At 48.1% G+C, this 143,587-nt stretch overlaps 1 protein-coding gene across 1 annotated transcript; it reads right to left on the bottom strand.

Moving 5' to 3' along the window:
• Positions 1 to 7,864: 7,864 nt before the first annotated feature.
• Positions 7,865 to 88,669, bottom strand: Cfap46 (cilia and flagella associated protein 46). Its single transcript, XM_055608895.1, has 59 exons — positions 88,579 to 88,669; positions 88,203 to 88,327; positions 87,870 to 88,001; positions 87,368 to 87,432; positions 85,794 to 85,958; positions 84,819 to 84,942; positions 84,229 to 84,323; positions 83,340 to 83,450; positions 79,459 to 79,558; positions 76,088 to 76,186; positions 75,296 to 75,486; positions 69,840 to 70,068; positions 69,431 to 69,551; positions 67,690 to 67,813; positions 66,967 to 67,094; positions 66,124 to 66,248; positions 64,839 to 64,972; positions 63,926 to 64,138; positions 63,048 to 63,213; positions 62,744 to 62,893; positions 61,889 to 61,996; positions 61,176 to 61,342; positions 54,563 to 54,694; positions 53,869 to 54,031; positions 52,442 to 52,514; positions 49,765 to 49,903; positions 49,335 to 49,518; positions 45,964 to 46,135; positions 45,142 to 45,347; positions 44,390 to 44,632; positions 44,001 to 44,150; positions 41,419 to 41,567; positions 40,623 to 40,721; positions 39,270 to 39,402; positions 38,145 to 38,291; positions 33,957 to 34,157; positions 33,737 to 33,843; positions 32,885 to 33,061; positions 31,518 to 31,653; positions 27,048 to 27,236; positions 25,951 to 26,139; positions 24,530 to 24,670; positions 24,270 to 24,449; positions 23,687 to 23,857; positions 22,340 to 22,437; positions 21,784 to 21,860; positions 21,277 to 21,371; positions 20,663 to 20,760; positions 19,726 to 19,805; positions 17,865 to 18,017; positions 14,208 to 14,278; positions 14,028 to 14,085; positions 13,920 to 13,955; positions 13,421 to 13,523; positions 12,642 to 12,754; positions 10,808 to 10,889; positions 10,329 to 10,465; positions 10,156 to 10,233; positions 7,865 to 8,214 (listed from the first exon to the last, which is right to left on the bottom strand). Exons 1-59 carry the CDS (start codon positions 88,625 to 88,627, stop codon positions 8,093 to 8,095), a joined length of 7,803 nt encoding a protein of 2,600 aa, XP_055464870.1. The 5' UTR covers positions 88,628 to 88,669; the 3' UTR covers positions 7,865 to 8,092.
• Positions 88,670 to 143,587: the final 54,918 nt, after the last annotated feature.

Raw genomic sequence — 143,587 nt, forward strand, 5'->3', positions numbered from 1 at the left:
AATTTATCTTTTGCTTGTTTGTTTGTTTTCAAGATGGGGTTTCCCTGCATAGGCTTGGCTGCCCTGGAATTTCCTGTGTTAGACCAAGCCAGCTGGCCTCAAAATCAGAGACCCACCTGCCTTTGTTAGTGTGCCACTAACACCCAGCCAGGCTTGTTAGGTTTTTGGTTTGCTTTGTTTGTTTGTTTTGTTTTCGTCACTTTGGCACAAGCTAGGAAAGAGGGAACCTCAACTGAGAAAATGCCTCCATCAGATTGGCCTTTGGGTATATGTATGGAACATTTTTTTGATTAATGACTGATGTGGGAAGGCCTAGCCCACTGTGGCTGGCCCGTCCTGGACAGGTGGTCCAGGCTTGCATAAAAAAGCAGGCTGAGTAAGCCATGAGGATCAAACCAGTATATTGCATTACTCCATGGCTTCTGCTTAGTTCCTACCTTCAGGTTTCCTCTTGAGCTCCTGCCCTGATTTCTCTCAGTGATGAGGTGTGACTTAAAAGATGCAAGATGAAATAAGCTCACTTCTTAAATTGCTTTTGGTCATGCTGTTTATAACAGCAACAGAAAGCAAACCAGGACACCTTTCAAAGCTGAATGCTTGGAGAGGTCAGCCTGGCCCTCCACCCTGGGCACCCCCACAGGAAACAGGTTCCTAGGGTCCACTCAGGCCAAGCTCTGTGTCCAGTGACTATTCCCTGTGTTGTGGGAGACATCTCTCTGCCCAGCCTCAGCCCTTCTTCTTGGTGATACAGGAATTGTAGGGGCAGGATCTCCTTGACTCATTCAGAACCAGGCCTGGGGACAGAAAAGGGGAAAGGGCCCCGGCTGACCCCTGAAGACAAAGGGCCTAGACTCAGGGGAGGAGGCACTCTGGTGTTCCTGATGGCTTGGGTCTCATCTCCTCAGGACTTGAGGGCGTTTCTTCCTGGCTGCTGTCCTGCTCAGCATCCCTCCTGATTTTCCACTCTGGGGAGGCAGGGAGTTGAATAGCTGTTAGAGTAGAGCACCAGAACAGTGGAGCAGAGACCCAGCTTCTCTGGCCTTGGGCCTTCTCCACAGCCCATCCAGCTCACCCACACCCCATCCACTCGTCCCTGTGCTCATCTGCATAGAATCCTTGGCTGAAGCCAGACACATATCCCGCTTTCAAGTGACTCTGGATCTGGACAAACACAGAAAGGAAGGCAGGGCCCTAGTCTCGAACCTGGGCTGCCTTTAGGGTGCTAGATGGTGATGCAATGAGGTAGAATGATGTCACTCTGTCATCTTTAGAGAGATACTCAGGATGGGCTGGTAATCCTAAGGGATTCAGATACCTAGGTTCTTCGATGTGACTCCACCATCCTCAACATGTAAGTTCTGTCTCATTGCATGAAGCAGCTGCCAAACTCCAGCCATTATGTTCCATGTCAGCTTGTAGAAAGGGGTGTGCCTCGGCAGGGGACATGGTAGAATGGCCACACTTATCAGGGAGATGAGGGAGTGTGGCTATGCATCTCTAAGCATGAAGGGCTTGGCTACTGAGGAATCTTCTGGGTCCCATTGGTTCCTACAACCTGCAGAGCCAGATTGCAGCCCAGGAAGCCTGAGGCCCTCTGCTCTGTCCCTGCTACAGCAAGCACACTGAGTACCTGGCTTCCTAGAAACACTAGGATGATGGCAGAAGATGGACATCCAGGTGTTAGGGCTTAGCTGCCTCTCTGCACACTGCCCATCCATCAGGTTTAGGGTCAGGGATCTCCAAACTTACTAAAATGGGCAGGGCATTTAGGGATCGGACTTTTCTGGATAGGTCCTAAATTAAAGCCATTAAAAATTCCTACATAAACCCACCTGCTATGTGCAACCTTCTGCTGGGTCAGACTTGCTGGCAGCTCCAGCAGGCTCCACTCTGGGCTCAGGCTGTAGAATTCAGGCATCCCTGGTCTCTGCCTGGCTGCTCAGGTCACTAGTCTTTCCATCCCCCTCACCAGGCCTGGTTCACAGCAAAGACAGTGGGGGCTGGGACAGCAGGCAGGAACATCAGGGTGATTGCTTCCTCCTTGTCATGGCAACACTATGTCTCACCTCTTGTCACAAAGATTAAAATCTATAATAAGGACATTTAAGAACTCCCTGTAATTTGGTCATCAGCTCTATCTCGGCCATTAGCCGATGGCACCGGGGTATTAATCTAGTCATTGCTCAGGCCTCTGTGATTTGTGATAGAAGTGTCAGATGATTAGACTTCACTGGCCACAGCACTGTAGTGACTGAATGGTGTGGCAGGGAGCATCCCTTGATCACCCTGACCAAGGGGGCCAGGCTCTGTGTGGCGGTTAAACCCCCACAGGACCTTGAAAGAGATCTGAGGAGCAAGTGTGTGTGCTCTCCATTCCAGTGAGAGGATGGGTGAGGCGGTCCTTTGGAAACCCATGGACCTGCTCTGGAGGCTGCCGGGCTCTGGTGTTGTACAGGTGAAAGAGAGTCAGGACACCCGAGGATAATATGTAAACGAGAGGCTGCTGACCTTGACTACCCAGACTACCCAGAGAGGGGTAGTCTCTCATGTCACAGAGGAGGGTAGTCATAGCCTCTGCCACATTGTGGTCAGCTCGCTGTGCCTGTGGCCTGCATCAACCCTGGTATCATGCTTGCAGCAGCCCACCTGAAAACACCCGCCTACCTTGCCCTTCCCAGGGACCAGGCAGCCTCTTTTCTAAGAGGTGAAGATGAACTGGAATTGATTTCTCTGTTGGAAATGGGATAATTAAACCGGTTGTTTCTCTCTTCATCATCGTCATAATAAAACGAGAGGACAGTGGGGTTATGTGTGGCATGAAGTAATATTGTGCTGGCTTAATGCGAGGGAGCATTAATTGAATACGAATGGCCTTTCTGGGAGTTGCTGAGTTATATTTCAGAGATATGGGATAATGATGCCATTTAATCATTTTTACAAGATATAAAATTACTGGCTACTCTAGGAAGATCATTAAGGAAAACAATTGTTCATAGCAATTGAAAATAGGGTTTTAATTATTTAATACAGAAATTAAACTATTACAGACCAATGCTGGACAAGGCAACTTAATAGAAATTTATATACAAGCTTCTGTGAACATTTTAGTTTTATTAACCTGCCTAATTCCTTAATCCAGACCAGCTAGAGGCTATCGTAGCAGTGGCTGCAACTTTACTGCTTGGATTGGCTGAGCAGGAGGAGGCTGGGAAGGGCAGGCAGGCTTCCGGGACGTGGCCATTGGATGGGCAGTCTGGCCAATGGGGAACCTGGGGAATCTGACTTTGGAATTCTAGGGACTATTCAGGGAATCCCCAAAGTTCTGTCAGCGGATCTGTGTGTTATGTTCCATGGCCCTGAAGAAATCAGACTTGGGCAGAGGAGGCTACTGTTTCGTGTGTGGCAAACGTGGCTTAAGGCTGGGCAGGCAAACCGACAACAGTGGGCTGAGGTCTCCATCTGAGCATCACCCTAAGCAGGGTGACCTCCCAGGAATGATGTTCTGGAGAGCTTCACGAGAAATGGATGGGAGGTGTTGACGCTGTATGTGGGCCTCACCTTGGTGGGTCCCCTCCAGAAACCAGGTGTGGTCCCTGAGTGGATAGGGGCAGAGTGGGCCCTGATCTTCAAAGGCCTTGCTCCCAAGCTGGGTTGGGAGCAGCCCAGAGGAAGGTGCCCTGCTTTGCCTTTCAAAGTTCCTTGAGTGGAGGCAACAGACAAGGAGTGTGAGCAAGGGGCACTAGGCGGGGGGGGGGAGGGGGGGATGGCCGCTGAGAGAGAGCTTAGTGTCAGCGATGGAGGCTGTCTCTGTTTCTGCTCTCCCTCACGTGCCTTTGCCCCTGTCATAGGTGACAGCCCCAGGCTCTGTGCCCAGAAAGCCCAAGGTATTGAGATTTAGTTCCTAGGAGATACAGACTGCAGGATCAGCAGAGGGGCTCTGCCAGGGACCTCTGGCCCATGCCCAGTTTCGGCTGCCACCAATTGGAAGGAAAGGATGCTTTAAATGAGATTTTGGTTAAAAACTGTGAAAGGCAATATACTTCACCTTCCAACGTGAAGACTCTGAGGGAAGTGAGACATTGCCATGGAGAAACACGGCCACCAAGCCTTGGTACAGCTTTGATGTGGACTATGAGAGAGGTTTTATCCCCCACTTTCCCCCTACACCTTTTTTATTTTCCAAATTTTCTTCAATAAACACCGTTAACAACAACAAAAAAAATCTTTAAAAACTGGAAAATTTCTCCACGCCTAGGGAATAGAGGGACATTTAAGAAGCTGACTGACCAGCCGTGGTGATGGCTGGCCTGATGTAGACACAGAGCATCCATAGTGGGTGTTGAGCTGGAGGCTCTGTGGACAGCGTCCTTTACCATTGTTAACTGGTTAAATGGGGTCAGAACTTTGGCCCCTACTCCTTCTATCCCTAGACAGGTGACTCCTGGATTCTGCTCCCCATGGGCATTTCCCAGAGGAGAAGTGGGGCTGTAGGGTGAGGACCATCCAGTATGGCTTCTCTCTCGCTGTGCTGGCTTACAGGTGACAGCGACCTGCAGGTGGCCCCATCCCCACCTTACCCACCTGGGTCACCCCACATCAGGGAGTCCAGTCTGCATGTGGACAGCAGCCATCAGCCTTTTGCCTGATGCTTCCTGCCTACCCTTCTCATCTATTGCCTCCAGGCGAGGCATCTTAAGAGGCAGGCTGGGTGCCGTACTCGGAGGCCATCCACTGCCCGAATTACATCCTGTCTCCCATTATGACCAATAAATCCCAGGCAATCTTTTCTCTCCTCATAGTTTTTAGGGTTACATAAATTTCACCTATGCAATTTTTTCATGCTTGAATATATTACAGAATGCCACTTCTGCCTCGGGAGCTAATTGATAATGTGATTTGTTATGTTGCCGGGACATAATTCAGAAAGTTATTTTAACGCCTTTGATACATGGAATAGCACTCGCTGTTGAATATTTCTCACATAAGCAGACACGTGTGAGGTGAAGAATGTGATGCTGCAGATGAAATATTTCCAGAAGCTTTTATTCTTGTTGTTTGGGTGAGTGCCAACGCCTTTGTGGAAGAAAGCTCATATTTCCAGCACAGCCACAATTTGAATTTATCCCCTGGTCATTAGTTAGCTTTCTGTGTGTATTTTTTTTTTTAAATTCTGGAACAAGTATGCATATATGTTTATAAAGGGGAAAAAACAAACAAACAAAACAGTCGAGTCACACATAACTCTTCCAATGCCATCGAAGATGCTCATTTGACACACTTGTGCCAGGTGAAATCAGAAAAACAGCGGGCAGCTCCCCTACCCACGCCTGCGCCGTTGGCGGTTTCAGGCACCTGACTTCAACAGAGGCTGGACACAAAGAAAAGTCCCACAGTTCGGCAGCTTGTCACAAAACTACGCACTGCTCTGTGCAGCCTGTCTGTCAGGATGGGTGCTATCATATCAGCCCAACCTCGGCGAATCGCGCCCCACGCTGCCTGCCTGCCAGGCTTGGGCCACCAATCTCAGGTGTCAGGTTCAGGTCCTGGAATCCCAACACTCTGTTTGCACAACCCTTGTTCTACCATCTAACGGGACAAAGTACAGCACTGTGGCACAGAAGAGGCGACAGGACGTAACCTCTAGCAGAGACCGATTTTGGTATTCTCGGAGAGGGGGCCTCTCATATTCTCCCACTCTCCTCTCTGGGGTTTGGTGCTGTGTGTGGTTTTCTTTGAATCCCAGCCTCCAGGACAAGAGCCTTCAGTCCTCCCCCAGTGGTGAAATTTTGTTATGGGCAGCAGCACAGACAGTGATGTGGGTCCGAGGTGTTGTCAGTGTCACCTCGCTTCTGCCTGTGGCAGCTCTGCGATTACCGCATCTCCTCTGCACTGTGTCCCTGCCACAGTCAGGATGCGGAATGGGGCTGCCACGAGGCTCCCCGCTGGTGTTCCCAGCCCTGTCCCTATGCCCTGGCAATACTGATTTACTTGTTCCTATACTTTGCCATTTGAGGATGTTATATACTGAAATTGTTACTTTTGACAGCGGCGTCTATGTCTCAGCAGGAACCCTCCAGGTCCATCCAGGAGGCTCTATGGATGGCTTTTTATTATTATTATTGTTTTTAATACAAGAATGAGTGCTATGGTTCAGTTCTGGAGTATTCCCTAAGACCCATAAGTCAAAACTTGGTTCCCAGTGGTGCTGTGGGGAGGGGTTCTTCAGACCTTTGGGTAGGACCCGGGCCTCACTCTATTTTGCCTCCTGGCTTTAAAGCAGGCAGCTCTGCTTCCCACAGTCTCTGCCACATTGCACTGCCTCTTAACGGTCTCAAAGCAAGACTGTGAGCCAGAATCAGCCTACATTCTTAATGCAGGGACACTGGTCTACACTGTGCCGTTACATGGAATGTTGTCTTCTGCCCACTGAAGGACACTTAAGCTGTTTCCGGCGTTTGGCCATCATGAGCAAAGCTGGTTTACACCCTTAGGGGTATGTATGTGGGGTGAGGGATGAAGCTCCACTTCTCTGGGATAAAGAAATAGCCAAGACTGTGCTCAGGCCTGAGGAAGCATTTGGTATGCCTAGATAGACCTCTTCTGGCATGTCAGCAGTGTTATGAGACAGTGTCTGCGTTGTTTTTCTTCAGCCGTTTTAGTATGTATTAATTTGTGCTTTAAAACAATTTTTCTGCCACGTGGTTTGATCCAGGAAGCTTTGGCATCAGTCCCTCAGTGCCGGAAGGGTGAGTGCACAGATCATGGGGGCACTGAGTAGCTTTGGGCTCCGAAGATGCTCTCGCCTGCCAACAAGGCCTCTTTCAGACCCTGTCTTTCCCTTAGGTGACATTTCTCCCAGGGCTACCCACCTGACACCAGTTCTGTGGAGACAGCTCTAGCCCCACAAGGCTTAGGACAGCAGCTGTCACGCACTGGTGGCTCGGCATCCCTTGCTTTCACAGTTCTAAGTCCAGAGCAAAGAAAAAGCCCCACCACTGAGATGATTTGAGTGTCCCCCCCCCCAGAGCTGTATGCAGAAATCAGTGCCAGCTGTGAGGTGTGGACAAGTGGGTGTTTGGGGTCCAGCCTGGGAAGTGACTGAGATTTTTAATCAAGGTCATGGTGTGTAGACCCTATGATTGAATCCTCGTGTCTTTGTAAGAGGAAGGACAGAGACCAGGGGAGGTATAGTCCCTGCCACTTCCCCATCAGATGCCTGTAGTACCTTGGGACACAGAACTCTATCAGCGAGAAGGCTACTGCCAGACAATCTCCTGGGCTACCAGGACCATGAGGTGAAATGACCCCCTGCTCTTTCTGTAGGAAATAGCCCCACCTTGACCCCTTAGCAAGAGGTAGCAAGCAGTCAGGGGAGCTGATGGAACACACTGGGACTTCAGACTCCTGCCCTGTGGACTTGCTCTTGGCTCTCCTTCTTTCCTGGCCAGAGAGCCAAAACGGCCAAAGAGGATCCATACCTGGACTTTGTAGTGCACGGCTGAAAAGGGCCTCCAGGACCTCATGGGTTGCCCTTGACTGCCATTTCCCGAAAAGTCTGTTTGGAACTGCAGAAGGATCACGTACAAGATGGGTCTTTTTTCTAAGAACCCTGACATGCGGCCAGGAGACTAGCGGGGGTGGGGTGGGTGGGGTGGGGATTAGAAGAGAACCACTGGCATCTCTGGAGCTGTGGGGCAAGTATGGTGGGTCTCGATCCACACGAGGGTAGCATGCTCCCGTCAGCTTTGACGGTGCTGGAATGTGCTGGTGATTATAGCTGCGTGCCCCAGCGCACATGGTCAGAGCTGGGTGCCCCAGCTCCTGTCCTGGACTTCTAGAAACACACCACACATTTTGTCTTGTTGTTTACTAAAACAATGACACCAAAAACAAACTTGTGAACGAACAAGGAGGAGCAGGGGCCTAGGCGGTGTACCGGGCAACAGCTGTCTTCTCAGGACAGAAGGACAGCCATTAGGCTGTGTCATGGCTGGGGTGAGCCCCAGCAAGTGGGGAAAGAGTCCTGAGTGGAGAGGAGTCACAGAAGGGTAGAGCTAGGGATAGGGGCCCCACGAAGGCTTTAGGGTTTAGCTCATATAATGGCTTGGTTAGGCAGTCCGTACAGAACCAAGCCAAGAGCAGTGGGGTGGGACTCGGTGTGTTGAGAACTCTCGTCAGGGTATGTCTCATCCTTGGAGGACCAGTGAACCTCATCTGTGGAACATGAGACACAAGCTGTGAGCGCCAGAGCTCTCTGGAAGCAGCTCAGGTCCTGCCAGGATGCCCACCCGCACCAACGGCAGGGCAGCAGGGAGAGGGGAGAGGTGGGGAGCAGGTTAGCACTTCTGGCTGTGGCACGCCATGAGTCCTCCCTGAGGCCTGACCACAGCAACCCTGTCACCTCCCGTGCCTCAGTGTCGACAAGGCCTGGAAACTGTGGAGGTCAGTGGTTGTCAGTGACAGCGCCAGGATGGGACCAGGCCTGACCCTAGTCCCCCGACTTCCTCCCCCAGACTCCCTGGGACATCTTAAAGCTGGAGACTGGCCTCATAGCTTCCTCTTTGAGGTCTAGAGGCACCCCTAACAGGGCAGGACAACCCACAGGTATGGGCATATTTGGTTACTTCCTTCCAAACACATGCTACTTCCTTCCTCTGGGGTGACGAGAACTGGAGGACCAACACTGACAGCCATGGTCATCGGCCCTTTCTTCACTTATAGGGAAAGGACATGCTGGCTACTCTAGGTAGCAGAAGAAGCTGGGCTAATCCTGTTTCTAGTTTGTTAGGAAGAAGCTAGACATCACCACCTTTGTCTGTTTCTCTGGTTCCTGCTCCTTTACTTGGCTGCTCAGTCGCTTCCTCTCACTTATTCTCACAAATTTATCCATTCACTCACTAACTCACAACTTCATTCATTCACTCCTAACTCATTCATTTATTCACTCACTTATTCACCCACTCAACTCGTTCACTTATCCACTTAATTCACTCCTCAACTTGCTAGTCTACTCACTGGTACACTCACAAATTCATTCATTCATTCATTCATACATTCACTCATCCACTCACTCACTGGGGCTCATTCATTCGCTCACTCATACTTACACAATTTAACTCCCCTTTATCCTTTGCAGCTACATCCCAGGCACTGGGGAGTGTGTGGTTTTTCAAAAGTTAATCTCCCACTGAGTTGTATTGAATGTATTTCAAATTTCTCAATTTTTAAACCCTCCCTGGATAAATCTCTCTGAATTATCGTACATTTTCACTTTAGTGTATTGCTAGATGCAATTAGCTAGACTTTTATCTGATTTTTTTTTTTACCCTAGTGTCCACATGTAAAATTTATCTGCAGATTCTTTCACTGCAGCTGGCACATCTTGGCACAAGGTTTGTTTGAAAGATGAGTAGGTGGAGTGTCTCATCCAGAACAGGCAATACCCTGCGGCCCTGCTAGAAGCTTACCCGTCCCTGCCCCCCCATCCCAAGCTAGAAGGCTGTCTGAAAATCTACAGGGACAGAAGATCCTATAGGCTGATCCTCATGGCTCTTGCAGGGCACACCCTCAGCCTGGGACCTCCTCTTCCTTAAGGTTTTTTGTCTTGGCTGAGAAAGACCAGGTGGCCTCCATGGACTGGGTAGCCTAGATGGCCAGTCTTCTCTCTCTGGGCAGAGGGAAAGTGCAGGGGTCACCCAGATCTTACCATCTTTTCATCGAGAGTACAACTGAGCTCTTTCGCTTGCTCTCCCTTCCTTCTTTTCCCCTCTCTCCTTCCCTCTGCCCTCTCTCTGTGTGTGTAAGTGGTAGGCTAGAGGCTGGGCACATCTATGCTCTTGTTCAGCTCCAGCTCACCTAGAGACTGAGTAGACCTCATTGGCTTCCCCACAAGGACAGTGCTTGCTGGCTCCTCATGCACTTGCCTCCCTCCCTCCCTCCCTCCCTCCATCCCTCCCTCCCTTCCTTTCTCCCCTCCCTCCCTCTTTTCCTCCCTCCCCTTCTCTCCTCCTTCCTCCCTTCTTCTTTCACCCCCTTTCTCCTTCCCTCCCTCTCCCACTCCTTTTCTCTTCTAAAGTAGGGACACCCAAGGGCCATGGAGTGCGAGGTAACCCCGGGTGACATATACAGACAGATGAATGGGCAGTCTCTACTCACTTTTGTTCATTGTTTCGCTGCCTACCCTCTGAATGAGACGAACTGCTTTCCCAAGTGGCTTGCCAACTGTTAACAGGTCTGAGGGTGGAGGAAGAGAAACGTTCCTTCAGGTGGGCTATGGACTTCAGGCAAAGGCCCAAGAAGACTTTGGGATAGCAAGGGTGCCCACTCACTATCCCACAGCATGGTGGCCCTCAGCGCGTTGTCCTGCAGCAGCGTAGGCCACTGGTTGGCCACAATGCTCTCAACTCCCACCAGACTCAGAAGGATGGCAGTCTCGATGGGCCTCTCCAAGGACCGTTGTGACGTACTGTAGAGACACATGGACAGGCACCAAGGGGCTGATGGCCCTCCCTCTATCCTTCCCTGCACCAGCTGCTAGAATGCATATATGAATCAAGGCTTTTATGGTTCTGGATCTCACCACAAAAGTTAAATGTTATTTGACAGGAAATAGTTGAACATTGACAAATGCAACTGGTGGCAGCTCCTGGCACAGAGCCCACAATGGGAGTTGGTACTGTGAGATGGAAGGTGCTAGCCAGCCAGCCCTGGTAGTCTGCCAGTCCCCGGGGTGAGATCTATTAGCACTTGTGCTTAACACCCCCCTTCCCCGACCACAGGCTCCTGATGATACAAGGATACTAGGTACCTCTTGTGGTCTGACGTCTCGACCTTCCGCTTCCGGCTCTCAGAGGACCTTGTTAAGTCCAGCAGGACCATCATCTGGCATTCTGCAGGACACATCAAGGTTCCTTAGTGGTCACCCACACCATTACCAGATCCCCATGGGACCTGCACTCTGACCAATCTACCTGGTTCTTTTCTGGTACTCATTGAGCAAGCCTACTTGGGACCACCTCTAACACTTCCTAGCACAGGCAACTCTACTCCCTCGTCACTTATGGGAGCTTCTGGCATTCTATACCAGTGCAGAGAGAGAGAGAGAGAGAGAGAGGAAACCTCAGTGTATACACAAGGGGGTGGTGATGGTATGAGAAGCTGGCCCCAAAGAGGGATTGGCTAAAAGAACTCTATGCTCTGTTGGAGGGCTCACCAAGCTTACCACCGTTCAGCTTGCTGGAGATGTGAGGGTTTCTGAGATGTGCATGGTCATGGGGACCTGGCACTGAGTGAGCCACCCTAGGCAGACATGCTCACTGAAACAGTGGCTGAGTGTGATTCTGATGTGACTATCTACAGGATCCACATGGACACAGAGGTGAAAGTTGCTCTTGTCCCTGATCCCTGAGATGGGCATTGGTGACCACCCCAACAGGTGAAATGTCCATTTGTGAAGGGACATGGCCTCCTGGGGGCAGTGGACACCAGGAGGGACTACTACGTTTTCACATCCCTTCTGTGTCTCCTGCTTTATGTGACATATCGCTGAGAATTAGTCCTTCTGAGATGGCTTTCTCCATCCCTGGGACAGGGAATGTCTTCTGGGTGCTTCTGATGATGAGGGTTTTGCCCAGTCCTATGTGTATGCCTGGAGCATGCCCAGGGCTGCCAGCAGTTGGAACTAGACCATGGCCCTGGTGGACACAGGTGCCTTGGCATGGAAAAAGCATCTGGGCAGTTTCTACATAACCCTGCAAGGGGCCATATGCCTCACAAGGGAGAAAGGGACATTTCTGGGCTCCTGAAGAGGCTTACCCATTGACCGTGCCTGGTGGCTGGCCCTGAGCAGCCCAACAAAAGCAGCCTCCTATGTGTGGGAAAAGGACCTTGGGGAACCCTGGGGGAAATCCAGACATACCGGGGGGGGGGGGGGTCTATGGCCATGTGTCTGAGGTGGCTGTGGACCACAAAGACCAGAACACTGCAATACACTCTCCAAATGTCTGAACATGGAGCCTGCTGTCCTGTGGTGCTGTGTGTTATCGGTGCCGCGTCGGCACAGCACGCCTGACAAGGGGCCTTAAGCACCACTGTACTCAGTACATCACATGGTACTTCTTCCTTTTATCTCTGAACTTAGCTTGGGTCACTTCCCACCTGTGGCGCTCTCTACCTGGTCTCTGAACCCTTTCATACCCTGAGACCTCTAGGCACAACACTTCCGGGCCTCACTGCACCCCTAGGCCTGGTGTTAGTAAACACTCAGAGAGAACAGGCTCCCAAACACCCACGTTCAGACTGGACAGGTTCTGCCGGGATTGGTGCAGCTGTATGAGGTGACACTCCCCACCGGACTCTCATCTGTGGGAGTCTGGAGATCTGAACAGAGGTCCTCTGTGCATGAGGAGGTGCTGAGGGCAACCAGGAGGATTAGTGGCCCCGTAGCTGTCATACCACTGTATGGAGCGCAGGGATGGCTTTCAGATAGAAGACAGGTTAGGGCAGGGTGTTACGCCTTTCTGAAGCATCTGGAACCTTGGACTCAGATCAAGCGGCAGGGGCCCCTGCTTTCCTTTTTCTTCTCCAGGATATCGTTTGTGCCTTCAGGCTCTGGCTGGGGCTGCCATGGGGAGAAACCTCACCTTGCAGATCCATGGCTACCAATCTTTCCACTACCAGGTGGGTTAGGAAGCTCTCCATCCCGTAGAAGAAAAAGCCTCGGCAGCTGTTCAGTAGCTGCTCCCAGTCAGACTGGCTGTGTGAGGTGAGAACAGTGGGGGTGGGGGTGGGGGGGGGGCTGTGATCATGCATCTGGGCGAGGCCGGTGCATGCATCTGCAACCCCTCCTTCCAGGTCTGTTTGTCCCCGGCCACCTGCACTAAACCCTTTATTCTGCTTTATTATTTGTTTTCCAGGGTACAGCTGGCCACAGATGGACTCACTCCTTCCCAGAGGATGAACTGTGGTCTAGAAACAAATATACACCTCAAGCCAGTAGAGCTGGCTCCCGGAAATACTACAGCACCTCCAATATGGGAGACAGGAACTAGGTATGTTTTTTGTCACCCTCCATGTCCTGCCTCACCAAGTCTGCCCTTTGGGCTCCACCCCAGCCCTGCACAGGCTCACTTCTGCATCCCTGTATCAACAGGCTTGGCTCCCCCTGCCCCAGGTCCATACACACTAAAGGACAGGGATGAGAGCATGCATGCCCATAGGGGCCAGTGACATGGAACTACCTGACCCTATGCTGGTAGTATACCTTTTGCAGGTGGTTTGGTCTGAGGGGACCCGAGGTCACGTGGGGGCAGATCATGTGTGGGTGAGTGACCCTGACACAGAACAGATCTAGCCAACAGGGAAGGTGTCACACAAGGGCACCAGACTCTCTTAGTCAGCTTTTGGAGACCCGGGTTCCAACCTTGGAAAGTGGTAGTTTCCCAGATGTCCCATCCAACGTGCAGTGAATGAGTCTCGGAACTTTTCCAAGATCTCCTGGGTTATGGAGACAGGACTCAGTACCTCTGCAGGAAGAATTGAGAGAGGCTGTGGCCTCCTCATCAGGGCATGGGGGATAGGACCCTTTGCCACCAGGCCAGGCTGTAGGCTAGGAAGGGGCAAGTTTTAAGCCCAGGTGGGAATGATTAGTGCCTCTCCTTTCTTTTTCAGATGGAGGAATTGGCAGAGGAGATAAGCAGTAGGAAGAGGAGCGGGAGGGGGGAAGAGGAGGGAGAGAAAGAGTTGAGAGAAGGAGGAGGTCCCAACAAATCAAAGTATTTAGAGGGGCAAGGTGGCCGGCTTGTACTCAGACCCAGGACTCCAAGGCCACTTGAGGTGATTTCCATATAGTCATGACAGCAGCTGTCCCAAGGCCTGGGTGGCTTTGGCCTATATGCCAAGAGCCTGTGTGATGTTCTCACCTCTGCCGTCGGCCTCCTCATAAGGGTCCACAACAACTGAGGATGAGTCAAGGACAAACAGAGACCAAAGCAGGGTCCTGGGGGTCGTGAGCACCCATTAAAGGATACACTTGATGGTGTCTGTGTCGATTAGGGTGCATTCCTGTGGGATGACCCGCATCACGCCCTGCAACACAGATGGAGGTTGCCAACACCTGGGGTCACCAGCTGGGCCTCAGAAGACATGGTAGGCTTGACCGAACTCAAGCTGACAGGAGCACAGGGTCCCTGAGCTCCCACCAAACCTACCTTAATGCTCTTCTTTCCTGGACTTCTCTTCTTGAAATCCTTGGCTTTGATCTCTTTCTTCACAGTGCCTTCTGTGAAAGACAATGACAAGTGCGATGAAGCAGTGGGTGCACAGTGCTGGGAAGGCACTAGGCGCTGCTCAGTTGTTCGATTTTGGATTTTGTGAATCTTGAGTGGTGAGAACGATTGATTTTAATTTTTGTCATGTTGAAGCACAAGGCTTCAGAGAGACCCAAGAAAAGCTCTTGGGAAAAGACCAGCCCCTAAGGCTTCTAGGTACCATTCCTGGCCATTGACGTTCCTCACAAGGAACTCACTGGGGGTGGGGGGGACTGTAATATTTGGGCCCCTGCTGGTTCCAGGGTCTCTGCACAGACACTTACAGCCTGTGTCTTCTCTCTGATGAGCTGTCCCTAGTGGGCAGGTCTTTCTGGAGGCTTCATGTTGATAGCTCCATGCCTCACTGTGACCATTTTCCTTCTGCCCCACACCCTGTGTCTTTCATTCCCTTTATGCCTTCCAGGGTGGGACTTCCACAGGAAGTGAGGTTGAGGCAAAAGACATGGCTCTCTGTCACCCCTGCTTTGCCAAGGAAACTTCTCAGAGACACACTAAGAGGGTATTTGGTTCTGATGGATCTTCCTTCACACAGATCTGACCTTTCCACAGGTCCTCAGGTACATCTCACACTTGCATTTCCTGAGGCCTTCATCCTTACCAAGTAGCTACTTACTTGCTTTCTAAGTGGAAATCAATTTATATTTTCCAGATTTTTATAAAAAATGAAGGCATTTGCTGCGTGCCCTCTTTTGAGTCTTTCCCTGGACAATCTCCTGACTGCTGATATGTTCCCGTGTACCATCCATCCAAGCGGGTGTTGAAATGACCATTAAGTGGCTGCTTGTGGAGCACATGAACCATGTGACCAAGGGCTGGGGCCAACTGGCCTGGGGCAAGAGTGAGGTTGAGAAGTGTCCAACCTCCCCCCCCCCCAAAAAAAATCGCATCTTGAGACCGGCGTAAGGAGTAAGGATGGCTCCCTCCCTGTTTTGTGCCTGCGTGTCCTGGTGCACGTCGTCTTGTGACCTCCACCTGCACCATTCTCGGAGGTAGTTCACACAGCCTGGTGACCAGGACATGTCCAGCTAGCACCCGGAATTCCTCTCCACTCTCAGCACCTCAACCCCAGCCAATGATGTCCCCTCCTACCCACTTCCCCAAGGTTTTATATAGTTGTTATTTCTCCCAATAAAGAGAGCTGTGTCACTGTAAGAGCCTTGTCACTGAAAGGGCTGTGTTGGAGACAAGAGATATCCCCTCTTCCCACCCCCAAACTCACTGCTGAAGTGGGATCCTGCTGACCCACTTGCCTGGCTAAGATTCATTCCTTTGAGTCCAGCACTTATACCTATAGGTGTCTGGGTGCCCTGAAGGGAAGAAGAGGACCCCAGCCCCCTGAATGATAGTTGTGGGAGTATCAGATATGGAGAACTGTTGACATGGGTGTGGTCATGTCAAGTATCATAGCCTCAGACCCATGGGAAAAATGGCAAAGTCCACCTGACAACCTAAGGGTCAATGGGAAACAGCAAAGCCCTCCTCTGGCCCACACATGGATGTTAGTCGTATGTGAAGAAAATGACCACCATGGATTTCTGCCTCCAGTTATTTACGGTCTGAAAGTCTGCTCCGTAACAGAGACTACTCTTCCTGAGATTAGCTAATTTTTTTATATAATAATTTTACAACCCTGCCCTGTCCACCTATATGCAATAATCCTGCCTCTCTGTTCAATAAAAGCTCCGTTGTGTAATAAAGACACTGAGCTTCAGAGAGCTCAGTCTAGCTAATCCCAGCTTCTTTCTCTCTCCTCTTTGCTCTCTCTCACCCCCTCTCTCCGTGTGTATGTGTAGAGTCATAATTCTTCATTCCCTCACCAGTCCCAGTCAGATCAAGTCCCCTCGAACTGGGCAAGAACACGGAACCAAGCATTTCAGTTCAGTGGCTTCCAGGTTTGGGCTGTCACAGAGAGTTGTATAATCTAAATGTTTATGTCTGCATGAGCCTTCTCGTCTCTTACACAAAGACCTAGGAGAGGGTGCGTGGGTCACCTGTGGGCCAGTGTGTAGCTTTTTGTGACCGCAACACAACTGTTTGCCAGGGTGGTTCTCCAGTGCGCCACTCTCATCGACAGCAGCATTCCTGTCAGCAGTGGGGCAAGCGTGTGCTTCTGCATCTTCCCTGCTACTTGGAACAGTGGGCCTTTTAATTTAATTACTTATTTAAAAATAAAAATTTTTAATCCAATTTTTCATCTTTTATATGAATTAGCCGACATGACTGGTGCATGGTGGGCTACTCTGAAGCGTGCATACACCGTGGACTGGTGGAGCTAAGCCTGCCAAACAGTCGTGCCACACATTCTCGTCACTGCTGCTTGGCAAAGTCACCTGAACTCTATCCTTAGCTGGCACAGCCACATCTAATGGGAATGTCAAAAATCATAAACCCAGCACAGCTGCTTGACAAAGACCCAGCAAAGCTGAGCCTAGTGATGCAATCGCTGTGGTGCAGTCTCCCACTCTTTTGGCCTTGATCTCTACATGTCCCATGCTTGGGTTTTTATTATTATTATTGTTTGTACAACTTGGGGATATTATTTTCTTATGGATCATTTACATCTTCTCCCAGGAGTACTGCCTCTAAGCTTTCTCAGGAATGTCCTGACTGTACTGCCCCTCCTACTTTTAGGGAGATATCCTTAGTTGGGCCTACTTGAAGGCCTTCCTTATGCCCTGGTGGTTGTGATTCAAATAGTTATGCCAAGGACCTCCTTGAGAGCAATCTGACTCAAAGATACATCTATCCTTGTACTTATTCAGGAACAAGATAATCAAACTTTCAAAGGAAACTTTAAAATGTAAACAATATTCAGTAGGCTAGAGAGGTTGGCAGCAGATCAAATTAAAAACCTCCTCCTACTACAGATGGATAAAGAATGGTGTGGATAAATGATAAAAGAATAAAGTATTAACTCCTGGTTTTTAGAACCCAGAGCTTTGTGCCTGCTGGGCAAACGCTCTACCACTGAGCTGTATTTTCAGCTCTAATTTGGTATTTATTGATGCTCAACATGTATTCCAAAGTGTTGGTATGCTCCAGCAACAGTCTGAAGGCCTTTCACAGACTGGAGTATATTACAGTCTCACAGGTGATGGTCTTCAGATCCCTGCTCTCCGCTTTGCCCAGGCCTGACTCAGGGCCTACCTTCCTTCACTGCCCCTCAACATCTAGCCAAATGGTTCTGGGAGTCAGTTTTGTTTTTTTTTTTCCCCACCAGTGGGATTCTTCTTGGCTGTGGTATCGGCACTTGTGAAACTGCTCAAGCAGGCTTTCTGTTCATAGCACTGTCTATTTTGGAGATGATTTTGAATGAGTAAAGGACCAAGGAAATGTTAAGAGACTCGGCAACTGTTCTCAATGCTGGCTATGGAGCTCAGGGGCTTGTGCATGCTGGTCGAGAACCCCACAGTGGGCTGCACCCCCAGTGCCTTGGCTCATTACTCTTTGACAAGAGTTAACAATGTTTTATCTGAAAAATAATTTACAATTTTCCGTTTCAAAATTAAGCATTGCTGTGGCTAAGGCACTACTCACCTATCTCCTCTTTGTGGAGACGGTTCCACAGCATCTGGAGAGAAAAATCTCGGGACAGGGAGCTGACGTCACTGAGTGCAGAGAGCCCCTCCAGGGGCAACTCCAGTAGGAACTTGTCTGCGATCATGAACATGTACTCAGGGTCAGGCGGCCCTGTGGAATGGAAATGGCAGTGGGCTAAACACAAGGAGAAGCCATCTTTTATGACAGGGCATCTTGGGCTCCATCCCTTAGTCTTAACTTTGTGGCCCACTGGCTGCTGTCCCTGGCATGAAGGTACGAGGGAAGAGTATGGCCCCAGCCCAGCTTTCAGAGGCATGGCTGTACTGACGACATGCTGGAGTCCCTGAGGCAGTCACTGGTTCTGAAGGTAAGGTCAAGTTTATGACATGGACCTGGACAGAGCCCATATGCAGTGGTACACCTTACAGGGATGCCACAACTCAAGACACCTGACTCCCAAGGCAGTCCATGTAATGCCCAGGCTGACAAAAACTCCTCCCAGAGGACTTTCCAAGGAGTGAGTCCTTCAGAGGGCCCTGGAGGAAGGTTCCCTCTCATGACCCCTCTGGTAGCCTCTCTGATCATGGATGTAGGCCACTGACTGACGAGGTATTGCCACTCTGCCTGCAACTATGCTGATACCCAGAAGTGGGACCTTAGATGCTCCAACTAGGTCTTTTTAACTTTCAAAACCGAAACAGCTTTGCTTGAAACCTAGCAGTGACTCTTCTTTCCTGTCTTCAATCCTGGGAGTTTAATCCAGAGCAGAGACTCAGTTTAGGAGAAAGGCCACCATGGGCGTGACCAGCCTGCCCACAGAGCGCAAAACTTGGACCCGCTTTCCCGGTTGCTGCAGTAATTCTGAACAACCCCCCCCCCCCCCTCACTCCGATTTAGGCCTGACTCATTTGCAATCTGTAGTTCTTGGGGTGCTGTGTCTGGGCCATGGCAACGTGGCCAGCTCAACTTGGAAGAAAGCTTGTGGCTTTTATGGGACGGGGGGGGGGGGGGAGCGAACAGCCGTCGGTCAGTTCTTCGTGGGGATAGAAAAGCAGCAGACAAATTTTAAGGCAGGAAATTGCCGTTAAAGTAAGGAGATGTTACTAAAATCAAAGAAGTAGCCAAGAGGCAGAATGGCACACTCTTGACCTTCCTTCCAGGAGCATCTCCCCACCCTTCCCTGCAGGAGTAAAAACAGCAGGCTTGTGCTAAAAGTACCCACAGGTAGTGCCACCAGAAGAGACCACATACGGGCAATGGGTGGATGGGACAGAGTCCCTTCCCATGGCTGCCCCTGGTGAGCTTCCCAGGGCAAGGCAGCATCTTTTCTAGAAGCATCAGCAGAAAGGGCAAGGTGGACCCACTGTTTGATAAGCCCTCCCCGGGAGCTGTCAGTCTCAGTGCCCAGAGCCTTCTAGGGAAGTGTTTCTCAGCCTGTGGGTTGAGACCCCCCCCCCCCAGAGGTGGTTGGGGTTCGAACAACCCTTCCACAGGGGTTGCCTAAGGCCATCAGAAAACACAGAGATTTATATTACCACTCACAACAGTAGAAAAAAAAATTACAGTTGTGAAGTAGAAATAAAAATAATTTTACAGGTGGGGGTCACCACCACATGAGGTCACAACATTGGAAAGGTTGAGAACTTCTGGGGCCTTCCACCTAGCCTGGGGTGATCATGTATCGGGGAACCTCAAGGAGAGAAACCTTGGGTCCTGGGAAGCACTCCCATGTGGGACTTGTTTGGACATGGAAGTCCTGACTCCTGACCCATGCAGGCTTTCCTTGATGGGAGGGTAAGTACCCACACAGGATCCCGAGGTACCAGCAATGGCCTATGAGTCTGCTCCTGCCACTCACCTAGAGGGATGGACAATGTCCTTTCCTTCTCTTTGCCTTTGTATTTCGCTGTATCGGCCATAGTCATTGACACCTGTGTTCTGAAATTCAGAGCGACTGTGTTCAGGCTTTAGGAAGCATAGGAAGACACTCAAGGACTATGAGACACACCACTTAGCCTGTTCCTCAGCCAATGATTGCTGCTTTTGCTTTTTTTTTTTTTTTTAAGACTATGTCTTGCTGTCCCACAGTTCACTGTGTAGACCATGCTGGCCTCAAACCCACAGAGATCTTCCTGCCTCTGCCTCCTGAGTGCTGGGATTAAAGGCATGTCCTACCACACCCAGTGGTCACTGAGGGCCATCTCTACGTTTGACACAGAGTGTCAACAGATGGGGACCTCAGGACGGCTTCATGCTGCTGGGAAAGAATGCCACCTCCACTCTCCACCATCCTTCTTTTCTAAAAATGAATGCCAGAGGCTGAGCCCTGGAACTTGCTAGTTCTCTCACACTATGCTCAGACCAGGGAGGTCAGTGGGGCAGGGACAGCAGCAGCAACAGCAGCAGCAGCAGCAGCAGCAACAACGGGTCTCCTGCCTATAAAACACATGCTAAGCTCTCTGTCTGTCCTTAGTAGGGTCAGGACACTCAGAGAACAGTTTCCACATGGAGGGAGAGCTCAGAAACCAGCCCTGAATTTCTGACCATCACAACCGGCTACTCAGCTCACATCAGTGTGTTGCTGTCTAGATCTGGGTTTGGAGCTGGCCTTTAGCTGCACTTAGCTGCCCCGTCCTGTGGGCTCCAGGAAGATTCTGGTTACTCTGTCATAGCCCATATACAACAACGTTTAGCTATTTCTACTACCAGCTTCAGCTGGAGACAACTGCCCATCACCTGGAGCCAGGAAGCTGGCTTGCCCAGGGGAACCTTCAGAGGAAATGACGTGCTGATACCTGGCTTCTGGGAAATCGAACACGGGGGCGATGGGCTTCAAGTATTCCTCCATGTGTTCCAGGATGCTGTTAAGCCTCTGCATACACAGGTCTCGCTCCTCACCATGCAAAGTGTCTGATGTCTGTCCCAACCCAAACCACAGCCTGTTGTCCACGGGTGTCTATACATGACTTCCACCCAATCAGAAAATTGGGAAGACACCAGGGTAAGAGTTAAGCTTCAGCCCTTCCAGATAGATCATTGGCATGGTCCTTCCCAGCACAATGCCCCTAAGTTTTCCAGAGGCCATTCTGACATCTCAGCCTTGTCCATGTCCTCTGCTGACACCAGGGAGTGTTCTGGCGGTAGGGATAGACCCAGGACAGGTAACCCTAAGCTCTGTGAAGAGGTAGCCAGACCCCTTCTCTGGGGTAATACGCTGCTCAGGGACTCAAAAGAGCTCCCCACCTTTCACAGGGCTCCCCCTTCATCCTCTTGAGATCTGGGCCCAGTACCCCGATCCAACCGAACCTTGGAGTCTTGGCTTTCCCTGGGATGCGCTGCAGTCTGCAATATGGCTTAGAGCCTCAGGCCTCAAAGTGCTTGGGTTCAGGGTCACATCTTTGCTATGTACCTGGGTCTGTGTCTGCTTCCGGAAGCAATGGACATTGTCCAGCAGGTCTGAGAAGGCAACTGGACTCATAGGCACCCGCATTACCTTGCAGTGACCTGGAGAGATATACCCATGGCCTTTACAGGGATCAGGGCAGAGCTACTGGAAGAGTCCTTGTGGGGTTATTTAACCTTGATGCCCCTGAGGTGAGGCCTGTGATGGGAAGGTCTTTGGGGCACATGGAGTTCCCCATTACTCTCTGGGCAACACAAGGGCTGGTACCAAGAATGTCCAGGCAAAGAGGCAAAACACAGTGGTGCCGGGTGGGTAGCTCTACGGAGACATGGGTCCTCTGGATGGACCCCTTAGAAACTTGTGCCACCCCTATTTTCTCTTCTATCCCAGTCTCAGCCTCCCCTTACCCCTGCACCTGGGAGGGAGAGGTTCTTCTGTGTGGTAGGGGTTTCTCATACCCACTGCAATCCAGCTGGAGTCAACGAGGAGAACCCTGTTTGCACCCAAGCTTACCTCCTACTGCTCCAGACTTCCCCTTGGGTGTATGCATGGACTTTGGTTTCTCAAAAGAAGCACCATATAGCCAGGTCCTGAGGGCAGAGTGAAGGTCACAGGCTCATTCCCAGAGGTAAACAGCAAGGCATACAGGACAGGTCTCAGGAGCCTAACAAACCAATGTGGCATCCAATAGATGCCTTTCCATGTTTATTTTGCAGGCAGAGGCCCAGGAATCAGTCTATACAACCCAAGTAAGAGTGAAATTACAAAAGGCTTAGCAGTTCAGGCCCACACAGATCTACCAGAAAGATGCTGTGTGGGTACAGATCACAGAGTGCCTTCATCCCATTACATCCCCATCCCCATGGAAACTCACCTTGCCTTTTCCCGGGAGGGTGGGAAGAGGATTTCCTATGTGTCCGGACTGAATGGGCACCCACCCCTGTCAAGTGGACTAGCTGAGTCTAACCAGCATGCCTCCCAGATGATGTGGTAAGCTTGCCCTTGCCTCCTTGCTGGGCTTTTCAACAGGGCAGAGGTTTACAACGACGGGAGCTGAGGGCCTCCTCACCTGTCTTGTGAGTGATGCAGAAAGAGGTACCGGAATATGGGTGGAAGCTCATTCAGGAAGGTGAAATGCTGATCTGTGACATAGAGGCTCTGCCATGCCTGTTTGTTGACAGGGGAAAATCACTAAGGGCCCAGGTGTTTTGGACCGTTGGGTGCCTTACTACCACAAGAGGGCAGCAGAGGCACGAGAAACTCATGGGCTACACTGTCCAGCTCCGCCTACTTGCTGATGCGGTTCCAGGAAATGCTAAACAGCATTTCCTTGAGGTCTTTATGCCTCTTGGAGCCTACCTGAGAGCTTCCGTGTCGCCCTGGGTCTTTGGGCTGCTGATCTAGCTTGGTTTCGGTTTACGCCAGACCCCCAGTTTTTCTGCTCCCTGGGAACCTTGTACACGGATAATCCAAATAATCCTAGACACTGTACACTTCAGGGTCTCTACTGCCTATGGCAGGCAGCCAGCATGGGCTCTGGGAGAGCACCCCGAGATGTCCTATGTGAGCTGTTACTGCTCATGGCTTCAAGACAGAGCTCTGGGTTTGCAAAAATGAAAGCATTTCCTAGAAAACTTTTGTCAGAGAATAAGCAACCCTACGTGAAGCACCCAGTGGGTTTTTTCACAATGGCTGGAATCACAGGGCTGGTGAAGAGGTAGGCTGTGCTGCTACCCTAGGCTCCTCATGTAGGGGATGTGAACGGGCTCTTGTTGGTGGGGGCTTGCTTTTCTGCCTGTCCACTGGCCACCTCGGGAGTGTGCGGGGGGGGGGGGTGAGCTCTTCTTGCTGCAGGGTGTTCTGCTGTGTGAGTGCACCACTGTACTGGTTCGGGTGTCTTCTCTTGCTGCTCTAGCTGCTCTAGGTGATCTCTGTCTTTGGGGATCTGTTGGGGTTTGTGGTAGCTTAAATGAGGATGGCCCACCCCATACGCTCATATATTTGAATGCTTGGACTCCACTTGGTAGGATTGGAAAGTGTGATCTAGCTGAAGGAGGTGTGTCATTGGCGGGGTAGGCTTTGAGGCTTCCAAAGCCCACAGCATTCCCAGCCACTGATCTGCTGTCATGCCTGCCTGCCTGCCTGCCTGCCTGCCTGCCAGCCGCTGATGCGACTGGCTATTCACCAAGACCTAGGCTCGCCTGGGGCAAGTAAGGGGAGGGAACTACAATTCTTTCAGCTTTCTTGGTACCTGTACCCACAGCATATAAGACTCGGAGAGGCTGAGTGGCCCTCCAGAACCACACAGCTACAAGATGTGCGTATCTCACTTAGAAGCTGTACTCTTAGGACCCAGGCTGTGAGCACAGAGGCCACAGGCTGCAGGCATATGTGCACAGGTTCCCTTGCCCATTACCTTGGAAGTGCTGGCCAGCCTCTGCTCTATATTGGCAAACAGGCTTGTGGTAGTCTTGTCCAGCTGCCTCATTCGCTGGTGGAGCTGCAGCAGGGCCGCCAGCTGTGAGCTGCTGGTATTGCTCGTGGCCATGAGCAAAACCTTCCTCATCATCTCTGAGGTTGAACAGCTCTGAAACAGGGCAGGGAAAGGTGGTGTGGGCTATGTGAAAGGGCAAAGGGTGACTGGGCCACGAGTGGGTGTCTAGGAGTCTGTGTGAGTTAGCTTCTGCTGGACGCCTGTCTGCCACGTAACAGGACTAGGCCAGCCCTCTGTTTGGAATCTCAGTGTGTCTCACCATGTTGACTCTGGGTGGGGGGTAAGCACAGGAGTGTTTGCTGAGAATGGGTTTCTGGCTCTCTTCCATCCCTTGAGGACTAGCATGACCTGAGGCTCAGAGAAGAGGGAGGGTCTCTCCTTTCAGCCACAGGGCCACTCCTGTCTTGTCTAATGGAAAGGAGCCTGGCTGGCTGGTACTAAGGCACTCCCATCCCTGGGGTGACAGAAAAGGGCCCTTTTGTAGCTGGGCAGAGGAGGTCTATACCTGAGACAGTGCCAGGAACTGGCAGGTGGTTATGGGATCCAGGATGCCAATGCACTCCACCATCTCTATGCTGGCAGTGGCTGCGATGTCCAGAAGGTTGCTGCGCAGGGCAGCCTGTATGCACTGCAGCAGTACCTCTGAAGTCTGAGCCAGGAACCTCTGGGCCAGCACCAGCTTCTTCTGTGGACAGTGCAAAGCTCAAGGTAAGGTGGGCTCTTGAGGCAGAGGCTACTAGGGGACAGGTAGGGATTTCTGCATACCTTCAGACCCTCAGCCTTCCGGTTTTGCTCCTTGGGGGCTTCCCTGGTGGTTGTCAAGTCCGTGTAGGAGGCCTCTACACTCTTTTCTTCTGTGTCCAGCTCCAGCTCCAGAGATCTCAGGCTGTTCCGCTTAGCACTTACCTACCAGGTACACCATGAGACAAAAGGTGTTTGTGGGTTCTGTGTGGTTTGCAGGGAAACCGCAGACGCCAGGGGAGGGGAAGATGGTACGGATCAGTAGGCCATGGAAGTTGTTAAGTTGATTGGGCAAGTGATCAGGAGCCATGAGTTTGTGGGGTCAAAGGTGTTACTGATGCAGTGGGAAGGGGGGGGGTAATCTCTCAGTTGCTCACACACAAAGCGGGAGAAAAGCCAGCCCCACATAGAAACCTTGGGGACCCTGGCCCAGCTGACATCCAGGGAAGCCACCTCTCATACTTTGTCCAAGTGTGTCAATGCTACCAAAACCCACCAGGCCCTGGCCACCAACAGCCTTAATAGAACCCCAAGGACAGAGGTCATCTATGAGATCAGGCTAGCAATCAGGAACAGGAGACACCTGTGACAGTACAGCAGTCTAACGGACAAGACACTTCGGGCCACTGATCTGACCAAGGAAGAAATCACAGTGGTATCTGGGAAACCCATAAATGAACTCAGAGAATGAAAGTTCTACACATTAAACTCTGGAAGCTTCATGGAGATGAGCTTAGAAGAAAGCTACCATCTGGAAACCAAGAAGAAAGCTCAGAAGAAGGAAGATTGAGGTTTGTGTCAGGAAACTGGACAGCAGCAACAAGCCACACCTAAGGAAAAGGGAAAGGAACAATCCTACAGGTGGGCAGGGGCCACGGGACCTGGGAGGAAGCAGCTGTGTTTCCTAGAGCTCCTTGTACTCCACACAGGGGTCATCGTCTGGAGACAGCCGTTTCTTGCTGTCTTCTAGATGAAGACTGAGGACAGACAGGTGAGGGGCTGCTGCTTATGGATCTCAAGCCCCTCACTTTGCTATCTAGGCAGATGCTACAAACAGCTGCTCACCAAGGGCCCCATCTCTATCTGCTCGCCCAGCATGGGTCTTCTGGGTCTTGTGCTGTCTACAGCCTGAAGACTCAGGACAAACAACCCCAGGCGCTAACCTCCTCAGATTTCTCAGGCTGTGTGGTGTGTAGAGGGCCTTGGAGGCAGACAACACCTTAGCATGGAGGTCAACCACTCAGGGCATAGGTGTACATCAGGTAGTAAATGAGCTTTTCTGAAGCTACCAGGTATCTGTGCCCAACCGGATGCAAGCCACCAAGACAGAGGGATATGGCCAGACCCTTCCTAGTTGAGTTGGTAAAACATCTCTTAAATGTCAATTCTGCAGCCGAGGTGGAGCAACCGGGGACCATACTTCAGTGGGCAAAAGGGACACCTACCATGAGGTCTTCCTCCCAGCGGAAGGAGGGGTTCACAGGGTCTATCTTTACGGACAGCAGATGAAGGGCCTTCCCAGCCAGGACCAGAAGCTGGGCACGGATGTCTGCGCAGCCGACGCACAGTGGCTGCAGACTCTCCAGCTCTGCTAGCATCAGGTGAGGCAGGGTCCGCTTTAGGGTGAACCATTGCTTCCGGAAGACAAGCAAGGGTGTCACCACTGGCTGTTGTGACACTTCTGCCCAGTCACCCAGAGATCTCAGATAGCTTCCTAGCAGGGAACACCTGGCACCTTGAGATATGCCCTTGCTTTGCGTAGTCCTGTGTGGTAGCATGAGGGGGGTGTGTCTAGGCCGTGAGATTGGAAGGATCATAAAAGGCAGCTTCTGTTACTATATGCCAGAACTCACTGACAAATAGATGTTAACTATAGGATTCATTTATGTTCACCCAGACATTTCATGGCATTTAAGAGAACGGGAGAGTGCTGGAGCTACAGCTAAGCTGGTGGGGTGCTTGACTAGCCTATGCAGGGCCCTGGGTTCTATTCCTAGGACTGCCAAAATAAGACAGAAAGAAAAAAGATAGGAAGAGGGAGGGAGGGAGGCAGAGGGCGGGAGGGAGAAAGGGAGGGGGAAAGAATGTGGAAGTGGAAGAAGGGTTTTCTGGCAAACAGGTATTTTACTCAGCTTGTCCTGTTTTCGGTGTAGGAGGGAATGGGTGGGGTAGGGTGGGATAGGGTGGGAATGCCGGAGGGGATATGCTAGGCAAATGCTCTGAGATACACACCCAGCCCATGGTTTACTTTTTTTGTCTAAGATAATGCAATTTACCTTTATCAGCCCTTTATCATGAAGCGAGGCCTGGGAATGGGAGCTGTAAGCCTGCATAGAAAGGCCCTTCCAATAAGCTCTTCATTATTAGTTAAGCCCTCTTGGTGATCAGACAGTGCCCACCTGCACCAAGGTATGGGAGTGGTCAAGAGCTGTCATGGCGTGGGGTGTGGAGACTGGGGTTCCATAGATTGGCACCCTGCTTTTTTTTAGCATGACTGGCAGGCTCCCAGGAGAGAGGGTGGGCTAAGGCTGTCTGCAGTTACCAAGTCAACGAAGGAGTAGTCACTGGTGCTCTGAAGGAAGTCTGAAAGTAGCTTGTCCAAGGAGCCCTGCTCCATCTGCAACTCCAGGACCTCCTTGCACACTAGCTGCAGCATGTCCAGGCATGTCTCTGCCAGGCGGAGTTTGAGACGGGCCAGCCTCCTCATCTGTGGGGAGTTGATGTTCTGTACCTGAGGTGGTTGAGATAGTTGGGTAAGGCAAGGCACTCCTCCTAAGGAGACCAGCCACCGACCAGGACTTTGACGAGGCATAGCTGACATGTCACAGACAGCACATATTTGAAGTGTAGAATGGATGGGTATATTTTGACATGGCAGTAGATAGATGCCAAACCATCATCAGTGCAAGAAAAGGAGCGTGGTCTTCACTTTCTGAATTTTCCTGTGTCCTTTCATGAGCCTGTGTTGACATCAGGCTGTTCCCTGCTCTAAGTTACTTCATGCTGTATAAACAGTGGTTTTTCAGGCTGGGCAACTGCCATCATTAAAACTCCTAAACCTTGTGACTTTATTTTTGTTTAATAAATCTTCACATTGTAAAAAAAAAAAAAAAAAAAAAATACAAAATGTGTTTGTCTCTGTTTCTGGCAATTCATGCTCAAGACAGCCTTCCTCTCTCCCAGATAACAACTGCCTGCTTTGTGGAGCAATAAATGGCGTCAGAGAGTATGTGATTATTTTGTCTGTTTTACCTCATTATGATTAAGACTCATCCATACGATGTTTTGTCTTTTCACGTGCTTGTTTTCCATACATTTGAGAAAATGTCTCTTCAAATTATTTGTTCATTTTTCATATGTTACCCTTAAGTTTTGAGGGTTCTTTATGCATTCCTGATATGTTACTGCTATCAAGGAATAACATTTGCAAACGTTTTTTTTTTTTTTTTCCCCTTTCTGTGCTTTTTCATCTTTCTCTTGATAGTGTGTTTTAAAGACTGATTTATCAGTTTATCTGTTTATTGGATCATGTGTTGGGTACTTTTTTTTTTTTTGCCAAATGTGTCATCACCAAGGGACTCTCCTATGTGTTCTAGTATAGTCTTAGGTCTCTGGGTTTAGGTTTCTGACCCATTTGGGGTTATTTTCTACCTTAGTTGGAGCTTTGAATGGAAGTTCAGGTTTTTGGACATGGATTTCCTGTTTGTTGTTCTGACACCATCTAAAGTCTGTCCTCGGTCCATGGAGCTGTGCCTTTGTTGAGGACTCTGTGTGTGTCTCTATCTCTGGATTCTCTGGCTTGTCCCATTCCCTGGTCTGTCCCACTAAACACACACTTGTCTTGATTGCTGTAGCTCTTTCATAGGATTTAAAGTCAAGTATCATTGAGCTTCTAATTTTAGTCCTTTTTCAAAATTGTGTTGGCTGTTTTAGACCTTCCATATTTTAAAATCATGTTGTCCATATCTATTTAAAAGCCAGAAGTAATATCATGGCTTAGGAAGAACTGACATCCTAACAGTATTTAGAGATTTTCATTTACTTAGAAGTCATCTTTATTCTCAGCAATAGTTGTTCTGGGACTATAAGCATTCATATTTTGGAGGTCAAATTTTATTTTTAAATAATCATAAGTGGGTACCATTTTAATTTTAATAGACAATTACTTGTTCTTTGTATAAAAATGTAATGTATATACTATATAACTGGCAACTCAACTAAACTTGCTCATTAACTTGTAGTTTTTATTTTGGTATATTACGAGATTTCCTATATAATGATATCCATGAAAAAAGTATTTTACTTGCTTGCTCCTTCTATCCATCTGGATGCTATTAATTTATTTTTTTGTTTATTGCATTGGCTAGACTCTCCAAAACAATTCTGAATAAAAGTGATAAGGTCACTGTCTTAGTCCTTAGCAAAGGGACAATCCCTAGGAAGCCTTTCACCAGTAAGCATAGTGTCACGGTAGCTATCTTCATGGGCAACACTAGTCTGGGTTTTCTGTTTGTTTGTAATGTCTTTAAACTTTTTTTTTTCTCCTGAGACAGGGTTTCTCTGTGTAGTCTTGGCTGTCCTGGCCTTTTTTTGTAGACCAGGCCGGCCTCAAACTCACAGAGATCCTTTTGCCTCTGCCTCCTGAATTACAGGATTAAAGGTGTGTGTGACCACACTGTCCCTTACCTTACTTTGGAGTCATATTAGTCTTATTGAAAAATTAGCATCTATTTTCTTCCTTCTAAAATAATCTGCCTGAATGTGGTATTTACCAACTTATCTATCTCAAAGAACCAGCTTTGGCTTTAGTGACTTTCTCCTTTGAGGGGCTGTGGTGAGCTTCAATGTCAGCTCAGAGATTACTGTCTGGTGTACAAGGTTTCGAAAATTCTTGTTTCATGGATTTTGTTTTGTTTGGGGGTTGTATTGGATGAGAGGGTGAATTTTTTTCATTGATTTTTTTTTTTTTAAACTCCATCCTTAATTCCTATTCTACTACTTATTTTGAATTCAGTTTGCTCTTTGTTTTTAAGGTAAAGGCTGAGCTCATTGATTTCTGCTCTATTATCATTCAGGTATCTCGTGCTCCAGATTCCTTCCTAAGTATCACACTGGGGACATCATAAACTGCTTGATGTCCTTTCTGCCCTTCATTTCAAAACAATTTTATCTTTGGTTTCTTCTGTAGCCAAGGGTTGTTGGCTTCATTTTATTTATCTTCTAAATATTTGGGGGTTTCCATGCACACAATGTTTTGGGTTTTTTTTTTTTTTTAAATGATGTAAAAGCAACATAACATAATTAACAAATTTGAAGTATGGAGGCTGGAGAGAGGGCTCAGTGATTAAGAGCACTTGCTGAGTTTCAGAAGACCCAGGTTTGATTTCCCACACCCACGTGGTGGTTCACAGATACCTGTAACTCCAGTTACAAGGGATCCGATACCAGTTTCTGACCCACACAGACACCAGCCATGCATGCACAAACACACTCACAGGCAAAATGGCAAAATGCTCATGCACATAAAATAAATAAATTTGCAAAATTAAAGTATGAAATTCAGTGACACATAATAAATCTGCAGTCTTGTGAAATCATTGTTGGTTCAGTTCCCAGACACTGTTATATCATTCTTTAAGGAAACCCAAACGCTAGCGGTCATTCCTTATCCCTCACCTTGTGCCCAGAAAACACTTGTCCTTTTTACATGTCTATGGAGTTTCCTACTCAATGGTTTTGATGCCCATTTGAATTCCATTTTGGCACTAATATATCCTCTGTATGATTCAAATTTATTGAGACTTGCCTTATGGTTCAGGATACAGCCTGTGCCAGAAGACAGTCCACATTTTGTGAGAATGTTATCCCATTGTTTCTGAGTAAGCCAATTTAAAAAAAAAAAAAACTATTTGGTCATGTTGGCTGACAATATTTTAGTCTTCTAGTTCTTTGCTGATCTCATGTTTACTTGTTCTACTAATGATTAAAGAGCAGGATACTAAAATTGTTGGCTCTAATGGATTTAGCAATTTTTTTTTAAGATCAATGTTTGCTTCATATATATTTTAGAAGTCCCTTATTATGGTTATTGCATTTAGATTACTTTTCTTCTTCATTAGGTTCCACTGTGAGATGAGTATCACCACCCCTGGTGAAGTCTGTTATGGAACCTGCTTGCTTCTAGCCGTCTTGATCGAAAGTGTTATGAGATAGCCCTTCCAGCAATTTACTCTTCTTCTATTTATCCTTGTGTTCATAATGGCTTTCTTATAGGCACCACATAGTTTCTTTCTCGCTGCCAAATTCTGAGGTCAGGCCCTCTCTGTGCACCCCGCCCATCACCTCGAAGCCATGGGAGCTCCCAGACCCCATCCCTGTGACCCTCCGTCAGCACACGTGCACTTCCTGTAATCCTTCTAGGTGGTTCTTTCCTAATTGTGGGCAGCTTCTTTCACCAACAGGTGCCCGGTCTTTAGGTAGGTACTCTGGGGTATCCTCGAGACGCCCGTGAGCAGCGCCCTTCTTCCTCAGGCTCCGTTTTGCCCTCTCCTCCCTAGACTGTCAGGACTCTATCTCCTGGACTCAGGTCTTCATCTAGGCTTCGCCTGGTACCATCTCTGCATCCTCATCTAGCTGGTACTGAAGGTCGAGGATCACTAACTGGTATGGTTAATACATGGGATTTGGAAAAAAAAAAATGCCTTGTTTCCTGTATGTTGTCTGTTTTGTAGGTGCACGAGTCTAGTTACTGTTACTCTACCTTAGCCCACAAGTAAATCAGGTGTGTGTGTGTGTGTGTGTGTGTGTGTGGTTTTATAGTATTGGGTCTCACTGGGTAGCCCAGGCTGGTTTAGATCTCCTAGAACTTCCCCATGTTCCTGCCTCAGCTTCCCAAGTGCTAGGATTAAAGGTGTGCCACAGTGTGCCTGGCTGGTTTTTCTTTAAAATCCGATCCGAGAGGCAGTACTGTCTTGTACACAGTAATGACAGGAGTGTACAGGCTTATACTTACATCTTGAAGGGACAGTATCCCCTGGATTTTGTGAAATACTTCTTCTTCCTCAGCTATAGCTTTCTGGGACAAGTTGTACACTTGCAGACAATAGATAGTTTTTTGTTCTTTATCTTTTTCCGCTTGAGCAAACAACCTTTATATAATATAAGAGTGGAACTTAGAACAAAGATTATTTATTTATTTATTATTTATACAACATTCTGCCTGCACACCAGATTTTACTATAGATGGTTATGAGCCACCATGTGGTTGCTGGGAATTGAACTCAGGACCTTTGAAAGAACAGAGAATGTTCTTAACCTCTGAGCCAGCTCTCCAGCCCTAGAACCAAGATTTTTAAAGCTAATTAATATATTAAACTAGTATGTTATGCTGATTAAACTGTAGTACATAATTTACACATAATTATGCTATGCACTTTATCAGTCCTTCAAAATTTTGCAGTTAAATGTTTTGCACATGAAGGCATTTTCAATACATTTTATTTATTTTCAATGTGTGTGTAGAGTTGTTCATTTGTGTGCACAGGTACATGTATGTTCGTGTGGAGGTCAAAGATCAACCCTGGCACTGTTCCTCAGGTGTTGTTCACTTCTCTTTAGAGACAGAGCCTCTCAGTGGCCTAGAATCCAGCGAGGAGGCTAGACCACAGACACAAGGATCCTTGCCTTGTTTCTGCCAGCTTTCCCCAAGGATCCACTGGTCTCTGTCTCCCCAGTGTCAGCATTACAAATGTACACCACCATACCTGGCTTCTTGGCATGGGGATTGAACTCAAGTCATTGTGCTTGCAAGGCTAGTGGCTTACCAGCTGAGCCATCTCCCCAGCCCTCTAAATACATTTTAAAACAAGATACCAATCAGAGTGACGCAGTGTGTATAGTTCGAGATTTCAGTGGTAAGGAATCTCTGCCTGAAAGGAGTCTGATGGAGCGATGCCCCGATTTCCACCTGTTGGCTTCCACTTCCCTGCCTTCCTGGTGGCATACGATGTTTGCTCTAGCACACCTGTGCTAATGGAAGTGGCTTGGCCACTGGCTGATCATAGCTCCTAAAGGCAGGGTCACCCCCCATGGTTTGCTCAAGTGTGAAAGGCTTGTGGGTATCTGGAGCTGGCAAAGGTGCTGTGAGCAGCACGGGGAGCTGGAGTGGGAGGAGAGCTGCATGCTCACTGGGATGCATAACTGTAGTGGCAGCAGGGACAACTGTGCTGAGGACTGCAATGCTGGGTTAGCAAGGAGGGAGCTGGGTCTAGCCATGTCTGAGGCTGAGGAGGCGCAGAAGCTCAAAGGTGGACCCTTCTCAGCGGGCAGAACTCCAGGCAGCTCCAGGGGCGTGGGTGGAGTGTGTGGTGATACCCTTACCTCTTTATCTTTGCATGCTCTAATTTTAAGTCAACACAGTTTTTCTGGTAGCCACGGATTTCACATTTTTCTTGAATTTCTATCAGGCGCTGTTCTATATCTGAGAGCACAAATGGACACTTGACATCTTCTACTGTAATCAGCTCGGTGGCAACCAGGATTTGAAGTTTCAGACACCTGCTGGACAGGTGTCATCTCAGGATTGTGGGGGCTGAAGTTTTCCCCACCAGATTCAAAAGCCCAAGACCACTGTGACTCTCCTGACCATTATCCACCCAGAGACACTGAAACAAATACCAATTGAGCCCCCCTTTCCCCAAGATGGATGCCATGAAGTTAGAATCTAACAGTCCCACCCAGGGACCAGACTCGATCATGGAAAACCATGTTGAAATGAGACTGCTTACAGACTCATTTCAGGACCAGCTGGTGGGATGCCATGTTTGCAGCACTTTCCAGAGAAGAAACAGAAGCAGAAACAAAGCAAGGATCCCTGCATCTGTGCTCACTGGGCTCAGAGCATTCCTTGGAAAGGACCTGTGAGTGACGTGTGTGGAAAACGAGGGGTTCCCTGACAGCCTTCCATGAGGCTCCAGGAGCCATAGGAAAGACACTGTAGAAACACGGGCTGGCTGGAAGGAAGCCCACGGCTCTGAGGAACACAGTGGAAGGGAGATCTGATCTTCGGAAGAGCCTGAGGATGTGTGGGACACACAGAGCAGGGAAGGAAGTCATGGTCCTGCTGGATTCGAGCCTTCCTGGGTTTGATACGAGAGAGAGCCTTTCTGGCATGGCATGAGAGTGTATGTGTCGTAGAAGCAGCCACAGCTTTGGTGTACCTGGTCTCATTACCTGGTCTCCAGATCCATGATGAGGCTTTCCAGTAGGGCTACTCGGTTTGGCCTTTCCTTCTGGAGGGTCCTGAAAGTATCTATGAGTTTCTGAAACACCTTGCAGATCTGGATGTGATGAGTATGTGTCACCATTTCACTCACCAGGGCCTGGGGACAAGACCTCAGCACACCCCTCTCCCCATTGCACCCCATGCTGTCTACTGGCCAGTCCAACTCACTGTGATTTCTTTTTTCCTTTCGTCAGAGGATAAGACTGCCTCAGCCAGAGTCAGGGTTGAATTGTACCAGAACTCCTCAGTTCCGCCTAGCTGCTGGGCCCTTTCGATCAAGAGCATAGCTTGCCCATGGTTCTTTTCCTTGTTGGCCAGCTGTGCTAGAAGCAGGAGGCACTGTGCTTCTTCGCATTTTTCGCCTAGCTCCTAAAGACAGGGAGAGATGATAAGTGATGGATATGTGGGCAGCTCCACTCAGGTTGGCTTGGCTACTCCCCGTGGGGTTGGAGTCCTTAGGAGTAGAAAGTGTGCCCTGGGGAGCCACAGTAGCCCACCTGTGCAGGATTACAGTCACAGTGGCAGCTCTTTTCTACCCTGCTGTATGAGGTTAATGGGCCCTTCCCTTGTGGAGGCTGCTGTTAGAATCAGCTTTACCATGTATCCTGGATAGTTTTATGTCAAGTTGGCACAAGCTATTATCATTTGAGAGGAGGGAGCCTCAATTACGAAAACGCCTCCATAAGATCGAGCTGTATACAAGGCTGTAGGACATTCTCTTAATTAGTGATTGATGGGCGAGGGCCCAGCCCTCTTAATTAGGATTGTGGGTGGTGGTCCTGGGTTCTATGAGAAAGTAGGCTGAGCAAGCCATGAGGAGCAAGCCAGTATGAAGTACCCTTTCATGGTCTCTGCATCAGCTTCTGCTTCCAGGTTCCTGGCCTATTTAAGTTCCTTTGATGACGAACAGAGATATGCAAGTGTAAGTCAAATAAACCCTTTCCTCCTCAAGTTGTTTTGGTCACAGTGTTTCATCACAGCAATAGCAAACCTAACTAAGATACCACGCATGGGTATCACTTAGCTGGGTCAAGTTATCAGTAGATGACCAGTGGTGGTTCTAACTGGACCTGAGGTAATTAAGGCCTAAATGTGGGCTAGAGGGTGTCTCTGGAAGAGGGTATTTGGTGATCTATCTGGGAAGTACAAAGCCAGCTCCATAGTCATCCAAGGTTCTTGCTGGAACTGATCTCTCTCTTTGCAGAGGACTTCCTGAGCTCAAGGCTGAAGGGCAAGTCCACGTGTAGATATTACTTGGTGCCCAGAAGGGTTCCCAGCAGCTCACAGCATCCATCCTCACTCATCCTGGGCATCTGTCTAACAAATGCCAGGGCAAATAATGCAATTTATATTGAACACAGAGGGAGGGAGGAGCACTGGACACTACGGTCCTCACAGTAAGAAAGTACAGGACATTGCTTTCTGGGAAAATGTGCAGCCCATGTGTATGTTCAGACAGAGGTAGACAGACGACTCTTGAAAACCTTGCTGAGACACAGGATGCTAGCACTGCCCTGTGATGTCGAGCAGACATAGGCAAGTTCTGGGAACATTGTGAACATCCCTGTCACGGTGGCTCACGTGATCTTCCCACATGTTCAAGTAGTATTGGCCAGTGGGAGAAACGAGATCAGGTGTGTGCGCAATCCTACCCAACATGTGTCCCACCTGGATTCCGTTGCCCTGAACAACCTCAACTTCCCTGTATTAGACTCCAGATCCACAGTATAACCTGGCTGTTTTGGGGGGGCAGAAGTGAACTTTTCTTCTACACAAAAGTGCCTCCAGGCTTCTGGACCAGATCCTGCCTGGAGGGTGCTGAGCTCCAAGGTGGGAGGGGCAGGGCCTAAGTGGGCCCAGAAATCAGGGCTAGCATACAGCTAACATTGGTATCAACCAAAGCTAGGTTCCGAGGATACATATCCTGCAGTTGCAGTGGGGCTGGGTACAGAGCAGAGCCCTTTACACAGAAAAGGGCAGTGTGGAACCCAAGTAGGACTGTTAGCCCAGAGGAAGAAGATGGTGGGAGAGGAGTTAGGGAGCAGGAGTAAGGTTGCATGGGATCCTGGTACTAAAAGTTGAAAGTAAGAAGGGAAAGTCCCTGGAAGAGTCATCCTCAGATGACAGGCAAACCCAGGTGATCAGGATGATGGACATGGCCACAAGAGAGGTGGTCCTCAGGTGATGGGTCAGGAAGGTGGGTGGAAGGAATCTGAGCATGCCTCGAGGGAGGAGAGTGACAGAAGAAGCAAAGGTGCACATTCACATCTACCCTGCCCCTACGTTAGCCCTGTCGTCTCTGCCTGGCTACAGTGAGTTACAGGGGAGGTGAAGGGGAGGAGGAGGAAGCCAGGTATAGATGCAGACTTCCAGGGCCACTGTAGTGGATTTCAGAGTGTCAAATGCCCAGAGTGCCGCCTGCCCGTCAGCTCACAGGCTCACAGTCATCAGCTCAGCCCCTTCTGGGACAGGTTATCTCAACCCTAGTGTACATAACCTGCCCCTCGCTGGTACGTGAACACCCGTCCCATCTGAGGGTTGTACACCTTCCCTGTGCTAGCTGGCTTATTTTTTTAAACTTTTTTTTTCTTATTTCTAAAACTTTTATTTTGTACAATTTATTCATTTTATATCTCATTTGCAGCCCTCTCCCTCACCTCCTCCCAGTACCAACCTCCCCCCTTTTCCCTCCCTAGCCCGTTTCCCCAGTCCACTGAGAGAGGGAGGTCCTCCTCATCTGCCATCTGACCCTAGCTTATCAAGTCTCATCAGGCCTGCCTGGATCCTCTTCCTCTGTGGCCTGACAAGGCCCTATTGCCAGGGGGAAGTGATCAAAGAGCAGGTAACCAAGTTCATGTCAGAGACAGCCCCTGTTCCCCTTACTAGGGAACCCACATGGAGAGTGAGCTGCCTATGGGCTACATCTGAGCAGGGGGCCTAGGCCATCTTCATGCGTGGTCCTTGGTTAATGCCTAAGTCCCTGTAGGAAGGACCCCTGGGCTCAGATTTTTTGGCTTTGTTGGTCTCCTTTCGTCATGCCAGCTAGTTTTATGTCAACTTGACACACAAACTAGAATTATTTGAAGGGAGGGAACCTCAACTGAGAAAATGCCTCCTAAGATCTGGCTGTAAGGCATTTTCTTAATTGGCGACCAAAGCAGGATGGGCCCAGCCCACTGTGGGTGGTGTCATCCCTAGGATGGTGGTGCTGGGATATACAAAAAAGCAGTCTGAGCAAGCCATGTGGAACAAGACAATAAGCAGTGCCTGTCATGACCTCTGCGTCAGCTCCCGCCTCTAGGTTCCTATCCTGATTTCCTTTGATGATGAACAGCAATGTGGACATGTAAGTAAAATAAAACTTTTCCTCCCCAACTTGCTTTTTGGCCATGCTATTTCCTAACATCAGTAGAAACCCTAGCTAGGATATGTTCCTCTCTGATACCTAAACATCTCATTGCTCTCTATACTTGAATGCTTGTTCCCTCCCTATTCCTCTACATATTTTCCTTCTCTGATATCTCCCTCCCTGTCACTTATTTGATACCCTGCACATCTCTTCACACTTGTCCCCTTTCCTGTGCCTGCACATCTGTCCCATTTCTGCCATCTGCACATTCATCTCATCTCTGACATCTACACAGCTCTACCCCAGCACCTGCACATCTGTCTGAACCCTGCTACTTACATACCTGTCCTGTCTGTAGTACCTGTACTCCTGCTCTCACTGGGTGGGCCAGAGCCTGTGCTCACAGCTTTCTGGTGTCACTGAATTTTTCCACCATCACTGAATCTTCATCTTTTCCTCGAATTCTTCAGAACTAGCCACAGGCTGTTTGTGTCAGGGTCTTAGCCTCATCTGTCCATTGAAGGCAATTTTAAGTCTGTCTGCAGGAGTTTGGTGGAACTATGGAGATTGTAACTTGGGAGAATGGCATCATTAGAGCAGACAACACAAACAGCTTCTTCTATCCAGACTGTCCAAAGCTCTTTGTCCATTGGGGACAGAGTCCAGGATAGAAAAGACCTACCAAGTGTAGTTTGGAACTTTGATAGTTGAGACCCAAAAGGTCAATCTAGTGAATGACTGGGCACTGGGACCCCAGGTCTGGGTGCTGTTCCTCTAATAGGCAGCTAGCACCTTAGAGAAGAGCAGCCAATGCTCCCAAGCCTATTGAGAGCTGGGCTCTGAGCAGTGCTCTATGGGGGAATGCTAACACTAGCCTTTGGGAACTCAGTGGAGATTCTGAGAAGTCACAGAAGCCCTCGATGTTCTCAGATGAGAACTAAGAACACATCTGAAGAGTTCAGGCCCAGGTCAAGATGGCTTCAGTGGAGATGGGTGAAGAGCCTTACCTGGAAACTCTGTTGGGCCTCTGACAAGAGCAGTCGTGCCGGTTGGTGCAGCTCCAACTCCAGCAGGACCTCCCCTTTGAGCATCCACAGCTGGGGATAAGATGTCTCGTGCAGGCCTTTGCCAGTCTCTGCATTTGTCTTCAAAACCTGTAAGACACCACGACCCTAAGATGCTCTGTCCCCGGTCTGTGTTCTGTGACGTGCTCTGGCCTAGAAGCAGGAACATCCTGTGTGAGCAGTGAGCCACAGGATGCACTGCCACAGGGACATGCCCAGCATGCCCTACTCAGAACCTCAAGCCTTTGGCCTCTGCTTGTTTGGCCTCTGACACACCCCAGGCCTTTGGGAGCCTTGTCTCTCCCTGTTTATCCTTCCTACTCTTCTGATGCTGATGCTAACAGCTGCTGAGCTGCCTGGCTTGGTAGGTGTGGCTTTCCTTCTGTGAATGGAGCTGGGAAGCAGTTGGGAGCCTGCAACATCCCCCACCCCCACTGTGATCAAACTGCAGCATTGACCCTTGACTGTTCTGAGCCCCTGTCCCATAACAAACCCCATGTTGGGCACATTCCACCATACCCCAATTGCTAGCTTTAAAGTGTTCACAAACAGCTGGTCCTCTGAGGAACCAAGGCTCTCCAGGAGGGCTACTAGCTCTTCTGTGCATGGACTCAAGGGGACGGCCAGTTAGTGATGAGACAGCAGGGGCTTCAAGAGTCTACAGACCCCCCCTTAGATGCACTCTGCGCCACAGGAAGCCTCTCTCTTTTCACTCCCCTTTGCCCAAGCCCAGGGCCCTTCAGCATTTTAGGCGAGCGTTCACCGAGTATGCGGCTGCTCAGGCCCCAAGTGACCTGTTTTACATATAATTTTTGCCTTCCCTGAGGCAATCCAGGGTGTCAGGGTGGGGCATACTTGATTAGATCTCTGAGTTTCCCATGAAACCATGCCTAAGAGTGTATACAGCAAGCTCTTCACAAATTAACTGTGGTTTTTTGACTCCTGGGGCAATCCTATGCTACACCGAACCATCGTCATCTCTGGGTTTCAGATCCTGCTTGTGGCAGAGCCGGGCTAAGTGAGTGCCGCCTCTGGGCTATGGATCCTACTGTGGCAGTGCCAGTCTACCTTGTCTTGTGCTGTCAGTGGCTTCACTTCTTCTGAGCGGGATGTATCCAGCTGCTCCTGCGGGACTGGTACGCTTTTTGTTATCACTCGCTCCTTGCTCTTCTCTTTTTTAAATGCAATCTCTTTTCTGCATCTAGTTGAAGCAAAATAGCACTGTGTAACAGAAGAACCGCAATGGCTGGCAGCAATTTCATTAAATTTCATTAAATGAAATTTAATGAATTTTAATGAAATTAAAGTTTCATTAAAGTCAAAGAAACACAAGTTAACCCAGCCAGGAAAGCCATGATTCACACATGCCTACAAAAACCAAAAGCCTCCGGTTGGGCAGCAAGTCTGGTTCCCAGGATCACACTTGCAGCCTGTTTTCTCTGGAACTGTCTGGCAAGCTGATGTGTAGTTGAAAGAGCTCCTCCAACCTAATGTATTTAGGACAGAACTGCCTCCGGTAAGCCCTCCAGAAAGGTAAAACTGCTTGACATTCAGGGTTTCCCATAGAAGCGGGGTGGTGCCTCCACCCATGGGTGCTCCTTCTACCTCACCTCCTACCAGAGGTTGGCCAGAGTCAACCACCATACCGCAGCCAAAGAGGTTGGTGGGTATATCACCGCATTCAGCCTAGCCTGGCCAAATTCTCAGGCACACAAAGCTTCTGCTCATCAGGACATCCAACATTTTCTACCCCAATGCTGTCTCTTCACAGATCCCCAAACTTGATTACCCCAACTGCCCAGGACTCTTTGACTATGTGCACTTGGAAATGAGGCCTCTCTGTATTTCAGCCCTGGTATCACCAGTGGCAAAAACCCTTCCTGTCAGTCTGAGTCATCCTCCTTCCTCTGCAGCCCATCCGCAGTGTTCCCCACCTGCAGTGCTCCCCACCTGCAGTGCCATGCCACATAACAAGATCTCCGAGTAAACCCAAGAATAGGAAGAGGCAGAAGCCTCTTTCCGTCTTGGCAAATGCATTTCTGAAACCCATCTGAGGGCAGAAGGGACTCGGCAAACACGCTCACAGTCAGCCCAGGGAGATACAGATAAGTGAGAATGCTAACAGCCTGAAGATGGTTCTGTGGACAGGTATTTGCTGCCAAAGGCTGCAGAGTGAAAAAGTGTATGCCCCACAATTACATTTTCATAACTGACCAGGTGTGCAACGGCAAAGCCCCAGAAGGGATTATTGCCAAGGGATGGGGACTACAGTGATGTCTATTCTTTTCTGTACCTGTTTTCTAAAATTTGCACAATGAATATATAATTATTTATCAAGGCGGGAGGGAAGCCAAGTTCCGGAAATTAACAATAATAGGACTATGTATGCATTCTTATGTATTCTTTGGTCTCTGAACATACCTGGCCTGCTCCATGTCTCCAAAGTATGCCTGTCCAACCGCCTCTTCATGATGAGCTGCTGCGTAGTGCAGCCTCAGGTCAGAACACACTTGTGCAAGTCTGAGGGGAAAAGAGGGGAGGAAGGAGGCACTGTCTCAGAGGATGCTGTCGCTGCCAAAGGAAGTGGTGCTGGATACGGTGCACATTATCAGAGCTGCTAAACTAGAAGCGTGCCCTTCGGGGTTTCAGTAATTTATAAAGCTAACCCTGCTAGGTGGGTCTACGACACTTCAGATGGCAATTTTCAATACTATTCACTCACATGTTTTACTCACTGTGTGTACATTTGGGAGCACGTTTAGAGGTAACAGTCATTTGTCCAAATCCTGCACACCCCTGCCAGACCATGCCATAGCTTCCAGCAAGAAACTTAAACTGAGCTTTTGTTTAAAGCACTTCATTTGGACATAGTCAGGCGAACACACTCAAGCATTATCTGTGTATTCCTCCTCTCCAGAGTAAGCCCTGTCACCATGTTCTCTATCACTCTCTCTTCCCTTTTCCCTTCTCCTAGACTCTTGTCAGGAAGTCCAGTATCCCTTGATCTTTAAACACCTCAGTGTGCTCCTCCTTAAAACAAGCTATTCTCAAAGGATCAGTTGAATTTTTACAATGACGATACCATTCCATTGTCTGGCAGTCTTAGGGGTTTACTATGTACACAGCTACAGAATTAATGTCTAAGGTGCTGTTTGTTTTTGTATCGGTTTGGCCAAATTGCCACGTTCACCGCTGCAGGTAAAGGAGGTGTACCAACCGCAGGTGGTAGAGGTCTGCCAGGCTCTTGCTCTCCACCACAGCATCTGCAATGAGCACACCCAGCTGCAGGACCGGGATGCTGAGCTCATGAAGGGACATCTTCTGCAGGGCTTTGGCCAAGTGGTCTATGTAGTACAAACTGTACATCTGTGTGAACACGTGGAAAACAGGTGTGGTCACAGGCAGAGGTAGTGCACTAGTCCCCTAAAGTGAAGGTTAATGTTGACTGTCAACTTGACATGATCTTGAATCACCTTGGGGACAAGTGTCTGGGTATGCCTACGAGAGATGATCCAGATTAGCTCAGAGACTCTGAGTGTCTTTTGTAACCTTATCTTGACATGGTTAGACGAGGTGAGGAGATCCACACTAAGTGTGCACTAGGGTCTTGGTCTGAATAATGAGGAGAAGGCTAGCTGGACATGACCATATTCGTTGCTCTTTGCTTCCTCAAGGTTGATAGATTGTGAAGAGCCGCCCAAAGTTTCTGTTGCCATGACTTCCCCACCGGGATAGCCTGCCCCCTCAAACTGTGAGCCAAAATAAATGCTTTCTCCTTGAAGTTGCTTTTGTCGGGTGTTTTGGTCACAGCAGCAAGAAAAGCTAACTAATACACCTAGCTTTTCCAGGCACAGCGCCCAGCACTCAGCAGGTCTTTGTGGGATACTCTCTTCCCTATCCACCATTACAGGTCTAGCTTTACATATGCAATGCTGTGGTTGTCAACACCAGGGTGTCGTTAAAGATCATCACCAGGGACACATCCATTAATTCATTGATTTTTTGTGTTCTACTTAATTTGTTTCTAATTAAAACCGATGATCTGCCAGATGCAGAATTTCTTTGTGTACATGTACAACTGGGTGTCTGGAGAAAAAGGGCTAATGCCTCCTGTGGTGCTGGGCCTGGTATATGGCATGTTGGAGACATTAGATGAGCTGTATTAAACACGAGTTTCTGGTAACTAAATAGTGAACAGGGTAGAGAAAAGCATAGGGCTGAGATCTGGGAGATCTGGGGGAAGATGATGGCCTGGCCTGTGGGCACACTGCCCAGGATTAGTGGCAAGGCCGGGAGGCTCTTGACCCCTGCACATACAGATCACGTGCATTAGACTAAATCCAAATCTGACACTAGGCTATGCAGGTGGAGAATATTTGTAGGATACAATCTATGACCTCAGAAAAGGAAACAATGTTGTTTTTTTTTTTTTTTTGTTGTTGTTGTTTTTTAAAAGGACACAAGGAAGCACCAGTCACAGAGGAAAAGGTTCCTAATTTCCCTAACACTAAAGTTAACATTTCTACACAGAAGGGAAGGCAACTCTCGAATTAACCAGCTGTTTATAGGGCTGTTTAGAGGAGCATCTCTCTCAGAACAGGCCTGTGCTTTTCTTCAACTCCATAAGAAAAACAGGAAATTTGCTAAATTATGGTAGTGTGCTGGACAGATACCTCAGAAAAAGGAAGGGCCTAGGACATGCTGACCGGGCATCCAGTACTTCGCTGTAGTCATCGGAGATGCCATCACTTGCATGCTAGTGCTGGCTGGCAAGATGTGGGCAACAGGAGCTCTCCCACCAGGGGCGGGGATGGAGCTCACGACAGTATCCCTGGCACGCAATTTGCCAACTGGCAATATTCATCATCACGGCGAAGTTCCCTACACCGTGGTCTGGAAGCATGGGCACCAGGGTTCACGGATACTTCATTTGTAAGAACTGCAAACACTTCCTGACTCTTGTCAGGAAGTCCAGTATCCCTTGATCTTTAAATACCTCAGTGTGCACCTCCTTAAAACAAGCTATTCTCTAAGGATCAGTTGAATTTTTACAATAAAGATACCATTGTCTGGCCATCTTAGGGGTTTGCTATGTACACCAAGGCCTGTTCACTGCAGCAGATACTGTAGCTTTGAAAGGGTCTAAAATAGCTATCCCCAAACAGCATGGGTGAACCCCACCAACCTATTGGCCAGGAGGAATATGCCAAACAATTCCACTCCTAAGAAACCCCAACCAGACAGAAGAAGGTAGGCAGAACCATGGGGTCCTAATACATGGAACTTCTCCATGTCAAGAGTGACTATGCTTTGTGACCAGGGTGAGGCGCTGCGTAAGATATAGGCCTGAGCGTATAATCTTGGAGGGCTCTACAAGAACTGGATTTGCTAGAGACTGTGTGGCCTTGGTGGTAGAGTTGGGGTGGGGTGAGGCATACAGGGGCCTGCTGATCCTGTGATTCTTGTGGTCATGGCTGTCTGGTTTTTGGAGACTTGTTCATCATGGCTATGACAGCTGACAGAAGCAGTCCCAAGCCTAAGCATGGGTACTTGGGTATGGATGCAGTGGGAGGGGGGATTCTTGTAGATGTTGGCAGCTGTTTGGAGCAAAGAGGTGAGGATGAGAGGGCGCTTTGTGGCTATGGGTACTGAAGGTGGAAAGCTGCTCTGGTTTGACACTCACTGTGAAACTCCTGTCTCATGGGTCCCTCTTTGGCAACATGTGCAATCGAAATGCCAGCTGTAATTTTAAGGGAAGGAGGTTGGGCTTACTGGCCCTGTGGTGGAAGATCCACTCACCGGCTTCTGGAAACTTGTGGAGTTGATGGTTAAGTCACTTCTGTATGTCTTGAACACAGAGAGCAGATCCTCAGGGCAGGAGTAGGAGGCCCATTCTTCTATGCTGGTGGGGACATCATCAGGTGCCTTGATGGAAGCTGGGGTTGAAATCTGTGAATGAGAGAAAGCAAGGTTTACTATAAAACGTGGAGTCCTGAGACGGATGCCTCTGTGGCCCAGCATGGAGGTGGAGAGGACAGGCTGCCAACCTCTAGCACAGTTTGGAGGCTGTGGCCCAGTGGTAGGGACACATGGGGAGATCATAAGACCCACAGTGTGAATGTGCTGGGGTTGGGGTTCAGGCTCTACCTCCTGTCTCAGGCGAGAGACACACCATGTAGGTCACTCACCGGTTTCGTGTCTTTGACTTTCTCCTTCTCCTTTTCCTTCTCCTTCTCTTTTGCCTTTTCCTTCTCCTTCTCTTTCACCTTTTCCTTCTCTTTTGCCTTTTCTTTCTCCTTCTCTTTCACCTTTTCCTTCTCCTTCTCCTTCTCTTTCCCCTTTTCCTTCTCCTTTTTTGGCAATAACAATTGTGAACTAACTGATTGTAAAGTTTTTTCTGGAATTAGTTTTCCTCCTTCTGTCAAGGAAATCTGGGGTTGGGGGCAGGGGGAGGAAAGAAAATACCAATTGGGAGCATTAAAAATAGTCTGGGTCCCACCTTTCTGTACTTAGTTGGAGATAACTCTTAGATCTGGGAGTGCTGCTCAGACAAGGTCAAACCTGGGAGCCTCCACTGCACAGAGCAAATGGCCTGGTCAGTGATACAGACCTACAGGTTTTTGTGGTGGAGAGACAGCAGAGATAAGGTGGGTTTGGGAAGCACCCTCTTCAAAGATCCTCGATAACACGAGTGTGGCAGGGCCTAGAGAGATGTTGACGGGTCTTTCAGCACAGAGAAAAAGGTGAATAGTGCAGAGAGAGATGTCTACATGCTTCTCAAAGGCCTTTACAGAGCACCTGGGAAGGCTCTGACTTCTTTGCAAATAAAAATGCTATTATAATTTCCCAATGGAGACAGCAGCAACAATCCCTTTAGAGTCTGCTCCCAGGGGTTGGAGGATGGGGTTGGTTTAGCACTGTATCTTCAGCCTTCTCTCACCTGCCAGATCTGCCTGAGGAAGCTGTAGGCCATGAAGCAGTCATCTTCATAGGAAGAGCAGCTTGGGGACGACATCAAGGCCCGCAGTATGTGCACACGGGCCAGGGCCTCTAACTGCCTCACACTTCGAAACTGGTCCAAGGAGACTGTCTCCAGATTTGAGAACATTCTATTCCCTGTTAGAGACTGGTCAGGGGAGGCCTGTCCTGCATGGCATGGTGGGAGTGAGTCTGTGGCCATGAGCAGGATTAAGGCTCCTGCAACCCCAGGAATTTTCCCCCTCCTGGCCTGTTATAACACTCCCCAGCCACCTGTCCAACAGATACCTAAGTGGTGTGCTTCTGCCTACCCGAGCCTGGAGTTTCTCCAACAGGACTACCTTCCTGGCAACCTTCCTGTGTCCCAGACTTCTCTCTCAGAGTCTGGGAGTCAAGGAAAGCCATTTTTCTGGGATGCAAATGGCTGCTGGCCTTGGGCTTTGTATTCACGGGGGTGCCCCGCTGGCGTCCTGAAACCTCTATACCAGATAGGCTATAGGCTGACCTGCTCTGTTTTCTTCCTAGCTGGGTTATCGTGCTATGATCAGTTGTATGGGTTAAATGCTGAGGGGGCAGGATTGTAGCTATCAAGTATGCACACAAGTACTGGCATTTTCCACCCTCTCCCTTCCCCAGCGCTTAACTGCTGAAAGCCAAGATTGAATGCACATCTGCATCGGAGGACATTGTGGCCCAGCAACAGTCCCACTATGTCCTACTGTCTTGGGCCTCTATAGGGCCTACAGTAGAGCATGTCAGGAGAAACTGGCATGGTCGCCCTCACCTTCCTTCTTGGTATCTGGCTCAGGGGAGTCTTCTGTGGGCTTCATGGAGAGCAGAATGCCGATTGCCCAATCGAGGTGGATGACCACGTCTTCCAGGGGGTAGTGCTTATAATACAGCCACTCACTGAACTCCACGATGTAGTCTACCTTCTGCCAGTTGTTCTCTGGTTTCTTTGGGACGAGACAGAAAAGCACCATTAAGGTATGACACTAATCAGGTCAGTGTGCCCTGGATTGGCAAGGGGAATCCACCGATGGCAGCAAAAGACTTGATGATTCATGTTGCCACCAAGACTCCCTGACGGGCTCCCAGCTGTAGACAGAAGTGTGATAGGAAAACAAGAGTTTGGTAAAGTCCTCTCTGGTCTTCTGAACCTTTTGCAAGTGCATCCTACCTGTCCCACTGGCCCTTGTATTTACTGACAACCACTCAAGACTCCATTACAAAAGGGAATCCTGAGCAGGGCTGCTAGCAAAGCAGTCTGGCCAATCTGAAGCCTTGAAGGGGTGGTTCTGGGGTTAATCCCTCTACTGAGGGCCTCTACCTCCCTCTCCAGGCATGCACAACTTTTGTCTAAACTAGCAACAGCTTCCATGGCTCAGTGTGGGCCTGCGGGAGGAGGTGTCAGAGAAACTACAGCCAAAGATGTGGCATGGCACACACTTGGCCTGTGATCATTGAAAAATGCGGGCCAGCCTTGAAAATGAAAGGCTCGGGCAAGCCCAAAGCTTTAGTATGCTGACCTGCTGCACACTTCCTTCCTTTCCAGGCCTCGTCCTTGGCCCATTTTCAAGGCATCACCCCCACACTTTTCAGGACCTGGAGTCACGGTCCTCTCACCTCTGTTCCTGACTCTGTGGCTTTTCCGAGTGCTTGCCTGTACCCTCTCATTAACTGGGAAATGAGCATCTGTATGAGGCTACTCCATGCTCAGCCTTGCATGGGGCTCAAAGGAAAAACAAACAAACAAACAAACAAACAAACACAAACAACTGCTGCAGGTCAGGCAGGACATACCAATCTAGACAAGGATGTTGTTGGCAGCAGGAACAGGCCTCATGATGGAGGAGAAGAAAAGCCTCTGGGAGAAGAAAGTGTCACAGGAGATGGGGGTGGCATCCCTGTTAGGGCTTGAACCCAGGTAGGGTGCAGGGCCTAAGGTAGCCCAGTAGAAACTGAATCCCAGTGGAGAAGGGAGGAGGCATCCCATGGAGATAAGAGAGAGTCCACAAAGAGCCATGGACACCGTAACTTAGATAAAAGCTGTGCAAGCATGAAGAAATGTGTATACCTCAAGAGGAGCTAAGAAGGGAAAGGAAAATCATCTCATCAAAAGGTACAAGGCTTAGAGGAGAGTCTCCATCTAAAGAATGAGGCCGGATCTGCCTTCTATACACAAACTAACTCAAAATGGACAGGCCGCCTGGATAGAAGGTCTGCAGTCACAATCCTCAGGAGAGAACAAAGGATGTATCGTCCTGAGTTTGCCTCAAAATGGTCCCTCTGATATAATATCATAAACATAAGTGACAAAAGATGAAATAGAAATTGACCTCCTCATAATTAAAAACTTTGTGCTGTAAGCAATACTAAGAAAAAATGTAGTCCAAGAGGTCACAACCTGGTGGCTCTTCTTTAGCTAAACACAGAGCCACTGTGTGACCCATCAATTCAGCTCCTAGGTACATTCTCAAGGGAACCACAGGTTTTTTTTTATCATAGGTCCATAAAAAACTGTGCACACAAGTTCACAAACACCCACTCACAGGAGCCAAATGATATGAGAAACAACATAAGAGCCCAACAAACAACTAAAAAGCTAGGTGTATGTGTGCCAATGGAGTGTTGCTTAGTTACAAGAAAGAATTCAAGACAGCCACATAATGCAATGTGACTGCAACAGATCATGTTTAGTGAAAGAGGCTAGATGTGACAGCCTCTTAGAATCATAATTCCATTCTATGAAAGGTCAGCACAGCACACTGGGTCAGTGATCCCTGACCCAGGAAGGCTTGGGGAGAAGAGTGAGTGCTAACAGAGTTAGTTGGGCAGGATGATGGAATATTCTTAAAACAGATTGTTCTGATGACATTGCATTATGCCAAAGAAAGAAAGGAAGGAAGGAAGGAAGGAAGGAAGGAAGGAAGGAAGGAAGGAAGGAAGGAAGGAAGGAAGGAGGGAAGAGTTAATTCAAGGAGCTGGGTAGATGGCTCAGTGAATAAACTGATTATTGTGCAGATGTGAAGATCAGAGTTTGAGACCCCAGAACCCACATAAAACCTGGATGCGATAGTGTGCATCAGCATGCCTACAGCAAGATGGGCGGCCAAGACAGGAGAATGCCCAGAATCAAGCAAGGCACATGGTGAGGACTAGCACATGAGGCTCCGCTGATCTCCACAGGCATGCCGAAGCATGTGCATGTTCATATCGTACACAAGAACACACACACATATTTACACGCCACATACATCTCATATACATGAGCACATGTAAGTAATTAGTAAATGACCAAAATCAAGGACAAGCCTTGAGGTCATTCAAGAAAGACATAATTTCTATGTCTAGCTGAATGTGTTGAAGTTCTCTGCTCTTCCTCTAGCACAACCTGGTGGCTTCCCCTTCTCAGGGGGCTGCCCATCCAGCTTCCTCAGTGAGATGTCTACTTATTGCCTGACCCTAAAACCCAAGCAAGAAAACTTACGAACGACCAGTTACTTGGTCTACAAGAGCAAAATGAGGGGCTCTGTAGCCACCTGCACTAGTGTTAGGTCCCTGAAGCCACAGCCTGTGCCCTGAGATGGGCCTTGCTCCCTTGCTGGGAGCTGCCCTGGTCCTTGCAGCAGCTATGACCTCACAGCAGGGATATGCTTAGGGTCTGTGAAATAGTCTAGCCTTCTGAGATGTCTCCTCATACTTCAGACCTCTCAGTTCAGAGGCCCAGGACACCACTGGTCCCACAGTCATGACCTCAGGTATCCCCTTGTGGTCCTTGCTTATGAGAACCACTGTCATCAAGTCTGAAACCAGAGCCCCTCCCATTCAAGTGTACCACTTGAGTGTCTGGGTTGGACTTTTGGTAGTGTGGACAACAAGACCTGCCTGCCCTGGCCCTGCTTGCTCAGCATCCCCAGGCTCTTAGAGAGCCCAGACATTTACCTTGGGGCTCTCCCCACACTCTTCTTTCCAAGATGGTGACTAAAGGATGAATCAGCAGGAGAGAGTCTCCAGCCTCAACCAGGGCTTACTACATAATGGCTTCCTCTGAGCTGACCCAGCAAGACCCCACTTCTTAAGCTTTCCATATGATTATCTCCATAACCGAGAGATAGATCCACCCACCATCACCAGCATGGACGCTGCACAGACCTGCAGTGCCTGGATGGCATTTTGATAGCAGGTGAACTCTCCATTGATGTTATTTGAGTTCTGAGCCATACGGTACCACATGCTTGCCAAGTAGTCTTCGCTCTCATCCTTGAACTTCTGAATTTCCATGGTAAAGTTCTGGCCAAGTTTGGCCTTCACCATAACCATGTGTTTGAAAATCAAGCTGGAGAATAAGAAAGGATGGGTCAACACCGGGACGGTGAGGCACTAAGCTTACACATGGCAGACGGAACTACCACTGTCTGCATTCCTGTCGGCAGGGATGGGACCAGATAGGGACCTTGCTGGGGCTTTGGGCTATATATCTGGTTCTTATTGGGGAGGTGAAGTCCTTCAGTGGAAAGGGGTGGCGGGGAAGCCCAGATGAGGCAGCGCAGAGAGCATCCCGGGAGGTTAAGAGGGCACTCACAGGCGGTGGGCTGTCCTTGGCAGCACTTGCACGGCCTCATCCAGCACCTTAAGGCCCATCTCCCAGTCATTATTGTCGGCATGGATGTGGAAGAGCAGGCTATAGAGTGCAGCACGGAGTGTGAGGTCTTCCTCAGACCCTGGGGTAAAGAAGAGGTGGGGTCTCAAGGGCCTCACGTCAGCCAGCTCCTTGCCAATTGCCTTGGTGCCCCCTGACTTCTTACTCCACACCCCTTATTTCCTCACAACCCATGTCACAGTCTTCCATTCATACACAAGTATCAGAAGGCTAGAAGCTGCCCTGCAGGCTGGTGGTAGATCAGTGTGGCTCCTGCCTGTAGCTCACCATGCTTAGGCACCCCTCTGCCTGAGAGAATCAACTCCAAGTGCCCCTTCTGGTCTCCACCACTCTGTACTGGCTTTGAGGACCTCTCTCTAACTCTCATGGAGTCTCTTGGTCGCCCAGTGCATAGTCTGAGAGGGTCAGGGTGCCAGAGTTTCTGAGTCCTCAACCCCCCATAACTTCTCCCTTCTTAGAAAGCCTGTCACTTTTCTTTTAATTTAAAAATAAGCAACACAACCATGAGAAAATAGAAATCCATTCTTCCCTCTGCCCATGCCGTAACATTCAGGGAAGGCTGCAGTCCTTGCTGCCAGACTTGTCACACATCTCCAGGGCCAATCCTGGCACTGAGCATGAAGGTGAGTCTTGCCGGCAGTGGTTGGTGGGGGGGGGGCGCCTCTTTTCCTTTTGCAGTGGTTCTCACGCTGAATGTTCTGGCATAGGGATGCTGAGTCAAGGGTTGAACATGCCTATGGCTGTTGGCACATGCTCGCTGAGAGATGACACCACTCACTGCTCAGGGTGGTGGCTTTGCTCTCAGACTCTTCTAATCCAAGATGGGCTTGAAAAGTATCCCTTGGATACTTCAGGACCTCATGGTTCCTTTATTTGAGTTTGTTCTCTGAATCTGCCAGCTGTACTGGAATGGGAGGGATGCTATATGCACACTCATTCTTAATCCTGTGGAGCCCAGCCTCCACTCTTTTCTTGGTTCCTTGTTGGTGCATTGGCGTGTATAGGTACATACTGGGTGAGAGACTTGAGGCAGAGACCCTGCTTGTCAAACCTCCCTGTCATTCTGCAGCAGAGATAGTGGACTCCCTTTCAGTACTGTCCTTAACATGTAGAAGCTCAGGTCCAGGCCTGAGGTGCATGCTGGGGAGAGGGAGCAAGGGTTGGGAGAGCTGAGCCCTGAGCCAGAGGGCTGTCCCCATCTGACTAGCTCTAGTAGTTGATGGTTCTTTGACCACATTTGATGTGAGAAATTCCTATAGCTGCCACGTTGGATATGAGGATCTCTGGCATTGTTATTCCTTAATTTTCTGACTTTCAGTTGTGTATTTGTTGTTGCCTGTTTGAAAGTGTGCCTCCTCCTACAGAATATCTGCTTGCCTGATTTTACCTTCGGATGCTTTTCATCTGGAATGGAAGGTGATTTTGTCATTGTTGTTTGTGTGATTGATAGAGAGTTTAACTGTGTAGCTCTGGCTGTCCTGGAACTCACTATGCAGGCCAGGCTGGCCTCTAACTCACAGGGACCTGCTTGCTTCCACTCCCTGAGTGCTGGGATTGAAGGTGTGTGATACTACATCTGATTCAGAATGGGAGGTTTTTTTATTTTGTTTCATTCTTTATTTTATTTTATGTGTATAAGTTTTTTTTCTTACATGTGTGTCTGTGTACTACATGTATGACTATGACAATGGATCAGATCACCTGGAATTGTAGTTACAGGTGGTTGTAAACCATTGTGTGGGTACTGGGGATCAAACCTGGCTCCTCTGGAAAAACATTAAGTACTCTTGACGGCTGAGCTATCCCTCCAGCACCAAAAATGGGAAAATTTAGTCATGGGATTCCTGACCTATCTAATGATGGCTTCTAAGGATGATGGCAGTTTGGCTTGTAGCTTCTGTCTGGCATCATATTTAGCAAACTAACTCAACTAGCATCATGTCCCCTTGCAGTATGAGCTAGTCCTGCCTCTCAGACTGTTTTCTGTGTTGTTTTTCTTGCAATGTTTGCCAATATCCTAAACTCTAGGGGTTCATTACACTGTTCACTTACATACGGCCTCGCTTTTGTTCTTAATTTTAAATCAGTTTTGCCTATGAATAGACTAACATGCTCAAGGCAGGGCCCACTATTCTATTCCATAGTGCTGAAAAGCTGCCAAATAATACACACAGGGCTCTTGATTGACAGGGAATCTTGTCCTGAGAAGAAAATGTATTCTTTTTGAAGACTTGAATGGTACTGGATGTCATTCTGTTGTTCTGAGGTCAGAGTGGTGTTCCCTTTTCTTTGTTTTGCCACAGAGTGTATCTCCAAAATTGTTTATAGTAGAAAATATGCTTAAGAGGAAGACTTAAGACTCCTCTGTCTTAAGGTCATATGGGAAGGCTCTCCACTTTCGTAGGGTTAAGGGCTGGACTGAGGGTTCTCTGCTTTATAGGCTTCCATAGGCTCTTAAGGCAAGACATCAAGTAACAAGCAGATGTACTCATGGGCACAGTCACGATCGAAGCGCCTTGTGTAAAACACGGAATGCTCAAACTTCCAGAGCCTTCCCTTTCCTATTGGCCCCTCAGCTACCAGCGTGGGAGGAACTGACCTTCAAGTGCTATCCCTCCGCCCTGGAAGTCGGATGTTGGCCACTGGTGTAGGAGCAGGGTTTTCTCTATCCCCTTAAGTGAAACAAACAAACGGCACTTCTTAGAGGGGACTATTTGTTCCTGCATCTTGGTCCTCATTAGTGTCAGTCAAAACCAAAACCAAAACCCAAACCAAAACCAAACAAATAGCCAAAACTAAAAAATCAGAACTGTCAAGTCACAAAGAGTTAAGCACATAAGCCGTACGTGCCACATGCACACAGCACCACACATGCATACCACACCGTGTGCCGTATCATACACGCCCCACAGCACACAGAGACCGTACCACAACATTCTACGCACACCGGAACCTCCTGCGCCATACACATATGATGCCATAGCGCACAACACTGTGCCACACACTCTCGTACCATACAAAATACACCACAGAGTGCACACAACGCCGTACGACGTACAGCATTCCCGTATATACCATAGCATAACATAGAACCACACACATATCATACCACACAACACATACCAGATTGTAAGAACACCAGACATTGAACACACACACACTGTACTGTAACCAACATATGCCACATTATACATATACACCAAACCCTATACCACACACACTCCACCTACAATCCAAACTCCGTGTGACAGACATCACATACCATACAACATGCATTATCCACGTATTCCATCAAAGCACAACACACACATGCATCACATGTCCCAGATACTACACAGCCCACTTTATATACACACATCCAGCACACAGACTAGTCCCCTAACACAATCTAGTTATTTTCAATGATGTGAGACATGTTAAATCAATGGAATAAAAAATTTAGGAAGAAACTTATGGGACAGAGTGTAAGCAATGCTTGGAGGCAACCTAACAGCTGTGACTACCCTCATCAGTACAACAATCAACCCTCAAATCAATACTCCACCTTCAATTCTCCAGATAACAGAAAAAGAATAAACTCTGAACCAGAAGAGGGAAAGACGTAAACAAAACTGAAAATAGGGGAAAGCATGTCTTTAAAAATGGTTTAAAAAGAAGAGGGGATTTGAGAGAAGTCTGGACCAGGGGGAAGGAAGGTCAGAGGTCGCCACTTGGGTTGGCCAGGAACCTCCTGCCTCTCTGGGAGAGTGTTGTTATCCAGCAGGAGAAGTTGTGTGGGAGGTGTCTGGTAGAGGTCATGCCCAGTGTGGCCCGCTGTCTTGTGGAGGACCAAGTCCCATGGGAGCAATGTCCCATGGGGGCTGTGTTCAGTGAGAGTTGTGTCCCACACAGACCATGTCCTAATCAAGCCATGTCCCAAGGCAGCCATACTCTGTGGGAGCCATGCTATGAAGCTGTCTTTTCAGCGCGTCTGGCCAGGCCTGAGGGTAAGGCTTCCTAGAACACTAGCCCGTGTCCCTATGGTACCTGCGTCTTGCCCTCTGTCTTGTTGATGATGGTGATGATTCGCTGGAGGGATCCCTTGGCCGTCTTCCTGTTGTTTGGTGAGAACAGAAGTGGGACCCATGTGTTCCAGTAGTGCCGGGCAGCCATCATCACTTGGAAACTGTTGTTTGCCAGGCCCCCAAACCTGCAATGACATGCCTCATCCACAGTGATGTTGACTGCTCAGGTTCTCAGCCACAGCCACAGCCACACCTTTCCCCTGAAACATCCAATCCCAGAAGTTTCTGTACTTTGTAGGAAAGTAGTGGAATCAGGGTGACACAGCTTTGGCACTCTATGACAGGCACCAAGGAAAGGGCAAGCCTGGCATACTTCCTCCTTAGCAAATTGTTTGGGCCAGGTGCTGCCCACATCCCAGGGCAATGATGGGTTCTTCTGGCCTGGCCTTTGCTGTGTCCACCTGCCCCCTGCTACTTAGGACCTCCTTGGTACCCACTCAGCTCACAGCTTTATTGGGCTTCTCCCGGTACTTCCCATGGATGTCCTGGTGTCTGTGAGCTCATCTGCATGACAGGATGTAGGCCGAGGCTTACTGGCACCGCCTGGTTCCTTCCTTGGGACTTGGTAATGTCCCACAGCATCACTGTGGCTCAACGCCAGTTTCCTCTTACACTCAGCCAGGTCAGCCCTCCCACCCCCACCTCCCGTTGCGTACCTGGCACTCTCTACAAAAGCCTTGGATGCTGCTAGCCGTAGCTGCTTCTTGCCTTTCAAGTTTTCCATGATGCTGCGGCCCTGGATGCAGGACACAGTACACAGCAATTCTGCTGCAAGCTTGGCATTAGTCCTGGAGAGGAGACGGCGATTTAGGGGAGAGGTGGGAAGTGATTCATGCTGCGCTCCACTCACTGCATACGCTGTCCCTTCACCCACGGTCCTGCAAGTGCATCCCAAGATGGAGGCGCATTCCTACCCCGTCCTGTGCCTTAGGGACTCGCCCAACTGGTTGCTGATGCAAGGCAAGTGACTCTGGCCTTCTGAGGCCTTTCTTGCCAGGGAACTGAGATGCTTATGTCTGGCCTGGGTATCCGAGATGGTTGCTGACGGGACAGTCTTTCAGTGCTTCCATTCACAGCGATACTATACAGTAAGGCCCGTGGCGGTTCCTGGGGATGCTCACCCACAGAGGGCTTCTGGGGATGTGAGAATCAGCTCTGTGGGTGGCTGACTGATGAGCTCTCTCTTACTCTTACGAGAGACCCCAAATCAGAACTAACTGGCAGAGTCCAGCAAACCCACAGACCATGAGACGGACTCCTTAACCATCTTTTAGACATTCATTTCTGGGGATCTTTCCATGCCTCAGTAGATTAGCAGAACCATCTGTAGGGCTCTGCCCTCAGCCAAGCTCTGGTTCCTGGGATCAAAGGAAAGTCTTGTCCCAGGCGATCTGCAAACTGCACTCGAGAGGGGCACACCGGTCTGCCGTACCATCTCAGAGCAGCACCACGGCTCCTCTGACACTGGTCTGGTTCCCGGATCCAGTGTAGCTGTGGTCTGGGCACACACAGCGTGAGGGGGTGTGGGGGTGCGGCAGGTGTGGGGTGGGCGGTGGAGGTCATGTCCCAGCTGCTCAGCTCAGCAGCACAAATCTTATTCTGTGAGTGATACGCTTGTTCTGGGACTATTTCCTGTGGTTCCTGCGGCTCTGAGAAGCCAGGCACCTGCTTACTAGAGCAAATGATCACGTGTGCTCCAAGGAGCCAGTAGAGGAAGGTGTATCTGGCCCTTAGCCTCGCAAGGACCTGCTGTACGGTAGGAATTTGCGGTCTGCAGGTAAACTGAGGCTAATTAAAAGCTTCTTCACAGTTGGTAGGCTGGTGTAAAGGAGGTTGAGACCTAGCCTAGGGAGTAACAGTTGGAAATTTTGATCTTTGTTATACAGGGCCAAAAGAAGAGGTGCATTGCAGCCAGCAGGGTGCAAAGGCAACAGTCACCAGGAGGTGGCAACAATGGTCTATAAAAGATTTCAGAAGGCCCAGTGAGTTACTCAGCATTCCCTCCTCCAGGTTTCCTGTTGCTGTTTGTGTGCATGGGCATCTCTGCTTTATTTTCTTTGTAAATGAGATTCAATGTAGAATCACTGAGTGTGCTAGCCTCGCCTGGCACTGTGCCCAACTCTCATCCTGTGCCCAAGCACGCTGTGGATGTGTGCATTGGCACAAACAACACATAACAACCCTTTCTGCAGATTCCCCCCCCCCCATTTTTTTTCTCCTAAGGATATCTTTTGAGTGATAGACGTGCATCTTGTACAGAGTTGAAAACCACCACCTCTGCCAGCTCTGATCTGACCCTACAGGGCTTGACTTCTAAATCTGCAGTCATCTTGTGCACCTGGCCTTGTCCATTTTCTCCAAAGAGCCTATGGTAAGTGGACTGAAAGCAACGAATACTGATCTTGAAAGCAACTCCCTAAAGTCTACCATCAAGGTGGAAAGCCATCAGTTATGGATATCGGTTAATAAACAACAATGTTTATTGTTTGGGCCAGCTGGAGTCAGTGACTTGATCCCTTGCAAAACTCCAATAAAGACTTCTATAAACCACCCTTCTCCTTCCCTATGTGACGCTTCCTGTGCTCTTCAACAAAGACAGGGGGGAGCCCTTTGTTGGACACATACAGATAGGACAGACAGACTCCCAGCCTTCAGGCAGGCCCAGATTTAGACTCATGCAACAGACAGACAGAGGGCAGAAGACATGGGGAGCATGAAGTAGAGGAGTAGAGGCATGAAGAGGGCAGAAGACATGGGTGCATGAAGTAGACCATGGAGTTCAAATCTGGACTAGTTCTTGGCTAAAGGACTCCGGGGGGAGGTGCCTTTCTCTCTTCCTTTGATGTGATGCTGATGTACTGTTTGTGTCCCGGAGTTAATCACTGGTGTGCATCATCCACGCAATGGTGGGGAAGGCAGGGGCAAGAGGCAGCTGGCCACACAGATCTGATGGGCAACAGAAAGCAGCGAGGGGGGAGTACCGGTGCTCTGCTGGCTTCCTCCTCTCTCCCTTTGTAATTCAGTCCCCTGCCCATGGGATGGCGCCTCCTTCGTTCAAGGTGGATCTGCCCTTCTTGGTTAAACTTCTCCGAGGACACCGTCACAGACAACCCTAGACATCTGCCTAATTAATGTCCTAGGTGCTTCTTAATACAATCAAGCTGGCAACTGAAATAAATTAACCACTACAAGCCTATCTATTGTCAACTTGACACCCAAACACATCACTTTAAGCCATAACATTCTACCTGGGAACTGCAGTTTCAAGAAAAAAAAAAAAATAGTGTTAGGATTCTATAGGGATGACTGGTGAGGACATCATGATTGTGCAGAGTTGGAATGCTGCAGACCCAAAGCTAAAATTATCTTGGGATATTCTTTAGTCCTCTTAAAAGCCACTCCTTCACCATCTCTGCATTTGACTTAACATGCTTCTACCTATAGGCCCATCTTTGAAATGTATTAGTATAAAAGACCCTGGATTCCACCCACCCAAAGCCAGGAATGTCTTCAGACAGCAGTTTCCTACTTGACTGCCTTCCTGCTGTTCCCACCAGCATGTTCAGGAAATACATTCATTTGTGGTTTTCTTTTGTTCTGTGACTAAGAGAACACAACAGCCTTCGAGGAGGAGCGCGCCGTTCTGAGCGATCTGAATCTCAAGCCCGGTTCCCAGGCGTGCCCACTCACGTCTCCCTTCGCTCTCACTCAGCAGCTGGAGTTACCATAATGAATCACGTGGGCTCCAGCAGCACCAGGGAGCCCATCCCTCCAAGTCTGCTACCTGCCACGCATGTAGCCTCTCTCTCGGGCTAGCTCCGGAATGCGTCTGAGGCTTTCCTCAGGGGGTTCCCCTGGTCCTGGCGTCTCCAATATCCTGGGGTCTCTGGTGCAACTTAAGTGTCACCTTCACACTTCGTGGGATGGCCTCTCAGGGTGTCCCTTCGGGTGTGTGGGGGGGTATTCTGCCACACGTTGTCTGGCCCTAATGGCCTCCAGAGCGTGGGTGCGAGCCTCTGTAAGCCTCACACTCTTGCATGTTGCCTGCCTGCAAAACCAGCAGCATGCGAGCCCTGCCGAGTTTTGGTGCTAGCCTGAGATGCAGTTAGGTCTGCGGTGGCCTATGCGCTGGCTGAATCCGGCTCCCCTAGACAGTTGTTCCTGAGCAGAGAGCGCTTTCAGTGTCATTTTCATACAAATCCGCACTTCCCAGGGCCCCTTTCCTGTGGCCTCTGTGGTTTTTCTCCAATGGCACCGATCTCATTAAGAACACAGCCGGTTAGCTTGGACCATCCTTATCAGCTCCCCCGAACCTGCTGCCTCACCTTTTCTTCCCTTATCCCTCCTTCTCACTGTAGCTGTGACTAAGAACACTCATGAGCAATCATGCCACAGCTTGGCCTTTGGGCTACCATGGATTTGTCATTGCTTTTGAATTCACCCTTACTAAAATAATCAGGCACAGAAACAAACAAACGAACAAAACAAAACAGCCAGATTCCCTACTGGAATATAACAGGAACATAGGCCTACCCCCCAACAGGGTTCTTCCTCCCTAAAACTTCACGAGCAAGGGCTCCTAGCAGAGTCTTCTCAGTGTCTGCCTTTCCACACTCTGACCAGAATGGTCCATTACATTTTGCGTATAGTATTTCTATGACTTTTCAGTCCTACATCTACAAACCCTTCCACGTTCCTCCTGTAAACCAGTTCTGAAGGCCCACAAACTACATGATCAGGTTTGTCACAGGGACTGCTCCCCCCTCCTCAGTCCCGATGCCATGTCCCTGTCCCTGTATGTGCAGGTGGGTCTGGATATGTGAAGGCTGTAATTACAGGCATTTCAGGTCAGGGGGCTCTGTAGAGAAATTTTAATTCAGAACATGGCTGTTCTGGCCAAAGATCACACCCAGAGATCTTCTAGGTCCGTGTGATCTGGCTGGAATACAAACACGCCTTTAATCCAGAGGCAAGCAGATCTGAGTTCAAGCCCAGCTTGGTACAGAACAAGTTTCAGGTAAAGAAAAGCTTAGATCCAGGCATAGTGGTACACGCCTTTAATCCCAAACAATGAAGGTGAAGATAGTTTGTGGAAGGAGGCACCCAGGTTTGTCTAATTAAACAGCAGAAACAGTGATGAATCAGAGAAAGATTTGACCAAATAGGATAGGCCATCCTAGACATAGACATAGCTAGACATAGGTGAAGACAGAGAAACCAGAAAATGAAAAGGAGCCAGAAAATGAGAGCATATTGCTGGAATTAGTTTGAGGCCAAGCAGAGCAATTCAGAGGCTGAGGGAAAAGCCGGGTTGAGTAAGTCGGTTGGGGGAGGAGTTTGAGCCAGAACAGCTGAATTGAACCATCCAGCTAAGAGCTCAGTAAGAGCAAGAAAGGGTGAGCTTATTAAGCAGTAAGTCCTAGAAGCTGAGGACATTCTAGGCCTAGGTTAGATTGTATGGAGGCTAGAAGCTTCCAGGACTAGGCCCACAATAGCAGGCAGAGGCAGTAATCCTCAGAGATGACAATTGAACCAGGTGAATAAAAGTTGCTTTTGCAGCATTCAGCTGACTCTCCGATTCTCAGCAGTAGTATGAACACAGCTTGGAGCTGCCACTGTGTGCAAGACACATGCTTGACCTTGTCCTCACGGGGGTCTGACCAACCAGGAGGCAGATATCACATGCCCCCTAAATCTTGCCAGCACAGGCTGGCATTGCCACCACACCAGGAGTGCATCAAAAAGGCTCAGAAGTCAAGGCTGGTAGCCATGGCCCAAGACTGAGGACATGGACATGGGGAAGAACTCTGTGGATTTGGGGACCACTGATCAAACTGGCCACTGGGAAATGGAAGCACCTTCAAAGACCTGGGTCATGGCTCTATCTTTCAGGATAACTGGGCTCAGAAAAGAAGCCAAAAAAAAGAGAGGCCCGAGGAAGCCAGTCTTGACTGCATGGCGGTTAGTCACACCACCACTTTTCACAATAGCCCCATATTCAGGAATCAGGAAAGACTAAGTTTTCTGATCACACATCAGCGTGGTAGAACCTTGTAGAAGCTGAAGGAAGACGGGAGTGTTCTGGTGCTTTACTGGTGCTGTGGGGTTGACTAAGAGACGTCCTTCACAGGCTCGTGGGTGTGAGCCGTGGTTCCTAGATGGTGGCACTGTTTTGGGGGAGGTTGTAGGATCTTTAAGAGTGACATCTTGCTGGAGGAAGCCAGCCTTTGAAGACAGGCTGTGAGGTTTTGTAGCCTGGCCATATTTTCTCCCAGCTCCCTGTTTTCTGCTGAACAAAATACATGGTGGGGGATCCCAGCTGCACACTTCAGCTGCCTTTCAGCAGCCTGCTGCCAACCCTTCCCCCCATAATGGACTGGACCCTGAAGCCAGGAGCCAAAATAAGCCTTGCCTCCCTTAGATTGCGTCTAACCAGCCCACAGCAATGAGGAAAGCAACTGATGCACTTGGGGACTGGGAACTTCCAGCAGTTGCCATGGGAGACCCGACAGCGATGCTGTCTCCTATCCAACAAGCATGACGATGGCTTCTCCAGGGTTAAGTCCTCCAGCGAAGCGATATTACATTTCAGCGTCATGCATCTTGCTCCTTCCAAAATCACTTTGGCAAAGTTGTCTGTATCAGTATTGGAACATGGTTCATATGAGTACCCTATGTGTCCCCTAAAGTCACATGCTGAAATCTAATTTGCTGGGGGTGGCATCGGTAGAAGGGCTGTTGTGAGGTGACGGTAGTGCGGTGGAGGGTTGGAGCTTCGGGATGGAACTCTGCCCATAAAGGAATAGAAGGGAGCTTCTTGCCTCTTCTACCATATGGGGTGGCCATCTCTGAAATAGGCAGCAACTGAACTTGAATACCCAGCTTGTATATCAGAACAATACGTCACCATTTCTTAGGCCTCCCCAGTTGTGGTATTTTATCTCAGCAGCCTCAACCAAGAGAACCAAGAGAACTCTTAGCTATCTATCACACACAGACAGCTGCTGCGTAGACCTTCTAACTAAGGCCTATGTGGCTTATGAGTCATGACTGACGCAGAGCTTTGAGGGCCCCAGTCACTGTGTTGTTCTCAAGCACCCAGCCAGCAGCAGATGAAGGACCATGGCAGTTGGATTCCTGACAGCCATCTCTTGCTCAGCAGGGCTGCACCTAGGGCCCCTGCTCTGTGGCATGGGCTCACACTCTTCATTCTGCTTATTTGGGGATGCTACTGTAGGCCTCTAGGACAAAGTTGTGGAGATCACTTACTGTTCAAACGACCTCAGCCTCTTGAGGCCCATCCGTGTGGCATTCTGAGAACATGTCATGGTGAGTTCGTAGTCATGATTCACATAGGAGAAGTGAGTGAGGCGTGTCAGGGTCTGCAGCTCCATCAGAGGTTCTGTCCAGATGCACTCAGAAGCCATTTTCGCCACCTTCCCAGCATGTGAAACAGGAGAGAAGGACCTCAGACATTAGCGACGATGGCTGTCTAGTGGTATGTGACCCTCAACAGTGACTGTGCTGCCAACCCAGTGAGCTTCATCAATCTTATGATAGCTGCACATGCTAAGCCATGGATTACTTAGCATATATGATGAAGCCTAGCTGCAGTGTAAAACTTGCTACTGATCACAGTTGCTCCATCCTCACAGCTTTCCCATCACACAAGATCACCTCTACAAGGCATGCCTAGCCTCTCTTACATTTTTGCCTGTGCTGAGGGCTTGGGATGAAGAATGACACAGAAAGGTCAGTCAGAGAAGCATGCTCATCACACTGGTTATGGGACTGTTTCAAACAAAAGCCAGAGTCGTGTGCTTTGAGAAGAAGGCAGTTGTCGGGAGGCAGAGAGATGTAGCGTGGGTGTGGATGCGGGTTTGAGTTCTGACTACCTCAGTCAGGATCCTAAGCCTCAGCTTCTCCATCTTTCATGCGTGGAGGCTGTTGACTTACTTCCTGGGATACCTGGGGTAACCCACCTGGGCTAGGGGGGGCACATTGAAATCCATGAGGCCCAATCCATTGCAGGAGTACATCTCAAGGGCAACAAGGACTCTGGTCACACCATTGATATCCTCATTGGTGCTCTGGAAACATAGAAGGGCTAGAGTATTCAACTGCCCAGGGAACAGGGAAAGAAAGCTGTGGGGACCAGGACTGGACCATTTTGGAGATAAACCTGTGCAGCATTAGTCTCAAGGAATGACCAGACCACAGTATTTAGATATGTTATCGTAAGCCAGCTTGATAAAATTAACCTCTACGCTGTTCTCTTAAGCAACAAGGTCTGAAGTCTATACATCCCTGAGCCTTGAAGACAATGTTGTCTGGCTAGTAGGGAGGTTTTCCAGAGGGGGAAGGCTGCTGAGCCCTGGGAAGGAGACATCTGGTATGAGGTGTCTCATCAACCCCTCTGCCTTGCCCAGCATAAATATCCCTCCTGAACCCTCCCTCGCTCCCCCGCCCCTGGCTCCCCACAGTGATTTATTTGCTTCAGGGTCAGGGGCATGGTGGGGATTCTTGAATTCATACTGTTTCTTTCTTCTCTGCAGACCCTGATCCCATAGTCCTTTGTGGAGGTGCTGCCAAAGAGTTGACTCTGCCGATGAGTGGCAGTGAGAGTGGGCAGCACCCCCACAGGCCCAGAGTTTAGAGCTGGTTGGAGATTTTTTTGCCTTGGCTCTGGAGAGCGGCAATTTTGGTGATGGTAGAGAATGACCTCAGAGTTTCCTAGGTGGACGTAGCCCCTTCCCGACAACTATGGTCAAATCAAAGAGTATAATAAGAACACTAGGGAAGGGCAGTCTGCAGGTGCTACTGTCCTCAGCACCTACCTGCTCCTCAATGCCTAGCCGAGGCCCAATCTGCTGCTGTAATAGCTGCTTGGCCTTCACCCAGGTGGCGATGAGGTACTGCCGTACGCTGGTGGGGACAATGTTTTCCTTCACATTCCCATTCGTGAGGTTCAGTGCGAACTCACAGACCTAAAAGAAACGCTTTTTCACCACAACACAAATCTAAGAGGGAACCTTCAGCCTTCCTCCCTCTGCCCTCTGGCCTCCTCCCCCCGCCCCTGCTCTCTGTGCCCAGTCATCAAGTTAACCCATGCCCACACCCCTGGGCTGCGGGGTGGGAGACCTCCAGGGCTGCTCTGATCTCAGTCAAAGCAGATGAGTCCAGTGGAGCATGAATCAAGACGGGGCGCGCGCCCTTTTTCGACTTCTCATGTGGCTGGGTGGGAATGGAACTGATGATCAGGCCTCGAGCAAGGGTGTTACAGAGCGTGACCATCATGACTGAGTTCCTGGAGGATAACGTGAGAGCTGTGACAGCCAGGGCAAGATAGGGCTTAGCGCCGTGCAGAAACTCACAGCACCACATCAGCTCCCTCTGTTTCCCAGCCAGGACGAGATGATGGTTGTGCTTCAGAACACAGACCATAGTAAGTGCTGCTGAGTACTAGTTCGCTTTCATTTCTTCCCCTCCCTCCCCCCTTCCTTTCTCCCTTTCTCCCTCCCTCCCTCTCTCCCTCCATCCCTTCTTCCCTCTTGTCATTTCTTTCCTCTTGGCAGGTTCTCGCTAGTCACCATGGCTGTCCTGGAACTCACATTGTAGAGCAGGCTGACCTCAAACCCAGCCCAACATGATGCTTTTAGATTTTTAATTTCTGCCAGGGAAACATTAGTCCAAGTTCTCACTCATCTAGATAAGAAACATATAGTCATGGAATCCCACCCTCTCCCCACCCCCAAGTCCAAGGTGGGATGACCACAGAGCTGCTTCACACAGTACCTGGGCCTCAGCTGACCTCTTTGTGAGGGCTTAGAGCAGTGCCAGCAGAGGGCAGTGAAGTGGGTGTGAGTACCCTGGGCTGTGGAGGCCACGTCATCAGAGTGCAGGCTGAGCGCCTTCTCCATGCTCATGCCTGCTAGCCTCAAAACTCAAAAACAGTGGTCATGCCCTGACCCCACAGCTAGGACCCCCACACGTAAACACATGTGGGTGCTCACACTCACCCTTTGTAGCCGGTGGCCTTGAGGTTGTTCAGGAGGTGATACAGGGAATCCACCAGCTCTTTCTGCCTCCCAGCCAAGATGAGATGCCGGTTGTGGTTCATAACGTAGACCACGGCGTTCTGCACAATCCAGGCTTCCCCTATCTCCTGCCCAATTTCTGCAGCACGCAGCCAGTTGTTCATGGCATACTGTGACAAGCCTTCTATCCAAGTTCTGAAACACACACACACACACACACACACACACACACACACACACACACACACCCAGGCAGCAATCAGCTCAATGCCCAGCCTCCACCTTCCCTATCTCATATACTGCTGCAGGAGTGTATGTGGGCTCTCCTGGTTATCCTCACTCCGGTTTTCAGGGCATTTCAGTCTATCTGTACAGGCCAGGAATTCAAGCTCTAGAGGGACTGTCTTCAGTGCGGCTTCCTTCATACAACTGACCCCAGATTCCACCTGAGCCTCGCTAGCCATTGGCATTTTAGTAGGCATTTTAGTGAGTTGCCGAAGTCTCTGTATCCTGCTTCTTCTATGGTGTTCTAGAGGTGTTTTGATGTGTCCAAGCTACTCTTAGCTGTGGCTGCATACTGACATCCCGGGTTATAACATGTTTATCTTGCTTCATCCACAACTGGGCCTGGGCAAATGAGGCACATTCTTCAACCCTTGGTGGACAGCAGTTGTTCTTAGCCTTCTTAAAGCTGCGACCCAAGGACCCTTTGATACAGTTCCTATTTTGTGGCAACCTCCAACCCTTAAAATTACTTCGTTGCTACTTTATAACTAATGTTGCTACTTCTATGACTTGTAATATAAATATCTGATATGTGAGCCCCCCCCCAAAGGGGTTGTGACCTACAGGCTGAGAACCACTGCTCTACAGGGTGGCTGGGACTCCCACCCACTTGTATGTGATCCACTCCGGATTGGTATCTGGTGATTCAGGTACGTAGCCAGCTGCGTGTTGGCTCAAGTCCTCAGGAGGGATGACCTGTTCATTGAGCTCCACACCTTCTAAGCGCAGGAAGTGGACAGTGGCCTGCGGGGGAGTATACAGTTACAGAACTCACAGCTAGGCAGACCCCAGAACTGGGAGAACGCATAGCAAAGCCTCTTTCCTGAGACTCCGCTTTTGAAAAGCCAAACACAAGTTAGAAAGAGTGCGTGATGGGCCCACACACCCCACCTGCCTCAGCAGCCTCCCAATTCAATGCATCTCAAGGAGAGAAGGGCTTATTTCAAAAGCACAGCCCACTTCTGCGGGTGGGCAGAACAGTTTTTATGTTCTCCCATGGCAGCTAGTTGATGGCTCATCTCCCTGAAGCCTCCCAAACTTGCTCTGCAACATCAAAGGCTACAAAGCCCACCTGGCGGGCAGAGGGTTGGGAGGACATGGATCAGGCCAGCCCCTGTCTGATAAACTAGTTAGTTAACCTCAGCCACTGGTCTCCTGCATGCCAACTCTCAGCTCTGCCATCTGGCAATTTGCTTCCTGAGTACAGGGGTTGCCTTTGGTCATGCTGGGTCTATCGATGCTAATGGAATAAAACAGTGCATGCCTCAGCCTCTGCCTTGTGCCTACTAAGTAAAACCAAAGGAAATGCTGTAGCTGCTGTGAGGATAAAACAGATGGCTGATGGTGCCTCTGGCATTGGTACAGGTGGAGAGGTGGAGAGCTCACACTCAAGGGCTTTGAATGCCCCTGGGTCACAAAATACATGGTTAGCTTTGGGCAGGGCAAGCACTTTACCTCAGCCTGTAAGGGAGCAGGCCTATTGGAGCCAGAGATCAAAACCCAGGCCAAGGCTTTGCTGGTTCCACAGAGTCATACAACAGAGATGACATCTCCCTCAAGAGCTTCCTAAGTCAACGCCAAGCTCAATCACCAAATATGACTTCACATCCTGAATTCAGAAATGATTTCCCACAAGAAATATACACCAACACATACCACGATACACCTCAGTCCTCGCTTTTCTTGTGCAGTCCACAAGAACTGAATTAATTTTCTCTCTCTAATGTGCAGTTCTGTTTAGGAGGTGTGTGTGTGTGTGTGTGTGTGTGTGTGTGTGTGTGTGTGTGTGTATGTGTGTGTGTTTAAGAGGGTAACCCTTATGACAAATCTCTCTGGTGTGTTCATTGGCCACATCAACATTGGCAGCTACCATGGCCAAGACCTTCATGACGCACCTCAGCATTGATGAATGACACCTCCGCCATCTTCCTCAGCAAGTTAGAGGCCATCTGCTTTTGCAGGTTCACTTCAGAGGTACCCCACTCACTTTGGAAGCCCTCTGGGCCTTTTTTTTTCTTCACTGAAGGAACAGCAGCAGAGAAAGAGAGACTCTTCTTGAGCAACCAAAACCACAGCAATTCCTTCCCCACCTACTGCCCAAGTCCTGCCCAGCTCTCTGTGGGACAAGCCCTTCAAGAAGGACAGCCTGAGTTGGTATAAGCCTGTATCCTTCACATCATTGCCACTGTGGGCTGGCTGTAGGCACAGTTGCCAGGACCCCCAGGGGTACTGAGGCCCTGCCCCTTTTGTAAAATGCTGCCGTGGACACATGGAACCTGCATAGTCCTCCCTTGAGCTTTAAATCATCGCTAGCTGACCTTGACACTGACTGCAATGTGTGCACTGTGTGGAGCACTGTTAAAGGGCAATGCTTAGAGGGTGACAGTCAGGAAGCAAACAGTGTATGCCCAGCAGAGATGCTTGTTTCTGTTGCAAATATTTTCAAACCTTGGTGGTTGACCCTGTATAGAGATGAAGCCCACAGATATAGAGGCCAGACCAGATAAGTAATCAGAAACGTTGCTATCTGTGAAAAGGCTCTTCTAAACCCAAGCGCGGGACTGGGACCCTTCCAAGAGGTCACCACACTGGCTCTGTGTTTGTGCTCTTTGCTTGGGGTCTCTTGGTGGGATGTGCTAATTCAGAGGTGCTGTGGCTACCACAGCCACCAGAGGCTCATGAGGCTCTTAGGTTCAGCCTACCCACATGCCAGGGGGACACATGGCAGGGACACATACTTCGTTTTATCTTGGCAGCCTTCTTTGACCTGATGTCATACAGGAGGCAGAAGCGGGTTGCCGTGCGACAGACATCCCACACATCTTGCGTCCAGGCCACCTTGGCCAGCTCAGCCCAAATCACAATTCTGCTCATCAAGATCCAGGTGGCAAAAAGGAAGCACAGGTGAAATTAGGAACACCTGGAGGGACTGGTCCAGGGGAAAGCCACCCTACAGTGCCCCAGTAGTGACTGGAGACAGAGAAGTGCAACTGACTGAGAGTGTGGATGGGAAGATAGTCCTGGGTAGCTGGGTGAGGTGGGAGGTCCTAAGTTAGGGGTCAGAGCTAGAGCAATTCCTAGGGTCAAGGCCCAGAGGTCAGAGCTAGACCTGTTCCAAGGTTATGTGCTATCCTCTCCCCAGTGTCAGTGGCACTTCTTGTCATTTAACAATGAGAAACGCCCCTGCATAATTCATTTCCCTGCGTGTGGTGTAGATGGATATCCCTGGGTTGGGGACTCCTGTGGTGACCTTGGTCAGCAGGCCCTAATCAATGGTCAGTTGTTCCACAGGAGAAAGCCAAATTCTCAGCACATGGGGCAGCACGTGGAACACCGGTGGCTTGTCATCCCTCTCGGGGTCCCAGGCAGCCATGGACTTGGTGCCTGGATGAAGGTCTCGGCTGACAGACCCTCCTTGGCTGGCATCGCGTCGTGCCTTTGCCCCTCCCTCCCTGGATCACCTCTCTTTGTTATTCTCATATCCCAGACGCCGCAGGTGTCCAGCAGCCTTCTCCACGCTGAGCATGTGATGCCGAGCTTTCGCACAGAGGTAGGTGAAGCGACCCTTGATTTTCCCAGCAGACACTGAAAGCAGAAAACAGCTGAGCTAAAAAGGTGTGCCAGGACTGGGCACGGACTAGGCACTGCCGACCCAGGCGAACAGGCCCATAGTCTGCAAATGAGGTTTCAGCAGCTGAGCTCATTGGGGGTGATGAGGGGGCCCCGCCACCACTGCATCATTAGTGCTTTATCGTTAGGGCTTTTGGATCCGCAGTGACACTGAGCTACTGTGGGGTACGTGGAGCCTTCAGCCATCAGAAATAGCCTATGTCAGCTCAGAAGCACCAGCCTCTGTCCCCTCAGGGAGCACCCACTATCCATTTCCACGTCCAGCGGTTCTCTCTGTTTGATGTTGAGGTTCTGAATCACTGCTCCTTTTCCAGAGATAAGATGATTAACTATCTAGAGATCAGATTCATAGTGATAGCCAGATGCTCAGTGCAGAGCCAGGCACAGGAGATGCCAGATAGGAAACTGGTTGGGGTGGCGGTGGTGGGAATGTACTCCCTATTGGTTAGCCGCCTGCCTCCTCTGTGCTTCCCTATATAGCACAGGTATTCCCTTGCTGGGGTTACCCTCCCCACATACCTTAGCGAGTCTCAGCGTCTCCTATTGGTGCCAGCTAGGCACTATGTCCTCTGGTGAAGATGCAAACTCTTGGTCAGTTTTTTACACTAATCCAACTAAATGAACCAACCAAGGAGGGCAGACCCACCCATGGGATGTCAACAGTCCTATAGCTGCTCAGACTCATGAGGGGGGAAGCAAAGCCAGAGCAATGCAAATACCAAAGCATACGGCGGAGTAAGACAGACAGCTCTGGGCCTGAAAAAAACCTATATTTCAGAGGTTTCAATTATCCTAACACAGAGCCATGACTCCATCCTCCCCTTCTTGTCCCATGCCTTGGACCCGCAACAACTCAACTTCAGTCTGCCGAGTCCTGTATCACTTTTTTTTGTCAGAGCTGTGCTGGAGGGGGCCCCAGAAGAGTGCCCGCACAACACGAGACTCCAGAGAGAGTGGCACTGTCTATCTAGCCAGAGTTGCTGGTTTGTCCCCGAGAGCTGGGCTCAGCAGCCACAACTAGGATACAATACAAACCCTTTTTCTACACTGGAAACAAAGTAAGTGGTCCAGGTAAGTGAAACAGACTTAGCTTTGATCCAAAGAGCATCCCAGAACCATCATCTTTGTTCCTTGGATGGTACTATAGGCTGACTTGTGTCCCCAGATAGGCTGTTTCCAATTCCTGTCCCTGTGTCTCCAGAATAAAGTCTTATTTTCAAGAGATGGGGTCTTAATAGGCAATAAGGCTGAAGAGACCATGGGGGAGGGTCCTGTTCAGTTTGACTAAATCCTTATATAAAGAGGACATTGAGGTAGACATATAGGACAGCCAGTGAGGACATGAGACAAAGATGACCATCTATAAGTCAGGGAAGGTGTCATCAAGAGAGACCAGGCCACCACATTGCCATCACAAGACGTCCAACCTCTACAACAGTGAGGTTAAGCCCTGGCTGTGGTGTTCTGCTACTAACAGCGACTTGTACATGCAATCCCTCTCTAGGAGGTCCATCGACTAATAAGGCATGTCACGATAGTGTCAAGGGCAGTGAGTTCGAGGGCAGCACTTACCTTTGGCCTCATTCTCGCTGTCCAGCACAATCTGGAAGGTGTCAGGGGCAAGGGCCAGGCCTGCATTCACCAGGAGTGCACGCTTCTTTCGGACGCTGTCCTTCTGGGTGGCTTTCTTCGCCTGTAGACAGTATGATGTGCATGACATCTGGGGCAGCCTCCCTGCCCACTCCAGGACAGATGAGAATCTCAGGAAATCCTATGGTTCCACTCTCAGGGAATGAAGCTCCCACAGGCCTTCTGGGTGCCAGGCAGACCTTGGGTAGCTGAGCCTGGGCCCCATGCTCTGAATGGCCCCATGCTCTGAATGGTCCCATGCTCTGAATGGTCCCCTAGGCTCTCTCTGTTCCAAGGTTCCCCCTTGATCTTTTCATTCAAAGGACGGTGCCACACTGGGTTAGGTCTGCACCTGTTCAATGGCCATAGTGGCCTGGTCCTCAGGACGGTCAGGTGACTGGTACAGCATGGTACACAACTTCAGCCGGTTGTAAGCCATCTTACTCTTCTCGTGGTAGAGACCTAGGCTGTCCAGGCGCATGGCTTTCTGCATATGCACAATGGCAGGCTCCAGCTGGTCCTCATCCTGCTCGATATATGACAACTCCATGTGGACTTGGCAGCGCATCTGGGTCATGAGACTAGAGAGAAAAGCACACATGAGGAAGCTATAGAGCTCTGCTTGTGAGCCTATGGGACTTTTTTTTTTTTCCTAGTCACCATCAAGAGGCATGAAATTATACAGCTGTCCAGAGCCCTGCTCTTCGTCTTCCTTCCTGTCTTGTCTTGAAACCTCACAAAGGGAGATAAAAATTGGAATTCTTGCTATAGACCACTGGAGGCAAGCTCACTGAGCCTTTGACTCAGGCTGAGAAGAAGCAGACAGAGAGAGGGTCATGTAGTGCTTCCCACTGGGAGGTGAGCACAAGGGCAGGCTCAGCCTTCCCATAGCCACCTAGATGCCATTGCTAGCCTGCTGTCCACTGTGATGTACTTCTCTCCTGGAATGTACTTGGTGTCAGTGCCACAGTTCACTGTCCTTGTCTGATGGATAGACTGGACATTTGCCCAGGAGGCTTAGCCACATTATGGCTAGAGCTCAGCCAGGGTTGGAGAAGCCCCTGCGTCTAAGCAATAGCTTTATACAGTAGTGCTGGAGGGGCCACCTCGAGCACTGCTGCAGGACGCAGAGCTAGCAACCTATGGACAACTAGATGGAGATGCTCCAGTGACCCGTGGCTCACTGACTTTCTGCCAAGATAGAGAAATCAAAGTGACAGTAATATTCTCACGGCCTCGGGGGAAACGTAAATACTTTGAGGCTGTGTAGAGAAGCAGAGAGAGCCCCTGGGATCAGGTGTTGAAGCTCTGCTACCCAAAGAAGCAGGAACCTGGTGCCTACTGTGGATACTGTGCCTACTGTGGATGGATGAAGAGATGCCCATGTGAAACTTGCCCGGAGCGGACAGCCGGGATCATTCATGGAGCAGCCTACGGGGTGCAGCGATGACAGCCACAACCAGCGAATGTAGAACCACAGTCCATGACCTGAAAATAAGCCCAATAGCTGGCCTAAGGTTATAGTTGCTTCTGCTTCCAAATATGATAAAGTCGCCCTATTGTCGGCAACATCTAACGAGAAGGCGGCTGCTTTTAGGGACAGATGCTGCATAGCATGAGATCCGGATCCCCTGGAAAGAAACTCGTGAAGGAGGTAGCCATGAGCTGCTGAGAGGCAGAGCAGGTGGGCACAGTGTCCTGTGAGTTGAGCAGGTAGCAGGCAAAGCAGGGGCTTACTGAGAGGCAGGGATCCCTGTACCTCTGCCCCCAGCAAAACACAAGGCTCAGCCTGTACAGAGCCTGTGTCATGGGGCAGATTCTCTCTGGGATGGGTGTGGGAAACATTTGGACCTCCAGAGATGCACTAGAGCAGATTTGGAGCAGCCAATGTGATTTTAAGACCACCAGCTAACATTGAACTGGCCACTAAAACAAAAACGCTTCTTTTTAAGATTGCAGCAATGATGGTTCGTGCTTGTAATCATAGTATTTGGGAAGCAGAGGCAGGAGAATCATTGCAAGTCTGAGGCCAACCTGATTTATGTAACAAATTCAAAGTTCAGGGCTGCATTGTCCACAAGCTATGTAGGACCCTGTGGTAAACAAAGAAAAACACAAAGACTCCACAGGACACCACCCGGAATGCTTAATACAGAGTCATCAGTTCTGCCAGGAGACAGAAAAATATTAACACAGGGTCAGGACACAGGTAGGCTGGCTGTTGGGTTTTGCAGATAAATCTTTTCACGTGGATATTACAAAATGCATGTCGTGAACCTGCTCACAAATATAGGGAAAACAGCGGTAACGAGTAAACACTAGGCTTAACAGCTGTGGTAAGTGAAAGGAGGACCATTCTAGCCAGGTATGATGGCAGAGTGGGCAGCCAGGAAGATCGTGAGTCTGGAAACAGAAATGGCCTGATTAGAAAAACCAAACAGTCCCGGGAGCTGCAAGAAGCCCTCCACATTCCACATGTGTATAGCTCGCATCCCAGAAACAGGAATGTGTTCAAAGAAACAGTAGCTCATAACTCCCCCCAATTTCATGAAAGTGCCATTTAACATACTTGAATTATACTAAATTTTAAAAAGGCTCCTAAAAATAATATAATCAAAATGCTAAAAAATTAAAAAGATAAGCTTGAAAATAGGAGGGGCAAAAGGAGGCACACGGGGACCATACTGCAATAGCTTTCCATTAGAGATCATGGAGACCAGAAGGAAAAACCCTTCCTTCTATCGGCCAGTTCGGCATCCAGCAACAAGCAGCATGTTCTCTGAAACTGAGATGGCATGGGACCAGTTCAGATCAGCAAAGCTAAGGTGTCCACCAGCCATGTCCCGTTCTCCAGGATGGGTGCCCCCAGCTAGAGAACTCTGCTCTCTGGAAGAAGGAGATGATCCTGGAATTCCTAAAAAGATGAGGTGAGCATGAGAGGCCGTGGTTTTCCTCAAATGAAAAGATTGCCAGAAATAGGCACAGGTTAGCTGTGGGGTGGCACCATGGTGGCATAATGCTGGAATCTCCACAGGTGGGGAGAGGGGTGATGAGAACTGAGCATCTCATGCAGGTAAAGGGAGCCCAGCACTGACCCTGGAGGAGCCCCTCTCCCACGAGATTCATAGGAGCAAGGAAGACAACAGAAGGCAGAGGGAATTCTTGAATATCCAACTAGCTCCTGGGGACAGAGCAGTGGCAGAATGAAGAGAGGAAGGGGGTGTTGGTGAGCACCCAGGCTGCTCATTTGGAAGCAAGGACTGATAGACATGCCGTGCAGCGGTGAGCGTGGGGAGCAGGCCTGTTGGCATCTGCATCAAACAACATAGACTGCCAGGGTAGGCACGCAGACAGCCTTAACGCTGAGTGCATCTGCCAGTTTGGAGGGAATGAGGCAGAGCGTCACGGCCTGACTGGGGGGTGCAGTGCCCCCCTCCCTGGTATCTTTCAAAAAACTGACAAGACCCAGGATGTCTTCATGAGCCACGTGACCAGATAAGCATGGTGACCCAGTGCTGTGGAGGATAGGCTCACTCATTTCAGTCCAGGCTTAGGGACGGTCTCAGGACTGAAGACCTTCCCAGGATATAGATGACTAGACAAGCACCCCCCTGGCACCTGGATGATTTCACTGTTGATTATGGGAAACTGTATCAGCTCTGCTGGAAAGTCATTTTGGAAAGACACCCCACTTTCTTGAGTTCTTTATATATTTTGGGTCGGGTGTAGGGTTGCTAAAGATCTTTTCCCAGTCTGCAGGCTATTGTTTTGTTCTGTTGACGGTGTCCCTTGTTTTACAGAAGCTTTTCAGTTTCAAGAGGTTCTGTTTTTTAATTGTTGATCTTAGAGCCTGGGTTGTTGGTGTTCTGTTCAGGAAGTTGTCTCACACCAACAGACCAAATAATCCAATTTAAAAATGGGGTACAGAGCTAAACCAAGAATTTCCAACAGAATATCAGATGGTGGAGAAACACTTAAAGAAATGCTCAACGTCCTTAGTCATCAGGGAAATGCAAATCAAAACAACTCTGAGACTCCATCTTACACCCATCAGAATAGCTAAGATAAAAAATTCATATGACAACACATGCTGGAGAGGATGTGGAGAAAAGGGAACCCTCCTCCACTGCTGGTGGGAATGCAAACTTGTACAACTACTTTGGAAATGAATCTGATGCTTTCTCAGAAAATTGGAAATAGTGCTATCTCAAGATCCGGCTATACCACTCCTGGGCATATACCTGAAAGATGTGCCACCATTCAACAAGGGCATTTGCTCAACTGTGCTCATAGCAGCTTTATTCATAATAACCAGAATCTGGAAACAACCTAGATGTCCCTCAACCTAGATACAGAAATTGTGTACATTTACACAATGGAATACTACTTAGCTATTAAAAACAAGGAACTTATGAAATTTGCAGGCAAATGGATGGAACTAGAAAAGATCATCCTAAATGAGGTAACCCAGAACCAGAAAGACACTCATGTCATATCCTCACTTAAGTGGATATTAACCATATAATATAGGATAAAATATATGAAAATCTACAGACCTAAGAAGCTCAACAACAAAGAGGACCCTAGGGAGGATGCTCAATTCTCATTTAGAAGGCAAACAGGATGGATACCTGAAGCAGTGGAAGAGAGGGAACAGGAAAGGAGCCTACCATAGGTGTCCTCTGAAAGACTCCACCCAGCAGTGGACCAAAGCAGGTTTTGAAACTCATAGCCAAACTTTGGGCAGAGTGCAGGGAGTCTTATGAAAGGGGGGGGGGCAGACAGAAGGATACAGAAGGAACAGGAACTTCACAAAAGACCAACAAAGCCAAAAAATCTGGACCTAGGGGCTCCTGCAGAGACTGATGTATCAACCAAGGACCTAGACCGTCTGCTCAGATGTAGCCATCTCTCCATGTGGGTTCCCTAGTAAGGGAAGCAGAGGCAGTCTCTGCCATGAACTTGGTTGCCTGCTCTTAATCACTTAACCCCTAGGGGTGACCTTGCCAGCCCACGGAGGAAGAGGACCCAGACAGTTCTGGTGAGTCTTGATAGGCTAGAGTCAGTAGTAGGGGAGGAGGACTCTCCCATTCAGCGAACTAGGGGAGGGAACTAGGGGGAAGGGGGAGGGAGAGTGGGACCAGGAGGTGATGAGGGAGGGGATACAATCAGGATATAAAGATTTGAATACATTGGAAAAAAATTAAAAATATAAAAGACACCTCATAACTCATTTTATAAAGTCAAACTGTGAAGAGTCATAAGATCTAAGAAGGTGGGTTGCCAAAATGGAGAGACAAACATCAACAGCACAGGAAGGATGGTTGCTCATGAAGGGCAATAAAGAACATCTTCTGTCTAATACAAGTGCACACATGGAGGATGACAGAGCTGAAGTCAAAGGATTGCTAAAACTAAATGTTTGTGAGTATAGAGAATTACAAAGACCCTGCAGTATGGTGTGAGCAAAGAGAGGTGGACTTAGAAGAAGGGGTTTCTGGCTTCTGATGTTAGCCCATCCACCACATGTCCAAAATGGCCACCGAGGACACATTTCCTAGCCTCTGCCCAGATAACCCCATCACCATACACTGACAGGTGGATAGAGCGAGGACTGTTTATGTCATGAGGATTCTTGATCTGGGTTGCTTGGGTGACTGGAAGGAATTAGCTGAACAAGTGGGGTATAACTGTGCACCCCGCAGGTGGGGGACACACCCTGGGCTCCGTTTATAGTACTAAGAATCTCTATCCCGGTTCTCCCCCACGGCGAGTCCCTGAGGACGACACAGAATAAGTGGTGCCCACCTGTCAATCTTTTCCAGAATCTCAGCAATGTTGGTCAGAGGCCTCCGGAGGTGGCCCCTCAGGTTGCGCTGCAGCAGGGGCAGGCAGGCGTTCCACTGTGTGGTGCACAGCACATGGATGGTCTTGGGGTCACCCAGGCGGATGGCCTGCTGCAGTGTGGTGTCCAGTCTCTTTATAATGCCCAGCTGTTCCTGTAGGGGGGCATGTTGAATGGCTGGCTGAGGGTGTGAGGCTAGAACGGGAAGCTAGTCCTGGTCACCACCTGGACGAGCCAGTGCTGGGGATAGCAGTCAGAGTAGGTGGCAGATTATGGGGTCAGAGGTAAGCCATCTCCCGATCATCAGACCAGGGCCCTGATCTGAGAATGCCACTATCCTGTAGTGGGGTCTTTACAAGACATCAGCCAAAGGCTTAGACATGGCTGTGGCTCATTGTGTTTTTTTGCACAAGTGCTATCAGACAGAGTCCATTTATTTCTTATTGGAGTCTACTTACTACAGCTTGCGTCTTGCATTCACTACCTGAGAAGAATCACCTCTGGTTGGTGTTGTGGGTTCTTTCCAGCAAAAGAAGGCTCAAGGACGGAATTTCAGGACCTGTGTAACATACTCAACCGTGTGCTGAGCCTTCCTCAAGCCCCACACTTCTCCTGTTCTCAGCTGTGTGCTCCATGGCCTCTGGCTTCCTGCACCCAGGGGCCTCACTGTCATGCTGCCCCAGGGCCCTCAAGGCTGCTCTGACCCCAGGGATCGGTGAGTCCAAGGCAACTCTTACTTGGGCTTAAGGCATTACCTCAACGGCTTCTCGAAGGTACATATTAAGTTTACTTTCCAGTCGCAAAGCTTCTAATTCACACTCCAGACCTTCAATTTCTAGCAGCACGCTAGGATCCTGGGGATGTGGATGGAGTTTTGAACACAAAGACATTAATGACAGCTACCATGCACATTTGTCAGCCTTAAAGACCCTTAAAATGCCTTGAATTCCCAGCAGAAGCAAAAACCAGAAAATGGACAATCAGAGAAGGGCGCAAAGTAAGAGAAAAATGTAACAAGTCTCAAAAGATACAAAGGGAGAGGACTTCTTGAAACCTTTTAAAGGGGGGTGGGGCTCACTGATTTCAGAGAACCTTGAATTTTTCTTTCCTACTTTTTTTTTTTTTTAATTTTCTCTCTTTTAAATGCAGGGTCTCACACTGTAGCTAAAGCTTCCCTGGAATTCACTTTTTAGCCCAGGAAGACCTTGAACTCACATCAGTCCTGCCTCAGTTTCCTGAGCGTTAGGATTACAGAAATAGGACACCACACTTGGCCTAAATTAAAAAAAAATTTGTGTGCATGCGTGTGTATGAGCATGGAAATTAGAGGGCAGCTTGCAAGAGCTGATTCTCTCCCTTTATAGTGTAGATTCCAGGGCTCAAACTCAGATCATCAGCTTTGGTGGCAAGCGTTTTTGCACATTGAGCCATCTCACTAGCCTCTCTGGCTTATACTTTTCCTATTTTCTTTTACTCAGAAATTCATACATGCATATAATGTGTATTAATCAGACTTATCCCCAGTCCTTCCCCTCTAACTCCTCTCCTGTCTCAAATTTCATGTGTTGACTTTTTTTTTATTCTCTCATATATTACATCCCAACTGCAGTTTTCCCTCCTTCCTGTCCTCCAAGTCCCTCTCCCCTTACCCCTCTCCCCCTTCCCATTTTCCTTAAGAAAAGAGCAGGCCTCCCAGGGATGTCAACCAAACATGGGTGGCTTATCAAGCTGCAGTAAGACTAGGCACCTCCCCTCATACTAAGGCTGGAAGAGGCAATTTAGCAGGGGGAAAAGGGTCCCAAGAGCAGTCCAAAGAATCAGAGGCTGCCCCTGCTCCCACTGCTAGGAGTCCCACAAGAAGACAAAACCATAAAATATATGCAGGGGGCCTAGGTCAGACCCCTGCAGGTTCCCTGATTGTTGGTTCAGTCTCTGTGGGCCCTTATGAGCCCTGGTTAGTTGATTCTGTGGGGTTTCTTATGATGTTCTTGACCCCTCTGGCTTCTATATCCTTCCTCCCCTCTTCCACAGGATTCCCCAAGCTCTGCCTAATGTTTGTCTGTGGGTCTCTGCATTTGCTCCCATCAGTTGCTGGATGAAGCCTCTCTGATGATGATTATGCTAGGCTTTGATCTATGAGTACAGCAGAGTAGCATTAGGAATCATTTCACTGACTTTTTTTTTCCCCAGTCGTGTTTGGTTTTCTCCTAGGTCTTTGGGTTATCCACCCTCTGGTTCCTGGCCCTCCAGGCAGTGTCAAGGGCTCACTCTCACGGCATGGGTCTCAAGCTGGACCAATCGGTTGGCCACTCCCACAATTTCTATACCACCTTTATCCCAGCACATCTTGCAGGCAGGACAGATTATAGGTCAAAGGTTTTGTGGCTGGATTGGTGTCCCAGTCCCTTCACTGGAAGGCTTGCCTGGTCACAGGATATAGACAGTTCAGGATCCCTATCCCCTATTACTAGGAGTCTTAGATTACTGGGGATGTCCATTTCACTAGGTTTCCACATTGCCACAGAGATGACCCCCAGTTCCGGTTCTTTCCCAGTCCTCTCTTCCTCCACCCTGCCCCAGGCTGATCCTTCCTGTTCCCACCTGCTCCCAGTTCACCTGACGTATCTATTCTATTTCCCCTTCCCACTTGGGCCCTCCTTGTTTCTTAGCCTCTCTGGGTCTGTGGACTGTAGCACGGTCATCTTTTACTTTACAGCCAATATCCAGTAATAAGTGAGTATATACCACGTTTGTCTTTCAGGGTCTGTGTTTAGTTCTAGCCATTTGCCTGCAAATTTCATGTTATTGTTATTATTTTTAAAGCTAAGTAATACTCCGTTGTGTATAGCACCACACCGTCTTTATCCATTCTTTGGTTGAGGGACATGTAAGTTGTTTCCAGTTTCTGGCTATTACAAATAAAGCTGATATGACCATAGTTGAGCAAGTGTCATTGTGGAAGGATGAAGCATCCTTTGGGTATATGCCTAGGAGTAATCTAGCTGGGTCTGGGGTCGATAGAAGCCAAATTTTCTTTAAAAAAACAAAAACCAAAACAAAAAAACCAACACCATATTGATTTCCAAAGTGTCTGTGTAAGTTTGCGCTGCCACCAGCAATGGAGGAGTGCTCCCCTTGTTCCACATCCTGGCCAGCGTGAGCTGTCACTTGTGGTTATGATGAAGCCTCAACTGCTTCCCCTCATCCCGTTGGCCTGTCCTGTCCAAGCATCACCTGATGGCCAAGGTTCAGATGGAGTTTTATTTCTACTTAGGACATTCCTCTATCACCATTTCACCTGTACCCCGATTTCTTTTTGTCTTTGTGAGTTGCTCCTGCTTGTCTCCTCTAGCCCTGTCGCTTATTTAGTAACGGACACTCTAAGGCCATATAGGATCACCCACCCAGGAAACTAAGACTGAGCAGAAAGCAAGTGCTAAATGAGACTGCAGGAAGTGGCAGCCAAGACAAGGACCAGGTCATCCAGCACACTGCCATCGAACCTCATTTTCGAATACAGCAGCACTAGCGGGTGGGGTGAGGTGGGGGGCACCATGACACTCTCCACTCTGGAAACACCTTGTGTGGCTTCAGGAGGTAAGAGGGGAACCATCTTGAAGCTGGCTCCTATCACTGCATGTGCTCCTAAACTTCCCCTGGATGTCAACATTGTCATAAGCATAAAAAAAAAAAAATTACTGTGAAAGTTCCTTGGCAATCCATGTCACTGAAGAATCCCTAGTTGCCAAAAGGATTGGTTTAGGCACAGAATTTCTACGGCAGTTCTTTGTGAGATAAGAAAAATTAAGTACGATTTAAGTGTGCAGGGTCAGGGGAGCATGGGTTATACTGCTTCGACTGTGAGGATTACACACCCCTTCCCTGAACTGGAGGAACAGTGGTGGCAACACAGGCCAGGTCCAGTGACAATGGCGAAAGGAAAGACATGGATACAGATCAGCAGAAACTGCCAACACACTTTTGCAGGAGGCGTAGGCTGAGCACGGAAGGTCTTTCACACCGACACTGTTTTGTTTTGTTTTGTTTTGTTTTCTGTTCCAGGAGCCATAGTCCTGTGAGCCATCCTCCTGTAGCCACCACCCAGAGCTAACCTGAAGTCACTTACTTTGCTTTCCATTTTCTTCAGGTCTGAGAAGCAGTCATGGGCCACTGGCTCATTTTTCAACGTCAGAGACAGGCGGGCCAATTCAAAGAGCAAAAGCACCCTGGGAGGAAAGAAACAAAGGGGCCCTGGCTCAGCATGGGGCGGGACTTGACGTGTTTGGTGGAGGCAATGCCAGTCTTGCTCCATGGTGACAGTAGTGTGACAGTGGCGGTAGCTAAGAGTAAACTAAGACACACCAAGCCACAGACCTGCTGCGATGACCCTGCCCGCTAGCTGTTGTAGGACCCTGAGCTCTCTACAATGCTGCATCTGTCCCTACTTTCCCCATTCAGGTCTCCAGGCCACTGGCCTAGATGCCACAAGACCATGGCAACACCGTGCCATCACAAGCTTTCTGCACAGTTTGCCCAATGAGGCTCAACGCACACAGTTTAAAAAAAAGACCCAGTGCTGGGCATGGTGGTGCATGCCTGTAATCTCAGGGAGGTAGAGGCAGGCGGATCTCTGAGAGTTCGAGGCCAGCCTGGCCTACAGAGTGAGTCCAGGACAGCCAAGGCTGCACAGAGAAACCCTGTCTCAAAAAAGAAAAAAAGAAAAAAAAAGAAGAAAACAAAACAAAAGATTATGTGGGCAGCACAAGTCCTCCTCCCTGTGACAGGCATGAGATGTTCTCAGTACTTTCACCATCACCAGTCTGAGTGTCAGTGGGTGATGTTAAATGTGTGTCCAAGTGCATGGACCTTAGATAGATGAACAACTTTGAAAAAGAACAAATTGATTGAGGAAACCTTCCATTTTTAAGACTTCTGCTAGGCTATGGTCCTTCAACAGATTGGCCAGAGTGCTTCCTGGCCTTAACCTTGGCCTTCTGCAACTCATCATCCTCTCATCCTTCTGCATCTCTGCTTTTCCTCCACGGGACTCTAGCAACACCGTACGAAGTGACCACTAAGGGTCTCTAGATACTGGCAGCCGTTCTGGGGGAGAGGTCCAGTCAGTATTCCTCTGCCATTGTAATAAGGGGGGAGGCAGCTTTAGGAAGAGAGGCTGTTTTCTGCTGCCCACCCTTCCTTCCTCAGGTTCTGCATACCCAAGGTATGGCCTCAGGACCTCTGCCTCCCTGCTTCCCCTGAGTTCTGGGCCTGCCAGTCAAAAGGAAAAAACCTCAGGAAATAGTAAATAACTGGTCCCTGGACCATTTTGGTTTTAAACAAATGCTATGTTTTTCCCCCTAGTCAGAATTGCAGACACAGAAGCCCAAACGAAGATATTGCAGTAGGATCCTGTAGTGGCAAGAAGCTCCAAGGCTCTCTGGGTAAGGGGGAAAGATCCTATATCCACTGGGAGGAAGCTCAGGCTGCTTATGCTGTGTCTTGGACAAGTTGGGAGCTGTACAGCTGCTTCTGAGCAGCAGGGTGGACTGTCTAAAGAGCTAAAACAGTTTTGGGGTCCTTCTATATGCAATGGGTTCTGGGGGGCTCCTTGTGTGCTTTTACTAGAAGTTTGCACAGAAAAGGAGCCTTGGAGATTAGCTTATCTTCAGCTCACCTTAGGGAATACTGTCTGAGGTATAAAGATAGAGGACACATCAGCCAGGAGGCTGAGGCCCTTCCTCTGAGCATCCACACATCCACTCCCAGGCCCCACGAAGTAGCTGAGTTCACACATGAATTCATCTGGCCCAGGACTGGTGGGAATGAATGCTGGCTCACATTATTTTTGTGTTAAGTACAGCACTCCTGGATATCAACTCTTAGAAAGGTTTAACTGGCCACCTGGATATATTTGTAAATATAACAGAGCGGAAGAACTCAGATCTCAGTACATGAAAGCTCTTATAGTCAACTGCACAATGTGTATACACACCCTATTTTTAAAGTCAGGTAAACGTGGAGGCAGCAAAGGAAATAGTGCGCATACATGTACGAGTAAATGCCTGGCTTCGTCATGGTCAAGATAGGCTCAGAGAAGTCACGAAGAGGGCAGAAAGCAAAGTCCCTGTGTGCATGCCCCACGCAGCACCCCAGAACCCCATTTCTAGGAATCTCACCTCAGAGCAATGAGCATGTCTTCATAAAGGGGTCATACCATCCCCAAACAGGACTGCTGGGGTCTGACTTCAGTTAAAGTAACTTGAAGAATCTAAAGACAGATGTGGCCTCCCTTCCAGAAACAAGCATTCATACACGTTCAAATGTACATGGGCGCTCACTCCTCTTTGCACTTATTAACCTGGCAGAAGATCTGGAAATCAGTGTGGAGAGCCCAGTACACAGAAGCACTCGATCCCTCTCCTCCGGCTCTTCCTCAGGCTTTAGGGTCCTTTGGACACCAAGTGTGGCCCCCTGCGCAGTCCATTCCCTGAGGAGTATATGCCAAGCATGGCGCAGCCACGCTGTAAGCGGAATGTACCCCAGCCCTGAGCCACCCATAGCCCTGCCTGTAGACAGCTGGTTCTCTCCCTGGCTGTGCCCACTAAGGCAAGACTGTTCTATGAAGATATCCTATGGTCCGGAGGGCACAAGGAACTAACTGTGCCGGAAGCCTTGTGAGCGAGGACAGTCTCTCCCAGCTTAACCGCCATAGAGACCCGAGGGAGGCGGCTAGCATCTTGCCGGTAGATGAATGGGAGTCCTACCTGCAGGCGTGACCGGGTAGATACAACTGTACTGCCACACAGCCACAGACAACTAACACACGCTCTTGATTAGTTTCTCTGGGTTCCCATTGCCAAGTAAGTACTACAGACTGAGGAGCATAAGACAACAGACATGACTGCCTCACAGTTCTCAGACTTGGACCTCAAATCGAGGTGTTTCCCCCAAGCTACATTCCCTTTGAAGACGGCGGAGGGGGCCCTCCTTGCTTCTCTAGGCTGAGGCCAGCGATGGTTGGCACCTTCTGTTTCCATTGCTGCATGGCCTTCACCAGGTGTGTTTCTGGGCTTGCCACCTTTTTCGGTGTGATACCTCTGAACCTATAACTACGAAGGCTCTACTTCCAATTCCCACTTGCAGAATGGTGTCCGCTTCAGACACCACTTCCATCAGTGGCACACACCCGCCCCCCCCTACACAAAATTCTACACACGACAGCCCAAGTCAATGGCCAGATGATCATTGAGGACAGCGGCGCTTTCTGCCTGTCTGGGGTAATGATGGCTATCACATCAAGAGACCCTGTGGCAAAAACAACGATCACAGTCAGGTTTCGTGCACTAGAAGTGAACAGAAGTTAAGTGAGAAAAATTACTGAGCATTCAGAAGGTAAGTTCTCAGAGGAGGTAGTTCAAAAGCTCCAAACACAGGTGAACGTTGAACTGGTGATCACAGCCTCAGCAGTCAAAACCAACACATGGGGGCAATTACAATCTCATCGTCGCAGACAAACACAAAGTGCTCACAAGGGTGTGATGGACAGCCACTGAGGCGAGAAACGAACTCCTGCCACATTTGTGAGAGAACGTTCTGGAGCCTCACCTCTGTTTTGGAATCACCTGCTCTTCATTCAGGAGCCAGCCCAGAACTCCTCCCCAACTCCACCAGTACTCAGGGATGTTGGAAATGACCTCCTGGGAAGAACTCACATTGGTGCATTCTTCTGTGTGGCTACTAGGAAGGGTGTGAGGCACTGTGGCAAACTGAAAATGATTGTGCCTAGAAGTTAAATTTGATTTTCAAGGTAGGCTAATGAAGGTCCACATCCATGTGCAGTGCATAGACGGTATAAACGTCAGGACAAAATCACCAGGGAGGTCGTAACGAACCCTCTCCTAGTGTTGGGTTGGTGCTTGTTTTCGTGTCTTTTCACATTGCCTAATGCTTTCTAAATGTTGCATGGTGACGATCTGTGTGTACAAATTAAAGGATGCTCAGACTTACTTTTCCTCCTTGATGGAAGGGATGCGGTTGTGGTTGTAATGTTGTAAATGTTTATAGGCTTTCCTCAGAATATCGTTGAGGTCACTCGGCAACTTATTTTTATCCACTTTCCTAGAATTGATTTAAACACTGAGTTACCAAATCATACAGTCATATTTTGTTAAAAAATTGTTCTCGGGGAAACTTTTAAACCAACAAACCCTTGCTTCTTACAGAATGGAGGTCTTAAAACCATCCCTTCCTTCTCGTCTTTTCATGCCTAATTTTCCCAGCAAATGTTCATCCCTCCTTATACTTTCTCTTCACAGGTAATATTCCTTCTCTTATATCACTGCAGGGAAGCTTCAGGAAAGTGTGCTAAGGGCATGTCTGCGGAGCCAGCACTGTTCCTAGGATCCCCTGCCCTGAGACAGTTTGGCCCTTATCCGTACAGCACTATGGGCCCTGAGACCAGAAGTCTCTTGGTATCTCTGCGTTATTGCCAGGAGGAAGAAACAAAACAAAGCAAAACCTGAAATAAGCAGTGCCCCTCAGCCTCAAACATACTGTGGTCTCCTCACTCTCTTCAGGACCAAGCACACTGTAATCACCCCGTTCTCATTGGCCTTGGATACGCTATGGTCTACCTCGAGCCTCGTCGGGCAGGACTTTTTTCACTTGCTGGGACTCTTGGCTATTCTCTTGGTGGCTTACCTTGCTTCTCAGTAGTGGGGGGTGGCCAGTGAGGGTTACTTTAGACCCTCCCCAAAAAAACCTTAGTACCACTTCCTCTAGGGAAGCCCCTGCAGCCATCAGCACTAGAACCCTCCTCACTGGCAAAGGGCATCCCAGGGGAGGGGCCAGTGTCCTGATCCCAGTCCGAGCATCTCAGCCTTCCCAAACCACTTACGCTTTCAGTGCGTTAATGTGGTAAGTGATGGAGAGGCTAGTGGAGTGCTTCTTTTCCTCCTTCAAGTGTTGATCACTCATTAGCTCAAAGCGAACCTGCCAGGAAATGCAACTGAACTCTACTTTGCATTCAAACGAGGACTTAAGAGATTCATTCAGATCTTGTGTCTAGATACCAGTCTATTCTTCCTGTAAAACTAATACTTGTAATTAAGAAAAATTCTCACAATGATGTTATATAATATACATATTTATATAACTTAAGCTGATTCTTACACAGCAAAATTGACAGGTTGTAGACATTTGGGATACAGCACTACAATCATCACTTGTAGTTCTACAAATTGTCTGTTAATCTTTTAAAAGTTGATGCTGTTACAAAAGACATATTTAAGCAATGCTAATGACGGAACTTTGCTTTTTCACATAGGATGAATTGCCCTTTCTTTTCATTATTTTTTGTTGCGTTCACATATGTGTATGTTTCTATATTCCTCATTAAGTGGGCTTGTTGTGGTTTTATGCATAGTTTTTGAGCAAAGACTGTTAACAACGCCAGTTATTGCCTCTCCTTTTAAAGTGTCCGTTTACCATGACTGCGAACACTTGCTGGTATTTGTGTGGCACGTGGGTTTTGATGAACGGTGCTGCTGTCAGGCAAAACTTGGCAGCATCCGAAAATCTTCTGGCTTGCAGGTAACATTCAAGAAGTTCCCTGTCCAAGAAAACAGTAGGCATTAGCTTTTTTAGAGCTGTCTCCTGTTGCAAATTTCTAGTAACTGGGTTCTCAGGCTTTTGCAGACTCTGCATTTCACAAACTTTCCAAAGCTTGCCAGGAAAGCCTGAGACATTCCCCAGGATCTGTGGCTCAATGCAAAGCCATCAGGAGTGAAAGAAACACCGCTGACAGCACAGAAACTATTGGATCTTTAATTATCAAGAACATTTCCAGATGATGCTTTGAAGGAACATCTCATTTACATCGACTTTCTCTTAGACGTTTCCCAAATGGCCACAAACAGGTACCCCGAACCTGCAGGTACCCCAAGCCTGCACTCAGTGGTCTGGACCTAAGCTGCCATCTTTGGTGCTAAAATCCACGTTGTCAAAATCCACCTACTTTCTTGAGTGCAGCAAGATCCTCAGAAAATCTATGAAAGACTCCTTCTTGGTTTAGCTGGCACAGGGACCAGGCATTTGCCTGTGGCTTTAGAGCAGTAACCTCAGAGCTCCTGTGCACAGGCGCCTGGGAACCCAGATGTGATGCTCATATGGGCATAGCTAATAACCAAAGTGCCTACCAAAACCAAAACAATAGCAAAATCCCACTGCACTAAGGTTTTAAAAGCTTGGGCCAGGACTAAGGACTAGTGACTATGTCCTTGTTTGTTTTGCTTTGAGTCCTGATGTGTCTCTAAGACTTGTTGCAATCTCCATGGATTTCTAGAAAGAATCTTTTGAGAAGTAAGAAACCCAGCTCCTACCTTCAGAGAGAAAGAGAAGTCTACATGGTTTGAAATCATAAGGAACTTGTCCAGGGCTGTTAGGACGACCACCCCTACTCACATCATTAGCTCAGCCCGCCACTCCTTGTCATCCTCTTCTGTCTGATTTAACACGCTGATGATTTGGGAGAGGCTGGGGATAACGAGGTGGTGGAATCCAGGCCTGAGGAATGGCCGCACCATTCGCCAGTAAAGAACAGAAGCATTATACACCAAGAAGTAATACCTGGGCAGGGAGCAGAAGTCAGAATGTTAGAGGCAGGGGCCTGGGGGAATCCTCATTCCTGGATCCATCCAGGAAGGAAGTGAAGGTGAGCCCCAACACCATCAGATGCAGGCTCCTCATTTGAAATGCTTCTTTCCAGTCTACATCATCGCCAGGATGCAGAGCCACCCCCAACAGCCATCTTCTACGTGAGCAGTGGCTGTCTCACTCGCAGTGGTGATGACACGGTACCTGTCTGGACTAGGTTCAGTCATTGTACAAGCTGACCACACCCCATGAAAACATAGTCATAAGCAAGGAAGAAAAGAACCTGGAAGGTTTACTGGAAGAGGTGGTATCCTACTGTGACCTGGAAGAAGTCCAAGAATCAGGCAGGAGCTGAGTGGATCAAAGATGGTCAGACAGATGAGTGTGTTGCAGGGGGAAGTGAGGGGCTGTAGGGCCAACTCCATGTCTGACCATAAACTCTTGAAGAGGGTGCTGAAGGTGTAAGGAAGAGGTACCTCCCAGGCATCTCCCTCTGAGTGGCAGGGCATCAACTGAGGGAGACACACAGGGGACTTTCTTACTGTAAAGCCACTTTCTGGAGCCGGCAGGCCTGACAGTCTATCCTGCTGGTCATTGGACAGGACATTGCTACTCATTATCCGGGAAGAAGAAAGGGAAACTAAGTATTCAACAGCCAGACCAGACCATCCCAGTCACCTGCTTGGCCCACCTATAATTGTCCCCAAGTCCCTTGCAGTGGAGCATGGCCAGGAATTGGAAGGCTCTGGAAACATGCACTGTGCTAAGGTCTCTGACCTCCTGAGCCCTGGAAGGAAGGCCTAGGGGGCTGGACCCTGGACCCTTGTGTAACCTGAAAAGGTCATCAACAGATGAGCAGTGGATATGGGTAGAATGAATGGGTCCCACTGCATGTGTGCTAATGCCACTTAACTGTTTCAATAACTGAATTTGGGTGGGAAAAAAATGACAGCCATCAACTAGAAAGCTGTGCTAGACTTTCACCAAGGTACAGCTGCAGACAGGAAGCCTTGGTGCAGGGGCAGAGGACCACAGTCTAAACAGAGGAACCCAAAGTGAGCCTTTCTCCCTTCAGAGAGGCCCCAAAAGCCAGGGACGAAGGGTTCCAGGGGACAGGTTGGGAAGGAAGCCATAGAGAAAACAGCCATCTCCAAATCTTAACAACCTCTGAGCCCCATGGAGGATGCCGCTTCTGGGAAATCTGCATGAACATGGTTGATTTTTTCCCAGATAATAAGACAAACCTGTGTCATAACTCCACTAAAACACAAAGCAGAAAGGAGAAGGGATGGGTGACAGTGTAAGCGAAAGGTATCAGTTGGTGCTTCGGGTACCCGAGTCTTAATGCAGTCCAGTAGGAGCGGACAGTTCAGCATGCCTACCTCGGTTCTCCTTTTGCAAAGTTTATAGCCTTCATGTACTGAGTCACACAGTTTTCAAATTCTTCCTAAAACAGCACAGAGAATGGGCAGGTAAGCCAATTTTGCCACCTGAGCACCCACCACCACTCATGATTTCTGTCATCCAGTGCAAACCGGCTGACACCCCAGCTTGTGCACAGTCAGGGTAGAGCAGAAACTCCTGAGGAACCACAGCTGGCTGTGCCCATGGGTTCCAGACTCTCCCAGCTCCCCCTCTGCCCAGGTCAGGGAGGGCTGTGAGAGAGAGAGAAGGCAGAAAGGCGCCGGCGCTGCTGAAGAAATGGAAGGTCAAACACACTCATTTCCGCACCTGACACGTACTGAGTGGAGAGAAAGGTACAAACAGTAACTAAATGTTTTGTGTCACTGTCTGGCTCCTCAGTTCCATTTTGCTTAAAAGCTACTCTAAGGCCCGCTTGCTGACCTGGCCCTGGAGGTGGGGTGAGAAGGGGGGTGTTCTCACCAGGTGTTCCTCTGACTGTGGGGCGCAAAGCTGGGCCCTGCACAGGTGTGCTCGGCCCAGAAACTGAGTGACTGGCCCCTTCACTTTGAAGTACATCTGGAGACAGTCATCACTCATCTCGAGCTCTCCCATCTGTAGATTAAAACCAGGAAAAGGAGGGAAGACACCCAGGATGAAGGAGCTTGTTTCAGGTCACTGGTGAAGCCGGCTTGATCATTTCCATACCCACAACACTCAGTGTTCCACCAGCCCTCCTCTGCCATTTACACCCAAAGATGTGAAGGTGGGGACAGTTTCATTGTGTGCCAGTGACAGCCAGGCCCGAGACTCCACCTTGAGTGCCTGCTCTGCACACAGCACGAACAGGTCCGGGCTGAAGCTCTCTGTGGGGTCAAACTCCGACTTTCCCAGGTTAGCTGACTTGATCAGTTCATAAGCTCGTTGCAGGGCAGCTGTATCTATCCGGCAGAGGAGAAGCAGAAGGGCCCAGCGTGGTTGTGTCAGAGAGACACAGTCCTGGGGAGAGGCTTCCTCTGGCATGGGAACCCCAGTCTGAGTTCCTGGCTAGGCTGTCTACAGTCCTCCCCACCCACCCAACGATTAAGCCAGAGTCAACAACTGTAACCACCGCACCACATCACGGGAGGCTTTCTGTGCCACTATCCTAAGGTCAAGGGGTTCCCATCAGCAGAGCTAGGGTGAAACCCACCTTGTTGGTGCTGGGCATGGGCCAGTTCCTGTGTAATGACCAGGTCCATGGCGCCTAAGGCCTACACTGCCAGACAGCTGCTCTGCTGCTAGACCAGTAGCGGTTGCCTAGAGACGGACCCAGACCAAGGACGCGTGAGCTCGGGGCGGAGCCACACTTGAGGGGTCAGTGACGCCAGGAGTAGGGACGGAAAGGGGGCGGGGAAGTAGAAAAAGGGGGCGGGGCGGGACTGGCGGACACCAGGTGATGCCAGGTGAAGAACTCCCGAGTGTTGAATTGGCATCCACATCGTACTTTCCTCACTTTCCTTGCCAGGCTGCGCTCACTTCCTATCCATCCACCCCTCCTTCAGTGGCCTGCTCCGATGCGTCAGAGAATTAGACAAGAGCGTTCCACACAACCTCCCTCCTCCGGGTGAACGGGTGAACGCGAGCTGGACGCATACCCGCAAAGATCTAACAGAGGATGTTTAGAGGAGCAGAAAGAGGGTTGCTGGGTATCAGCTGGACGAGGAAGTTACCAGCCTGGAAAAGGGTCCTCCTCTCTATGTTCAGGTGCCACCTGTGGCAGGTCTACGAGTGGCATTATCTAAGGGATCTGAGGCGTGGAGACTGGGCAGGCCCGCCTGTAATTGCTGTCGGGGCAGTCCTGGGGTCAGGGGAGCTGGAGAGACGCCTTGCATGCTCTAGGGCCCTTGGGAGAGGACCACTCTCGAAGAGGACTCCCATAAAGACACAGTAGTCTCGGAGGTCCGAGGCGGGGCAAACCTCCGGGCTGCAGGTGGGGCTGCGCTTCAGCAGCTGGGAAGCGATGCTGGGTGGGCACCCCTAGAGCAGCAGGTGAACGGGCGCGCAGGCAAAGACAAGGCTGGCTCTAGAAACCTAAGTGAGCGTTTAGAACGGAGTACAAAACGACAAAAGTACACAAGAGCTAAAAGAGCCACCGGAGGAAAAAGCCGCATCCCCGAGGCCACGCCCTCGGTGACCTACTTCCTCTGGCCCGGAGCCACCTCCTAAAGAACACAGAACCGCTCAAAATCGGGCCACCTGCTGGGGCGATGAGTCAGCACACGAGCTCTTGAGACCTTAGCGGGTACAAACAGAAAAACCTCAAAGGGAAAAACAGATAAAATTTTCCTCAGAACTAAAGCCTTCTGATCTTTAAAAGAGGCTTTTAGGGAAATGAAAAGGTAGGACTGAAGGTTAGGAGAAAACGTTCACAATAAAATCTCTGATACAAAACCCGTGTCCAGATTATATAAGAATGCAACAGTAAATCACAGTTTAGAAGATGCCAAAGACTTGGATAGACACTTGACTACCCAGTTAGCACAGAATGAGTGCTGACGTTGTCCGTAATCAGAGAAACAACAGGAAGAAATGCCTCCCACATTCAAACCCATTAGTGCAGCTAAAAATCAAGAAGCCTGATGATAGCGAAGCCTGGTGAGGACAAACAGCTGCATATGACACACAGCTGGTGGGGATGTAAGAGGACAATCACCGGGAAACTGGAGGCTTTAAGTAAACTGAGGCATGTACTTGCCTCATGACCAAGAAATTCTCCTCCTAGGCTTGCCCCAACGGCTGCCCTTTGAAGTCCTGTAGAGAGTGTTCATGGCTGCTTTGTTCGTGAGAGCCCAAGGCTAGAAATGATCCAGATAGCCAACAAAGACCTCAGTAAAGATGGCCAGTCACACAATGGGCTGTTGCTCAGCAATAAAGAACGGACCTCAGCAGACAACAACCCAGAACGAATTCTGGCAATGAACAGTAAGCCCTGACAACTGGGTCTCTCTCCTCTCTTTCTCTGTGTGTGTGTTGTTGAGTCATGAAGGTTTCTCACAGAAAGGCCAGGGGGTTACATTCAGACCCTACTGTCAGCTAAGAATTGGTTGTGAAGTCCAATCCTCAGCTTGGTGCTGGACACAGATAGTGTTTACCTGGCTTTTTAGCCAGGGCCATCTTGGTTTATGTTCATCTTTCTTCCGCGATGGAACCAAGGAAATCCCAAAGCCCCGGAGCTCCAGGAAGAAACTCCACCTGGAAGGAGGTGCTGTGGGACTGGGGCTCCCCCTGGGCATTGGGCAGGTCAAGGGCTGAGATGTCTACCACAGGGGCTTTGCACTGGGAAGCTGAGGCATCTTTGAGGTACTTTCCTACTTTTCAGAACTTAGGGGTGCTGAGGGTGAGAGTGTGTTAGGGGTGGCCACTGAAGAATGGAGGATACACTCATGGGGCTTACCAGGGCTCACGGCTCCAGCTACTGCTCCATATCATGGGGGGGAGGGTGTCTGTCTTTAATACAGACACCCAGGGAAGAGATTGGAATTCAATACTGCAGTGTGGGATCTATTGAATATGGGTCTCTTTAGCAACTTCACGAGGAGGGAAAATTCCATGGACCATCTGTGTGTGGGTATATGATAAAGTTAAACATGCCTGCTATAATTTTGAAACCTAAATGTCATATTTTTCCAAAGGTCCCAGAGCCATATTCTACCCTGGAAGCAGAACCCTTAAATCTCTCTAAGTTAGCTAGCTTTCCACTCTGTAAACCATGCTGTTTGGTGTGGGTCTTTGTTCATTCGTAAGAATTCTCTGTAGTGTTTACACAGCAGTAAATATAAAGATATTTACTTCCACCCAGGAAGCATCACTCAGACATTATGTAGTAACGTCTCCATTTCCAAGTCCAAACACATTAAATATTAAAACTCATTTTTCTGGTTACATGGTAGCTATAAATACGGAGAATGTGACACAAAAATATTTTTTTTCTTGCTAGATGTGTTTCATTTTCCCAAGACCACTCAGGTCATCTGTGACTCCAAGAGATTGCGGGCTTCTTTATGCTATCCTTGGAACTCACTTCCCCTGTTTGCAGATAATGCCCACTGTCCTTTGTCTGCAGAAGTGCTGGGGGCAGCAGCAGTGGGTCCTGGCTGACCGCAGAGAACCAGGTGTCAGGCTCTTGTGAGGTGGAACAACTTAAGATTGGTGCTTGCTGGCTTTTCTTCAAGTTGTTCCTGATACTCCTGTCTGGCTCAGGTGCCACTGACACCTACCCACAGCAGGAATTCCCTAACACCCTTCTAGGCAGTGCTGAGTTATGTACGTATGAATGTAACTGTGTTGACCTGTGTGACTGTAGATGTTTGAATTGTATATGAATGTTGTGCAAGTGACGTGTATGAACACAAGCGTGTGAATGTATGCGCTGCGCAAAGTAAGTGTTCCTGAGAGGGATTGTGAGAGTGTGTATGTAACCTTCTGATTGGCCCTGGAGGGGTACAGTCCCTCTACCCTCAAATACAACCAGAGCAGTGTGTAGGAGCATACTTTGGGTGATGGAAAGCCCCATCCCGCCCAGATCAAGCCTATGCTGCCTGGGCCCTCATCAGGAGGCAGGGCCTCATGCCTTTAGGAAGGGCAAGGGGAGTATGGAGCAGGAGGAAGTGCTCATTTATCCTCCATTTTCACCTTTCTCAAGGAACAAGCCCAGAACAGAGGGGACATTGCCTTCCAGGACAGATGGATTTCTGCCCTTCCCTGTGGAACATGGGAGGCTGTGTACCCCCACTTGCAAACAGAGTGAGGCATCACAACATCCTAGCAACTCAACACTCCAGATACCTAGAAACCCTAACATCTAAACTTTTTCAAATGCCAATATCTCCAGCATCCCAGCAGGCCAGGATCTCAGTATCTCTTTTCTAATTTTCAACATCCCCAGCACCCCAGTATCTCCAGCATCCCTAACACCCAGTATCCGAGCACACAACATTCCTGACATCCAGTATCCCCGGTACCTAAACACCTGGTATCCCAGCATCCTGAGTACCTGTGGTGCCTCTACCACTGCAGACTTCTCAGATTCTCTGGGAAATAGTCCTTATGGCTTCTGTTATCTCCTGCATTTCAACCTGGATCTTTCTCCACTGATTAAATTTGTTCCCTTCATCCCTGATTTGTCAGTACCCCTTCACAAAGGAATATCCTCAGACAGGCCACAGAAACCTTCCAATGCCCCTCCATTCGGTGGGGCCTACCATTGTCCTGGGTCAGCCAGGTGACACACAGTTCACCAGTAAAACATGGTATCACATGATGAACAATTTTTAGCACTGTGCAAGCATATGTAAAGATTTTATGGAAATGCTAAAAAGCTTATTCATTATTTCGATGACATTTAGATTTTCTGGGCTTCCTGTGTTTTCATTTGATAACGTGCCACTGTTATTCCGTGCTTCTCGCCTCATCTCTCCATCCCACAGTCACAGTATGGCTCAGGCGGCATGTGTACAAGTATTCTGTTCTTGTACAGGGAAGTGGCGGTGCATCACGACCTGTTTCCTCTGTCTAGGTGCCATTTATTTACTCAAAATCATTTACCAAGGGCCCATGTAGCAGCTCTGACCACTGAAGCTATGGCCACTGCGTATCGGGGCTGTTGAGTTTCGGCATGGAGACACTCTGGGCACGTAGCTCTTTACGGAACTGCGTAACAGGATGTTGGATGGGAGCACTGTCTTCCCATCCGGGTTACAGCAACCCAAAATGTTTGCAAACATGCATCCCTTGGGGCAGAATTATAATAGAGACCCTCAGCTTGCCCTCATCTCGCTCATCTATTATTTGTTTGAAAACATTTTTAACTTCTTTTATTTTTAAAAATTATAATATACTTACATCATTTCCCCTTCCCTTTCTTCTTTCTAAGGCCTCCCGTGTACCCTTTCTTCCTTGCTCTCTTTTCAGATTCATGGCTCCCTTTCCCATTAATTATTATTGCATGCATATATGTACATACACATGTATGTTCACAAATAAAAATATAAGCTGCTCAGTTTGTATAACGTTAGTCTGCCTAGATGCCGCCATGCTTCTCACCATGATGATAATGGACTAAGCCTCTGAACTGTAAGCCAGCTCCAATTAAGTGTTTGTCTTTCTAAGAGTTACCACGGCCATGGCAGTAGAAACCCTAGCTAAGACATGTGTCTTCTGGTGCCATGAGAGCCAGTCCTCCGGAAGGAGGCATTGAGGTCAGTTCCTGCCCTGGGCTTTGAGGCATTGAGGTCAGTTGGAAGTGCAGCATGTTGCAAGCTACAGGGTCTTAACTTCTACCTCTGGTCTCCCGTCTCTTTTAAGGGAGTAAAAGCTTTTCCTCTTCTCTCTTAAGATTAGTATCCGGGGTCCTAGAAATTAAACCAACAAACAACACATTCATTTGATGTTGATGGTTTACATTTTTGTACATAAGGGTCTCTGGAGAAGAGAGGAAAGACAAGGCAGTGGCAGCTAGGAAGGCCCCAGTGCCCTCAGGCCTCTCAGCAGAGGTGTAAAGTGTGGAAACAGAAGACTAAGCAAAGGGGTCCTGGGGATTAAATGCATGACAGGAGGAGGTTATTTCAGATAGTTTGTTGTCTGCAGTCAGCTGTGAATCAGGGTGAGGCAGGAGTGGGCGGGCTTTCCCTGCACCCATCCCCCAGTTTCCTTTTGTGTACCTTAATCTTCTAGTCAAAGTGGCACACTTTGATCCTGTCCACCTGTCTGTCTGTCAAGGAGTTTTCACTAGAGTCAGAGCATCGCAGATCTCAATGTGCTAAAACATCAGCAGCAGCTTCCCTGCTCTGCTCCCCATGACGTATTGATTTCTGTTTGCTCTGACAAGGAACAACGGTCCTGCTTCCTCACAGCTAATCTACACAGGTTGCTGTCCAATCCGCTGAGTATCGCCAGTGTAAAGGGGACTGTGTTTTCTCCCACTTACATCACAGCATCTTTCTGTGTGCGTCAGCTGTTTCCCTTTTCTGTCAGGCTGCTCACTGTATCTTATGGGTCATTTCCATTAGGCTCCTGGCAAGTTCAGGTGATTGCCAGGAACATTAGACGATAAGGAGGTCACCACCTTGTGATAGTAACTCAAAGTATGTCCCTTGCTTTGTTGTTATTTTTCTTTGATTTTTGTCAGCCAGAATTTTAAAAAGTAAATGAAGCTGAGCTAATCTGACTGTTTTCATCTACCCCAGAAAGACCTGCCTGATTTCAACTCTCCAAGCCAAATCCTGCTGCCCTCCCATAGCTCGGAGATTCTTAGGTGTTTGACAAACCAGTTGATTCGGGGAGGGGGAGCGAGGGGCCAGCCACACATGCTTTGCTGGTGTGTTCTGTTCCGGTTCCTCCCCGAGTCTCTGTGTGAGGCTAATACACCTTATCAGGCTGTGGTGCGCCCTGATTGCTTCTTAGGTTTCCGTGCAGGGCTCACACATGCTGTCTTGTGTATTCTGGTTCGGTTTCTTCCTGAATCTCCGTGTGGGGCTCACACAGGCTGTTTTGTTGTTCCCATCTCCAATATGTTTCTGCACCTGCTGTGCCAGGCTGAGCCTGCCCTGTCTCTGTTCTTAGCATCGCACAAGTCTGTATTTGCATGTTTATGTAAATGCTGAGTCATCTGGTCTAGTTAGAATATATCTAGAGAAAACAAAAATCTGAAAACACTTGGTGACATTTCCTTTAGGATCATGGGTACTCTGGTGTAGACTGACTGACACCCTGAGACGGAAACTCCTGCTCCAGAACTCAGTGTGGTATACCGTTTGCCCTTCTTCCACGTTGTTGGTTAAGATCTCACATGAAACCAGAGGCTTGATTTGATACATACTGTTGTTCCACCATTTCTTCTCTTTTGAAATTTCACCACCATTGAAATGTGCTGTTTCTCTCGTGATGCTGTGCTGGGTTCAGAGGCCGTGACTGTGTCCCTAGAAGCTTCCTGGATTCTAATAGATGGGTCTTGCTGCCTTCCAGGCTTATGTGGGGAAGGTGTGTGCGCATGTGTGTTTGTTCGGGTGTGTGCATATATGGAAGCATGAACATCTATGTGTATAAGCTCTAGCATGTATATCTATAGTTGTGGGTCCATCTTTACCTGGGGAAGCAGTCAGGCAAGGTAGCACGTCAGGGTCTGCACAGGTCATTTGAAGCTGTGCCCAACGGTCATCGTGAGAAATCCCTGTTCCACCTTCCCTATGCTTCCCTCTGGCTACTTCCCTACTGTGGCCTGCTTCCTGTAGTAAACACATATAAACGTGCTCATAACCTGACAGTTTGGTTCCGCTATCAAAAGCGACTGTGTGAAAGCTACAGGGAAAGGGTAGGATTCAGTGATAACCAAGAAGTAGTAGTGGGGGTGGGGCTCTTCCATTAATGCGGGGAGGTGGATTGCTCTTTCAGGGTCTCTTTGCCCTGGTAAACACTTTGGTTGGCGCATACAGGTTCTGAATGAGTGGGAGATCGGGGTGCATGTCTAATGGATACTAAGAAAATGGACTCCACTGAGTTAGGATACTTTTGGTTCCTCTGGCCTTGCCTCTTGGGCTTCTGACCACAGAACTCCAGTCAGTGGTAAATCTCCATGCTCAGAGTGTTCTTGGTGACTAATCTTCAGAGAGAAAAGAACCCTGAATGACCACCATCTACCTCAGCAGGCCATTCAGGGAGGCCTAGACCTTAGGCAATTCTTGGGCAGCCAGCACAGGGCCTCTGCCCCTCACTTTCTTTTTTTTTTTAATTTTTATTTATTTATTTATTATTATTTTTTATTTTTAGTTACATTTTATTTATTTATTTATTTATTTATCTTTTTTTTTAATTCTCATTAGTTACGTTTTGTTAATTCTGTATCCCAGCTGTATCCCTCATTCCCTCCCCAATCCCACCCTCCCTCCCTCATCTCCTCCCTGCCCCTTTCCAAGTCCACTGATAGGGGAGGACCTCCTCCCCTTTCATATGACTCTGTTTTGTCAGGTATTTTCAGGACTGGCTGCAAAGTCCTCCTGTGTGGCCTAACAGTACTGCTCCTCCCTTGGGAGGTGGGGAGGTCAAAGAGCCAGTCATTGAGTTCCTGTTAGAAATAGTCCTTGTTCCCCTTACTATGGGAAACCAATTGATTACTGAGCTATCACGGGTCACATCCAAGCAGAGGTTCTAGGTTTTATCCTCTCATGGTCTTTGGTTGAGTGTCCATCTCAGAAAAGACCCTGTGCCCAGAAATGTTTGGTCCTTGTGGAGCTCCTATCCTTTCCACATCAAACTCCCCTTCTTTCATATGATTCCCTGCACTCTGCCGAAGGTTTGGTTATGAGTCTTAGTATCTACTTTGGAACACTGCTAGGTAGAGTCCTTCAGATGCTTTCTGCGGTAGACTCCTGTCATACGTTCAATGCATATCCCATTTGTCTTTCTAAATGAGGATTGATCATCATACCTCGTATCCGCTTTCTTGATTATCTTCTTTAGGTGTATAGATTTCATTATGTTTATCAGATCTTTTAGGTCTATATAAGTGAGTATATTCCATGTTTGTCTTTCTCCTTCTGGGATACTTCACTCAGAATGATCTTTTCTAGATCCCACCATTTGCCTGCAAATTTCATGATTTCCTCTTTTTTGATTGCTGAGTAGTATTCCATTGTGTAAAAATACCACAATTTCTGTACCCATTCCTCCGTTGATGGACATCTGGGTTGTTTCCAGGTTCTGGCTATTACAAATAAAGCTGCTACAAACATGGTTGAGCAAATGTCCTTATTGCATACTTGAGCAAATTTTGGGTATATGCCTAGCAGTGGTATAGCTGGGACTTGAGGAAGCACTATTCCTAATTGTCTGAGAAAGTGCCAGATTGACTTCCAAAGTGGTTGTACCAGTTTACATTCCCACCAGCAATGGAGGAGGGTTCCCCTTTCTCCACAACCCCTCCAGCATGTGTTGTCACTTGAGTTTTTCATTTTGGCCATTCTGATGGGTGTAAGGTGAAATCTCAGGGTCGTTTTGATTTGCATTTCCCTAATGCTGAGGCCACTTTCTGTTCTTCTAGAGTCAGCCACAACAAGCATCTGGTTAAAGGCAGACTCTGTTGGCTGTGACAGGAGGCACTAACCTGAGAGGAAGGTGTCACAATTCTCTCCCTCAAGCTGGAAGAGACTGAAGTGGGATGTGGGTGATAACCTCACTGTCTGGTGACAGCTCAGCAAAGACTATGCTGAGCTTTTGTGCTTGGGGCCAGGACTCCTGAGCACTTAGCTGCCGTTAGCCTCAGCAGGGCTGCTTGGAAAGTGATGGAGAGGATCCTGTGGAGCTCATACCCCTGAGCCACAGGGACTATGGAGGGAGATTTTAGGGGCTTCTTTCCTGGAAGGGCACAGGGGGAGGAGGGCCAGGTACCAAGCTGTCCTTGTAGAACTGGCCCAGGGTGCTACCTGAATACACATCCTGGAGAAGGGATGTGTATTGGAGCTTATGTGTTATAGGCTAGAGGCTGCCTTGGCAGTGCCTCTTAAATCATGGAACTAGGACTGGAAATATACAGCTGTACCAACAATGGAGGGCAATTAAACCATTCAGGGAGGCAGTCTGTGCAACTTGGACTTAGCTGTACCACTTGCTCACTGTCTCCAGAAAGGACAGTCACTTCTTTCTGTGTCCTGGATCCTCAGCCTTCAGTGAAATCTTGTGCCTCTGAAATCTTCCAGTTATCTGACAAGGGTATGTTGGCATTGTCTACCACTCCATGCACAAGTATCTCCTTGTCATATTATCTCCGATGTCTACCAAGCTTAGGTGGTGAGGTCAGGGGTCACCTGCCTCGTGGAGGGGGCGATTCCTATGGAACTAAGGGTATGCCTCCAAGGAATCATGGCCAATCATGGCAGCCACGAAGGCTTGGAGCATGCTGTGGGGACAGATCAGGCCTCCCTTGGGATTCTCGAGTATGGAGGGTGCACCTGGGTATGGCAGAGTGGGTATGTGACTCCTGTGATAGCCTTGGCACTGCTGCTGGACCCCCTGCAGGCTGAAATGGAGAAGCAGGTAGGTACTGGAGAGGGCTGCGCAGCCTCAGGAGCAGCGACGCCAGGATGGGCATTGAGAGGTTAGAGAGGCAAGGACTACAGGACCGATCTGCAGAGGGCCTCAGAAGGTGGTAGTAAGGCTGTCACGATTCTCCGAGAACACCTTTGTGAACATCGGTCACTGGGGCTCCTGGCTAAGCCAACCTAGGCTCTGAGGGCCTTGGTGCTGCCTTCCCACCCCAACCCTTGAGTGCTGTTTTCACCTAAATTTCCTGAAGGTGTGCTGATGTGGGTGGATACTATGGACACGGCCTGGGTCTCCTTGACAACCTGCAACAGTGGTCATGCAGCATGCTCTCGCTGCTGCAGACCAAGCTCTCTGTGGGGCTTGCTCTAGAAAGGTGTTTCTCATTAGGCTGGAGGCACAGGTTCCCATTCCAGCTGATGATCCCATCAATTGCCCCGGCCTCTCAGGCAGGGCCTGGATCAGTTAGGTTCTCAGAAGAAGTGTAAATCAAGAAGGTCCCCTTCCTGAAAGGCAGGAAAATTTGTTTCTCTGGTTAGGGTGCTGTCCCTTGGTCTGGAGTATCACCATTGTGTCTCCTCAAGGCCAGGCCAAGGTATTTCTAATGTCATGCCTGAGTCAGAACCTCCCTGCTCAGTGATCATGTGGTCAGCTGAGGCCATGTCCTGACCCAAACCCAGAAGGGACCAGGTAATGTACAGTCTGAGTGTAGCCTTGATGCTCACTGTGTGTCCAAAGGGTACAAGCCACATAGCAACTGTGTCTTCCCCAGGGCTGCTATATGGGATGAAGAGGACATGGGCAGAACATGCCTGGAGGTTGAAGGTGGGGGTTGGATGAGGGGATGGGGACAGAGCTCCTGGCACACAGTTCCCACACAGTCACACGATTGCCTTCACTCTTAGTAGGAGTTTCCATCCAATCTTCCAGCCTTTTCTCACACGCAGCAAGGCCTCTGAGAGCTCACTGGGGTTCCCTGCATCACTAATAGCATTACCATAATTGTTTCCTGCTGTAGGAAGGGTCATGAACTCAGCGCCCTTGTATAGACATGAAGGCCCCGGGCCTGAGCCACACTCCTTGAGACACCGCAAGTGGCCCTTAAAGTAAAGTAACATCCTCACTCATGAGTTCAGACTTGGATCTACCAGTGGCCTTATCTGTGCCTACAGGTAAGGGCAAAGCCATCCAGAACTGCGCGCTGCCCAGAAGATGGGGCGAAGCACCAGGCCATCCCATGGCATGGATCTAGGACTTTTATGTTTAAGCCTTTAAAAGGGTAGGAGAGATGGTTTTGTTAGTTAGTGATATCAGCAAATGTCTTGGGGAAATTGGAAATGTTTGACTGAGGTTGGCTTTAGTTTCATTTCTAAGGGCTCGAGCAAGAATGAAAGTCTGAAATGAAAGCATGCCAGAAAAGTCACACTTTCTACACAATCAAATCCACTGCCTTAGTGATGGTTTTCAGGCAAAGTTTCCCCATCCTTGGCCTTGGTTTCAGAGTTCTTTTTCTGAGTATGATGGGATGTTTGTGAGAGAGTATGTGCAAGCATGCCTATGTAAGTGTAGGCACATGAGTGAGTTTTGATGTGGTTTACACATATGTATGTGAGCATGTATGGACAGACTGGAGCACGTGCGTGTGACCACGGAAGCTCGTGAAGGTGTGGTTGTTGGGCATGTGTGAGTGTATGTGACTGGGATGGCCAGTTTCAGTCGCCATCTTGATGTAATCTAGAATCCCAGGGAAGGAATCTCAGTGAGGAATTGTGTAGGTTAGGTTGGCTTAAAGGCATGTCTGTGACTTGAGTTGGCCCTGTCACAGACAAGCGCCTGGCGCATCACCTCAAAGCTAGGTGAGGACAGACTGTGTCGTCAAGGGCCTACTGAGGAGATGGCACAGTCTTCTGGAAAGCACCTTGGGGGGTACTGGAGGTGTGTGGTGAATACAAACTTCTCTCCAGTGAACTGGAAAATGGAAGTGGCTGCTGTGTTAATTTTAAACAATGACATCAAGAGGGTCTTGGGAAAAAGGTGTCTCCCTGGCAGCCTTATTATCACATTCTGGGAGAACCTTTCACTATGTGCTGAAATATTCATAGAAATATGAAATTTTAAACATTAGTAATTTGTTCTGTATTCATTATTTATTAAGCTTATTTTTTCTTTTGGCAAGGCACTCCTGATCTTTTCCAAGAAAACAATGGGCAAGAAGAACAGCCCTGGTACCTCCAGCCACTGAAATTAAATTTTAAATTGATCTCCCCGTCCAAAGTGAAAACGAAATAAAGATGTTTACAAATGCAGACGCACTGGAAGTGGAAAGCAGTAGAGCCCCTGGTTCCTCATTTCAGGAATGTAAATTTCATCCCAATAGCTCCCATGGTTGCGTCTGGGGCTGATTTGCACCTGGGATCCTATCTTCACTTCCCTGGGGACATCCAAAGCCTACTAAGTGCTCATCCCTTTCTGCCACTCTGCTGGATGCATGCAGGGATGGACAGCTCTGCCACCTTCGGAGGACCCTCTCATAGATGGGTGGGCATGGCCCCGCGGCTGCTGACCAAGGAATTCACCACATCAACTGAACAAGCTGCGTTGGAGAGCTCCCAGAGGACAGCGCTCCTTGCATAGACTTTCCATTGGCAGGAGGAAGTGGCCACGGGAGCCTATGGGCTCTGGTTCCCTGGGCTGCAGCAGCAATGGCAGAGTTGGGAGCTGAATGAGGCACACATTTGTTCCCTCCAATCTAGGTGCCTAGAGCCTAAAATCATAGGATAGCAGAGCTGCACCACAGGAATGCTCTAGGAAAGAAGGTTTCAGTCTTTGTTCCATCTTCCAGTGTCTGTCTGGGTTCCATTCTACCTAGGACCAAATCTAAATGCAAGCTGCCCTTGCCTGAGCCCCTTCGTGAATAAGTCACCGCACAGGGCAGAAACCAGAACTCCAAACCCACAATTTGCAGCATAGCACAATTCGCCATCCCAGTGATCACACACTTGGAAAAGCAGACTTTGTAATTGTAATTGTAAAATAGGATTCATTTTAAGGTTTTGATAGAAAGGAGACCTGACTGCAAAAGGACAGAAGCATAGACAAGATGCTGCTGTGAACGGGTCCCCAGTGACGATGAACATTTAGACTTGCATTTACAGGTGAGAGAAGGCAGGGAGCCACCTGTCCTAGCCTTTAAAGAACCATCAGAAACCAATCTTCCATGACTATTCTACTCTCTGAGTCCATGTTGAAGATGCTTCTCACAACAGACTAAGAAAGAGTCTTAGCTTCTGCAAAGCAATGCCTCTACACCATACTTATAATACTCTTCCTGTCCTCTCCTTTCACGCTACCCAAACCTAGAACTGGACTCCACAAGCGTGGTACCAGGGCTAGACCAGCTATTCATAGTTTCTACAACTGTAGAGAAACTAATTGACAAAAAGAAAGAGATATGAAACAGTAAGTTACTAATTGTGATTACATTGTGAAACTACCCTCTAAAGAGCCTGAAGCCGCCTTTCCATGAAACCCAGTGCAGCCAAAGGCTCAGATATTGTAGTCTACCTGCCCTGTTCTGCAGTGGCTGGGGGTAAGGCAGATGGTGCTCACACAGTACAGGGACCCGAACCCCAGATTCACGGAGCATCTCACAAAGAACTTCAAAGCCCATCAAAGGCTACTGTTCAGGAAGGGCTCCTGAGAGGCCTTCTTGCAACTCACTGGTTTGCCCTCTCCTCAACCTCACCTGTGTGCATGGTGTGTGTGTGTGTGTGTGTGTGTGTGTCTTTGAGATCAGGCTGGTAACAGAATACACTATGCTAATTTGTTAAGTTGTTAAGTGCCTTATTGCTGCATTCCCCAACAAGGACATATTTTTTATAACCAAACTACAGTTATCAAACTCAGGGAAATTAAAACCAAAGAAAATAACCAATGCAAAGACATTCAGATGCCACCAGTTGTCAGAATGTCCTTCACATTTTCCCTGCATTCTGGGTCTAATCTAGGATCATGTGACCTATTTTATTTCCATGTCCCTAATATGAACTGACATTCAGATTTTCCATTTCATTTCATCATAGTTTGGGTTAAGTTGTGCTTTTCAAAAAAAAATCTGCCAATTCCATTTTATGGTATAAAATGTTAAAAAATTTTCTATAAAGTAATTTATTGTACTCTCTGATTTCCCTGATTGTACTATCATCTTTTTAAATAATTAAATTTGGACACTGGAGAAATGGCTCAGCAGCTAAGATCACTGGCTGTTTTTTCCAGAGGACCCAAGTTCAAGTCCTAGAACCCACAAGGTGTTTTCAACTGTCTGTAACTCCATTTCCAGATGATCCAATGCTTTTTTTTTTTTTCTGGCCTCCACAGGCATCGAACATGCATATGGTGCACAGACATCCATGCCCATAAAAATAATAAGCAAACAAACAAATAAATAAATTTGGGGCCCTGAGGATAGCTCAGGGTAAGGGCACTTGCTTTCAAGCCTGGCCATCTAAGTTTGGTCTCTGAAATTGACTTGTGGAAAGAGAAAGTCAACTCCCACAGGTAGTTCTCTGAACTCTACCCACATATATGAGTAAGTGTGAAAACAAAATAAAAATTAAAAACTAGTTTAAATTTGAATTGATCCACTTCCCGCTTTCTCTGTTTCCTACTTGTTGAATTTTAGTCTTGTTTTCAGTGATTCCTTGGCTCTACTCATTTGTCTAAAGGTACTCCTAGGAGATCACAGCCTTGGCTGCAGAGTTTTGGTTACTGATGCAGTAGCTAGAGCTGCAGGCTGTATAGAGCAAACAAGACCCTTGGGTGCCTGTGATGGAGCTTCTGGAAGAGACCAGCAGCTGAGTGAGTGAGCTAAGTGAAGATCTGCTCTCGCCAGTGTGGGTGAGCATCATCCAACCCACAAAACACCCTAATGGTACAAAAGTGGGGGAGAATACACCCTTCTTTGAGCTGGAAAACACAGTTTCTCAGACATCAACCTCTGTTTCTCAGCCCCTTGGACTTGAACTGAATTGCCATCTGTTTTACTTATCATCTATCTATCTATCTATCTATCTATCTATCTATCTATCTATCTATCTATCATCTATCAGCTACTGTTCCATCTGGTGTCTATCTTCTATCAGTCTACCTAGATATCCATTTATCTGTCCAATGGTCAGGTTTCTCTGGAGAACCTTGTCTATAATAGTTGCTTTTGAATTTTTATTCTTTAAAACCATCCAAGTAAGATGAAACATAAAGGAATTTTTAATGTCCACTATCAATTCTAAGTACCTATAACTTTTATTTTATTTTATTTTATATTTGACCCACAGGCTATTCAGAAGCATGTCACCTTATTGCCAAATGTCTGGCAGGCCAAAGGTTTTCCTAGATATCTCCCTGGCATCGATCTTTAATTTAAGCCTACTATGATTAGAGACAATCCAATACAATTTAAATGTTGTGAAATTTCTTAAATTTTACTTTGGCTGAACATACCAATGGTGTGGGCAAATGTTCAATGTGTGCCCGAGATGGTGCAGTCTGAAGTAACCATGAGTGTCCAATGGGAGCCATGAAGCCAACGCAGCGGGAATGTTAGTTCCCTGATCCTGTTTCATGCATTTGTTTCATCAATCAGCGAAAAGTCTTGTTAGAATAGCCCTTTACGATTGCAAATTTGTATATCTCTTTTTAATTCTTGGTTAATGCATTAATTTTTCTAGCTAAAAACCATTTGGACTTACATTTTAAGTGTTTTTATTGGGGCATACGCACTTATGGTTTGTATGTCTCACTGATGAACTCACCCTTTATCTCTGTAATATTTTCTTAAGTCTATTTTGCCTGATACAGACTAATTAATATTAATTTACTACAGATTATTATTATTTTTTTTGGTCATTGGAATTCTTGTCTCCCCCCTCCCCAAACTGTTTGTATCTAAACTATAACCCGAGGGCTGAAAAGATAGATCAGCTGAAAAAAACAAAACAAAACGAAAATAAAACAACAACAACAACAACAAAACCTGGTCTGCTCTTATGGAGGGCCTGAGTTTGTTCCCAGCAGCCATGTTGGGAGGCTAACATGTAATTCCAATTCCAGAAGAGGGGATCTAATACCCTCTTCGGGACCTCCTTGAGGACACCCTCAGGCACTGCATGCTACCTCACAGCATGGTCCCCTCAAACAAAAATAATAAGAAGAAACCTTTAAAACACAGCCTCCTATACTATAACGAAGCATTTGACTTTTAACTTTTATCGGCCTGCTTCTTTATTGGCACCTCTGGTGGCTGAGTCTAGATCCTCGTGCGTGCCAGGCCAGCATCCTGCCCTCCAGCCTGACAACCCAGCCGTTTAGTAAAGGAGTCTCAGTAGAGGCTCTCCTCTATAGCTACTGTAACTGCAGTAATGGTTGCACTGTATGGGCCACCCAGCTTCTTCTCTTTGCCTTTTGCTTCTCTGCTCCTTCCTTCTGCCTCTTTAAAAGTTGGTTAACATACCTTACCTCTCCTGGTGATGCTCTGCCTCTCTGCACAGACATTTTAACATCCGCTCCCAGAGCTGAGAAGCGCAGCTTCGGCTTTTCCCAGTCCACTTGGTATAAACACCGATCCACCTTCCCCTAGAGCAGCGCAGCCCTGTGCACCATTTTCTCTTCACGCCACTGTCTCACAGTTTAAACCTGTGCATTAATAAACTTCCCTGTTGTCCTCTTTATGTTAAATAGTTCACATAATTTTTAAATGAGCAGACAGTGAAGATTATAGTCCTTCACATTTAATTACATACATCTTGCCTCTAGAACGCTTCTGGTTGACTTTGTAGATCCACTTTCTATTTTTAAAAAATATTTTCTTATTCGGAGACGTATTTAGTTTGCAAATAAAAAATCACATCTGTGGTGGACACAGAATTCTGGGTTATAAGCGTTCTTTCCGCTGTCAGTTTCCTGTAAGTCAGCCAGCACCTGTGTCATCATTCTCCAACCATTATTCTTTTCCTCCTTGCTGCTGTCATGATTCTCTCCTGGTCTGTGGTTAGTTAGCTGTTGGTGCTGTGTTTAGGTGTGATTTCTCTATGTTTATTCTGCTTTAGGCTTGTTGGACTTCTCAAGTCTGTACACCTGTTTTCATCCTGGCTACACATTCTTACGTTTTTTCCTATTGTCTTTCTGTGTCCTTCTGGGACTCCACATGCATTACATCAGGCCACTTACTCTTCTCCACTACTTTCAAAACACACTTTCTTTTTCAGAGTGGATGCTTTCTACCTGTGTAGAGATTTGGTTCTGCTGATGAGTCACTGGGGCTGCTGATGGGGCTGAGCTAGAGTTGGGGCTTTGTGTACATGGAGGTGACAGAGCCCTATTCTAGACAGGCTTACTCATGGGGACTATGGGAAAGCCATTTCCTTTTCCCCCTAAGGTTAGGTCTGCCTGCCGCAGAAGCACAGATTGTGGCCTTTCAGCCCTCCCAGAATTCCAAAAGGCAGGAGCAGGAGCCCTGAACCATTCCACATGCAGTGTGGACTTCAAGGACACACTGCCCCTGGTTTCTGCCCAGCATGTTGGACACCTCTATTACCAGCCTATGAGATGGGGTCTGGTCATCCTCAGATCAGGACCCTAGTAACTGACAGCATGCTCTGTGGGCTCCTGAGGACAGGATGGTCCAATGGTGCTCACTGCTTTCTGACAGCTTCCGCATGCTTAGATGGAGAAGATCAATTCCATCATATACACGCAAGGCTCCGTGGTCAGGATACACACCACCACTAAGCTGTGCTGACCCCTGGGAACTGCAGGGTCACACTCAGCCCAGGCTGGCCAGGCTTTTCTTTGGTGGCCCACTTAACTTAGCTGCACTTGTCCCAGGTTACTCCTGGGTTCTAGCTCTATGGGAGACCCCATACCGAGAATGGATACTGATGGCCACCAGGTGGCAGCAAAGGAAAGCAGCAGCTGGACTGGGTTGACCTGGCTGGCATCTGCAGGCGTCCTCCCTCCCTTTCTTCCTTCTCTTCCTGTTTCCTTCCTGCATCCACCCTCCCTTCATCTCGATTTATTTGTTCCTGTCCATCTTCTCCCCTCCTTCCTCTTTCCTCTCTTCCTCATTTTCTCCCTCTTCTCCTCCCTCATTCCTTCACTTCCTTTCTCCCTCCCTCCATCCTTCTTTCCCTCCATCTCAGCTCCCCTTCTCTCTTCCTGTTTTTTAAGGGTTTACTTAGACTTAGCAAATATCCTGCTTTTAGTTACATAAGTCCCCCTCCTGCCCCCCGGCAGCTGGACAGATCTGTGTAAAAATAACACTTGTCAGGCGTGATTACCTTCCTGTCTTCTGAGCTGAGTTGCCTCACCTCCCTGCAGAGCTATTTAAAGCCAGGCAAAGAGGCAGCTCTTCACCCATAGGCTTTGAGGCTACAGAAGGTCTTGAGGAGGGGGGTACAGAGACACCTTCATCTGGCCACCTGGCTATGGCTGTCATGCGGGAGGAAGGCCCTGGGAAGAAAAGGAGGGTTCAGACTCAGCCAGGACAAGACACGATGGAGCGTGCTTGCTCTTGATGCCAATGACTCTGGGAGACAAGGAGAACCAGGCCTGGTAGAGGTGCTGAGGGTAGGGATGAATGCTGAGTGCAGGTATGTGTCTGCCAAGTATTAGAGGTACTAGACCATGGCAAAGGCACCTCTGTGCTATTGTAAAGATCTGGAAACTCAAGCAATCCTAAAGGCAGACGGCACAGGGACACATGCCCAGCATGGTGGTTAGCTAGATTGAAGTAGGTTGTCAGAGGTATCCTGAAGTGCAGCCTGCAGCCAGCAACGTGCTCCCTACCCCTACCCCCAGCAGCCTGCACCCTGCAGCCTGCAGCCACTTACCTCCCTGGGAAAAGCACAGTTGCCCTAGGCAGGAGCCTAGAGCACTTGCAGAACAATACTGCAGAGCCTGAGGGGGATTGCTGAATGCTTGTCCACAAGTCCCTCACTCACATTGAGACATTCCAGGGTGGCAGCCCATGAGCTGTGTCCAGAGGGTGGCTACTTCCTGTAATCCCTGGCCTATGACCTCAGAATCTGCCTTTCAAAGAAAGGCAGGGGTTAGCTGGGGATGCAGATGTCTACTGGGGGCAAGACTGTGTCCAGGAAAAGAAAAGATCATGCCACAGAAGTTGTGGTCTACAGTGTAGGGCTCAACTTGTGACCTGACTGGACCCTTTTCATGTCCAGCCTCGCGGGGTGTTTGAGCCTTGGTTTGCAGCTAAAAAACCAGTGAGATAGTTTCATATTTTACTGGTATTGGAGAGGGAGGAAGAGAGAGGGAGAGGGAGGAGAGAAAGAGAGACACAGAGAGAGAAGCTGTCCCAGGAACTGACCTGCTCTTTCTTGGGTCCTCACAGAGCAGTAGTCCCCAACACCTTTCTCAGTCACAGCATCAGGGCTTTCCTAGACCCCAGGCTTCTCTCCCTGGATCTCCTCCTTGAAGACTGGCAACTTGTTTTCCCCCAAAGACCTGCTGACTTGAGATCAGAGTCCATGGGAAAGCTGCCCTTTTAGGCTTCTTGCACACATAGGGAGGCCAGCTAACCATTCACCTCAGCTGTTTGCTGTCTGGTTGGAGAGACTGTGCCTGCCTCAGCACCCTTGGAGTCACTGGGCCTCCTGGCTCTTATCTCCTGTTCTCAGATGGCAGCTTGTGTATCCTGGAACCATAATGAGCTGTTTTCCAAACTGTCCCCAGATGAGTACAGAATTTCTGGACTACCAGGTCTGGGCAGCCAGGCTCTGAGAATATCTCAGGGCAGGCATTTCCTCCGTGGAGAAGCAGGAATATCATGAAGAGGAGTCCCAAGGAGAATAGGCCATCTAAGCTCTTCAACATAGACTGTCTAGGGGCTCTCAACACTAAACTCACCTGGGCTGGGAGAGAAAGCGATCAGGTGACCAGGATAATGAAACGAAGGAGTGTGCATACATGTTAGTATACACACACACACACACACACACACACACAATATACACAGGTGCAATCTTGTATGCACAGATACATATATATGCATAGCATACATACACACAAATGTACATATATAGCACATGCACAAGCATACTTGTGAGTATACATAGATAAGGCAGCCTCACACATCCCTCCACACACATGTCTATCTGCCTAACAGGCGTGCATGAACACACTGTGAACAGCCATCTAGATAACAACTCTGGGATGGTGACGATATGAAAATGCAAGGTGGACGCAGGGTGTCTTCTTGTCCGCTCGTAAGAATGTGCTACATTAATGGAGGGCTGCTTTCAAAGGGCAGGTGGGCCTTCCAGCCAGGGATGGTGCTGCCCCGGACCGCTCCAGACACCTGGTAGAGATATGGCTGCTGGAGTGCTCGAGTGTTCAAGCCTTACCAAAATGCCTCCACTGAGCATTGCTCAGGCAATTGCCACGAGCATTGTCAGCAGCCATTGACTTAGGCAGGAGTCCTCCAAGGATGCCAGTTTGGCAGACAGATTTCTGATGTACAGGAGACTAAACTGGTCTCCAAGCGCCTCCCCAGAAAGTATGAATTAATTGCTTTTTAATTAATGTGTGCAACAAACTTAGTGGCTTTAAACAACCTAAACATAATTGCTCAACGTTCAGAGGCCATTGTCCAACCCGGGCCTTCCAGTGTTCCACATTCTTAGATGTATGGGTGATAGCATTCCTGTATCAAGAACCATCTCTCTCCTTCAAAGCTGAGATGTGTTTTTACCTCTCTCCCTAGCCCTGCAGTCCATCTCTCTGTCTGCCCTGGACTCTGCAGAACCCACAAGAGGAATCCAGAATGACTCCTGTCTCCAGGACAGCTGTCTGCCACCAGTTCTTTATCTGTAGTCTTGAACCTTTTTGGTCTAGAGATTCCACATTCTGGGCATCAGCACACAGGCATCACTGGGGACCATTGCCTTGCCAGCCACATCATGCTTGCTGTGTTGCTTTAACAACAGGGAAACCCAGCAGACATCCTGTTAGCCAGGTGATCAGCAGGGGACAAATGACTGACACCAATATGCTTTCCTCAAAACAACCAAGTACAGCATCTGTGCTCTGGAAAAGCAAGCAGTTCTGTACAAATTGAAGCACATAGCATGAGACAGTTGGTCTATGGAAGCTCTGAATTCAAGGGCAGTCAAGGAATTGCTTCAGACCCTGGTGGCCGAAGCTGTAACTAAGCCCTAGACTTTGAAACGGGCTCCTAGATGAATGGGGCCTTGGGCAGTGCTGGGGCTGTGCTGTAGCAAAGGAACACTGCCTGCTCTTAGAGAACACACTGAGGTTTCTAGCTTAGTGGAAAATAAGTGTCTGCTGTGAGTTCCCACGTGGGTCACTGATGAAGGTCTCCAGGGAACAGATGCAGGCTATTATTTCTGCAACTTCCATGTAAGTTTTACTACTTTAAATAAAAAGCTGAAGAAACTATGTGTGAGGGAATCAGAGGCCAAGGGAAAGGTGTGTCATTCCTGCTTTGGAACAGAGCTCTGCAAACCCATCCATCCATTTGTCTATCAACTCACCTATCTACCTACCTACCCACTCTCCCATCCATCCGTCTGTCTGTCTACCCATTTTTCCATCCCTCCCTCTGTCTATGAAACAGTCCTCTGCTGAAGTATTTACTGATAATCAGCCCCTCCACCTGCAAAGGAAGACAAGCAGATGTCACCTACATCCTGATGAAGATTATTCTGACCAAACCCGAAGAACCTGTGTGTGATTATACTGTCTCACTAGTGGGCTGCTAGTGTGGAGTGCAGCTCAGGGGATGAAGACCATCACAGAAAAGGCAGAGATGGAGGACCTGAGGAGCACAAGAGACCTAACAGGAAGGTGCCCATGTTTAGCATTTTGAGCCTTAGGGCAACATTCTGAGACAGGAAAGGAAGGCCACTCACTCACAGAGTATGACAGTGACAGATCCCTACTGGGCATGTGATGGTGTGGAAGGCTGGCTGCCACTCATTTTAAATGTGAAATGGTGTTAAGGTTATTGATCTAGTAATGGTCTATGCCCCGTGTGAAATACGCTGAAATATTAATACATGGAATTCTCCTGCTGAGATTTGCTTAAGAATGAGCCTTTGGGATGGCCTCCACAGATGATGTAGAATCCTTGGGGTCCACAAGTTTATCACACAAGCAGATTTTGCCATATGTCTGGGATTCCCTTGAACAACAGAGGGACATCTGAGACAGTGCAATCATAGAGGGCTCAACCCGTGGGGCTTTAGGGCTTTGTTTTTATTATCATATTCACTCAAAAGTGGAAATATCCATGCCTCCTTGCCTCTGGCAGACACACTGGCATCACAGGACCTACTTTCAGTCTTTCCTTCCCCAACAGGATGCTGCATGGTGAAGCCTGTGTGAGCAGAAGGGGCCCAGATGCTCAGGAGAAGGAGGGGCCTCGCTGCGTGCAAGCTAGCATAGCCTCGGCAGCCTACTCAGACCATTGTAGCTCATGGTCACAGCCAGACGGCCTGATGCTGCTACCAAACCAAACCAAACCAAACCAAACCAAACCAAACAAAACAAAACTGAAAAGAAGGCAAGCTCCAACACAGCTGGGACTATTCTTTTTTTTTTTTTTTTTTACATTTTCCTCACCCCCAGCTCCTCCAAGATCCTTTACACCTCCCATTTCCACACCCTTTCTTTCTCTCTCTCTCCTTAGAAAACTAACAGGCAAACCAACAAGCACACAAAAACCCAGAATTCTTAAAAAGAAAGACTCTAGAAACACACACACACACACACACACACACACACACACGAACCATGAAAACAAAAAATGAGAAACTGTAATATACAAGCAAGAGACCAGTAAGACTAAATAAATAAATGAAGGTCCAATTAAAGGCATATGAGACAAAAAGTCTACACAAGTACCACTGAGTTTATTTGTATTGATAGGCTGGCCATGAGGCCTACCCTTAAGTGTGTTCTGTATTCCCAAAGAGACCCATCAGAGAAGACTAATCTTTCTTTTGCAAGCAGGCATCAACTGCAGATAATCTCTTGTCTAGAGGTGGACGCCTCTGCCCACCTCCCCCCTTCAGCACTGGGACGCTGTTTGGCTTAAACCTGGGCAGGCCCTGTGCCTGCTGCCACTAGTCTCTGTGAATTCATATATGTGCCAGTCTTGCTGTGTCTGGAAGACGCTGTTTTCTTGGTGTCATCCATCCCCTCTGGTTCTTATCATCTTTCCACTTCCTCTTCTGCATAACTCTCTGAGTCCCAAGGAAGTGTTTGATGAAGACATTCCATTCAGGACTGAAAGTTCCAAAACTCTTTGATGTTTAAATAAGAATTACCCTCTATCCTCCCCCCACCCCCAAGCTCATGTGTTTGAATACTTAGTCACCAGTGGAACAGTTTGGGAAGGATTAGGGAGTGTGGCCTTGTTGGATATAAGTAGGGAATGAGCTTTGAGGTTTCAAAAGCCCTTGCTAGGTCCTGCCTCTGTTTTTGTCTCTCTCTGTCTCTGTTTCTCTTTCTCTGTCTCTCTGCCGCTGCCCAAAGACCAGAAGCTCCCAGCTACTGCTCCTGATCATGAACAAACCTAAAACTGTGAGCAAGCCTCCAATTAAATGCTTTTTTTTTTTAAATAAAAGTTGCATGGTTATGGTGTCTTTTCCCAGCAACAGAATAGTGGCTAAGACAATGGCTTTGCTCCTAACTTCCCTAGGAGGAGGAATATTAACTGCAGTAGGATGATGTCGTATTCCTTTAATAAAGGTTCTACCTCAAAAACTCAATGAAAGAGTAATCAAGCTGTGGGTGTCTATGGCCGTGGCATGATGGTCAGTTTCCAGTATTCTCAGTGTTGAGCATCTCAAGTGTGCCAGGGTCATTCACAGCTGTCCTGCACCAACACCTTCTAATGTCAAGCAAGACAGGAGTTTTGTTTGTCTGTTTGTCTGTTTTAAGATCCCCCAAAAGCCCTGTTTTTTTTTTTAAGGTTACTTTTGCCAGGACAGGTGTATGACCTCTTTTTGTTATTAATTTCTTGCTCTGATATTACTGTGTATAGATTAGCAGCAATTCAATTTGATATTTTGACATTTAACCTGGTGGGAAATTAGCAAGGTTTTTCCTCACCCTCTAATTCTAAAGGTTGGAGCAATTTCAGAGAATATGTTAGGGATAATCCTCATCAACTGAATGGAATACTGGTTCTGTAAGCTAGAGACTCCAGGCTTGGGGAGGATGGGGCAGCTGGGAGCTCTGGTCCTCTGTGAGCTCCCGGGCAGGTAGAGACCTTGATCCCTGCATCTGTGGCAGGCTCTCCGAACGACCGATCTGCTGTACCCCAGATTCTTCACAAAGCCCCATTTCCTTGTCCTGTGACCGATAGTCATGTCTATTCTGTCTCGATTCTCCTCAGACAAAGGTGTCCTCATGGGGTCCCTCGACTCTTTTTGTACCTGCACTTCTTGTCGTTTCCCCATCTCCACTAGGTTCACAGGAGTAGGGTGAGTCAACAATTCCCTAAATGACAGATACACTGATCTGAGGAGACAATGGTCCAGGGCAGGCGGTCATGCTGCCTGGAGAGGGGAGACAAGGCCAGGGCAGAATGGACAGTGCTCTGTAGCTTCAGCAGCTTCTCCAGAGTGTGATTCTGGGGAGCGTTAGCACTCGGGTTCCTGGCATCAGGCCTAACTGCATGCACTTTCCTATGACTCCTTTTACGTATTCTTGACCTTACACAAGGACCTGCAGTGCCAGGACTCCACTACTAAACAAAGGAGGCATTGTGGGAAATGCACACAGCTGGCAAGAGAATGTTGTGCAATGAAGATACAACGAAGGCCTCTGCAGATAAAAGCTAAAAGAGAAAGTTCCTCACCAGAAGAAGTTTGAAGTGCTTCAAACTGAAGTATCAGAGGCTCAGATACTTCCGAGCAGAGTACCTGGGAAATAGATGGTATTTGCACAAACAATCTACTGTGTAATTCTTTAAATATATATATACACACAAATGTGGCATCAACAGGATGACTTAGTGAGAATAAATTTTTGTACTAAACCTATAACCTGCATTTGAGTCCCTGAAACTACATGAAGGAAAGAACTGACTCCTGCAAATTGTCCTTTGACCTCCATATGCCCACCATGACACACACACACACACACACACACACACACACACACACACACACACACGTGAGAGATGTAATTAAAATTGTAAAAACACATACTTTGTCTAAACAAAAAATTATCATGTTAAAAAAAATTTACAGGGCATGAAAACAAAGAGCAAAGATAGTGAGGGTGGAAACATATGTCATACATGGATACAAAGTTTCCACATTTTATGTAAAGTGTTATAAGTGATATTTTTAATTGACCAGGTAGTAAAGAGTAAGCATTGCAATTCTTAAAGCAAGAGCTAAAAAAACAGAAGAGGTGCAGAGGTGCAGTAGGTTTTGTCAAAAAAAAAAAAAAGAAGAAGAAATTGTGATGGAGAGTAAATTCAACCATATCAATAGTTATTCTAAATATTAATGAAGTAATTATGGCAATCAAAAAGGCAGAGATTATAAAAATGGATAAAAGAGTAAACAAACTAAGAGATTGCCATGTAACTTTTCTCTATTTTTCAGATAGAGAGGGTGACTATAGACCAAAGAAATGACTCCACTAAAGTCCAGCTTCTTGAACCAAAGAGCTCACTGGGATGGTTTATAAAAGCATAGGTGCCTGGGTCCGTGTCACTGAAAAGTCCCACCTCAGCATGTATAACAACTCATGAAAACTATGCAGATAGATGTCCTGGTCATTTTATCTCGCACCTTCTACAGGCACCTCTGGGGAGTATGACCTAGCGAAGAATCTGGGGAAGGCGCAGGAGTGAATGAGAGGCTGCATTGTCTGGTGAGATTGAACACCCTCCCCCACGTTACCAGACAATGTTCACAGGCTCCTTCCTGTGGGGCCTCCTGCTGGTAACCAGAGCTGCTTTGATTTCAAGACAGCAACAGCCACGTATGGAGGAGGACAGAGCTTCACAACAGACAAAAATTTTAAGTAAAATCAGAGGGAAGAGATGGATACCCAGATGGCAGTAAGCGCGATGGATATGGGGAGGACCATATTTTGTATCATCACAAAAATAAATTATGCCTCATTACAAAGAATGTTACTGAGGTAAGAAAGGACATTCCAAAATGATCAATTTTGGTTAACTCATGTAAAAGACACACAGTTATAAATATTTATAGTCATAAAATGGTTTCAAAATGCATGAAGCAAAAATTGACAGAAGCAAAAATTGACAGAATCAACGAGAAAAGCTTTTTTTTTTTTTTTTTTTTTTTTTTTTTGCATCATTGTAAGATTTGCAGACTTCTTTTTCAGCAATTGACAGAACTAGACAAAAAGCAACCAGTGTAGTTTGTCCTTCACAGCCAACTGCCTTGGACCAGTTGGCACTTGAAAATTCCCTAGCCGGCACTGGCAGCCCTGAGCTCATGCAGACACACATGGTCTTTTCACTGAACTGGACCTCATGTCCTTGGCCAGTCAACAATTTTCAGCAAAGTTAAAGGGACTGATCCAGGCAGTGCGCATGCCTGTAAACCCAGTAATCGGGAAGCTGATGCCAGCCTCTACTATGTAGCGAGACCCTATTTAAAATGCAACCGCAAAGTTAAAAGGATTAAAATAATACAGAAGATGCCCTCTGAAAACAGAAAAGTCAACTTAGAGATCAATAAAGAAAGCCCTGAATATTTGGGATAAACAGCACATTTACATAACCCAATAACTAAGTTCAAAGTAAAATAAAATAAAATTGGGAAATATTTAATAGTAAACAACACTGAAAACAACACACTAACATGAACAAGGCTTAGCTAAAATGACACTGAGGAGACACTGTATAGTGAAAGTTCATATTAGAGAACATTCAAAATTTATGGTCACTGACTACATCAAGAAAAATAATAAAAATAAACCTAAGGTAAGTAGTTAAGAAAGACAGGAAACTGAACAAAATAGAAGACCCTACATAGTTGCAAAAAGCCCTAAAAACCAAGTGCCAATTCCTTAAACAAATAAGTTGAGTGGGGACAGGAAGGGGTACAGTAGGAAATGCCCCTCTAACATAGTGTTCCAGTTTGGTTTCTGTTGCCATGATAAGCACTACCATCAAAAGCAATCTGAGGTGGAAAGGATTTATTTCAGCTTCCTGGGTCACAGTTTGTCATTAAGGAGAGCCAGGCCAGAATCTCAAAGTAGAGACTGAAGTAAAGACTGGGAAAATGCTGCATACTAGCTTGCTCTTCTGGCTTTCCTGGCTACCTTGTTAACAGCCCAGGCCTACCTGCCTAAGGATGGCACTGCCCACAGTGGACTGGACAGTCAAGAAAATTACCCACAGATGTTCCCACAGGCCAAGCTGATGGGGAGGAAACTCCTCAACTGAGAGCCCCTCTTTGAGGTTTGCCTCACGTTGACCAGAACTAACAATGACATGTGGTAATGGATCATCACGATGAAAGATGCAGGCTGGGTGTGGTGGCTCCCGCTTGTGAGCCACGCAGCTCAGAGGGGAGGCAGAGGTAGGACGATGGATCTCTTTGAGTTTTAAACCAGCTATGGCCTCAGAGTGAGACCTCGTCATAATAAAAGGCTAAAGTGGAAAGTGTCAGGACAGTAAGTACTTTGGAGTAGCTCATGTGAGTGTGAGGTGGGGGCCGACGGCAGAGAGAAGCTGGGCACTAACCTGCTGCCTGGTTAAAAGTGACACGCTTTTTCTTCTCCCTCTGTCCTTGTGCCTTCTCAATTGTGAAGCCCGTGTCCCTAAGTCAGGCCATAAAGTGGGAATGTTTACATAGTAGGAGACCCTTGTGACTAACCAAATTAATGAGTGTCACAATGTAGTCTCAAATGGCAAATACAAGGGAGGAATTTTACAGAAAAAAACAACACCCATCAATAAGCCTTCATGCTTCATTTTCTTTTGTTAACTTAAAAATCACTAATTGCAGAAGTCACACAGCTGAGCAATACTTAATTAGCTCCCCACTACATTTGCTTCAGGATGTCCCCTCTGGACGCCCAGGTCACTGTAGAAATTTGAAGTGTGCTTTTACCAAAAACATTGTCTCTTTACCAGTGCCTCTAGCCCCTGATGGGTGACTGGACAAAGTAAGAATCTCCATGACTCTGTCTGCATGTCCTGCTGGTCCCTTTCTGCCACCTTAACCTTTGAGCCTGACTCTCCTGAGCTCTGCACTAAACAGGTCCATCATTTGAGTGATGTTTTATCTAAGATCATCACACAGGGTGAACTTGATCTGTTGACCGTTGGAACATGTGTGAATTCTGTCTGCATTATTTATATGCTTTGTTCATCTCAAATGCTGAAAGTCCTACAGCCCTCTCCAAGGCCAAGGGGACTTCCATGAGCCCTCCAAATATGAAGCTAGTATGTTTTCTCACAGTATGAAGGACTTATTTGAAACCGCACCCACAGGCAATTACCAAACTTGAGCCTACTCCATTAAAAAAATCAATCAAAGCTTGCTGCTCCCTGGACTGAGCTATGAGCCTGGTCACCTCTGGTCAGCGCTTACCTCTTATGGCTCAATTCAACCAGCACAGCTGATATCCCGATTAAAAAAAAAGAAAAAAAAAAACTTGGCTTGTTTGTAATATATGGCTTGTTCTCATTTCTGCTGTTTCCATGTCCATCTGTTCTGCACCAGAATGGATAAATTCTTTGAATGTTCAAATGACTCACTACATTGACCCAAAATGAAATAGAAAGCATGAATAGTTCCATCCCTTCAAAGACATTTCTTATCAAAGTCTTCATCCAGATGGTCATCCTTAAATGGTTTGACTGGTGAGTTTTATTAAGCAATAGCACTCTAGCACAAAAGCTTCCAGACAGTTATGAGTTCATCACAGCCTAACACCCAAAATGTCACAAAGGCATTATTACAAAGGAGAAGGAAGCTGGAGAGACAGCTCAGAAGTTAATACCACTGGTTGCCCTTCCAGAATACACAGCTGATCCCTAACTCCAGTTCTGTTGCCTCTCCTGGCCTCCAAAGATACCAGATATACAGGCAGGAAAAATATTCATAGCACATGAGAGAAAAATAAATAAATGGTTTTAAAGTAGGAAAAGGAAAGTGAAAGAAAATTCCATCATTATTTTTTATGAATATAGATGCTAAAAATCCTGACAAAATATCAGCCAAACTTCCCACCAAGCCTAATGGTTTGAGTTTAATCTCCAGTACCTATGAAGTAAAAAGAGACAACCAATTCCATGAGCCTCCATAAGGCTGTTTTCCGGCCTCTACAAGCACACCAGGGCACCTTTGCACCACACAACACATACTCTGAATAAGTTAATAAAATGTAATATTCTTTAAAATAGTGAATAACACAGTGAGGTTGAATGGACATGAGCCCCGGAATGTAGGCTTTGCTTAACATTTTTTTAAAAGTTGGTATATTTAGCCACATTAAAAAGATAAAAGAAAAAAGTTCAACAGATGAAAAGCATTTTATAAAACTCAATAACCAGTGATAATGACTCATAGCAAAAGGAAACAAGCAAAAACCCTCAGCAAACTAAGAGAAAAAAATAGATTTCTTTTATCTTAAGAGACAGCTACAAAAGATCCTCAGCTTCCTGCTGATGTTGAAAACAGGGATGTTTGCTTTCACTGATTCTATTCAGCTTTGTCATGTTGTTGCTAGCCATTGCAATAAGTCAGGGAAAAAAAGTAAATATATAATGTTTGGAAGAAAGAAATAAGGCTGGCTCTTTCCACATGTAGCATGATTTATTCTTATGAAAAACAGCCATGAAGATTAGTAAGTAAGTTCAACAGAGGTGCAGAATATATGTTTAAAATATAGTGTATTTTAATATGATACCAACCAATATTTGGAAATTGAAATCTCAAAAAACAAGTCCATGATAAATACATAAGGAAAATGTATATAAAGAGACAAACACATACAAAATGCAAAACAGGAAAATACAAGCTAAATACATGATGAAGACGTAAGAAATGTAGAAATAAACTTAAACATGTGTTGTACAAAACCTCTTCGCTGGAACTGTAGAACATTTCATGAACATAAGAACAATTAACACAGACCTTAGTCATTCTCTAGCTATATCAAGTTTTCAGATGAAAATAATGTAAATCTAGTAGGTTATTAGTTTTTCCATCTTGGTTTATTGACATGAAATCACATCTAAAGATAAATCGTAGTGTAATCTTTTTTTGGTAGAACTTGACAGGATGTCTTGAAATTCATGTGGAAGTATAAAGTACAAATAAATCAGAATACCCAGGTGATTCTTAAAGACAAGAATAAAATCACCAACACTGCCATCTTGATTTCCAAGCTGGCTGTGAAGCCACGGTGACCCCCATTGACAGTGAAAGGTTGGACATTCTGATCAGTGCAGTGGAGCAGAGCAGTGTGGTCCAGCTGCCACACACCTGGTAAGAGAACCGTTTGATGAAGATGCTGGAATAATTCCCCAGAGAAAGGCTCTTCTCAAAATACCACACCAGAACACCTAAAGATGCATGTGGAAGAACAAGAACACCTACCCTTGCCTAACTCACACAGAGCTCACTCACAGCGGCTATGGGCTATGGTGTAAATGCTAAGTCAATAAAACTTTTGGAAAGATACACAGGACAAAAAAATCTTTGCAACCCTGGGCTACACGAAGGATTCTTATCTGGAGCACAACAATTCAAACAAAAGGAAAAAAACAAAATGTGGCAAAATGCAATTTTATTAAAACTTTAAAACTTTCCATTAAAAGATAGCTCTGGGAAAAAAAATAAAAGGGCAATTTATGAAAAGGAAAAGAGCCTCAGTGTGCCTTGAGTGTGCATAGTTCCTCCACACTAAGGAGGAGCAGCACACCATAGAATGGAAGATGCTCACGCCGTCCCCCAAGCACATAGAGGTACTGCCCACATCAAGGTCACCGTGGAGTGTAAGCTAAACCACGGTGACGCCTGCCCTTTACACACGGGTCATCACTAGAGCCAAATGGTTGGCTGTGCCAGGAGCTGAATAAAGAGAAGTGATGAGAACATGGCTGGGATGCCACGGAACATGGTCACTTTGGGCAGCGCTTAGTTTTCTACAGAGCTAACCATGCCCTCACTGTTGCAATCCCTCCCCCGCTCCCGCCTTCGGCCCAATGTGCCACAAAAGGCAGGAACTGTCAAGCCTCGCCTCTACTCTCTCAGCTAATTCAAAACTGAGAGTGCCTCAGCACACCTGGCTTGCAGCACTCTGGGGCCCACTCCTTCTCCAGTAGGTCCACCAAGAAGCAGGAAAACATGCTGGTGTCTCAAATGCATGAAGCATTGCATGCAGAAAATTTCCAGCTTGTGGGAGATGTTGAAATCAAATTGGATAGGGATGTAACTCAAGATTGATGGCGACAGGAAGGGCTTTGGCTCCTGAAAAATGGCCGGGATCCAGAAGCCCAGGAAGAGAAGAGAGATACCCCCTAGAACAGGGGACTCCCAGGCTGTGGGGATGTCAGTAACAGGTTGGAGTCACGGAGCTCACCTAGGACTGCAGGGCCCATGGGGATGAGTTGTGGTTGTCCTGCAGCCCAAGGTGTGGGTCCCAAGCTAGGAGGATGCCCCTTACCAAAGCTCCCTAATGGAGCCCCGCTCTCACCCCAAGTCCAGATTTCTACTAGAGGTAGCTAATTAAAAATTCAAAGGAGACATCTGTGGGATGACCTAGAATCTTGTAATGGACCTTTTGTGTCCCAGTAACGCAGCTCAAGAGGTGAGACAAATGACCATTCTCAAGGTTCTCAATTTGTTATGATGTTTAATGCAGCCAGATCCCCTACTCTGGAGGGGTCGTGAGATTGTGGCCTTCAAACCCCTGTATTGTGGGGACACATGATACTCTGTCCAGCTGGTGACTGCGAGGTTTTAATGTCTGGCTCTTCCATCACTATTTTGGCAGAGCCCGTTTCTGAGACCCCGAATTTCTGAAACATGTGTGAGGTCTCACTTCCTCTTCTTCATGCTGCCTACCCTTAGGCATATTTTTATTCTTCAACTCACTGGTTCATGACCTAGTAAAAAGCTTCCCATGAATATTTTATTCTGATCATAATTCAAGAAGGAAAATTAGGAAAAAGCAAAGTCCCTATGTGAATGTCACCCTGAAGTTTTAATGGAGAGATCTCCGATACCCTTGTATAGATAGAATCCAGAAACTGCAAATCAGAAGTTAACAGGATGAAACTGGAAACCCATTGGATTTTACTAAGTCTTTAACTTCCAAATGGGATGTGATGCCTGGTGTGGCGGACACATGTGGCTTTACCCCTGGACATTTTACCTCTGCCTCCCTCTCCACTTCTGTGTCAGTACTGTGTGACTTTTCCTTGGGATGGTGTTAGCAAAGGTCTACTCATCAGAGAGAGGTCACTGATGACAAAACAATGAAACAATTCAACCCAAGCCTGTCTTGGTGAGCCAATGAGTTTATTGAGGTTAACTTACAGGGGCATGGATGACTCAAAGACACTATTGCATCACTGGAAAGCCCACTCAGCATCGATGATGACTCGTGAAAGCTGCATCGCTGGGCCACTCCAGAAGACCTGTTTGCCAGCCAGAGAATCTCTCAACAGACATTGCTATACATATATAGCTTCAGGAGGAGTCTTGTGAACCTTACAAGTTTGTTCTTTCTTTATTCTTTAAGAGTTTTATGCATGCATATTGAATCCAGCCCCATGAAGCCTTCATTTTCGTGAGATCCTGAGACTCACTTGCTTTCTGAGTTCTAATAACCCTCTTCTGGCTCTAGGAAAGAAGGTTTCTGTTAGGAAGAAATTTAAACAGAACGATGGGGCACATTTTGATTCTGCTCAGAACCCTGGAGACACAAGCCAGAACAATGCTCTGAAAGGCTTGGCTCTGACAGTCAGTGCTGAGTGGGTCAGGGTTACAGCCTCTCTGCCATTGTGTACTGTGACCAAGTCAGCAAGAAGGAGGTTAGGAGGAGACCAGCCATAACTGATGAGGAATGTTGTTCCTGCTTCCACAAAGGCAGCCCCAGACCAATATGCTCTGGAAAGGCTCTGGGGTGTCTTGAGTGTGGCTCTGTGGAAAGCCCATGAAGTAAATGGTGGTCTTCAGATTAGGACAGCTGTAGGTCTCCATGCTGTCTGAACAATACCAGAGAATGGCAGCTATCTGGAAAATCTCTGTAGACAGGCCTTAAGCAAAGAAGGAAGGAGAAAGGGGGAGAAGGGAGAGGGAAAAGGGAAAAGAGAGAAAGAGTAATGTTCCTTTCTGCCTTTCAGACTCATCTATACCTAAAAGCTTGCCCCCCAGGAGGTCAAGGGAGATGAGAGTAAGCAACCAGAAGATATGTCTTAGATTCTGAATTGCAGTGACTCCCTTTGGTGCAGAGATCCATACTTTGGTACTTCTCTGAACACACAGGCAGGCAGATCCCACGGCCGGCCCCTCCTCACTCTCCTCTCTTGATGCCTGGGGCTGTGCTGGCCAGGGAGCATGTATGCTCCATGTCCATCTCACCCTGTGATGAGGATGTCTTAACAAAAGCTGCTCTGCAGACCAGGAGAAGAAGCCAGCCTGGCCACCGCTGACAAGCGTCGGGCTCAGAAAGGTATAAATATTAATTTAGTGCGGTTTATGGCCGTTTTTTATTGAGCCTTTTTCTAGATTTTTTGAAGACAGATTTTGTCATTAGTGGCAGAAGACGTCCTACGGGAAGAAAAGAAATAGCCTGTCCCTCCTATAAAAGTACAAGTGATTTAGGTAAGAATAGCCAGGCACAGCTCCTGGTGCCCTGGAAATTTCAGCCCGCCTTTCCCATCAGAATGGTTCCTACCCTGTGCCTGCTACTGCCTCTCACCTCTGCTAGCAGCAGTTCTGAGGTAGGGGTTTGATCTAGAGAGGGCTCACAGGTCAGGGTCAGCAGAAAGCCCTCGGGACACCGTGATATCTTAGCTCTTGGTGGGTTCCAAATGTATCCTTGGTAGGTGCAAGTGGACACAAGGCTGTCAGTAGGCAGGTACGGCCTGTTTTCTGTCCATTTCAGAAGTCTCCACCATGGAGGCAGCTGTGAGGCCCTCCTTCTTGTAGGTGGGCCCTTGGAGACCCAGGGCACCATGATTGTGAGGACAGGGTTTGTTCCCAGTACCGTCTCCTGCACCTCTATCTGTAATGTGTCCTGCACTACACCAAGGAGGGCCAATTCCATAAGCATTCAAAGCTCAGAACAGCTAAGTATCACGGAGGGCGCCTGTGACCAGCCTGACTTCCTTTTGTGATGAATTTGAACCCACCTTTTCACAGCAGCCTGTGGGGCCTGCCAAGTCCGCAAGTTGTGATGGCCCAGCTTTACATGAACCACCCACTCCCTGCATGGTGGCTTAATCCCTCTGAGGCTGGGAGGAAAAAAAAGCTTTTTTTTTTTTTCCTTATTAAGACTCTGTCCTTTCCACATTGATTCCAAGAAGTCTCCTGAGTGTTGCTGCTAATTGGCAAACCCTGAGGTGACCTGTGAGGAGCTAGAAGAGGGGTGGACACACCTCTCTGCTCCCCAGGGAGCACCCACCTTTGTAGCTTCGAGGAAAGAGAGACATGGAAGATTTATGCCTCTGGTTGTGGGTGGTTCGTGGTGTGGAGGCCCTGGCTGGCCAGAGCTCTGGGGAGAGCTGTGGTCACAGGCTGATAGGGTACTGGGTGGATGGGACCAGGCTGCTGCACCAATGGTGGTGATCCTGAGCGGGCCTATTTGCTCTACAAAGAGGCAGCACCTGTGGGCTCAGAGGTCTCAGTGGTAGAGGCCAGTCTTCTTTTTACCTCCAGGTGCTGGGCTCCTTCTGGGCCATTCCACAGACTGCAAAAGAATGAGCCCTGGTTTCCTCTGCCTGAGTCTTGTGGCTCACTGGGTAGATCTTGGAGCTCTATGGAGCTCTCCCACAGTCAGTGGCTGTGGAGAGGGATTGGAAATCGAAAAGGAATGGGAGGGGAGTGAAAGAGAGAGGCAGGTAGGACAGCAAGAACCAATCACCAACCAGCTGAACAGGATCCCTGAATGTACCGTGGAGGTGACTGTCTGTGGACCACACCACCTCCCTTCCTGGTGGTAAGGCATATGCTGTTCACAACCAACAGACCCCGTCCAGCTCCCTTCCCCTCTAATTGCTGGTGGGAGTAGACACCTTGTGTGTAAACAAAGATGGCAAAGCAAGGCAAAGCAAAGCAGTAGCTGAAAATCACTTCAAGCCAGTTGGGTCTTGTGACACAAAATACCCTGTGTCCTAGGATCAATGTTCTCTTCTAGAGAAGAGACACGAAGGGCACATGGCCTCTGGTTGCAGCCTAGGACCTCAGCTATCTCTTAGCTTTCATGGGGTTCACAGAGGATTTCGTACTTTTTGTACAAAGCCACATCTAAACTAAGAACTGGGGAACCATAAACAACCCAGAGGGCTAATGGGAGTCCTGCCTCTTCCCTGCAAGCTCACACTGCTTGTGGCCAGAGCTCTTTGCACTCTGTCTACGTAATGGTGAAGAATGGAAGTGTTTCCCAAGAATAGAATAATAATTTGATGCTGAAAACATACTGGAAATAAAAGAAAAAGAACAAATTTTTACTGTTAAAAAAAACCCCAAACTTCAATTTTGCAAGAATTTGAGAACCACAGATCCATGAAATTACATACCCATTGCCCCAAGCACCCTTTTAAATCTTGTCCACTCTTTTGCTGTGTTAGCCTCAGAGCAGCCCTTGTCCTCAATCAGGCCTCTGATTGAACACCATGAGCAGCTGTGGTCCTGGGCCCCTGATGCTCACTCTCAAGGCATGAGATATGACATTAAGACATAAAGGCAGGGCAGATGCTGATGGTCCCTTTGCTGCTACCTCAGGGCAGAGTGCCTGATTATAATGAAGGGTTTTGGAGGATAGCTTCAGGATAGAGTCAGCCTTGGACTCTCTTTTCAGTGCTCCCTTTCAAGGACTTAGCAAACATTTCCTTTCCAGGGGCCCAGTAGTTCATTCTGGTGGTGACATTGTTCTAGGATTAACATGCCTTCCCAGTGAGATCACTCGTCACACTTAGAGATTAATAAAGAAAAAGCTCTTTAACAGTGCCTGTCCAGCTCTGGCTGATGTCCCAAAGAGAACCCAGCCTTGAATAGAGGATTTTACTAACTTAAATGTACCTTGGGTTTATGCGTTCCACATATGCTATCATTCTGAAATCTCTTTTAGGACCAGGCTCCAGGTCACACTTAGAACAATTGAAACAGAGACAGGAGACTGCAAGTCTGGATGTTTGGACAGATGAGAGATTTACACAGCAAAGATACTGCTATCATCATCATCATCATCATCATTATTATGCTTACTAAATTTTGTATTTATTGTCTTCACAATTTTTAACTTTTTATTTACCCCTTTGTGAATTTCACATCATGTACCCCAGTCTCTCTGACCCTCCATGTCCTCCCTCTTTCCTTGCAACCTCCCTCAAAAATTAAAAACAGAAAAAAAAACCTCACCATGGTAGCTGTGGTGTGTCATGGTGTGTCACACAGTGCAGCCTTTCGTCCAAACAGCCTTGCTTGCAATGTTCATTGCAATGAGTCGGTGAGCTCTGGTTCGAGGCCTCTGGCTTCTGCTACACTATCAATACTGTATCCCCCTTGGGATTCCTCTCAGATACCCTGTTGTCAGGGAAATTCGGCAGCTTTGGTTCTGCAGCATCAGTCTCTTCTCAAGCTCCAGCAGTTCACCGATGGAGTTGATGTTGGGGTGGGCCAACCCAAAGCCCTGGATCTGGGCCTGAGTGGTAGCTGAGCTGGTCAGCTCACCAGTTCTCCTGTGCCTGGGCCACCAGGGCCTGCTCTCCCGAGTGCCGTAGCTGGCAAGGGGTGGGTTGGCTCTCCCACACCCATGCACCAGGGCCAGCTCTACTGTGCTGCCCAGGCAAGGGGCAGGGCCGGCCCTCTCAATGCTACAGCTGGTAAGGTGCAGCACAGCCCTTGGTCATCAACGTGGCCCCAGGCGGCAGCCCAGACCAGGAACCTCTGCATGGCCTTTGGTGGTAACATGGGCCACAGACATCGACACAGACCCCTGCTGCCGCATGACCATGGACCCAGATCTGGCCCTCAGTGGCGGCATGGACTGGGACTTCACCATGGCCTCAGGTGGCACGGCATGCTGCTCACATCGGGCTGCTCCTCACTACCCTCCCCTCCCCGGTTCTGCCTGTTTTCATACTGCACAAAGAGTTCCACTCTTCTTTCTCCCCATCTCTCCAACACATACCTGCTCACTGTAGTGTCTTCAGCCCACCCACACCCCGCCAGAGTCAGGCAGGCCTCTTCCCCATCTGTCACCATGGTAGGAGGCCTCCAGAATCATTTCTTAAGTATACTTGTGTTGTTTTTTTTCCAGTAGCTGTTACTCAGGTCCATCTTGCCCACCTGGCAGAATTATGATTTCCTGATGAGAGCTCAGAGGATTAAATGGCAGACCAGGACTTACTGGCGGTTGGGACCCTATTCTGTCACCTTGAACTGTGCATTAGAGGCATGGGTTTGTTGTTGTTGTTGTTTGTTTGTTTGATAATGGGATGGGCCTAGTGGTTGGGTTGGTAAGTCAGGGCTGTCTCCTTTTGTTATGGGGAAAGAGTCTAATTGGAGGTCAGTCTTGGTGAATAAGCATTAGCAGAAACTTTCTCAGCAACCCCAAAGTTCAGTTACGGTCCAAAATGTCCTTTCCTGCAGTTTCTTAACAAGCCTGGTCAGTAAAGTGCTATCTTCCAGCCATCCGACAGACAGTGCTCCCTTAGCTAAATTCTACTTTGTGTGACTTAATATTTCCTAAGCGAGTTTAGCAGTAAATCCTCTATAGTGTCAACGTTATCATTTCCAGTTTCTCCTGCATTAACATAACTTACATACTCAAAGACTTGTCGCTTGGTGGACAGGGAGAGAGCGGCTGACCCTTAGGAGGAGGAGGGAGAAGCTTAGGCCCTGCAGAGCCAGAGGGCCTCAGCTGTGACATTGTGACATTGTGCACCCTGGATTCTAGGTAAGGTTTTGCTTAGGGGTATCGAGGCAATATCTGCCCCAAACAGTTTCTTCTCAAAGTGCACTTTCCTCTTCAACTGTCAGAAAGATCCAGGTAGAAAGGACTTTCCAGGGCTCCTTCTGTGCCATCATGATGTGGGCTCTCTCTTTTAAACACACTAATAGACAAAGGAGAAAAGGTTAGAAAAGTCATTTGTTTGAAGCTATAAACTGAGCCTGAGAGAATATTTTTCTAGTCTTCTTTCACAAAATAATTCAGGTTTTTCTGTCACCAGTCAGTGATGATGATGATGATGATGATGATGATGATGATGATGATGATGATGATGATGGTGACAGTGGCATGGTGACGGTTGTGATAGTGGGAATGATGATAGTGATGGTGGTCATAGTGATGTTGATGGTGGTGATGATGGTAATAGTCATATTGGTGCATGATGGTCATGGTGGTGTATGTAGGATGTATGTGGTTATGGTGATGTAGGAAAAACGTCTTTTTCTGTCAAATGGGTCTGCAGGTATGCCCCTGTTTTCTGCTAGTTTTACATTGATTTGACACAATCTAGAGTCATTTGGGAAGAGACAATGAGAAGATGCCTCCATAGAATTTGTCTGTAGGCAAGTCTGTAGAGCATTTTAAAATTAGTGCTTGGTGTGGGAGGGCCCACACCTTGTGTATGGGTGCTGCACCTGGACTTGTGGTCCTGGGTTCTGTGAGAAAGGCTGAGCAAGCCAGGAGGGACCAAACCAGTACACAGTTCTTCTCCATGGCCTCTGCATCGATTCCTGCCTTCTGGTTCCTGCCCTGTTTGAGTTCCTGCCACGACTTTCCTCAATAATGAAGAATGACCTGAAAGTTATAAGCTGTAACAAACCTTTTTCCTCTCCAAGTTGCTTTTGGTCATGGTGTTTTATCACAGAAATAAAAATCTTAACTCCAGCACCTTCCTACGAGCCTGACATTTGTTCTTTCTCCATGTTTTCATGGTATACTTGCCAAGCTGTTTCACATCCTGTTTCACAACAGGCACAATCTGTTTCACCAGACATTCTTTCTCAAGGCCACTCCTTCCCCCTATAATATAATTGATATGGATAGTAAGGTCAACCACCAACCCAACCAATGAGGGACAGCTAAGCATCCTTCTGTGTTTTGTTAAGATTTCCTGAGAAGTGGCCTCTTGATTTGTGACCCTTATACTGTTTCCAACAGTGATGATGGTGGTGGTCCTGTTGCTGGTGATGGTGGTGGTGGTGGTGGTGGTGGTGGTAATGATAATAGTGGCAGTGCTGATAATGGTGATGGTGGTGATTGTTGTGTGGTGGAGATGATGATAGGAATCATTCATATTTATAATGACAGTGGTGGTGACAGCAGAGGCAGTGGAGACTGTGACACTCAGTGCTTATTAAATTTTTCTAAAAATCCCTAATAGCTGTCAGGGCCTAGATGTGGCCTTCATTCTCCTCCACTCAGTTCCTAGACGTTAGAGATGTACCTCTGAACTTTCAGAGCTAAGACCAGCATGGCTATGGGCAAGCCGGTCCAGGGACACTTGTGACTGTGTTCCACCTGATATGAAAACAAATATGCTTTCTGCCCTGAAAATAACCCTGGCTGGGGAAACACTCTGCCCAAGTGCTAGAATTTTCTTGGTGCTGGAAGAATCTGCTTCTCAGAAAGCATGCTTTCTGCAAGCCACAGGCATGTTCTCTAAGAAATCTCCAAAGAAATACCACAGCAGAGGGGGTGGCTCCTGTAGACAGTACCTCAAGTAGAAGCAGCCTTCAGCCTTGAAGTTACACAGGGAGAAACAAAGTGGGAAATGGAGGAGAGTGGGGTGGGCTGGAGGGGTGGGGTGAGGAGAGATACTCTGCCTAGGCTGACTGTAAGAGGCCGGCTCAGCAGATGAACATGTCTCAGACACAGTCAGGAGGGCCCAGCCAGACAAGCATGTCTTTGTAAGCAGGAGGGTTATGTTACCTCTCGGCTCAGGGTGACTTGGGGTGGAGGAGGCTGGGCAGGCAGTTGGAGCACCAGGATACCCTGGGCTCTCTTCACACCTGTGTGTGGTACCAACCACTCCCTCCATCTGGTGATGCTCCTCCACCTGGAGTATGAAAAACTTGAGCTATGCATCATATCTCAATGCCGCTGCTTAGTGTTAACTTCTGGGATACTGGGGTCAGTGGAGCATGGGAAGGACACTGGCAGGAGCAGCTGAAAAGCTGTTAGCATATATTCCTTGAGCAATGCAAACCTCAGGTATGATCTAGAATGTGCATGGGCATGTATGTAGTTTTCCCAGGCACTCTGGACTCAGGAACAGCCTTGCATGGCACCGGTGTTTACAGCCAGAGGAACACCATACTCTGCTGGAATTCATGCACTGAGAAACACAGTCGCAGGTGACCTACCCACTGGTTTGCCTAGGACCATATTTGTTTTAGCTCTGAAATCTCTCTTGGGTGTAGCTTAATGCCTAGGTACTGGACAAGACAGGACAAATGGTGGCCACTGGCCAGTTGAGTTGCAGAGAAAGATTGGCTTGCATGCGTAGCGACCGGAGTTGTTACGTCTGGGTAAGGAAGAGACCTTTGGGGTTAACTGTGCCTTGTAATCGATGCCTTTAAGTTCTAACAGGCTTATCAACTTCCATTGCAAATTCTGAAATCATTTCATTACGCTATGACTGTACAACTGTGTGCTGATAAAGTATGTTCTCTCCTAACCTTCAAGAAACTGTTACTTCCTGACATATTTTAATGCAGTTGGTGCCAAGAGACAGAAGGGAGCTGGTGTCTTCACGGGTTGGGCAGGGAGGGTATGGTGAGCCTACAGGGTGTGGCCTCTCTCTCCTGTGGGGGCGGGGGCAGCACTACCCATGCGGCTTTGTCAGCGTTCTGGACTGAAACCCCAGGGGAGCAGCAGCTCACAGGTACATTCCTGTGAGCAGAAGCTGAGCCATGTCACGGAGGGAGCACGGCAAATTAAAAGAGTGCATTTACGTGATGACCGCAGCAGATGAATGAGTATGCAGGAGGCGAGCATGTACACTTACAGCTCGGCCTCCTAGACAGAGGTCGGCATTCATTCTCCTCCCAGGGGTCAGTGGTGAGAATGTCAGGATTCATGGGACACAAAGGATCTGCCCATCTCCCCAGCTTTGTATAACGATTGCATACCAGCCAGGGGTGATCTCACAGCAACATGTGTGCCCTTGGAGTGGCACTGTCTATCCTTGCCTGGTCCTCAGCTGTGCATTGTGTGTGGCTACTGCCAGCTCCCTGTTGCCTGTCTGTGTTCCCCCCCACAGAGCTCACCTCTCTTAGTTAGCCCATTCTCCACTCAAAATTGGAGAATGCTATGATCCTCAACTATCCCTGCTGCCCACTGGAGCCTGAGCAGTGGGACCTTCTGTCCCCAGCTGGTCCTGAATCCCTGCTGTCATGGTATTTCCTCAGAAGCAGCTTCATTCTGACAATGGTGCCTATGGTTCTGGGCCTACTCTACCTGAGCCTATCTATGACCAGGGTTGGTCACTGTTCTGCCCAGCTCCCCCCGCCGCCCACTGTCCTCACCAGCTCATCTCAAGGTCATCTCCACCATAATTAAGCCATCATAAAGTTATATTAGAACTGTTGGGTCCATCCCACATTGTGTGGCCTTGAAGAGACACGTCCTGGGAGAGGAGATGTTTCTGAGGAAGTGCTGGCTCATACAGAGTCCTGGGGATGAGTTTCGCAGAGCAGCTGTCACTGTGACATTGGAGGCTGTCGTTGCTACAGAGTGGACTGAGGGCAGCCTCCTCGGCTTGGCAGCCGCTTGCTCCGAAGATGTCACCATTCGACCCACGCCTCTGTCGCAGCTCCAACTGAGTGGCCCAGAGCACCAGTGACCATTCCTAAATGTGATCATTGATTAGCATGAGCTTCTGCAAATGGTGGCTCTTCAACAGTCCAAAAGCAGTCTTTCTGCTGAGGCCGCTCTGTGACTAGAGACGTCTCTCCCATACCCTTTCTAGAAGCACCTTTGTAATTGGACAAGGCACCAGAGAATCACTGGGAGACCAGAGTCTGAGGGTATATTTTCTTTGGCCAAGGAGGCCAAGACAGTCAAGATCCCAATATCGGGGCTCCAATACCATGGCTGGACAAGCAGACAGTTCCAAGGGGCCTCTTGTGCTTCAGAATGAGGTCAAAGCTGGTGTTACACAGTATTATTGGGGTCCAGGAGGGGCCCACATCCATGGCACCAACAAACCACTGTTCTCACCAGGCTAAGCTCACTCTGCCCTTCAATTTCCTCTCCTACCCTTGAAGAAGGAAGAAGGCTTTGGACATCTGAAGGCAGGGTTACAGCCATGGCAAGACTTGTAACCACATGTGTATCCTAGTGACATCTTATTCTTCCAGATGTGACCAGCTGGGAGAAAAGCACAGAATCCAGTCTGACCCAGAGTCTGGCCTTTCTTCCATACAATGCTGTTCAGGTTGGGGTCTCTTCTTCATTGTCTCCTAACTGTGGCTTTGGCTGTTTGGTTAGCAGGTACCAACATCTCCAGGGACTATAGGGCCTTTGCTTCTTTGACAGTTCCAGGGCCTTTGTGGCTAACGGTTCTTTAAAACTTTGTGTGTCTTTTATTATCCTTCAGCAAAACTGACTGCTGACTCAGGATCTGTGGATTTTATCACATATGTGGATTCTTACACTGCGACATCACCGGGACACACAGGCGCCACCATCAGCAACTGACCTGGACAGCTACCCTTGCACATCTCTCCTGAGTCTGCCATTTTCTTTTATCCTCTACTGTGGGGTACATGGGAAACATGTAGATTCTGATCTTCCTAAGGTTAGCAGTTTCCATTTGGCAGGAGCTGTTGTTGTTGTTATTGTGTACAATTTCTTTCATCTACAGCGCCCAAATAATGACAGTTCTGTTCACTCTCACCAGGTCCTCATCTGAATCCAGTAGCTAGATTAATCTGTTCAGGATGGGCATGAAGTAAGCGAATAGCAGAGAGGAGGGAGGAGAGCTAGTCTCTATTGACCTGCCTGTTTTTATGGCCAAGAATGAACAGACATGCTGAACTGATGTGTGTTCTGACAATGCCAATGAGCCAGATGGGTGAGGAGAGGAGGATTAAGTGGAACGTGCCCTGGTCGTGCAGTGCTGAGAGGCAGAGCACTTAGCTCTTCAGATGTAAGCCAAAGAGTAGCCAAGCAGAAATGAGACAAGAAGGGGCCTCGCTCATTCTGTCTTGTTTATGTAAAGAGAGGCGAGACTTGGGGATATGCTTTCTCCCTCAGGGATTGCTTTTCCTGGTGCAAGGCTGCTGTACTGGTGTCTGAGGAAAGCTGGTGGGGTGGGGGAGCTGTGTCAGTCATCCGCTGCTGGTGACAATCCACCCCCATCCCCACCCCAGGGAACTTCCTATAGGGTGGATCCAGCTGCAGCCTCCTGGCCCAGCTTCTCTCAGCTCATCAATGGGTCCTACTTTTGCAGCCATCTGACACTGGCAAAGACTGTGTGACCTAGTGTGGCCTTGCCTACTTAGTTTTGGATGTGGGCTGCTAGGGCTGACGTGAAAGGTAAAGACCTCTTACTAGAGTGTAAGGGGACTTCTCCATGTGAAAGCTGGCAGAGGATGCCAGTGGAAGCTCATAAGCCCCCAGTCCACCAAGCAAAGCCAGACAGGCCAGCCCAGGGAGGGGCTGTAGGTGGAATCATCACATCCCATATGGACAGGGAGGGACAAGACCATCCTCTGCTGGCATGGAGAGGGCACAGCTGGCTGACCAGGTTGTACCCAGGTCTCCCCACTCTGAGAGTATTTATCCTATTGTCTTCTCCTTCCCCCAATGCCCTACACTTCCCAGTCCTTTGCCCCCATCCTGCCTGGAGTCTTTTTTATGCAGAGACCAAGAGCTCATTTGCTTCATTTAGATTTCACAACTGTGTTCAGCATAGTTCTGTCCCTGATGAGACCCTGATCATAGAGACAAGTCTGTATGCATATATACACACCCCAGGCCTCTCCCAGGAGCCTTGAAGGTGGGTTATCCTCAAGGTCCCCTTTCCTGACCGTATAGCTGGTGCACCTGCTCCCTCTGAGTCTCACCATCCTCTTCCTCTTGAGTTTCATACATTTGCACACCAGCCTCAGAGAATCCCACATTCAGCACCCCAAAGGGGAAAAGACACAGTTTAAGATCCTGACAGTGGCCTGCACCCACCCCACTCAAGCCTTGCATTTTTCGTTTCTTCTCCCATCCCGGCTCTCCAGTTTCTTAGGCCATTCCACCCCAAGTCTATGTGCCACCGTCCCATAACCTTCGTACTCATCACATTTCCTCCCAGCTCAGACAGAAACTACACCCCACAGCCAGCAATGGAACTTTAAAATTGTTCTTTTTCAAATAGAGTTTATGTAGATAGAGGATCTCTCCTGAGTGGAGCACAGCCCTGAAGAGGACAACACCTGCCCGGGAACCATCAGTGCAGCCCGAGGCATTTCCTCACACAGGGTGACAGGGTTCTCTGCCCTAGCTTGTGCTGTAACCTTACAGTGACTACTTTCCTGCGCCATCTGATCTGAGTCTCTGGGGTATAGAGCAGAGGATGATCTGTCAGTGGGCCAGCTCGCCGGCGAATGCAGAATTGTTAAGAAGGAGGCCAGAGCCCAGGGTGCAGGTAGAAAGGGGACAGCTGGGGCTGTGACGTGACTCTGATGTCTCTTCCAGAGTTGCGCTGATCTCATTTCTTACATCTGGCCTTTTGCATCTTAGAGGCTCAGATGCTGAATTCATTTAGAACACAGCCCCTGACATTAAATATTTGGGCTTTGCAATTACGGGGAGGTGATTTTGGGTGCTCATAACGGAGGAACTGACAAGCCTGTAGTTTGTCTGAGTGAGGTTTAAATGTGACGCGTTAATCACACCCTTCCATATGGCCTAATGGAGGACTGGCATTTTCTTTGTGCCAATGACTGACTAGAACATTCCTTCTGCAGTCTGCAACACTGAAGGCGCAGGCCTTCCCCACCAGGGGGCTCTGAGCTACCGTCTCTTCCTCAGATAGTGATAGGGCTCTCTGCTCCAGAGGCTGGCGAGATTGTCTGGGCCTGACGGCTGGCCAGGACTCACATCAGCACAGGCACAGGCTGCAGGTTGTCTCACTCCTCACCCACAGTCATCCCAGCACTTGCATCCAAAGCCTCCTCATGAAGACCTTCGGCTGAGGGCTTCTTTAGTCACCCCTGCCAAGACCTTCTTAGCCGTTTTAAGGTAGTTTCTGAGACCTCTCCTCATTCTCTCTCTCATGTGGTGTGTGTGTGTGTGTGTGTGTGCCTTTTTATATGTGTAGGTAGATCTAAAAACATCAGTGTCTTCCTGGATCGCTCCTTACTTTTTATTTACCGAGGCAGGGTGTCTTGCTGAACCTGGGCCTTTACTAGTCAGCTAACCAGCTTACCAGGGAACCAGATTTGCCTGCTCAGTTTTTCCAAGAGTTCTGGGAACCTGAGCACTCTCACTTACAGAGTGAGTGCTGTATTCACCAAGCCTTCTCCCTAGTTGACCCTACCTTTGAGTCAGCTCCTACCCCAAGTCCTCAGGTCTACAGGCAAGTGGGAGCTTTTCTCAGTGCTCCTCATGTAAGGAGTTGGTGTCTCTCTTGGATTGGTCAGTGACACTTGCCCCCTCCTCACAGATCCTGAGGTCAAAACCCATCACTAACTCTCCCCTGTGGCCACTCTGGTGAGGACAATGGGACAGTTGGTGACCATCATTCTTGTCCTCATAGCTACAGAAGTCACTCTTAATTCCTTCGAGGCATATTCTCAACTTTATTATAACACAAGACTGATGGCAAGCCTCAGCTCAGTGTCCCAAAGTCATGTTTGCACATCAAAGATTAGGCCTCCGTGAAGGTCCTCTTTGCCACAGAAAGTTTTTTTGTTGTTATTTTTCAGTTAAAGCTGATTTTTATTTCTGATTTGATGCATTTAGCCTTTCAAAATCAATGCATTTCCCTGGATTAGCTTTGTGAGTCCTGAGCTTTTCAATAAGGCCATTCTGTAAACAAAAGGATGCCAATGGGTAGAGGGTGGAAATTTCCAGAATCCCACAGGAAGGAGAGGTTCAGTGAGTCTACTATAGTGAACCCTTGTCTCTCCTCACTCTTGAGTTGTTTTGTTTTGTTTTCCCAGAGGCCAGAGTGAAGCTCTTAGGAAGGCCAGTACTTCCCTCCTTTAGAGAGAATGAGCCTTTCAGAATGAGTCCATGGACAAACAAGAAAGCTGCAACAGGAGGGGCGGAGCCTCCCACCCTGCACTCTTCCAGAGTTTTTATTCTTGCTTTCCTATCTTGTAGCTCCCTGGAGAACCCAGCACGCAGCTGGGCAGGAATCTGAGGTGGAGGGCGTGATATCCTAGGTGCACAGAAAGCCGACATTTTCTCATGTGGTAAGATAACCCTGATTCTCATCAGAAAAGAAGCGATATCCAAGAGTATGACCAGCATCTCCAATAGGGACAGTTTTAAGATCTCCCTGTTTTAAGGTCTCCTGTATATCATCCTTGTTCATGTCTATTCCCCTTGTTTGTAGATCAGCACCCCCAGCCTGGACCCACCCTCCTTGATTGATAGACATGGTGGTCCCATCCTCTCTTGTCTTGAACATCTGCCTGCAGCGTGCAGGCTTTTCTTAGAGCACCTAAGTTCTTCCGAGTGTGGCAGGAAGCAGAGCTACTAGCCACACGGCAGCTCGTGCACCTATCGGTCTGTCTCCCTGATCCAGCAGCCACACTGCTGGCCTGTTCTCAGGAGTATGTGGGTCCTGCTTGCTTGTTGAGCCCTGGATGCTGACGTGCTGCATTCCAGTACTGTTTATATTCAACGCTGCCTCGCAGCAGCCGGTGGCATCTGTTTCTTAACTGTCCTTTCATGTGAGAATTCACACCATCTGAGAAAGTTCTTGGCTCTGCTGAGTATGAGGTAGATCAAGGAGGCTGCTTCTTTTTAATTAAGTACTTCCTGAGCTTGAGTGGTTTTGTATTTATAAAGCCAATGACTTGCATGCCTTTTTCTTTTAAGTAAAACCTTAGCAAATGTTATCCCTGAGATGAACAGGTGGGATCTTCAAAATAAAATGCCTGCCTTGGGTACTCTCAGGCATTGTGTGCGAGTGTGTGCCACAGGGTGCAGACAGTCCCAGGGGGATGTTGGCAGGTCCCAGGAGATAGGAGTGGCTCTGGTCCCCTTTGAGCTTGATTTAGGCTCTGATTCCACACTGTAAAAGCAGTGCTCGGACTGAATGATGTCTGTTCAACCATCCTCAGTCTCTCTGGCTGGGCAGGCCTTTTCTGTCCTTACTCCAAGGAACAAAGAAATAAAGCCACAGGCTTGGGGGGGGGGTGATTTTCCTGGGTTATAGTTGTATATGTCCTTATATAGAATTCATCTGTAATTCAGGGCAAATCTCATAAGCCCCTGTACAGAACTGATGGTCCCAGGAGAATCTCTTTCCTCCAGCCTTGGCACTGAATGCAACTCAGATAACAGAGGAGCCTGTCACTCTGTATGATGGTGATTCGTCCAACAAGGGGACCTGGTAGGACCTGTGGAAGCCATGGACTGCTGGTCATGGCTTCAGGTGCAGGTTGATGATCCTACCACCCCATCACCTTGTTCCAGGCCAAAAATTGATTAAAGCTAGATTGAGACTGGCTCAGGACTTAGACAATGAGCTCAATAGTAGGCAGGAGTCTGGCCTTTCCCTACCTGTTACTTCCCATGAGCTCCCTAGGCCTCTGATTTGTGAGTTTGGTCAATTTTGGAAAATGGCCTTCAAATAGTGGCCATCTGTGCTGAGTGGGACAAAGGGAGGCCATGGTTAGAAACCCAGAGCATTTGTCATCCTGACCAGCTATTAGAAAACAAAAAAACCAAAACCAAAACAAAACAAAACAAAACAAACAAACAAACAAAAAAAAACCCTCAATAACCTAAGGAGTCCTTTCTCCAAGAAAGAAGGCTGCTTGGGAGTCTCTCTGTTGTCCACTACTTCTTGGTCATGGGGTCAGGAAAACAATTCCTCCTTTGCTGTTACTATTTGCTTAAGGAAGGTGGTGGACACGTGGATGTTTGGCATTTTAAGGACATGTCTCGTCAATGAGGCCTAAAGAGGAGCCATCTTTAGGCTGAGATGACCTTGCTTTGAGCAATCAATCAGCTATGTGGGGATGGCTTTTTCCCAGAGGGGGCTGGTGGCTGAGATGCCAGACACTATTTAGTAGGTTTCAGAGGGTAGGGGGTTGGAAAGGAGAAATCAGTGGTGGGGGGGGGCAGATGGATAATCAGAACTGACTCACATCTGTCTTTCTTTTGCCTGGCATCAGCTCCTCCTTGTGTGGCTAGCCATACTGTCCCTAGGGAAACATTGATACATTTGAGGCTGAGTTACTTGGGTGGGCTCAAAGTCCTTAGACCTTGCTTTCTCTATTTGTACTGGGGTCTTCTGATCCAGGAGATGGGGGTTAGCTGCTGGAGAGGCCTCTCTAAGGTAGCCATGAGAGACCTAAGCCATGGAGAGGCTACTAAGGACCTGGCTGGGTGGTTGTGAAACTCGCTGTAATGCCTTTGCTCTTAGGACATGATAAAGCCACCTGTGGGTAGGGGCAGAGTTCTCATCTTTCACGGGCACCTCAGAACCCTGACAGTGTCAAGATCCACCCAGTCCTATCTCCCACTTATAAACCCTCCAAGCAAGACGCAGACTTAGTGTACCACTGTGGGTAACACTGAGGCACACTGTCCCAAATTACACCAACAGCAGGCCCAGTCCCAAAGCTATTACCCCACGAACCTGGGGATACAGGCTAGAAACTCTCAGGACCTAAGTGTAGCCTGAAAGACAGGTCACAAGCCCGGAGTGACTGGAAAGGTTGAGTGCAACCTTGAACTAGACAGTATTTCAGCTAAAGGAAGAAAGGTGATGAGGTGACGTTGCAGGCTGGAGGCTGCTCAGGCTGAGGACAGGAGGTGTGATGACAAAAGAAAACATCCCAGGCAATGCTCGTCTTGGATAGACAATGGTCTGGCCTGGGAACCCTACGTGGTAAAGGGCAGGGTACGGTGTGAAGAGGTCCATCTGCCGGGGGATCCTGGACCACAGATACTTCATTGTCATCCATAGTCCCCGAAGTCCTTCAACACCTTCAAGGAATAGAAGTCTTTCTATTCTCAGTGGCATTGGCACCTGTTGGGTTGGACTTCTGGGGGCCAGGCTGCCCTGACTGAAGATCTTTATCTGAGAACTTTATCTTTATCTGGTCTGGTTTCCCCGACGACTCACAGCTGGTTGATCTTCCTGGATTTGTTTTTTTGTGCAGGCTGAAACAGCATATCTGGAACTGATGCGAGCAAATGACCCGAGTGTCGGATGTGAGGTGCTGCTGAGAGCCGTGGCCAGGCTTCCATGCTTTGTGTGTAAACATGTTAATAGCTGGTGCCATGGCAAACGGCACAAATTGTTGCAGAACCTTCGCTGCTGATCCTGGGAAGATATGTCTACATATTGGTGGTCCTCTCTCCTATCTATCTCCAGTAGACACTTCCTCCAATAGCTCAGGGTCACAGAAGGTGGCTTAGCAACTCCTAAACTCCAGAACATACATGAATCTCAGCACACAGAGACGTATGCCACAAGGACACACCTCACGTCATCTGAGTTGGGAAGAGTAAAGGTTGGCCAGGGCCATCCTGACCTCAGTGATAAAGGGAAATACAGCCCCCGTGCAAAGTCTCTGGGGGACAATTATCTTGAAGCTCAAGGCTGAGATTGAGAGCTGCATTCAAGAGTTGAATGCGTGTGTCATTCAGCTTCATGGACCACTGAGTCATCTGCAGGAAGCCTGCGTTGGATTCCTCTCCCCAGCATCCTACTCAAGGAACAATTCAGAAAAGGGTTTTCAAAAATATGGATAGATTCTGCTGTGCCTGTCATTCAGCAATTCAAACCCAACTGTAGAGGTTATTTTTCATCAAGATATATTTTAACGATTTAGTCAAATTATATGCAGTAAACAAAACGCACATTTAACTCGAACCAGATGAAACTGAACACAGGAACAGATTTGGAAACAGACCGAAGCTGGCATTGTGCAATGCAAAAGGAAACAAGTGGAGTAATTACCGTTCATTGAGGGAGATGAGAGCGCCTGGGTGTCATCATAGGATGCTGCGGAGACACCATCAGCAGGAGGCCAAGCAGCCAGAGCTCCAGCCTCATCTTCCAGCATCCCTGGCCATGAGCACAATTGGAGGCAGGAAGACAGATTCTGTGGACTATGAATAAAGGATACAGGGTGTGTGTGTGTGTGTGTGTGTGTGTGTGTGTGTGTGTGTCTGTGTGTCTGTGTGTGTTGGGGCCAGGGGCTCCCTTCAGCACCAAATGACACTTGCCTAGAGTGGAGCTGACCTCACAGCGAGGTCTCTAGAGCCAAGGTGCATCTATTTTCTACGTTGTGAGAAGAAGAAACATGGAGCCAAAGAATGAGATTTCTTGACCTGGGCAGAAAGGCAGGGTGTGGTGGGAGAAGCAGCATTAAATGAGGGGGTTGCTTTGAAGAACTGGCTTGTTGCAAATATTCACGTAGTAATTGACTTTATTAAGGTACAAGGTAGATAGGAAAATGCATACATTTTGAGAGTGTGTTGGTTGGCTTTAGCAGCTTAGTACCACAACAGATATAGAATGCTGTTTTCACCCTGCAAAGCTTGCTCCTGACCTTCATGGAAATCTTTCTTGGCCCCAAGTGACCTTGGTCTACTCTATCATAGACTAGGGCTTGCTTTTCCTAGTAAAGAGCTTTCCACATCTGGTTCTTAGGGCTGTCGTCTATTGGTCTGGCTTCTAATACTCAAGATTCTTCATTTGGATCTCAAGATTTTTCACTTGGCCCTGAGTGTGTCAGTAGATTTTGTGGCTGTGTCATCTTCCTTGGTACCCAGGTCCTACAACTAGCTTACCAACATACCTGCTAAGGGATGCTTACAGTTTTCCCTGCACACATTAAACTCTCATAAGCATTCCTGTATAGATCTGTAGAAATACATTCTTATTTGCCTTGGGCAAACATCATGTGTATATTTGACTTTTAAAACAAATTAGGAAGTTATTTTCCCAAGTAGCTACCATTCTGCGCCCCTGCCAGTGAGAATAAAGACTCCAGTTTCCCTGTCTGCATCCTCAGCTCTGACAGGGCCCATTTTGTTTTGTTCTTACTTTAGTCGTGTTTTTAGGTTCAAAGTGGGTTAATGTGCCTTTCTCCTATGGGTGAGTGGCACCAAGCTCGTTCATGCAATCCCTGGCCCCATATTCAGGCACTCTGTGAAGGAGCTGACTAGTGAACTTTTGTACTTCATGGGTTGTGCCTCTTTCTTACTTTTGAGTGACATGTTCTTTCACAGTCTAGAGCCCAGTATTTTGCTAGGTGCATGTACTGGAGACCTTGCTACCTATTCAGGTATTTATATACTTACTTGTTGTTTTTCTAGTCTCTTAACCATAAGTTTCAAAAACCAAAAATCTTTACACATAAAAAAAAAAAAATCTGGTTGGTCAGTATTTTCTTTTATTTTAAATAATTTTCTCATTCTTGTGTTCTCTTTTCCTCTCACCTTATTCTAGCTGGAGGTCTGTCAATGTTAGTGATATTCTCCAGGCTTTGCTTCTTTGCTCTTCAATACCCTTTCCCCAGTTTTGACTTTGCCAGTGCTTTCTCAGGTTGCTCTCTTCTCCTAACGCTGGATTTAGTTCGCGCCTTCTGCTTTCTAATAGGGAAAACTGAGCTTGCTGGGGCGAGAGCCTGCTGTTCTAATGTGAGCCTCTCCTGCCATCCTTGTCTTCCTGCCTCCTCCCTGCTCTCCTCTCCCAGGACTCCTGTGAGGCCTGTACTGCTTGCTCAGTGCTCCCTCTGCCGCTCTCTGAGGCTCTTCCTTTCTGATCACCAGATCGAATAACCTTAATTGTCTGACAGTCAAGATTTTGGATTCTGTATTCTGCTAGCTTAAAAAAACAAAACAAAACAAAAACAAAAACAAAAAACAAACAAAAAACCCCTTCCATTAGCCGTTTGTTTGTTTGCTTGTTTTGTGGTTATTATACTGTTTGGTCTCATTTTTTTAACCTCATCTTTTCTTTTGATTTCTGTATCTTTATTAAAATTCTCTCACTGAAAAGACATTGCTGGACTTTCTTAGTTCTTTATTTTATGGCTGACTGTAGCCAGCTGCTTTTTGATCTTATCTAGCAATCCCAACACCTAGGCCTCTTCAGGGACAGTTTCTACTGCTTCCTTTCCCATGTGTAGGCTGTTGGTATAATGTTCTTTTGGAATGTCTACACTTTACCTTGTTCATTCAAATGCTGATTTCTCTCCCCCACTCTCTGGTTTCAATCTGAACACAGCATTGTAATACTTATTCTAAGCATCACCTGTCTCAACTTTGTGTAAACATGCCAAAATAAAGCAACTGGCCACAATATTGGGTAATGGAAAGGAAGCAGGAGGAGAGGGAGGAGCCAGAGGAGAGGAAGGTGGTAGGCAGAGGAGAAAGGCAGGAGAGAGCTGGGAGAGCAGAGCTGGAGAGAGATCTTGGAACAACATGGAGAATGAACTGGACCTAAGATTTCACTAAAAGCAAGTATAATGTGGGAAATCTAAATGTTAGGGAACTATGAGGGCTTGGAAGTTTAGGATGGAGTAACTATTGACCAGCATTGTGTTCTAGGTTAATTAAATAAATCATAGTCTCTGTGTGGTGATTCAGTTATACAGCTATTTAGGATTAACAGCAGCTTTACCAGAAGATATATCAATAGTAAATATTAATCGACACCTACAACAGTAGGCCAAATTTTTTCTCCTTCATAATATTTGTTGAAAATATGACATTTCGAGTAGTATAAGGTTGCATCAAGCAGTACACATGGGAATCAGATTCCTTGTTTCTTTTGCATGTGGCCATTGCTTCATGTTTGTTTAGAGGCTTCCTTGACTCAGCACTGGGGAGTCTGCATTCTTACTTAGCACATTGTGTGTATCGTGTGTGCCCACTGAAGGCTATGCTTGATGGGCCTGTGTTCAGATGATTATTGGACAGCCACTTACCCTAAGTCCTGGAATGGATACGGTTCCCAGTCTCTGGTAAGGAGCTGTTGGCATGTGCTGGGCATGCTTTCAACATTCAACCAGGAGTCTAAACCTCATCTTGGCTTTCATTTGCTGCTCCAATAAAGCAGCATGAATGTCAGAGGAGGGTGAGACTTCAGGATCTTCTCAGTTCCCTGCTTGTCCTGGGTCACTCTGCAACATGACCAGCCTTGGTGTTTCCCAGGAATACATTGAAATTTTTCAGAGCTCCTTGTGGACATGTTATTCCCTTGCTTTCTTTCCAAGCATCGATCAGCTCTGTGTTTGCTTCCTGTGTTTTTTGTCTTCCTGGGCAGGCAGTGTGTTAAACAACTGCCTCTGATAACAATTGCCAACCCAGAAAATGGTGCTCATTCTGGGTGAATTGTAATTTTAAAAAAATCCTTGCATATGAGTCTCCAGGCAACTCCCAGGCGGGTCAGGTGAAACTGCCAGTGCCAATTCTGCCCTCTCTCATCCAGTGGTTCTTGGTCTTCATCAGAGAGAGGAACTGTTGGTTGGTTTTCAGGGCTACTGAGGAGCTGGGGAGACAGAGAATAGAAAAGGAACACATTAAACCCCTAAAATGCTCATTATTCTTCCAAGTTGCAGCTGCTTTTCTTGCATAAATACGCCCTTGTTAGCAACAATCTTTGGTTAGTCTCAGAGTTCTGAAAAGGCTATTTTGACAGCCTTTCTCAGTGTTCCTGTTCCTTTTATGATAAAGATCATCTTCAGAGGTCTTCACACTGCCATCTCTGTGAATATTATTCCGATCAACTTTGATGGACTCTTTTTTACCATGGGTCACATTCTCCCACCCCTTTGTAGACCTGGTCACCTTTGATTAGATAGTAAACACTTACTAGCTCACCTTGTTGGTTGCCACATGGTTCCATGTCTCCATCATGATAAGGGAAGTACTGTTTCTCAGTCTTTTCATCCTCTTAACCTAAGCAGGACCTTAGGCACCTTCCCCAGCAACTTCAAGTTACCTTTTCCTTTCCAGCTAGTGGGGTGGTCCCAAGAGCATCAGTATTTATTGTAGTCCATGGTTTTCTCCTATGCCTGTGACAACCAGCCCCAGAGGCACTTTGGGAAACCTCTGCTTGTGTTATGCCCAGATGGCAAAGACCCCAAAGACCACCAGGACACTGACCATGTACTCAAGAACAAAGAGCCTTTATTTCGGGCTTAAGCTCAGACTCCCCATGGTACAAAAGGAGCCCTGAGTAGCTGTAAAGCTGGGTTTTCATTATGGTTTGAGCAAGGAATGAGACTTTTCAACTTTGGTAGTTACGTGATTGGTTTGCATTTAGAAGAAGCAAACTTGTTGTAAACTGATTGGTTGGTGCTGATCTAGGGAATTGAGGTGGGGGGACTTCATGGAGTGTATTAGGTGTGCCCAGATAACAAAGAGTATTAACAAAAAGTGCCCAGGTAACAACATCTTGACTAGCTAAGCAAAGGTTTCTAACCAACCTTTAATTTGATTGGTCAAGTGCTTGGGGACTTTTCAAGGCAGTTAGTAAATTATTGTTTCTGATTTTCAGGGAGGTTATTAAGTTATTGTATCATGTTTCCATGGACTGTAGTTTCATGTTCTGAAAAATAAAAATAAGATCTAAGCAACGATGGAAACATTAACAGGAAACAGAAACTCAGGCCTACAGCATCTTATAAAGCCTGTCATGACAGCACAGCTGCTTGGGCCCTTCACTTGTTCTCAAGGCTCTACCACCTTCCTTC

The sequence above is a fragment of the Psammomys obesus genome, unplaced genomic scaffold (assembly GCF_907164565.1).
Source record: "Psammomys obesus unplaced genomic scaffold, mPsaObe1.curated_primary_1811, whole genome shotgun sequence".
NCBI lineage: Eukaryota > Metazoa > Chordata > Mammalia > Rodentia > Muridae > Psammomys > Psammomys obesus.

Bases quoted from the DNA above. Each gene is read 5' to 3' on its own strand.
- Cfap46 (XM_055608895.1), bottom strand. From the start codon at position 88,627: ATGGACCTGGTCATTACACAGGAACTGGCCCATGCCCAGCACCAACAA. The intron at 62,894-63,047 runs GTCTCCCACCCC...CGTTTCTTTTAG, and splicing joins AGATCAGAGCAGCCCTGGAG to GTCTGTGAGTTCGCACTGAA. The intron at 19,806-20,662 runs GTATCAGCACGT...TCTGAATTTCAG, and splicing joins TTCGATTTCCCAGAAGCCAG to AACACAGGTGTCAATGACTA.